The sequence below is a fragment of the Coloeus monedula genome, assembly GCF_965178545.1.
Source record: "Coloeus monedula genome assembly, chromosome: 5".
In the NCBI taxonomy this organism is placed as follows: Eukaryota; Metazoa; Chordata; class Aves; order Passeriformes; family Corvidae; genus Coloeus; species Coloeus monedula.
In genome coordinates, this window is record NC_138785.1 from 67,374,386 (window position 1) to 67,518,564 (window position 144,179).

General features: G+C 44.6%; 1 protein-coding gene across 1 annotated transcript; it reads right to left on the minus strand.

Annotated features, from left to right (window-relative positions):
* Positions 1 to 2,667: 2,667 nt before the first annotated feature.
* FGFR3 (fibroblast growth factor receptor 3) lies at positions 2,668 to 54,900 on the minus strand (the record flags this gene model as incomplete). Its single annotated transcript, XM_082281587.1, has 17 exons — positions 2,668 to 2,832; positions 2,920 to 3,025; positions 3,453 to 3,590; positions 5,001 to 5,071; positions 6,653 to 6,775; positions 7,487 to 7,677; positions 7,836 to 7,946; positions 9,145 to 9,266; positions 9,353 to 9,501; positions 10,366 to 10,553; positions 13,163 to 13,307; positions 17,824 to 18,014; positions 18,447 to 18,570; positions 23,031 to 23,200; positions 29,220 to 29,273; positions 33,648 to 33,911; positions 54,720 to 54,900. The coding sequence occupies 17 exons, from the start codon at positions 54,898 to 54,900 to the stop codon at positions 2,668 to 2,670; spliced, it is 2,493 nt and encodes an 830-aa protein (XP_082137713.1).
* Between the last annotated feature and the right edge of the window lie 89,279 nt (positions 54,901 to 144,179).

Here is a 144,179-nt window from a genome sequence, read left to right on the forward strand (position 1 = left end):
TCTTGTAAAAACTCAATAAATTATATATATATAATTATAATATCTAGTAACATTTAAAACCATGCACAGTTTTGTACATTTTCTTTTTTCAGTACAGGAAAACTCTTTGCTTCGAGTACTTGGAATGTACACAATTAGCAGACATTTGTAAGAAAATACAAAAAAATTTTTTTTTTATTCCAACAAAACAAAAATCTATAGAAATCTACCTTCTCAAACTTCCACTGAAGTAACCTCAAACTATAAATTATTTATTTTAGGATAAGGATTCTGTGGCTCTAAGAAGAAAAAAAAAAATCTTTAAATGAGATGTTGTCATCCTGTTATTCTGCAACATTGATATGTAATATGCACCAGAGAAAAATGAAAAGAAAGAATTCAGGATGCAATTTGCTTTGCCTCTTTCTGGTAGTACATAAAGAAGTCTTCTGGACAAAAAAAAACCCACCCACAAAAAATCCTTAGCCCAAACCTCCCCCACTGTCAGCTTGATCCATGCTAACATTCTTTAGTTCACTCCTGTGCTTTTAAACAGCTATCTGGCATTGAGGAACAAAATAGCACAGCATTCTAAACACCAAAAATCAGGCAACACTGGCACTTTCCAATGTGTTAGATGCAAAAGAAATACGCAGCTGTAGCAGCTCTCCTGCAAACAGTGTCACTATTCTGCTCACATGGCATTTCTGAAGCCCGAAATACAACAGTACTGGCAAAGGGGAGAGAAAAAAACCTACCCCACATCATCCAAAGTCAACATTTCACTTTGCTGCATACTTGTTATTAAATCGACCACAAAGAATACCTTCATTTGAAAATAGAAAAATAAACACCCACACCCCCTTAATGCACAGTGGTTAAACTGATGGAAGAATTCTTGGCCCTGTTTTTCTGAAATATGTAAAAATCATCTCTCTGCTGCCATTTGTTTGGTTTTAACCACTGATGATGTATTGAAAAATAAACTTACCTTTGCTCACTGCAATCCAGGATAAACTAATATTTTTTTAATGAATACATATATATATTTATAACATTAAATGTAATTTGTTAAAGGACTGTACATCTATACATTCTTTCAGTATTTCCCATAAACACAAAGGAAAAACTTGATTAATATATTTTTTCTCCATTTTTAATAAGTTAAAAAAAACACCCTTAAGTTTGGTGAAATTTAAAGTTTACAGTAATGCTATGCTATTTAAACCAATGAACAGATATGTTAATGTCTATAAATAACTTTACAAATATACATGTTAAGGTACAATTTTTAAAACAAAACTGTGAAGATATAAAACAAACAATCAAAAACATCTTTTCTTTTGCCCAGATCAGTATATCCTAGATTGCAATGCTCATATTTTGAGACTCTCTCTCAGTACTGCTTTATGTTGCATTAGTATTATACATTCTTTTCTTTTAATATATTTATTTATATATATACATGATATATTTATAGATATATACACAGATTCTCTGGAATAAACCTTTTTGATATAAGTTAAAGGCTCTTGCCTACAGGTACCCGTAACTTCTTTCTCCGAGTCACTGCACATAGATGGAGCCAAACCTCTGGCGTCGAGGGGTGGATGGAGGAGCTGCTCCCCCCACTCACCCTTGGCAAGCAAGAACAGGCAAACCCCAAAAGTGGGATTTATTCTCCCTCCCCCCCCACCACAATTGGCTGTTCTCAAAGGTCAGGATGTGACCTGAGATGCCATGTGGGCACCCAGGAGCCAGGTCTCAGGGCACCCTCTGCTCTCAGGTGGGTGATGCTCTGCTCCCCAGGGTGACCACATGGTCTCTGCCCATCCCTGAGGTCTGCTCCTGCCTTGGCACAGCCCCATCGCTCCCAGCCCTGTGCGAGGGCCAAGGCACTGACACTTCAGATGACTTGACCGTCTCTTTTTACTAGTTTTACTTTCATTTCTCCATGACAATTTTCATTTTACTTAGCTTTGTTTTCTCTTCTTCCAGAAAGGATTCCTTCTATGTAGCTGGGTAGTACGATCATGAAGCTATAAAAACGACGACAACAAAAATATAGATATTTTTATAAATATATGAATCCCTGCAGGCAACGTGGCTTTTCAGCTCCACCAAAAAGGTTCATGTACAGATTGCATAAGCGAGGAATTTCCACATTCTTTACACCTTTTTTTTTTTGCGTGTGTTTCTTTTTTTTTTTTTTTAAAGGAAGATTTCTTTTTTTTCTCTTCTTCGTATTGCAGGCACAGAACGGTTACTCTGGCACTCGGAAGGCAAGCGCGGAGGCTGGGAGGTCAGCACCCCCCAGGTTCAACATTCTGCGTAGTAAAGAAAAAACCCTAAAAACATGAAAAGTAAACAAAAAACAAACAAACAAAAAATTCATCTAGGATAGATCATCTTGGCAAGAGATTAGTTCCTTCAGGCCAAACAGTGCTTCTTGACTTTTCATACAGCAATAGGGGAAAAAAAAAATTAAAAAAAAAAAAAATCATAAAAAAAAGTTTGTTGTTTTCTTTTTTACCCTGAACAGCTTGTCAACAACACAAATCTCCAGGCACCATCACACAGTTCCACTGGAAGATCCTTCACTACAAGGTTTCATGCTTGGTGTCCCACACTCGTGCCTCCATGGGCACACTGCCCATCCCTCCATCTGTCCATGTGCCCTGGGGGTCCTCACGTCCGAATGAGGCCGTTGCAGGGCGGGTGCTTGGGCAGGCAGGGCTCATCGGGCAGCAGGTCATGTGCAAAGACCGAGTCATCCCCTGAGGAGCAGGTGCTGTGGGTGTCCTGGCCGGCCGGCGAGTACTGCTCGAAGGGCACCGAGAGGTCCAGGTACTCCTGCCAGGGTGACAGAGCCATCAGTGCTGGGTGTCCCCCACACCAGGGACCAAGTGGGTCCTCCCATGCCCATCCCACCACACTCACATCAGTGGATGTCACGGTGAGGACCCTGTCCAGGTCTTCCACCAGCTGCTTGAAGGTGGGTCGCTGTGAGGGGACGGCATGCCAGCACTCCCGCATGATCATGTACCTGGATGAGGGGACATGGGACAGTCAGCCGTGGTGGGGCCAAGTGACACCCACCCACCTGCCCACCCACCCCCAAATCGCCTGAAAGAACAGCTGTGGCCAACACAACTTCAGCTATGGCCAGCTGGGGGGGAAGAGGAGGGTTTTGTGGAGCCATGATCCTCACTACTGATCATCTGACGCATGACCGTGCTCTCAGAGCAGGAGGAGGACCTGTCCTGAAGGTGACACACCAGAGCTACACCCCCAACCAGCACCCACCGTGTGTCACTCAGCAGCCATGGGCTGAGGAAAGTCTACTTGGAGATGGCCAGACAATTTGCCAGTGGGAATGTCCCAACAGCCCAGACCCAACAGCCCAGTGGGGTTGTATTTGTCCTCAGAGGGAATGGGGAGTGGAGCAAGGTCAGCGCCCACCACACACTCACAAATCATGGGTGCAGTTTGCAGGTTTGTCCATCCGATGGCCTTCCTTCAAGAGCTTGAAGAGTTCCTCAACGGGAATTCCTGGGTATGGAGACCCTCCCAAAGTGAAGATCTCCCATAGTAGCACTCCAAAAGACCAGCTGGAAACCAAAGAAAGATCTTTAAAATTCAATGAGGTTTTTTTTCCAAGCCCCCCAATATCCCTTCCCCCTTGCTTGGCTTTATTTCTGTGCAGCCATGCATAGCTAACAAAGTCATCAATAGCATGACTAATTGCCTAGGCCATTTTTACTAGTTACTTGGAGATCTCTGCTGATCCAACTCAATAGCAAAGAAATCCCAGGCACCAAGTCTGAAATTGAAATGAGCATTTAATCAGATAGGTGACAGCCCATCTATCACCGCCAGCTCTTTGTTAGGTCTTCCACCAGCTCCACTGAATGGAACAAATCAAATTATTCATGCACGGCTTCACTGAATTGCAGGCTTGGAACCACAGGCCACTAATTGTGCAAGCTGATACCAAAACTTGCTTGTTACAACACTCATTTCACTGGGAGAAAAATACCCCAACAAAAATCAGCAGAGCACTAATGTTACACACTTCAGTCCTGCAGCTGTGCTCTGGTTAAAAGTCCTTTTTTTCAAAAATATCTTTTGCCTTCTTCATTTTTTTCTAAAAACAGGGATTATCTGTCTCTGTTTCACCTTCATGCACACTCACTCTCCTTTCTCTAGCTTTGATTTATCTGTCATGCCCACTGCAGCATTACCTAAGCATGGAAACTATGATTTAAGATCAATAAAAGCCAAAGAATCTGAGAAATACAGAAATAGAAAAGAATCATTTGTCCAACTGCAAGCGGTGAGCTTTGGGGAAAAGGCAGGCTGGCTATAAAAATGCCATTATTGATCAAATGTTACAATAAAAAGCTAGTGCACACGTGGAGCTGCTTCAGCCCTTGCAAAATTCAGATGTGTTACTGATTTACATGTAAGGAGTGCTCTGCTGTTTGCTTACTATGCAGAGGCATTAAAACAGATGAGATAGGATTAGGAAAAATAAAGAAAATAAAAGAAATGGCAAAATTAATCAGAGACTACATTTGCTGAATATTCTCCGATCAATTCTAACAGCAGACAGAGTATGTCAAGCTCATTCCACGTCCCTGACTGAAGTGTAACTGTCTGGGGCAAAGTGTAGAGGATGCCAAGGGTAATTTTTTTTTCATGGGGATTTTTAGCACAATATTTTTCAACTGCTGGATGAATCACCTCATCTATAAAGTGGACAAGAAATACCTGCCTGCTTTCCAGTAATTTTTCAGCAGCTCCCTAGAGATCTTCAGATGAAAGCAACCAGATAACAGCAAAACAAAACCATGTGTGTGAAGATGCAGGTTGGAATTGACTCCTGTACTTTTGCATCCCCAGGCACCCCAGCAGTGAACAAGCCCTGGTCACGCTTAGCAGCACTTTTGTCTGTAAGATACTATAGGTGTAGATTTCCCTGTTGTATTAATTTTTTTTTAAAGTGTGGGTTTGCTTACACATCGCTCTGGTGAGTATAGACCCGGTCAAACAAGGCTTCTGGAGCCATCCATTTCACAGGCAGCCGACCCTGTAATTAGGAAGACAATGGGAACATCCCATCAGCATATTCCCCCAGCCACAATGGCACCATCTGAATCTTCTTTTCTAATCCAGTTTGAAACATTTTCATTAACAACCACATCTGCCTTCCCAGTCACTGGGCAAAGCAGCAGTGGCCACATATAAACAGATTAGAGCATTTGATCCCTGGATCTTCAGTGACAATCTTTGCAGTAAATGCTCTCTGTAGAGGACTGTATTTCACTGCCAAAGCAGGTTTAACATATCAGTGCATCTAAATCTTTGCATGGGAACAGCATCCATTACTCATGGATGCAGTAAACTCTGTGGCAGAGCATAGGACAACACTTTCCATCTCTTTGGTTGGAAGGTACGGTTGACTCCAAGTCCAAACCCAGCTTAGGCTCAACTTGAAGGGAAACTTCCAAAGTGAAGGCAAGGGCCAGGTTCTCTAAGAAACAAATCCTGATCCTGCTGGAGGGTAACGGAGGGGGTCTGATTCTATCTTACATCAGGGTCATAAACACAGACTGTTATGTGAGAAATACAAGATGAGAAAGACTAGATTAATCATAATTCTCTGGGGCTTTGTTTGGCCCCTGGAGGAAGACAGAAAGTACTGTTTTGTGTTTGAGCCATAATTTGAATATGGGGGAACTTTGTCCTCTTCTGACCCACTGTCTCACTGAGGGAGACAAGTAGAGATGGGACACAGGCAGGATACACAAATGGGATTATGCTCTCAGCTCTCTCACACAGCTCATTTGATCTGTGATTAAAATTCCCAATAATTGTTATTAATTTATGATTAAGAAATCCTGGCAATTAAGAAAGATTTCTGATATGCTATTGATCAGTATGGACATGGTGGGTTTTGAAGGACTGCTTGGACATTTAAACCCCCTGCAATCCCAAGACCCGCAGGTTCTGTACTGCCCTTCATCTTCCACTGCCGTCTCCTCACTCTGTCCTACTTAGGATCTTTCCTCAGGGCTCAACATCTGTGGCAGGCTCTGTACCAGGACGCAGGGCTTCTCTCAGCCCTTCACTTGCAAATTCATCTCTACAGAAAATATAAACAACTCAAGGCCTCAGCCCTTATCTGGGACCATCTTCTCACTCTTGGCAGTGGAGTCAAGGAGCTCAGATGTAAAAAAAGAGAGAAACGCATGAAAGACAGGTAGATCCAGGTATACAAGGAAGTGACACTCCTCTGTCAAGGGCTCTGGTGAGACAGAGGTTGGCTCCTTGGGACCTTTATGAACAGACATGGAGCAGACTGGAAAGGGCTCCATTCCTGTTTGGGAGAAACCTCAGCTTCTCTTAGTCTAAAGCATCCTGGCCAGAGCTGAGACCTCACAACCAGCTGCTGGCAGGACCAGGATGTGTCAGGAAAAACCCAGATGGTGGATACACTCCTGAGACCAGCCTATCTACAGCCCCTCCCTACTAGGTGAAGTCCCTGTCAGATTTCTTCCTCCTAAGCCCCTCTAGAAAGGGAGATGTGGGACAAGGGCCACTTGCTGCAGGGATGATCGAGTTCCCTGCCAGAAGGAGAACTGCATGTGCTTGGCAGCTCTGTACTTACATTGGTGGTTTTCTTGTAATAGTCAATGTTGTGAACGTCTCTAGCGAGGCCAAAATCAGCTATTTTCATCACATTATCTTCAGTGACTAACACGTTCCTGGCTGCCAAGTCGCGATGAATGCACTGTGAAAGGTGAGCAAGTCAATAAATAAGGGCTCGTTAGCTGCTCACGCCTGGAACCAACAGCACCATGTGGTTTATGAGCTGCCGTTTCATTGACTCCCAGGCTCATAAAGCTGTGGGCACTGCTCAGCTCCTGGCTCTCTGTGTCACCACCCCACCGTGCCTGCTCAGTGGGAAGCACCTCTTAGCAACACCTAATCGGCGCCCTCGGAGCCAACACGGCCACGCACACGCCTTTTCTCTCCAAACAGGATGTACGGATGAGAAAGCCACCTCCCCTCTTCTGTGGGAGCTCACTGGGATGTGCAGCTGCTTTTCTGCGCTGCTTCCCCCAGGAGGAGGAGTGCAAGAGAATGTCTGAGGGGAAAAAAATCCTTAAATTAAGGTATCCCCAAAACATCCAAAATACAGAAGACCCACAGAATGGCCTGGGTTGCTTGTGCTTTTATAGGCATTTTGGGGGTGCTAATGGTCCTGCAGGTAACAGCTGTACAGCTGCATGGTTCAGGAATGCAGCCAGCACATGGGGACTTTGCATATGGATGAAACCTCCAGTAAAAAACCCCAAGATATTTCATACAGTAAAATGTGGCCTCTGAAGGGAGAAGGCTGCAATGTTTTGCCTGGGGTTGTCCCACACACAGAGCATTCCCTGCCTTTGAACATGTGGCTTTGACCGAGGCTTCTACCAAATGAGGTTTCTCAACTCACTTTCTGAGATGCCAAGTACTCCATGCCCCGTGCCACCTGGTAGGCACAGGAAACCAGATCCTTAAACGTCAGCTGCTCCTCAGGCAGCTTGCAGGTGTCAAAGGAATAGTCCATGCCAGGTGGGCGACGTGCCCTGAGGTATTCCCGCAAGTTCCCCTTTGACGCATATTCCACCAACACATAGAGTGGTCCTGCAAGGAAGAGCACATCAGCATCCAGCAGAGGTAGAGCTGACCACCAAAATCTCATCTGGGCCATTCTGGGAAGCCAGTCAGTAACTACAAAGAATGGGCAGCCAAATCTGAGCCTCCCATGACCCTGTGAGCACCGGGGCTGCTCTGCTACGTACCGTCCTGCGTGCAGGCACCAAGGAGGTTAATAATGTTTTTATGCTTCCCAATCATTTTCATCATTTCCATCTCAGAGACCAGGTCGGAAAGGTCCTTGTCTGTGGCATCATCTGGAGAAAGTAAAAGAGGAAAGTAAAAAAAAGTCAGGAAGAAAGTAAATGTTTAGGGATATAGTTTCAACTGCTGTGCAGCCATGTGGGGCTTTTGATGGGGAAACAATACTCAGAATATGGCTGTATTTGGCTTTATTCTACTTCAGGAAGAAGAATAAAAATAAAAACAAAACCTACTACTATGGCAACAAAAAAAGATGAACAAATAAGTGGAGGTAAACGTTCATATGGAAATCAATAATGCCTTTCATCTTCTGTTTCGTCTTCACAAGTACTAAAGAAAAAAAATTCACATTTTGGTACCTGGTACCTGCTTTTCTGATAGTTTCTGTCCCTCATCTCTAGGGCCCAAGAGTTAATGATGGTGGAAGGTCAGGACTGGGAGGGAATGTATTTTTTGGATGGAAAGTTGCAATTTCTCTGCAAAAATAGAAAAACCTATCTACAAAAGTAAAAAAATTGGGGAAAACCTGCCCAAAGGCACATTTTGGTTTGGAAAGATGGAAATGCTACTACTTCTAAAACCAGCTTCAGAAAGGACTAAAGGAAATGTAAATTAACAAACCTGTTTCTGATAAGAAATATTACTTTTTTTTACAATGTCCCCCCATGTAACCTCAAGCCCAGGCTGCTCACTGCCCTGCTTGCTCCAGCTGAACTCTTCAGCTGTCTGAGGTTACTGTGTCTGGCAGGATGGGAAATGGAGACTTATCTAGAGGTGCCCAGTGACTCCCCCATTTCTGGTCTCCCTTTAACCTCTCAGATGTCCGGGATCAAGTTTTTTCAAAGAAAAAGTTCCTCAAGAAGGAGTTTGTCAGCTGAAATTCTGCAAACTCCATCTGAGGTTGCTGCATAAGCTTTTGGTAGAACAGGCAGCGCTGGTTAGGAGAGGAGTAAAGAGTGGGCTGATTCACGGAGCTGGCTTGAAGTGAAGGGGGTTCCCCTTCTTGTCAGGGATGATATTACCCCTTGGCAGAGAACTGGGTTAATTCCCAGTCCCTCTTCCCGATGGGATTTGCACTTTTGCCTGCTCTCCAAGGACAGCCCTCACCCCCAGGCACTGTGGGTAAAGGGGAGGAGAGGCAGTTCCTGCTTTCTTCTTTTGTATCTAGTTTGTATAAAAGACTTAAAAGAGAAGCAAAGAGAGGAAATCTCAGCACAATATGCTATTCTGTCCTCTGTGGACTCCCCATACCTTTTAACATCTTGACAGCAACTGTGATGGCCTTGTTTGGCTTGTCCTTATCAATCCCAATGGCTTCTGCCATCACCACTTGGCCAAAACACCCCTCGCCAAGCGGCTTCCCCAAGGTCAGGCTGGAGGGAGGAACAAACAGGTATGTTAGGGACTCCTGGTGTGGGACACTCCCAGCAGGCACAGAGATCCCAACCCTTTGACTGACCGAGAACGTGTCAATTCCCACTTGGGATCTGGAGGCAGCTCCAGCTCGGAAACGTTGGCCAGCATTGGCCCATCGCTGGAGGAGAGGCGTGTGATCCGGACCAGGGGCGTGTTGGAATTCATGGAAGAGTTGGACTCCAGCGACACCTGCTTGGGTAGAGCAAATGAAGTGTTATTGCCAACTGTATCTCCAGGGCAGGCAGTGCCAGAGATGGATCACTGAGGAGGTTTTGAGCTCTCTTTGCCCACGGACAGATTTCTGGGAATTTCTAACTGGGAAATGCCCCCACCCTTGCAGGAATCCACTCGTTTAGGCACTTGTTGTCAGGTGTTTAGCAGATGGAAAGGAAGGACAGGTCAGCCAGTGCCCTCCAGCATCAGGAGGTATAATCCACTGAGTTGTTCTCTTGCATCTCCACAGCCCATACAGGCTAAGAAGTGAATTCTCCCACCCTGGCACTGTCAATGCCCACTGTGAGCTTGCAGTCAAAGCTTGAAATCTGTACCCCTCACTATGGGGTTTCACATGGTCTTTTGCTCCTGCCCCTCTGCAATTTCAGGCAGAAGAACACCTCTAACTGCACAGAGGACCTTCTGTCACCTCCACGAGAACTTTGGGCTCACCAGTGACATCTGTGAAAGCAGGAATGAGCACAACTAGTGCTCTTTCTCCCCACATCCCCACTCCTCCTGGGAGCCTGGACTGGACTTCCCCTGCCAGATGTGCTTTCTGTGGCACCCACAGCTGCACTGCCAGAACCTCTTGGGCAAGGGCCAACAGCAAGGGGGGCTGCTCACGAATCAGAGTCAGCTGCCACCTCTGCCAAAGCCCCACTCACATAGAAATAAATAAACTTCTAGGCTGCAGCCAAATTATGTCCCTCTTGGGCAATGTTTTTCTGGTGGAGCTTCTCACCTAGAGAGAGAATTTCAAAGAGAAGGAGGAGGAAAAAAATAAAACAAAAGAGGGATACCATAGGGGGGAATAGGAATCTTGTATCTACTTTCTGTTACCTGTCTCTTGAGTGGGAATTTGGAGACTTTCTGTACAGTGGGGGTGTTCATGGCTTTTTTGTTTGGCATTTTCATCCTCCAGACAATCACCAAGACCAGCAGCAGGAGAAGGAGGAAAAAGCCAGTGCCATAACTGAGAATGCCAGTGTACACTGAGCCCGAATCATCCATCTCCATGAGCTCCTCGGCTGCAGGGTGACAAGAGATGGCAGTCAGGACACAGCAGGAAGCTGCCCACACACAGCTACACACATACAGCACAGAGAATTTGGGGAGGACCTGTTCAGCTACGCCAATTTTCTCAGTGACTTCAGTGAGGGGACTCTCCCAGGCCAGTGGTTTTCCACCTGCAGCTGTAGCTAAAACATTAGCTCAGTTTGCACTTTTTGGGGTAATTTAACTGCCCCCTTTTCATGCAACCCTTGGATTTTTAAGAGCCTTCAGCCCACAGATTGAAAACCACTGCTCCAGGCTGAAGGCATCTTCACATGTCTGTGCTGTCCCTCTGACCCAGATCTTGCTTTCTGCACGGCTGGATGCCTTGGATGTGCAGGACTGGGGTCTACTGCACTTTGCTGATTCAGATTCTCCAGCAAAGATTTCCACCAGACCAATGCCTGCCCTGAGGGACCAAGGGGCTTGAACAGAACCCAGCAGTAAGGCATCACACAGGGAAAGAGCCTCAAGAGAAAAATCTACTTTATTATTTAATGAAAACTTAGTTCTGCTGGGAAGAGGCTGGAAGGCATGGCCCAGAGAGGTAAGAGAGCCAGGAGGGTGACAGCATGAGCCCATCAGCAGCGGCTGCCTGCTTGCAAGACTTTTTAGAGACCAGCGAAGGTCAGCTGTGTTTTCCCCCTTGTTCCTTTCAGGACAGGCATGTAGACCAGAGGAAGGAGCCATGATGGGACTGATTTTCTGTCCCCCAAAGGTGTGCTGGCACAAGAGGAACAGTCAGCAGTGGGAAGCTTTATAATGAAGTTATGCTGGTGTGGTCAGCTCACTAATGGATCATGTCCATCACTGAGCAGTCCCTTCAGCAAGCAGCAGGAGCCTTTCCCTGGCAGCAGCAGGCTCTGTGTCAGGTCCTTGGTGGCTGTGCCCAGAAGGACATGGAGAATGGGCTGTCAGTGGCATCGGGGGCTGCTCCAGCCTTGTGCCAGCTGTGGAAGGCCTGATCCTACCAAACGGACATCTCCTCCCATGAGACAGGGGTACCAGATCTCCTGGGATCAGGCACTGTGGTCGGTGCTGCAGCTCTGCTGCCTTGCCCTCTGCTCCCCGTCTCTCCCCCCGTAGCGTGGACGAGGTTCAAGCTGAGGTTCCCCAAGTGTCCTGTATCCTGCACCCTCTCTGTGGAGGCCTGCTGCTGCACAGATGGCTGTCCTTCACTGCATCTGACTTCAAAATAAAGTCCTACTTTCTGATTTTTGGTTGGTTTTCTCCTGCTTATTTTTTGCTTTAGGAAGACATGTGAATTCATAAATTATAAAAAGCAGAGTATGAGTCAGATGAGACAATACCGTGATATTCTGAAAATAACAGAGACATTAGTCTTCTAACCAAAGGAAATGTTTTCTCATCTAGTGAATGTCAGAAGCAGAAACAGGATCAGATCAGCTATTACAGAGCTGGCAAATAAACAGGAAAGATCAGCAGATCCCACTGGCAGCAGGGTTGGGCATGGAGGAGACCTTCTTAAGCCCCAATAAAAGTGATTACATCCAAATCACCTGCACAGATAAAGTCGAGATTAGAAATGCCAAAGTTTCCGGTTCCTAAACACATCCTGAGATGGATGTGTTGTGAGATGGACCCAAATGTGGTCTATGACTGGATGAATCAAAGTGGGCTCTCTAGGATTTTGGGTGCCTTTTCAGTAAGGGTGTATTGAATATACTCAAGGTTTGCTTCTGCACTGTCTGCAAGGCACAGCACAGACGAGATTCAATATGAATCTTGCTGGTACTTCCCTGGACCATGGTCAAGCCTGCTCTGGAGCCAAAGGCAGATTCAGCAGGTGAAGGTGCAGCACAGCCTCATTCCCCCTTTTTGCAGAGCAGATCTCTCTGTTGCACATTCTGTGTTGGCTTCATTGTCAAAAAGAGCTTTGCACATGAAAGGACCACAAAATTGAGGTCACTCTGGCCTCGGGTTTCAAGCCCACTGCAGCTTTCATCGATCCCAGCTGGAGCAGGCAGCATGCAATGCCCCTGGGAGCCAGGACTCCTGTGCTCTGCCTACAGACGACTCTCCTTGACCTTCTGTTTGAGATCGCTATCTTGGCCTGCTCATCCGTGAAGTGGAAATAATGCTACAGGCACGGAAGGGTGTACTCACACCAGACACTTATGCATCTAATTTTAGGTTAAGATATGAGGTCAGACAGAAAGGATCCTTCATAAGATGATCTACAGTTCATGTCCAATTTAGGTGCCCTGGATCATCTGATGGGGAGGTTTTCTTCTTCCACTGCCAGTGTAAGAAGACAAAGCTCCTTATTTTGGTGCTTAACAGTCCTAACAAAGAGGCTGTGAGTACCTCTCTGTTATTAGATTTTTTAAAAGATTCTGTGTATTTTACATCATTACTGCAATCATTTGAATTTTGAGATGCAATGCAAAAAGAGTCAGCTGCAAGTATGCAACAGGAGTCTGCAGCAAATCCCAGAGAAGAAGCCTGCCTGGAAAACACCCCTGCTCCAAGCAAGGGGCGGTGTGCGGGAACTTGGCATTTCTAAAGCAAAACATCGAGGCATCCTGGAGAGGGAAGGAGAGGCCAGCACAGAAGGAAATACCTGGTAGCACCGTCAGCCAAGCAGAGTGATGTGAGAACCCAATAGAATTCCCTGCGAGACAAGTATATTCCCCAGCATCCTCAAAAGTAACATTTCGCAAGTACAGAATCTCTAGCTCCTTATCCGTTGTGTTAACACCTGCCGTCTACGGGGAAAAAAAACACACACATATAGAAAGAGGGAAAACAGAGAATAAGCCACATTCCCAGCAAGTGTGAGGACACCACAGGCAAATTTCAAAAGCAGATTATGGTGGTTCTTTTTTTTATTTTCCAATGGCCCATCTTCCACATTTATTTATTCATTCCCCTCTGCAACCTGTAGTCAAAAGCAAAAAAAAAGTTCCCTTCACCAGGTTCTTACTCTGTCCCACTAAAGAAGCATGCAAGCAAAAGCATCCAAATGAAAAATTGCCCCCACAATATGACTGACTTTGGGTTAGTGAGGTGAGTACAGGGGTGGGGAAAGACAGGTGGGAAATGAGGAAAGACAGAAAGAAAGGGGAAAGGAGGGGAGATGTAGTGGGGAAGGACTCAAGTGCTGATCAGAGGAATATTCAAACATTGTGGTTCATGAGTTCATTGAAAAACATAGAACTCTAGAATTTTTTAGAATTTCTTCAGTGGATATCTCAAAGCCATATATTGATTACACAGACCTTGACACTGCAGTAGAAATCTGGCTGATAACCAGTGCCTGTAAGGAACTTTCCTGCAGTGGCACTGAGCAACACAGCAGTCAAACGCTGTAGGCTGGAGTCAAACCCCAGAGCCCAGGAGCTTCTCCTCTCTAGTTAACATGTTTGCTTGCATGAGCCAATGTTGATATTTATTTCACCATTACTTCTCCAAGGGACAGAACTGATTAAATCAGTTTTATGGGTGAAAAACTCAAAACAGTTTGGTTTTCCAGTGCTTTGAACGTCACAGGTCATTAACACACAATTCTGTTATCAGCACTCAATTGTAAGGAAGGGAAAGGAATAAAAGTATGAAAAGTTGATAGCAAAATTTGACAGTCATTTTATTGTGGGAATTTTTCCATGGCAATTGCTGTATAGGCATTACAGTCTTGTTAAAAAAAAAAAAATTAGCAAGAAAATAAGATAAAGCCATTCAGCATCAGTTGACAGGGTATAATACAAAATGAATAGTAATTTTAATCACTAGATTCTTAAAAATGTTATAGCTCATTCTTGCAGTTGCCAGGGCCTTGGGACAGAGTCTGTGGTTTACCTGGTTTTGGTTTGCGAATGTGGAGCCAAAATGGCTTTTCGGCTATGCCTACGAAATTGTTGGCTCTACACAGATATTCTCCTTCATCTTGTTCTGTCACATTGAACAGATTTAGGTTAGCATCGGCTTCAGCGTTTTTACTGATCCAAGACTGCAGGAATAGACAGAAACCTGAACTTCAGTAAACCAAACAATAGCTCCATCGCACCTACATCAGCTAGGATTGACTGTGCATGGCTGTGGTGACATCCCCAGCTCACCCTGCGGTGAGACACCTAACCCAGGGCCTGAGGGCTGAAGAGAAGTTGCCTTTGGCCCCCAAACCATATGCAGGTGAGCTCCCTTCCCTTCACACATGCGATTTCTTTTTTAAAACAGACCAGTTTGTCCCTTCTCCATCTGACAGCAGTCAAAGGCTCTATAGTTTCTCAATAACTCTGCAGACAGGAGCACCAGAGAAAGGGCTTAAGCAGAGATTTGTGTTTGCAACCCGGCTCAGCAAATACTGTTTCAATTATCAGATTCCAAAATAGAATTTGGAAACAAAATATAAGCAGCGGCGGTCTGAAACTTGTTGCTGACTTTGCCTTTCAGAAATTAGCTGTAATTTTTTCCACTGCTTATAGGAGCCTCTTCTTTACTAAATAAAGTGGTGTATATAAATCAAACAAACTTCAGACTTTTAAGCACGGCGTTTATTTCTCTTCTTCTATGCTGCCACAACAGCACATCAGTTTTTTCCCTAAACACTAAACAGTTGCTTTTATTTTAGCTGAAAATGCATAATTGTTTTAAGTGGCCTCAGAAGAAGCTTCAGTTCTGGAAATGAAAATAAAGCAATTCTCTTTTCTGTTTCAGCCTTACACTCTCCAGCCCAGTCTTGATGCCTTCCATTTCCAAGCCTGATCCTGCCAATGTGACTTGAAGCTCATTAAAATCCTCGGGGCAGCCAGCTCTGATAGTTTATTAGGAACTGAACCCAGAGCAGGCACCAGAGAGGAGCCCCAGTGCCCATGTCTGATGACAAACACCACCAGTTTTGACCTGATCTCATCCCTAAGGCTTACGTGCAAGTCTGTCTGCCCTGACTAGTGGGGAAACGTGCCTGCCTGCTGTTGCTGCCTTGTTTATAATTAAACCGGGCATGTTTCAATGCAGAATGTACAATTTAGCCTTTGACAAAGCTTGGGCACAGTGTTGCCAGCCCCCCCTCTGTAACTGGAATGCATTTAGCACTCTTCTGCAAAGAAAAAGGGGTTTTCTTTGATCACAAATTAGCCCAGGCTTTCAGGAACTGATGCAGGTGATGGCTTGGTTTTGTCAGGCTGTTTAAAAAATGGTTTGAAAGGACAGCATTCAACTTATCCATCTGGACTTAGGTGGGGTTTGACACCTCCTTCGCCCCTTTAGATGTAAGGGGGGAGAATTTCGTGTGCTGGGCACCTCTCTGTCTCCCTTGCTGCGATGGAGACTGGGATATCTCCCATACTTAAACTGCCCCATAGCAGCTCCTACACGTCACAAAAATTCCTGAAAGCAGAGGGAAGGGCAGGCTGATAAAAAAAAGCCTTATCTCCCTGCAGGCAGCACAGCATGGGGCAGGAGAGAGCCTGTTCCAAAGGGAGGGCTGTTAACAGCACCCTGCTCCAGCCAGGATGCTGGGGCAAGGCAGCAGCACTGCATGGCTTGAGGGAAACAAGTCCATAAAGCCAATGGACTGGCACTGAGATGACAGCAAGATCATTTTATCAGATCTTTATTTATAAAAAACAAGCACATCACATTTAAAAAGAAAAAAAAATCCCTGTAAAGCTGGGCCTGACACGGCTCTGTGGAGGCCCAGTACTGGCGCACAAAAGATGCATCCCAAAATGGAAATGCTCCGTGCCCCAGCGCTGATGCCGGCATTAATACAATTCAAAGCATTCCTGATTAACCAGAAGTAGTAAATAGACGTGTGCTGGTCCTATTCAGCAAAAAACATAAAACCAAACAAAACTTGTGCTTTCAAATGCCTGCCTGTGCTCCCCTTCGAGGAATGCGGAGCCTTTGCCGTCCACAGAAGAGAAGGTATTTGGCAATTCTAATTACCTACCCACCCCGGTGCTGCTCCAACTTAATTTTAAAACACTATTTATATGGACTATTTGTATGTTCTTTGCCGTGGCAAAATGGGGGCTTGTGCTTGTGACACAAGGCACTGTTCGCAGCGGCTCTGCAAACTTCCAAGAGGTAGCACTTTATCCCACGGGGACCACACATGGAGCTCGGAGACTATACGAGATGGCATGTGACACAACCAGCTATTCAGAGCTTGGTACTGGGCTGTGAAACCAGGGGGAAATTCAAATATGCATAATTCAAACACATTTGGAGAGGTGGCGAGAAATAAAGTTTTCTCAACTTGCAAGAAGCACATGTTGCCAGTCCTGAAGAACTGTCTCCAACCATTTCTTCCAACCAATCTGTTATTTCAATCTGTGTAATTATTTTCAGGGTCTCTGGCTTTTATTATAATGTATCTGGCTGCGTTACAGTTTTGTAACTGTACTGTCTGATAAGTGGTTGGTTTTTTTTTTAAACTTCATACAAGGAGAAGAAGGGTGTGTACAGCAGGATGTGCACAGGGAATGTCCACACACAGGACAGCCTCAGCTTGAAGCTGCAGATACAAATTCTGCTTTCAGCACTAACTGCAGAGCCAGAAAAACTCCATTTGGCCCTATATATTTTAATAAACACCATCACATGATGTCTTTAACTTTTTTTTTTTTTTTTTAAGGATTTTAGAAATTCAATGTGCTCTTCACTCCCTATTCCCTACTCTTATATTTATACTGGTTGAGGGGAACCAAACCCTTTAGCTTTGTTCTGGCTGTAATCCAGAAGTTCCCTTTCAAGAAAGCATTTTAGTGAAGTTAAATCTTACTATGTACCTTTTGCTCAATTAAAAAAAAGTCTTTCCTGAGCATTGGTAATAGCAGTGTTCACAAATTTAGTGTCTGGAACAAGATTATGTTGGCTCTCAGGTGCTGGTAGTTGAGCATTATTTGGTACGTGCATGCTACACTGCGCTTACTTGGAAAAGGAAGAACGTGTTTTAGTTGGGAGACTTTTATTTTAATAAACCCTGAAAATACCTCTATTGAAGCTGTAAAAAACAAAAAAAAGGGCATTTTTACAATTTTAGGTCAAATGCAATCTGACAGCTCTTTCATTATGCTGCATTTCTCAAAATTGCTCCAGCTCTTACAACTTCGCTTATCTGTGCCACCACAGTAGTAGTGTTATCTCTGGCAAACAGAAGAGTTTGGAACATCAGTTTTAGGACATTTTTGCCATATCCCCTCCAAAAAGCAGAGTATTCCACTGGGCAGGCTTACAGAAGGACTGCCCTGAGGGTGAGAAGGAGGAGCATGTACCAACCTTCAGCACTGTGACATACGGGGTCCCATCGGGTCCATATTTGCTGCCATTGACTTCCACGTGTTTCAGCCACTGGATGTGAGGCTGGGCATCGCTGTAGACCTTGCAGTGAAACTCCACATTGCTCCCTACCACCACGGTCTGGTTGGCAGGGAGCCCTGCTTGCAGGATTGGCCGGTGGGGTGACCTTTCTGAAAAACAGAAAAGAGGAAAAATCCTAGTTTACTTGCCTTTGTTTTCCCCCAGGACATATTCTCCTCTGAAACCTTCATCTTCTGGCTTTTTAGGGCAAAATGTACAAAGTAGGTTTGTCCCCCACGGGTCTCCTGATCACTGCTCTACACAGTGCTTCTCAAGCCAGAGAGGGAAGAACCACCTGGGAAGGGAGGAGGGATATCAGCCCTGCCATTCCTTCTCTGGCCCCTCTGCAGACCCACTAAGTAATTTACTGATCACAGATGTGAGCCTGAATCGTTGGCCAAAAAGAAGCTTGTTGTTGGTTTTAGAAGACACATGATCCAACACTTTGGGAAAGAAACCAAGCTCCTGCTTCCCATATCCTATCATGCAGCTATTCAACATCGCCACAGACCAGCTGTTGAGGGAAAACAGCGAAATCTCACCTAATACATCAAGCTGGTACGTGTGCCTAATGTTGCCATATTTGTTCTCCACGACACAGGTGTAATTCCCTCGATCTGATGGCACAACACTCTCCATCACCAGGCTCCACTGCTGGTGTCGCAACTAGAAGAAGAAATCAAACCTGTGGTCAAGAAATCAAGCTCGTGGTTGAGCACCATCATCACCAGACCCTTCAAACCAAATGAACCATCAGTGAGCTTCCACACACTTGGACCCCAGAGCAGGCCTGAACATCACAAGGAACTGTTACAAGGGTCATCAAAGTCTTAATGAGAAAAGGCATTAAGACCAATGCAAAAATGATGCAACACAATGTAACACACTGAGATTTTAGCAGGGACTTCTCGATGTTTCCACAATAATCACAATAACGAAGACAGCTGACAACTGAATGTGGCACCTCTCACTAGAATAACGACTTCAAAAGGCATCACACAAGATAATTCTGATCTGTATTTTAAAATGTGTGCGCCATGGGGGCAGCAGGTTATGGCATCTGTCTGAACAGAAACAGCTTTCTCCAGCTGAGTTAGTCCCCTAAATTCCCTCTAAAAAACACGTCCAGCCTCAAATGTGGTCCCTAGGATACTTGGTCAGCCCTTCTATTTTGGCACCAAGTTTTATACTAGTTGGTTTTCTGGATGTGGCTCATGTCCAGAGCTGATGGTGGTTCAGTAGCAGAAGGGGAAGCACAGCCCATGTCTCCACCCTGACCTGTTGCCCTGTGATCTCAGCTAGAACGTTTGTTTCTAGTGATCATAAAGGAAATAACGGATATGGAAAGCAAATCTTGAATTAATACAGAAAGCAACCAACAGTAACAAAGATGTCTTCAGGGTGCATAGCATATAAAAGCTCCCCAAATCTCTGGATATTAATTTGATGCCTTCTGCTGCCCAAAGCAGAACATTGAACTTTATTAAACATTTTGAAGGTGACCCCAAGGACACAGAAGCAGGAGATTAACAACAATGCTGCACTATAGAATGTCAAGGCCTGATAGAAAAAACAAGGGTGTAATTGCTCCTGGAGATTTCTTGCTGCAGCAGGTGAACTCAAATATGAAGTCATTTAACCTCTTTTGCTACACATAAATTGCATCCACATGCTTTCCGTAAAAGGGCCAAGTTGCAATCAAAGCCAGAACTTTGCAAAAAGAAGGTTTAAAACCATAGGACTAGACAGCTTAGTTGCAAGATAAGCAAGCAAAAGTAATTTTAACAATTTGTAGACCTCTGCAGCCCTGAAAACAGCAGTGCTGAGCACCTCATTTTTCAGACAGTTGAATATGGCATTTCCTTTCATTTTAGAGTGTGGGTAACAGGAGGCTGTGACCAAACATTTTGTACAGACATCTTGGCTGTGGTAGATGTCTGGGCAGCTCTGACTGCACCTCTGCCCACCAAGGACAGCACAAATGGAGGAGCTCAATGAAGAAGCAGAACCAACATTTCACCTTTTGTAAAGCAACATCCCCCTTGCTGCATCTCTGTAACTGTGTGGCAATTACAGAGAGCCTGGACCCCGGGCCCAGAGCTGAACACACCAGACTGTCACGGAAGTTTCAGTGCAAATTTGTGGCTGCTCAGCGGCTCATTTCCATACTGGTTTGTCTCATAGTTGTGTCTAAAGGCTTCTTCAAATCCACTTTTCAGCATTGCGAAACGTTTGCATCTGGAACCCCTAGGAGCTCCTCCAAGGAAATAGGGCTCCAGACACACGGATGACTCCCTAGTCTGACCTACATTCTAAAACCAGGTCCAAAATAGGTGTTTTACTAAGGATGCACTTTCAAAGACACTTTTATGACACTTTCAAAGAACTTCTCTTCATCAGGTTTGTGATGGGAACTTTGAACAGGGAAGAACCTGGGGGCACAGACTCATGGGGCAGAACTCGTTTGGAAACTTTAGAAGAAGTTTTTAGTTTTGAAAACCTTTGGAAAAAGATAATAAAAAAGGATGCTCCCAAGTTATGATAGTCACTGCACTCGATGAAACACTAGAAACATGAAGTGGCTGAGTGCAGGCATAAATCAAGTGGGTGAGATACTGGAAATCTCTCTGGTTTATTTGGTGTTGTCATTCTTGGCTCTTTGTGAAACAAACATTTGCAGACACACTTGGAACCTCGTGTTTGCCAGACTGGTATGCAAGTCGGTGCAATGGTCCTGGGAAGGGATAATCCTCCATCTCCCCTCCCCCTCAATCCTTCCTTCTAGGGTCATTTAACACACACAGGCTTACGATATTAGAGATTCCAACACGGATTTAACCATTAATGCTCTTTGGGAAATTTCATATGATAAGTCATATGAATTTCTTTTCTTTACCAGTTAAGGATGAACTGTAACAAAACCAGGTTAGCCTGCCCATCATGTTTTCAACACTCACCCTTCTCTCTTGCAGGCTTTACACCGTGCAGTCACATGGGTCTAAATGCCATGTGCAAGGGACAGATGTGGAAGAGTGGTCAGCTTTCATTTGCTGACAACAGACTTCTCACAATCAACATTTAAACTCTTTCACACACTGAAAACAAATGAGAACATTCCCAGCTCAAGGATTTCTGGGTTAAGACCAGATCTCAAGATGAAATAAGCCAACCAAACTCTGCCAGATCTGGATCTTGCCCATTCTTTTCAAGCTGCCTAATCCTGTTATGAAGTTAAGTTGTAACAGGGAATTTAAATCTTAAATACATGAGATATCGAGCAGGTTTTCAATCTCCTTTTCTGGTTCAAATCTCAGCTGATATCTATCAGTATATTTATACTGGATGAAATTTACACTAGATTACTTACATCTAACTGTGGCTCATGACCAAAACCAAGCAAATAAAGGAAGCAAAATTACAGAGAAAGATGTCTTTATATCAAGAAGGGGACAAAGAACTATATCTAGACAGATAGAGAGCTGAAACCAATATTCCTGTAATTGTCCTGACATTGCCTTCAATAGCTCTTTTAAGCATTGACTTGTTGCTGGAAGGTGCCCCTAGAGAAACAAAGCACAGCGATGCCAAAGACTCACTACCATGTTTCAGAGGATGAAACGTGTCAATTTAAACTCAAAGATAGATTAAAACTACTGGAAAGTGGGTAGGGGAATTGCTTTCAGCTTCAGATTTTCTTTCTGCAGGCATAATTTATTGCAGCTGATGTGACACAGTTTAGTAAAAAGCTGTTGGAATGGCGCACGCAAGCCTGAAAAACACTTCATGATGATCCTTACAGCCTGCAATTAGTAAAAGATGCTCGTGCTTTGTGAACGTCATCTGCTGAAGAGCAGTTTACCCACAGGAGCTGCCTCCCCACTTCTTTTCCCTCCACTGCTTTACAGAAGATCCAAACCTGAGCGTGTTCTTAGCCTCATCCAGGCAGGAGCAGGGTCAGGACTGAGGAAGGAGTTTTAAAGGCTTCACTGAAGCAATCACAAAAGGCTCTTTCAGGAACAGGTCTGAGCTAACAGGAAAGAAACAGCCCAAAACTGTGGGGAGGGAGGACTTTTTTTGAATCCTTCTCTGGTTTCTGGAGCATGGCATGCTTTGCATGCCCAGTCCCCTTTCAAAACACTACGGATGTGGCAGGCATCAGCACACAGCTATTCCGAGTACTGATGAAGGTGCCTTCCTACAAGTCACCTTCTCTCCTTAGCAGCTGAGTCCAGGGATATGTCAGGGCTGGCAGAGTGCAGGCAAAAGTTGCTGCTCAGGAGTCCTTCCTGCTATAATGATTTTGTTATGATCAGCTGCACCAGTTTAACTGTCCCCAAATAAAAGCAGAAAAAAAGAGTCTGACTGTGACCTCAAGGGGACAAAGTAAAAACAACAGCAGCAAAATCTGAGAAAAGCTGATTTTCCTTTTAAAATCCTGCCATAATTCATCAGATAAAGTAGCACAGAGACTTCTGGCTAATTAAATAATTTGACTGCAGTGGAGTTTTGTGTCCCTGAGCTCTATCTGTAAACACGAGCCAGAGCATTTTCCAGAACACCTCATGGTAGAAAGGAAGCAGGGAGAAGAAAGCAGCCAAGGAGCAGATGCTATTACTCTGGCTACAAGGGAATCCAACACTTGACCAAAGGTCAGTGATTTATACCACAAGAATGTTAATGACTACCAGCATGATGATCCAGCTCTTTGGTGAGTTCCTTCCTATACCTTCAAAGGACACTGAATAGGTTTTCTTTGACAGCTGGGAGTAGCTATGGCTTGGTCCAACACATCTCAATGCACTGGGCTCATCTCCAGAAATTAGGACATAAGTTTCTGCTCCTGCTTTTTCATCCCTGCTCACAATACAACCATAAACCCAGCCCTGTTTTTACCTACTCCCTGAAAGACCTCGATAGACAAACTCAGAGGGAATTAGCCTTTGATCCCAAAGGACAGCAGTCCTTTTTAACACTTTGTTGCCAAGCCATTCCTCAGAGTGCAAGAGCCATCTTCATTTCTACACAGTCAGGACAGGCCTCTTAGAACTACTGATGTTAACCACTGTGCAATACAATTTTCTAGTTGATAGAAATAACAAAAACTGAGATCCAAACCAAGACCTTACCTTAATGCCCCCAATCCTGTGCTCCCCTTTGAACTCCTTGCCGTTTTTCAGCCAGTAGATGGAAGGAGTTGGGTTTCCACCCGCCGGACATCGGAAGCGAACGGTGTTGGCGGCAGGAACTGCCAGCAGCTTCTTCTCCATCTTATCTGGCCGGGTCCAGAAGGGGACACCTGAGAAAGGAAAATCCAAGCTGAACAGGCCCCTTTCTGCCACAGAGGGTATCAGCTGGTGAGCAGATGCATTTGAGGAGTCTTTGGCATGTGTAGATTGACAGTTAAATTGCTACCTGCTGCAGTTAAGATAAATGACACAGAAATGCTTTCCAGCTAAATGACTCTCATAGACATAGACAGGGTGTTTGCCTTTCGGTTTTGCGATGAAAGGTTCATGACCAGGTTCTTGTCTTGGTAATGCCAGCATAAATCTAAAGTGGCTGCTTTTAAATCAACAAGTAGAGTTATCCCAGATCAGGACGAGAATCTGGCCTCAGCGTGTAAAAAGATACAGACGCACCTTTGGACATTAGTAGCCAAGAAGCATAAACAGCAGAAAGATGTTAGGACTGCAAAAGAATGTTGATGGGCCAGCAAGGGAGCAGAAAAAAAGTATGAGCTGAGTGCACTGGAAAATGTTCCTCCTCAGTGAGTATAAATGTAGTGTAGCCTCCTTAAGGGAAGGAAAGAAAAAAAACATGCCAGTGCCAAACTGGTTTATCATGTTTATGTTCTTTAAGTACAAGTGATTTTAGTTTTAAAGATTCATGTTACCTTTGAACAGGGATAAGTTTTAAAACACCAGTGTTAGCAAGAGATACTTTTTATAATCTGCCTCGAGTACAGCTACGTTCCTTGGCTGGGTTACAAACATTACATATTAACTCCAAATTAAGGCAGCAGCAGTGGCAAACTCATTATACTGGGAAGAAAGAAAAAGTTTTTTAAAAAAGCCTCCCTAGCTTTCATTTCTGCTTAAGGAAACACTGCAGAACTGCACATGCTGTGTTTCCCTTGCCACACCAGGGCCACATCCAGCCCCCCAGATCTGTGCTCCACAACAAGGACAAAGGGAGATGGGGGCAGTGTTTGGGCTGCAAAATAGCAAGAATGGAAAGGAGTCTAAATGGCATCTTCTCCAGCTGGCTAGGAAAAACTCACAGACATGGAGCACCAGTTGCAGAGATGTGTGCTTCTGGCAAAGACAAACTGAAGGCACTGGTCCTCCAATAACTGCCTTGGAGAACACGATGGCCACCGAAGCTGTCGGGAAAGCCTTGCTGTTGGGCTCTCCTGCAGTGGCAACAATGCTCAGAAACACCACCCAGCATTACAGCCCCATCTCAGGGCTACTCTGAAGCCCCTGTAATGCCCTTCCCCTTAATGACAAGGGTGTACAAAGTTTTCCCTCTTGCTGTGTCCCTGTGAGATGCCTGGGAGCTGCTCCATTTCTCCTGCACTCCTCGGTGTACTTAGCCCTGATGCATTTGGCTCCACGATACCCATCACACTGCAATTCCAGCTAAGTCAGTGATTGCCCCCATCTTAGTGTAAGTCCCCAGTGTCCCCCATGCAGGGTCCCTGCTGCATTCCAGCTCCAAGGATATTGCAGGAAAGGTCATACAGCTCAGCCAAGGCAATTCATGTACCCACTGGTTTTTAGCATCTGCCAACACTCTCCTCATGGTCCCCTCTCCTTGCAAAGTCCACGAGGAACGGGATGTCAGGAGCTCCATCTAGGAGGCCCCTCCATGTGCTCGAGATGGCTCTGCTGGGCACATCGCTCTCATGTCTCATCTGCTTTCCCACCTCTGCAGTGGGATGGCTGGATGCAGGGTGCCTCAGTAACGCCATCCCAGCAAGGGAAATCCAGTACTGAGGGTTTACATCTGCCCTCAGCCTGCCTTGCACAAGAAGCTGTGATGCTTATCAGAGTCAGCCCCATGCATCAGAGGGATCTGTGCTCACCCATCCCGCGTACGCCTCATTTTTCAAACAACGAAACTGCTTAAGGCCCTTTTCTTGCCAGGATGGCACCAGAGCCAGCAGGAGGTACAGCTGGCACAAACAACAGCAAAAAGAGGAATCCCCGCAATTCCCATGGTCCTGGAAAATCCCGGCTACAAACTTTGCTGTGAACACATAGGACACCCAGGAGGCCTGAAATATTACACGATAAAGTGAGCTAAAATGGATATTACACGATAAAGTGAGCTAAAATGGGACATCATGCAGCCATCTACATCTACAGACATCATTCCAAATGGCAGAACTGCACAAAAGTGGGGAATATTAACGTGTTAATATTGGGGAAAAAAAGTGGGGAATAATTAAAGTGTTAAAAAATGCCAGAAGAGTGGGTGCAACCACTAAAGGAAGAACAAATCTTGATGGTAAAAGGATGTTATAGCATGAAGGAAGGGCAGAAACCAAGCCAAGGCTGGGCAAATCCCCAGGCAGCAGGGGGAGTGAATGCAGAGGACACTTGGGGTGGTGTTGAGAAGGCTGAAGATGAGAGAGCTCCAAAAACCATGCTGGGAGATGTCTGGTCCTTGGTTTCTGAAGCTTCGGCCATTTTCTGGCCAAATGTTTCCTTTTGGCAATGCACCCTGTTTTCTGGGACTTTACAAGAGGTCAACAGGGCTACAGGGGAGAGGTATGGGAAAGGCCAGGCATGGATGGGAAAGTCCCCTTTTGCCACCACCACAGAGGGCGGCCAAATAACCTGCTGTTCGCTGTTTGATTAACATATCTGCCCACAATAAATACTATTTTATGGTGCTGATGACACTCATCTAGGCACTGAAGTGTAATTACATCACACGATCACCCAGTCAGGACCAGGTTCCTCCTTTTGCTTTTTGGGGCTCTTCCCTTTTCCACAACATCTGCATGTGCTGCAGGGTGACGTTCCATCACATTTTTTCACTCAAAAGATGAGTTTGAATCTCACAGGAGATCCATCAAGCCACTGGCTGCAAATGTTGTTACTGAAGCCAAGGGGGATTTTGCTATCGGACATCAGAGCAAGCAAGATGGAGCCCAGGAAAGTTTCCAGCTGGGGATATTCTCCATATGGAGCAAAGGCAGGATTCACTCCTGCCTCCTGTAATTAGACATGGCTTCTTCCCTGAGTGCTTTCCCTCATTTGGGTGCTCTTCTGTGAGATTCAGGGCTTGCCAGGGCTGGGCACCCCTGGATTACTGTGCCAAGACTCAAACAGGGTATTGCTCTCAAGTCAAACTGGAACTGGAAGAAAGCATCTACACATTGAAAACAGAGCCTTTGTTCTCACTTGCAGGAGCAGTGAACAAAACATCCCTGCTTTTGCTTTGCTCTGCCCTCCAAGTCCTTTCATTACCACTTTTTAAGGGGCCTAAAATGTTGCTAACTCTTCTTTTCAAGCAAAGCTTGCAAAGCTCCAGAGAGTTTTGGGAGCGGGAAAAGAGGAAGCATGAAAGAGAAGAAAAATTTCTAGACTCGCTCTCTCTAAATTAATTACCAGCAACGATTCTGCATGTGCAGGTGTGAAGAAAAAAAAAGGGACCCACAAACATTATCACTGGCCCTTTCCCATCATCAAACACTAAGCCTGACGGTCCGCTTCATTCGTCAAAGACACCGGCCACCCATCCAACTGGAATGACCAATTAAAAAAAATCTGAGAGCAATACTTGGAATAATTAATACAGCCAAGCGCTCATTTAGCAATTAGGAGCTGCCACCAAATTCTGTGGCAGGCAGAATCAACCCTACTAATTGTGTAATTTCCCCAGCTGACGCCTCCGAGGACACAGCCAGATTTAATTGGAGATTATGGGGGCTCTTTGAAGGTGCTGGGGCTGCGCAGCGGGGGCCCCAAACAAACAGATACAAGAGGGGTAGGGAGCACTGGGGCAGAAGCGCAGTGTGTGAAAAGGGAGTTTTGTTTTTGTTTCAGGGCCAGGAAAAACAGCTGTAGAGAACAGAGGTATTAGAAAGCCTCTTTCTGCAAAGGGGGATCACAAGTTTGTGACAAGGCTGCAACAAACGGGCTGATTTGAAGCTGCTGAAGTTCCTCCTTATTCTTTTCTGCTGCCCATCCCTAAGGGATGCCCCATTTCTGTACTGCCCTTCAGGGGGGAAGCTTAAGGAAGAGTGAGCAGAGCCGGGCACTCCAAACAGTATTTCCAACCCCTAAAATTAACAAGATTGGCTTCAAACTCATGATGCTATTGGAATCAGCTTTCCAAACTCTCCACTATATGAGGATGAGAAACTCTGTTGAGTAACACAATTAAGCCAGAAAAGTAACTTAACATCACAAGGGGCCAGGACACAAGGATCTTGTTCAGTGATGTGAAGTATGGCAACACTCAGTGAGCCAGACCAGGATGGATTGCCTCCCCCTAAATATGAAACACTATCAGTTATACTGACTAGATACCTTTAAGGTCCCTTCCAATGGTCCCTAACCATCCTATGATTCCATGGTATTTTTCTTTTGCATGAAAGTGTTTATTGCAGTTCCTCCTCTAAGTACTGACCACAGCAATGTCTGATGCCCAAGCAGGAGCTCACACCCCCCATTAGTAGGGCACATTTTTGACACAGGAGATAAGAGGACCTGGGTCTTTGGGCTGTCCACAGAACATAGCACTGTGTCTGCCTGCCTGGGATGGTCCTTCAGCCCCTGTTCCCAGTGGGATGTCCTGACAGTGGTGCTACCAGGGTTAACAACACAGCTTCCCAGGCTCAGAAGACCTCTGAGGGTTAAGTGGAGGACCTGACATCAAAGAAAGCAACATAATGCAGACCCATGTCACGAAATGCCATGAGGTTTCACTGCACTGACACATTAAGCTAATCAACCATTTTTAAAGCAGAAGAGAATGCAACTTTTTATAACGAGACCTTTAAGCAAAGCCAGCCATTACCTTCAGGTCTAAAAACAGAGACAGCCTCAAAGACAAGAAGACCCAGAAAACAGGCTATAAATACATGTGGCGAAACATGTGTTTTCCTTTTCAGTGAAGAAAAACGTCTTTCTGTACCATAAGCCAGCTGATGTTTTGTGATACCTGTTGCTAAGAGATTGAGTTGTCTATAAACCACATAAAAAAATGTACAGAATGATTAGTTGTGCTCATCAGAAGCTGCTCTGCAGCAGGAAAAAATCCTGACCAAAGCAGACCTTTCTTCAGACCAATCTTCAGCAGGCACCAGGAGCCCTGAGCACCTCTGCAAAGGTGCCTGTCACCTGACAGAATTTGGCCCCTAATTAGAAGCTATCAGAAAACCACTAATTGCTGCTGATGGGCCTCCTGGCACCGTAATTCACCATTACTGTCCACACACTGCACACACAGTGGTATGAACTTAATACAGCGGGAGACCTGTTTGAAAGAGTCCTGCATGTTCAATGCTACGGTCAGGAGAGATTTTTCAGTCCTGCTGAACTCCTGCCAAAGTACATAGCTGATTAAGAGTTCAAATGCAAGACATTTATTTATTAAAAACACATACACATGGGCACCTCACTTTGCAGAAGTATAAAGAGCAGAATAAAACACAACACTTACACCTCTGAAGCCTGTAATGATCCTGATTAATGCTATTGCACTTAATGAAAGCAGCACTGGGATTGAAAGAGATTCACTGTAAAAGCACCAAGGGGCTCTGTCCCAGGACTCTCTTCCTCACAGGAGTGAAAGAAAAAGCCAGTAAAGCCAAAGAGGTTGCTCCCACTCATGGCATCAGTAAATTTGGCCCCTGGCTAGTGTAAATTTTATACTCTGACTCCTGTCAAGATGCAGTTAAGGACCAGAATCAGAATAGTTAAAGGTAACGCAGTCAAGGTTTGAAATAAAACTGGTGTAACATCAGTGTAGCAAAAAAAAAAAAAATATATATAGTAAGTGGGTTTGTCTGGATTTGCACACAAGGAGAACTTACAGCTACGCATCAATTCAGATTCTCAGCATCAAGTCTTCAAAATACAGTACTGCTGCTGTAGGATTCCAGAGCAGCAATATCACTCTGGCAGCTGTTTCTAAATTTTTAGGTAAATTTCATCATGGTTACATCCTGAGGTCACTGATTTCAACCCAATGAAAGAGTTGCTGTGTGACTACGTGAACACCCAGATGAGCTGGACTGCTTGGGAGCCATAGCTTCTTCAAAGAAAAGGCCTCTGTATCCCAGAAAAACAAATTACCTGTATCTTCTGACTCATCATCATCATCTTCATCATCACCCGATGAAGGGGAATCTAGAAAGAGACAGAGAAAGAAGTGAAGCAGAAAGACGATGGTATGTGGGGACACCGTGCTGGATGAGGCTGTTGGTGTCATGAGCTCCAGCAAGGGAGAACATCCAAGTGATGGTTCACCCTTCCTTGCAGCTCCACCAGCCCACCCCTCTGATGCTGCTGGGCCAGGCAAAACCAGACAGGTGCATTCTGAACTGGAAGAGTGGTGTCATGAGTTTGCCAGTGCTCTGGGTCCAATGTCAAATGCTTCTCACTGTGTGAAATGCTCTCTTCCTCATAAATACAAAAGAAATTCCAAACAGGAAAGTTTCTTTTGCAGAACAAGCTCTCTGACTGCTTTTTTTCCCCCCCTCTAGCATTCACTCTGAAGACTTTTTATTTTACCATGTCTCAAAACTACTGGTCAGCATCTCTAATTCACTTTCCCTGCATTTTTCTTTTAACTCAATATGCCCCTGCCACGTCTCCTTTCATTAACTCCTTGTTCAACCATGAAGACCAAAACTTTTGAACTTTTTGCAATCAAACCTCTCTCTCCATCAACATTTTGATGACTACTCCATGAACCAGCTCCCTTTGGTTATACTCCTCCCACAGAGGCACTTCAAGGCTGTAACTCAATACAGGTAAACAGGTGGGAATTTTCCATCTGTATCTTTCCAAAACATCCTGAACTGTTTCTTTTAATGCAGTCTAACATTTCACCTTCTCCAAGCTGTCCACAATGAAGGCTCAGTCCCTCTTCCCCCCACCTACTACTGTAGTGGTGTACTGTACTGATGACTACTGTAAATGTAAATGCCATTATCAGACAGCAGCTTAGTGTTTGATTTAGTTTACACAGTTTAGTTTAGTACAGTTCAGTGTCTGAAAGATTTAGCATCACTGATGTTATATAATCTCCACTAATTTCTCTTTTAAAGAAAGGCAAAATGTTATCAACCCAGCAGCCTTTATGCTCTGAGACAGTGGTAAAAGAACTTGGCCTTAAACACTAGAAAATGGGAAACATTATGAGTGTTCAACACGTGGCCAGAAATGTCAAGCACTGCTTTAGATCAAGCCAGGCAGAACATCCTTCATTTCAAGATGCACTTGAGTCTTCTACTGTTCTCTGACCAGCACAGTGGAGGTAAAAAATGGAAAAAGAAAAAAGGTGGGGAGGGGATAAAAGGAGGGGAAAAGAAGGAAAGGTGACAAGGTATTTTCTCCATCCACAGAAGCAAATAACACAGGAAACATCTCCCTGCCTCAGACTGCAGGGGCTCATCATGCTTTACACCTTCTCTTTGGCAAAGCCTCAAGAACGACTTTAGGCACGTATCTAACTGCAAATCCACAGTTGAGGTCCTGCTGGCAGCAGAACTAGGGAAATGCCATGGGGCTTGCTGAAAGTAAAGTGGATGTTTAGGTGTTTTGGCTGATCCAGCAGGTTTACTCAAGTCCCAGCGAAGGCAGAAACTGAGCCAAATCCCCACCAGCATCGACAGAGAAATCAGCACCTCCTCAGTTCTGCTCTCTCAGATTTGGTTACCCATATATTAACACACGATTATAGTTTACTTCTGCTTTCCAATGAATCCATCATGACCAGAGGAGTAGAATCAATTTTTAAACTAATTCAAAAACATTTTCACAAGGTCGAGGGAAGTCTTTGACCTTGCTTGTTTTTAAGATGAGAAGTGCAGCTTCGATTTTAAACCCAAATATCCCATGTTTATAGCTACTGTCCTATTCAGGTTACTAAAACATCACATTTTCCAAATGGTGACTAAAAATTATAAGCTGTTTATCATTTACTAAAGCAGTAATCCTTTGCAGAAGTTGTTGAGTATTAGCATCAGCAAGAACTGCTCAAAAGGACTTTAATTATGAATGAAAAGGGGTTTAATTTGTTCAGTTACCTGTTTAATGCTCAGCCTTGGGTATTTTGAAAGCTGTGTTTGCTGGTAGCAGCCTGCAGTCCATGCTCATACAGGGGTGCTGCTCAGCCACTAAATCCAAAGGCTGTTTTGTGCATGAAATGGTTGCAGAAATGGAGCTTCTGCCAACAGGGCTGGATATCAGTTTGGGCATGCAGCCTCTACTTGCGATCCTTTCCAAGTGCTCAGGTTTTAAGGGGACAGTATGTTTCTTTTTGTAAACTAGCAAACACTCAAGCCCTTGTCTGTCAAGTGAGGCATTTTAAAGAGATCAAACCCTGCTATTAATCAGCCTGGTTCTCAGCCCTTGAATGCCAGCTCCAGCATCTACTTGCTCTGCTTCCAACATCAAACATCCCCCTGTGCACAGTGAGTCGCTGCAGAACTGTCAGTTTGTTGCAGACTCAAATCTCATGGCTCTGTGTAGGAAAATCATGAAATCCTAATATCCTATCCTTCCTAGGACCTGGAAGCATCTCTCAAAATGGAACTTACGTGTGGATCAGCTATTCCAAATACATCTAGCCTAGTTTTGCTCACTTAAGAACACAGATCAGAGCAATTCCAGTTTGTAAGTACAGCTTTAAACCAGTTTAACACAGAGAGTTAAGAGAATAACTTCAGCCCCAAACATCAGATATCCACATAAACACGTGACCAGATACCTGAGCTAATTGCTGGCATTACCTTTAAGAATTGGGGACACAAACCACAAATCTCCAAATACAATCTCATCTCTGCAGTGCCACGCCAAGCAATCAATACTAATTATGAAGAAATACCTGAGTATATGAGAGGCACCACTATTGCCATGTAAAGCAGGGCTTCAAAGTTAAAAACAAGTGCTGCTGACAGCTAAAAAGGAGGCTCCCACATTACCAGCATTTTGGTGGTAATAACAGTGGGCTAATAGAATCAAAGACTCATAATGTTGTCAGAAAGCAGGTTCAGGTTACTCGCTAGTTCTTAAGCTGTTATTAGCTATTATTAGCAAAGAGGAAAAATACAGGGGCTTAAACTTTTTAAAAGCAGAGGATTATCAGTACTTCCACTATTAAAAACAATTTCTCACTTTACAAACTTTTGAGGCTGGCAGCTGTTTCATTTGAGCATGTAACCAGCTGCCCTCTCCTGCCTCCCTGCTGCCCCTTGAACTCAAAAGCATTTTGATGTCACTTAGAAAAAAAAGAGAGAGTAACATTTCTAACAACCTGTGGTTTGCTGCATAGGTCCAATAATCGTACCTAGTTAAAGAAAGTCTTTCAAGGGCCAAACACTTCTTTAACCATTTAATTGATATGACCTTGAAGCATTCACAGCAATCTCCAGTAACATTCAATAAAAAGCAGATGTTGCTGAAGGCTTACTGAAACGAGCTTTTATTCTCATGATGGTTCTCTCTCACACAAAATCCTACTGCTGGCACAAGAAAGCTCTTTATGGAGTGGATGTGATTCACAATCACAAACATCTCTGTGTTTGGTTTTCAGACAGAGACTCTTACTTTTTGAGGGAACTCAACTTTTGGAGGAAGGACCTACTCTTCAAGGATCGTTGAAAATCTCCAACAGTACAAGGGCAAATGAAAGTTTTCAAAACCTGAGATCCACAAGTGGCCAATTCTCCAGAAAATGCAGGCTTTTAATCTGTGATGAGGAGGTTTTCTATCTGCTCACAGCGACGAGTATCCAACGGCTGATATCCAATGCATCAGCCTGAAATCATGAAGATGACCTTTGTGTTGGTGGTTAGCTATCTGGAAACAACAGATTTCTCTGGCGCTCTATGTCTAGTGATCCAGGGTTGGACAGCTTTTAGCTGTTCTGCTCTATTGTCCTCATCACAAAAAATATGGCCAAGCAAATGACAGCAAGTACTTTGCTAACACAGCACTTGTTTGCAATGTATGAATCCCAATAAGTAACTTCAATGAAGCACATATTTTGGATATACACAGTTTATGGATAAGCTACCTCTAAAACAAGCTAGCAATTTGGGATAACTGTGATGGAGGGCAGAGATTTATCAGCTACAACAGAGAAACAGTCTTCAGGAACCTCCAGCTTTTACATGCAATTTTGCCACTGATTTGTCACATAAAACGGAAAGCGTCATTTAACCCCCCTGAGCCACAGTTCACTCACTCACAAAAGACTTCTAAGGTAGCATTGCATCTATTTGAGTGTTAAGGGTGATTTGTGGTTTAATCTGACTAGCATCCTTTCTAAGTCTCTCCCAGTATTAACATCAAGCTTCAACATTTGGTATGGACATGCAAGCATTCTTCAGTTGGTTTGTTCTGCCAGTCTAATCACTGTCAGGAGTTACCAGGGAGGTACAGACCTTCCATGGACAGACAAACACCACAAACCACCAGTTGTGCTGAACATGTGAAAGGGCAAAAAGAAAAAAAAAAAGAAAATCACTGAAACGGCTGTATTTCTGCACATACCTGTAACTCTGACTGTAAAGTTTCCCAGGACCTCATTGGAATGCCTTGGCTTGCAACTGTACAGCCCCGAGTCATCATATGACACATTGATTATCTTCAACAGTTTTTGTCCAATATGAGTTCTGTTGGTAGGTGCAATTCCAATACCATCTTTAAACCAGAAAACAGACACAGAAGAGCCTTGGGTGTTACAGGAAAGTTCAATGGTATCTCCATTTCCAAACACCAACTCTTCCAGAAAGGCAGTCTCGCTCCTCAAGTATTCTGCAAAGGGAAGAAGAAATGGAGATGAATAAATAAGAGCAGGTGTCACAGACAGAAAGGGTGCTTAAAAAAGAAACATATCTCATATTTGCTCTACTGATGCTTCTAGGTGCCCAGACCTTTCCCTTACCTGCCACAGGCAGGTAGCTGTGCAAAGGCAGTCAGGGCTCTGGCTGATCTACAAGGATGGCTTCGACCCTGTAGCAACCAAAACATGGGCACCCCACCAGGTGCATCACAAAAAACAGCACAGGCCTCTAGAAAGGTCATTGCAACACTCAGTGCTGTGGGTGAGGGGTGATCTGGCAGAAATAACTGTGAGCTGACAAGTCCACAGTTCAGTTTCTGGACCTCCCTTTGTTTATTCCTGTGAGTCTGTCCACAAACCCTACAGGACTCAGCAAGGGCAGGATATAAGGAGCAGAACTGGGAATAAACCAAATTTTGTAAGCGAGTCTGGGTGACCCAAAGGCAACGTCTGTGGGCCGAAGGAAACAGGTGGAAGGCTGGACAGAAGATGCAGGTTGGAATAGCTAAAATAAATGAAACCACCACTAGCTTCCTGCTGAAGTTATTCCCTGTGCAACAAAAGTGCAGAATCAAAGACATATTCATAGATTATGACTACACTGTGAAACCAATGCAAGTACAGCAGCTCCAAATACCTGAGGATGTAGCATTGGCTCCAGGCTGCTCTTTTGCCTTGAGGTGAAAGAGTTGGAGCAGGCTGTAAGAGAAAAATGTATTGCTTTTCTCTTCTTGTCATGCATGTTTTTATTCTTGTATAAATGCAAAGATTTAAAATCTAAAAATGTTGCTGTCAATAGCCTTGGCAGGGTAGAAAGAAAGGATTCTGGGAGCCTGAAAAGTCCTCATAGGAGGTACTGTCTCGCAGGAGGCAAAGCCCACACTCATTGGGATTACAAAGAGCCTTTCCTCATACCCTGGTAGCAATTCCAACTCAAATATTTTATGGTTTGGCCAGAATGTTGTGGTGTTCGTGCAGTCAAAGGTTTAGGGTGTTGGGTTTTTCTCCCTTTTAATAAAAATTTTCCCTGAAAGCATATACTTTTAGTAAATCAAAAAAAAAAAAAAAAAAAGACTGAGCTCCATCCAGCATTTCCTTGCTATCAGACCAGCACTCATTGCAACACTTGAGTGTTCACCCATGGTCTCTTCCCAACTGGGATATATCCTTGGAAAAAATCTGGTTCAGATATATTCTAGTTTAACTATTCAAGTGTTTTTTCTTCCTTGTTCTAAACTATGAGGATTTTTTCACTGGTACCAACTTTGGCTTCAAATTTAAAAGCCCTGTGGACAGCTTTGCACTTGCAAGACTGACTACTGGTCTAACTCTGATGGAAACTCTTGCTAATTTAATCTACTGGAAAACAAGCCCTACACAACTGTATAACCCCTCCACACCAAACACAGTTCTAGCTGTTTGCCAAATGATCAACACTTGTATATTTTGGGTTTTGTATTATAAACCTACTGAACAGGAACAAGCTCAGACTAAGCACAGGCCAAACTGTACCAGTTAGCCATTTGAAAGGAAATACCTCTTTTTTGAAAACCATAATGAACCGCAGTTAATGACAAAGCAACAAAGAATTTTTATAAAATGTATACAGGGAATGCTGGAAGGAAGAGGAAAGTAAGACTCAGCAGATGGATTGGGGTCTCAAGCTTCTTCTGTGGAATGAAGCAGCATCTCTTGTTTCTGACAACTTTATTTTGGCATCTCTACCCTCAGCCTCCCCAGTCGGTCTCCAGCAGATATTGTGATGCGAAGTTTGGTTCTAGTGACTTTTTTCCTACTGACTGGGAATAATATTGGAAAGACATAGTGGTGAATTAAAAGGAGAATGCTACTAATGGTCTTAATCTCACTTCTGTAAACTGTTTTTCAACCTTTTGTTTAAATGCTTATGGCTTAAAAAATAAACAGGACCCAAGCTGGAGACCTCCGCAAGTATTTAAATGGGCACTCAAATGCTTTTAAACACTTAGTCCATCTGTGACCTTGGAGAACCAATTTTTGCTCTCATTCCTTATATAGACTTCAAGTACGCAGATAAATCTGAAAGCAGAGACAGTCTCATTTCCATGCTTAAACCAGCAGGAGTTTAAAGCAGAGAACCAAAGCTCCCATCTCTCACAGGGTGGCCAGCATCCAGCAGCTCCTTCCTGCCTTCCAGCTGCAAGTTTCCAACACCTTTTCAACTAGAGACACCAAGACAGAAAGGAAACGTGAAGTTGCCCCCTCTGATGCCAACTATCCAGCCATAAAAAAATGGGAGGGGACACAGCCAGGACAGCTGAGCCCAGCTGACCCAAGGAATATTCCAGACCATATGACATCTGCAATAAAACTGGGAGAAGAAGGAGGAGTTGTCTGGAGTGATGGCATTTGTCTTCCCCAGTCACTGTGTGATGGAGCCCAGCTGTCCTGGGGATGCCCTTGGGAAGTGGTGAAATAAAATTCCTTGTTCTGCTTTGCTTGTGTGTACGGCCTTTGCTTCTCTTATTAAAATGTCTTTATCTCAACCCATAAGTTTTCTCACTTTTACTCCTCTGATTCTCTCCTCCACCCTCCGAGATGGGGTGAGCAAGCTGCAGTGTGGGGCTGAGTTCCCAGCTGGGGTTAAACCATGACTGACACTCAGGTATAAATTACCAGGGAGTTAACTCATGTAGGGATTACAGGAGCCCACTCTGCTGCTTGCCAGAAGAGGAGGGATTAACACATTTGCAGCTTTAACGGGTTGCTCCAGAGAAAGAGGCAATCTGGGTTGTGGGCTCCCAAGGTATGACTAAAATTCAACCAATTATTAGTTTAACCAAAGCACTAATGGCTTGAGAATCACCAAGAGACACATGTGATAGAGATCAGCACTTGCAGCATCATCACTGTTAATAGCAAATATACTACAGAGAAAGAGACCATTTTTAAGCTGTTCAGAGCAGCAAAAAGGCAGCAACTGGCTGGGAAACACCTTCCCCAATGAGGAGCAGTTGGCCCAGCAACGCTGAAATGCTTTTGTATGTATTCACTTATAAGGATAAGATACTTCATCTCTGTAGCTGCTTGGCTCATCCCAGCAATAAATTCACTTTCTATGTGGTTCACAGCTCCAAGTGCTTAAGTGTGTCAGTATTTCCATCAGCTGTCTGCTCTTCTTAGACATCAATACTTGTTTCTGGCTGAGCCTGGAAATATTTTATTTTGGTTTTAATGCATGCAGCTCTCAAGTTATTTATTTTTCAGGCACGAAAGGACAAGGACGAGGTGGAGGGTGGTGGGCTATCCCTGGAGGCTGGTGGGCTATTCCTGGGCTGTTTATGGCCCCCCAAAAAATCCAAGCCAACCTAGAGCCTGCCTGGTGCCCTCCTGGGTGCCAGGGACTATTTACAGATTCTGCTGGGGATTGCTCCTGGGCAGCAAAGGCCCACAGTGAGGGGTGAGGGAGCCCCAGGGTCCTATGTCACCTCACAGGGTGCTGGGTTCTGGCTCCAGGCAGTTTCTCTTCACCTGCGATTTTCCCCCTGGAAAAACTTCCCACAACCCTACTTTTTCAAACATCAAAGTGTTTAGGAGTCCCCTGAGGAACTGCTCTGGTGGGGTGCACGCATCCCCCATCATCATCCTTTTCCTTCAGTGGGCATCCTGCAGCAGGGGAACACCCACCACACAACTCAAACCACACAAATCACACTGGCACTTCCCCCACAGAGCATTTGAGGCACACCACTTTCAGTACCACCAGCAAGAGATTCCTCACCCCACCCTGAACCCTGGCAATCCCCAAGAGGCTTTCCAGGAGTGCTTCACAGCCTGGTGCTGGAATGGACTAAGGCTCAATTCTAAGCAGATCGTATTTTTCCCTTTTCAAGCTGAACAAGCTGTATTTGGCATGTTAACAAGCACAGAGACAGCAGCGCTCCACACATTTCTCTCTCCAGGTTAATCTGAAATCGTTTCTTGTTCTATGTATTTTATTGCACCAAATCCACCGTGACAGGATATATTATAGGATCACAGAGCAACAGCCATGCCAGAGCTTTCTCCTGTTGAGTTTGTTATCCCATTCCCAGGGGGATCATGGTCCCAGCCAGTGAGCTGGTGAGTAACTGCTGGAGGTGTATGGAAACCTCCAGCATTACTGGGATGAACATAGCCATGCTGGTAAAGAGCATGTACACTATCTCCAGGCTCAGACCAGCACTGTGTCCCATGCATTTAGCCCTGGTTTATTCAAAATAAGTGTCCTGCCTGTGTTAACAGAGGCTCACAGTATTATTCACCCAGTGAATAATATTCAGGTGTTTTTCACAATACCTGTGAGGCTGTTCCTGGGATGGAGTCACTTCCTCACCTCACCTTGGGACTTCTGCACTTCGCAGAGCTAACTTCCCAGCAGGGAAATAAAACACTTTTCTTGCCAAAAATTGTACATTCATCTAAATCCAAAAAGTAGCCAGGAAATGTGACAAGTGGCCCCAGTGTCACCTCCCTGAAAGAACCCACATCCCCATTCCCTCTGCCTCCTCCCAGAGAGGCAGATGGGCCCCAGGGAAATACTGAAAACCACCAGACCAGCCCCAGGCCCTGCAGCACTGCAGCCCCTGTGAGAGGTGAGCATGATAAGATCGTGGGATCACCTGTTTCCCCAGGAACCTGCCTTCTCAGGGCAGATAAGATCGAGGGAGCGGTGCAGTCCTTGCATACCCGCACTGCTCTGCAGGGAGCTGATGGGGTATTTTTTATATATCTATATTTTTTTGGAAGTACTTTATGTAGGGCATGGCTTCGCCTCCTTTCTGCACAGATGTGACAGTGCTAGAGGTGGAACATCCCTGTCTGGCTATGGCCCTGCCACCCCAAAAGGCACCTCACCAGCCTGGCACAGCAAAATGCAATATATCAAATACATACATGATATTCTATAAAGTGTTTTGTGTATATTATATATTTTCTATTATATTTTCTTTATAAAATAAAAATTATTATACAAAATATTCTGTTTTCACTTTCCCCCCCACTCCTCTCCCCTTCTAAGGTCAAGACCCCTCCTGCACCACACTTCCCAGTGTCAGGCTGCAGTCATCCTGGGAAGAAGGGGCTTACTCTGGCAATCACAGCAGCACAGGATGCTTTGCTGAAGCAGTATTGCCTCCCAAAGCAGTGTTTTTGCTGGGTTACCTCCCCTGCTCAGTGGGGCTTGCACCCAGAAATAAAATATTCCAAAAATAAAATATCTGTATCTGTAGAAGTCTAAACTGTGATATAAAAATATGTCTTTAGACAATCACATCTGGAAAGGGTTTGCCTCCATTATTTCACAGAATCAAAGAACCACAGAATGGTTTGCGTTGGAAGGGATCTTAAATATTATCTCATTCCAACACCCCTGCCATGGGCAAGGACATCTTCCCCTAGACCAGGTCACCCAAAGGTACCACTTTATCTTTCCTATATTGCAAGTGTTTGCTTGGGAGGAGGCAGTTCTGGAGCAGCTTAAAACAGCTTTTCTAATAATAATAATGCAAAGTAGACTGTTTATACTGTATTACCACTGCAGTGGCCTATGCAATTGTTACCAGGCAACATTTCTTCCAAAGACATTAACAAGTAACTGCACTGTATTACCACCCCGTGGGGGTTTTCTTAGATCTGTTTCAGGAGAAAAGCAAACTTTTTTCCTACGGAATTAGCAGAACAATAACCAGGTTTAATTCTGTCATATGCAGCTTTCTTTATAAACAAGAGATTATGGAAAAGAGTAAAAAAAACTCTACTGTTTAGTTTGGCTATCCCCAACAGTGACTTTGGAAGAGCTTCCAGAATGGAAAAAGCAGATGTTGCAAATCTGCCTTATCTACTAAGCAACTGTTGACTCTGTTGTGCAAATCCTAATTTACATCTGCATGAAAGGTTTCAGAGATTAAACGGGCATTCAAGGAGGAATATTAGCTTTTCTCCCTCCCTCCAGCCCTCCTTTGAATGGATTTACTACTGGCAATTAGCTTTCTGTTCCATCGGCCAAGTAGAAAACAGGATTCATCAGGACTCTACAGTATCCTCCTTTTAATGGACTGTTTTCTTAGATCACCCAATTCAGGCACAGATAGTTTAAAGAAATAAATTATCACAAAGCTAAAATAGTTACAAAAACACTTTGGCCAGGAGGATTTCCCTCTGACACTTGGAAGTCCTGAGGAGGACAAAAACACCCACCAGGGAACAAATCAAAGGGGTCTCCTGGCTACACCTAAAATGATGGGAATGTAAACCCCTCCAAGAGGCACAAAGCTTTGGCTGCTGCTGAGAGCCCAGAACTGGTCCCAAGGACAGCCTTCAGCTGGGGCTCGCTGGCTTAAAGCAACAGGCAGTGATGGGGAGTTTTCCTTAAAATCTGGCCAGATTGTACAAACAGTTGGTTCCCCACTGAAAACAGGGAAGCAACCACCACTCATATGTATCTAGTTAGCTCAGAGTTCTGCATTAGATTTTTTTTTTTAACAGAAATCAAAGAACTGATATTGAAATGTCTCCACTTCATCAATGGTCCCCAAAGACAGGGAGCAGCGGATGGGAGGCAGCATGGGCATGCTGAGGTCCCCAGGCTGTGAAAGCTCCTGGCTCCTGCTCAAGGATGCCCATGCAGATGGCTCCTGCTCTCCCAGGTGCCAGAGTCTTTGTGCTTTCCTCACGGAGGGCAGCCATGAGCTGTGTCAGTTCTCAGCAGCCCATGCTCACGGTGGGGATGACATCAGTCTCAGCCTGGCACATCCTTGCAGCTGTTTGCCCACAGGTCACACAGACAACCTCACTCAACCGCAGTGGCCAAACGCGGTCAACCCAGACCACTCCCTGCTCAAGGCAGAGTGATGGGACACTCATGGGGCTGATCTCTGGGGGAGCACAAGCGACTGTGTTGTCATCCTCTTGGTGTCTGCCTCTTGCTGCCTCTGAAGAACGTGGCCAACTTGGCCTCAGCTTTTGCTCAGCACAGCAGGGGCATCTCAGCTTGATGCTGACAGACAGATCCCACCACAAAGCGGCTGATGTTTTACATTCCTGCCCTACATGCCTGAGGAAGTCCAAAACACCCTCATCATTTCAGCAAGCAAGCAACTACCATAAGCCCTTTCAAAGCCCGTGGCAGCAGCTATGTAAACTGAGGCACAGAATGAGGCTTCCCAGCATCCCAGCAGATTGGGCAAAACTTGCCCCAGACTCCACTGGAGCAGAACTTGCTTCTGCTGAACTGTGGAGGCCCTGAGCAAACCCGTGCTCTTCAGCATCAGTGCACCACAGCATCCCTCCTACTTCGCTGGACCGGGTTACCTGGAGGAGTTTTATAGGTGACACACCCCAAGCAATTAGCAAAGTCTGCTGCAAGGACACAGCTTACACAAATGACTGCTCCACAAAGCATAGGAAAAGGAGAGCAGCTGTATCTTTGGAAATATTTTTAAACTTTCTTATAATTACTTAAAAGACTAAGCACATGCTGCTGAATGATTCTTCTGAGTTATTTTTTCCTGGGCTCTTTCTCTATACCTCCATTTCCTTCTGAAAAAGCCTCCAAAAATTCATTACTGCTGGAGTTTTGACCTCGAGAGTGGGATTTCAGCCACTTGGTCAGTTCTATCAAAACTTCACCACCTTTCAAGTGCTCTTGCAGATGAATTTTTAAGAAATTCAGAAGTTCACCAGGCCCAAAAGTTTAGGTTTACCTCAGAGGAACTTTTTAAGGAATGCAAATGCTCCTGTTCCCTTTACAATTCCCAAGCCATCTTTGCCCTGGAAGCTACTTGTGATGCTTTTCTGGTACTTGTGATGCTTTCTGAAGTGGGCTTTAAGATCACATGGCATTAGAAAAAAATTGCCATAAAGCCCCAACCTTTCCCCTTCGATTCACAGCTATGCAGCTCCCAAATCCCAGGTCCTCTGCATTTCCCTTGCACTTTTAATGTGCACTCCTCTAATCTTCATTTAATGCAGGCAGCTGGCTGCAAATATCCCCAAACAATGACTTTAATCCTAAGTATCCTGAAGCCCCCCTTTCCTTCCCGCACCAAAACTGAAGGAAAAAAAATAAAGAGAAGAGCCTCAAGACAGCAAGATGGAGAAATCCAAGCTATCCACTAGGCCAAAGCAGCAGAAAGACACAATGAGCTAAATTTTGCTGGGTTTGCTAATTAAAAACGGAAGCTACCCCACTTTGGAGCCAAGGCAGGGAGGTGGGGGGAGTTCTCATGTTATTCAAAAAATCGGCTTCCAACTGGGACCATATTCACTCCACATTAATTGTCATTCCAACTACGAGTGTCCTAGTTTCAAAATGAAAACTACTCTCCAGTGTAGCTAGTGAAAACTTACACCAGTTTTGAGGCATTAAACAAAATTTATTGATTGCATTTTCCCACCCACTAAAACTTTAATAAGCATTAAACCTCAAACTCCTGGCCCGTTTCCTCCCTCTACTCTCTCTCTCCATAAAAAGGGTCAGGCTCCTCTATATGGAGATTAGGACTTAATGTTTGGTATTTGTTTATGAGCCTATCAATTGCCTTTATTTCAGGGGGGAGAAAAGCACATCTTAAAAAAAACCCCCTCTTGTACAGGGATTAAGAGAGGGCAAAGGTTTAGGGTAGTTTGGGTGGGTTTTTTTCCAAATGATTGTGGGTTTTAGATATATGATGGATCATGTTTATGTGAATGAAAACAAGAAAATATTCCCCTTTTTGCAAGTTTCCCCTGAGTAACATAAAATGCTATTTTTCAAAGACCCCTATTTCTCAGTAATAAGATGCAGAACTTCAAGTCTTCTCTGATGGCCATTTTCAACTGTGTAAAAGGGAAAAATAATAATAATTTGGGGGGCCGTTCTGTCTGCATACTTAGTAAAGAAAACAAAGGTCAAACATTTGAAATGCAAAGGTTGGTGATTAAGCCTAGAAATCCATATCTATGCATCAAAACGAATAGCCAGACTTTGAGAGCACTTAAGCGATTTAAATGCAGAGCCTGACCTGGCTCAGCATCTTTCAAAACCAAGCTTGTTATTTCAGAGTCTCAAGCGAGATTTAGGTGCCAGGTACCCCAGTTGGGAGAAATTTAACAGTAATCTCCTTTCAGGAAGCCTGATCCACTTTAATGTCGCAAATGACAAACGAAGATTTTGTTATTTAAAAAACATCTCTAACTAATGGTGCAACATTTTGTCCTTGTGCTAAACTCAAGTCTTATCCTTCAGTATTATTAGAAAGAGTTGAGAGATGGCAAAGAAAAGTAATATCAAAAATTCCTTTATTTCTCCTCTTTAAAGAAGGCTGCTAAAGGGATTAGACAGCTTTGAGTTCACTGCTCTGTTAAATCAACCTTACAATATTTTTTCAGCTTGTTTGACTTGCTGTTTCTGTATACATTTGTGTTTTCACCTTTCTGCATTCAAATCCCACGCTTAGCATTTGTTCTGCGCTTCTCACAGGAAACTTAGTCAGTTCTTTATTTGTATTAAGTCTACGGGGTTATAGGAAACAGATTTGGAAAACAATCCCTAAATTAGCAGGACTTACCGGCTTCCATGCATACGCGCACACACACAGGGCAGCGCATACCATCCAACCTGAATGCAGGGGTTTATCATTTCCAGCAGCAGCACCAGGGCATCAGGTTCACCAGGAGGGACCTTTTAATGGTCTCCTGTAACCATATCTATTACAGCGGGGTTTGGACTCCACTTTACAAATTAAGAGAGAGTTCAAGGAAGTCATGCGTGTCTCAGCTCCCACTGCCTTCTAGCAGTGCCTCCAAATAATCATCTTCTACAACCTGCACTACGTTAGGATCTAGAAATGCCAGAAGCAGGGTAGATAACTCTATGCAAAGATATTTTAGCACGGCTGTAAGGAAATGCAGACCCTCTGCAGAGGGCTATTTCCACCTTCCTACAAGAGGATGTGGCTGGTCCTACCTGCGTGAACTAGGGATCTTTCACAGGCACTTTGGGATACCTTCCCCTTCCTTCAGACTCTGATTTTCCCAGCTCTTCCTTTCCCTTCCCCACCAGAAACACTTATAAATTCTCTGTGCAAATCATCTAAGAATTAGATGGATGCTGTTGTGATGGCAAGGATGATCAGTGCAGCAGGCAAACCAAGGGAGGAGAAAAACAGCCACTTCTCTCTGGCAGGTGGAACACACAGATCATAAAAACTGAGCCCAGCAGCCACCAAAGGGCTGTATTTGTCTGAAAGTCATGCACCAAAGCTAAGCTCCTGCCATGCCCTCTTGGGTCGGATGAACCACCACCCTGCACTACTGGTGAAGACATGGACAACCTCCCTTGATGTATAACCCATAAATGGAGCAAGACCTGCATACAGCATTCTGCCCCCTCCACTCCCTGTCCAGGGGTGGGTGGCTAATCCAGGGTCATCTTTTCTTCTTGCCTGCCCTGAGTCACCCCTCCAACTCCTCCTTCTCATGACCAAAACAGCTGGGCTCAAGCATAGGGTGAAGTTATTCCTGCAAAGACTGCACCTCTTGTCTGCACTTCATTTGCTATGCACTGGGGGGAGGGGACAGAGGGGGAGAAAACCTCACTTCAAACATTTACATGTATTTTGAAAGCACCTGAGGAGGTTTCAGGAGCTTTTTTTGCCAGAACTAACACATTCCACCCACAAGACGATCTTGTTTGAAGCGCGCAGATGACTCCTCACAAGAAGGGTTTGCATTGCACGGAGTCACCAGACCCAGGCAGTGACCCGCCACCGAGACCACAGTGGTGGGTACAAACCTGTCCCTTTTTGTGCCTGCACTGAGGGGGACAGGGCAAAGGAGAACCCCTCTGCCACCTCTGTGCTTCCCTCCCCTTCAGGAAGACTTTTGTGACGCAGAAGCCCACTACCTCCTCAAATCCCAAGATGCCAGCATGCCTACACTTAAAATAGAGGCAGAAATCTCATCCCTTCACTAAATAATTCACAGGTTGGAGCCCCAGTACAACTACATTAACACTTTCTAGGAGTTACTTTCCTTTTTGACTGGGCAGATCGCAAAGCATTTCTGTGGTAGAAAGCTTTGTATTTGGGTTTCCTTTGCCTCCTAGTTCAAATGATGGCAATACTAATTGAGCCACTAGGCAAAAGAAAACTGAGTGTGACCCTTTTGTCAAAACTCTGGGGGCTCCCATTTGCTCCTCCAGCTCTCTGCCCTAACTGGAACAAGGGCAAGAGAAGGTGCTGCTGTCAAGATGCCCCTCTCTGAGATACTCCAGGCTGAATGAAAGTATCTGTAACACAGTACTCTGTATTTAAACTCCACGGTATTTACTGTATTTATATGATATCCCAGGTTGGCAGCTAGGGGTGCAGGAGAGTGGTTTTACCCAGTATCTTCAAGGCTAATGCCAGTAGCCGCTTACACTCTTCTTCCCCAGCTGGGTGAACCAGGAGCCTGGAAAGACTGAAACATATTTTTTATGCCTGATTACAGATTTTAAGTGCCTGACACCAGGCCCCCACTCATTATGTTTTGACACTGATGACTTTGGGCTGAGCTGGAACAAACGCTTTGCGCTCGCTCATCACTCGCTACATCCCCAGTGTTTAACTCAAAGAAGGTGGGTGATGGATTTGTAGCAACTTTGGGCAGGGATGCAGAGAGGACACCATCTGCTGTTTCTTACTTTGCCCCCACTCCCCACCCCACCTCTTCCTTTCTGTAATTAATCAATTCACAAATCAGGAGGCAAAGTTTCCTTGCAGCCTCCTCTTACGATCACCCCTGCGAGGCAAAGGCTGAGGACACAGCAGGGCAGCTGCAAGGTCCAAATGCTGCCTGTGGAGCATGGAGCAGTATTCAGGCCACTCAGTAGGAGCACTGGGTTCCCAGCCCTGCAGCTTGTCCCACCCAGGGCCCTCCAAGGGCCCAACCCACCACAAGCTGGAAGAAAGAGGCTTTCTGAATTTTCTTTGGAAAAAAAAATAATGCTTTCACAGAAAGTTGTGAATTCATGCATAACACACTGACTGTAAAAATGAAAAGTATTTTTAATTTTTCCCCCCAACTGCATTCAGCTCTTTTCTTACACAGTGAATACTGGAGGTTGGAACAAGGTGATATTTAAGGTCCCGTCCTACCCAAACCATTCCATGATTCCATGGTTCTAAATACCAGCTAATTTACGTACCTCCATTTACCAGATCCCCTCATTTCTGCATGAATCCCCAGCCTATTAACATAACTATTTAAACTGGACATGTTTTCTTAAACATTCTTCTTTCATAAACTGCCAAGTGACAGTTGTTTACTGTCAACAAGCCTGGGTACTCCAAGACAGGGAGAAATATGCCCTTGCAAAAGGCAGACATATCGGCTACCAAAGGAAGATTAAAATCTGGTGGTTTTCTCCCTCCTCAGAAATGCTTTATTCGCACAGATACTCATGATACTGATCAGGAGAGATGGTACTATGCCTAATTCCAATCATTCTTTTAATTAAAGACAGGCTCATGGAGGATTTATCTTCACTTGAACATGCTAATTGTCAGGGCACACTCAGAACTCCTTAACCTTCTCACCACAATTGGTTTCTCCACTTTTAGCTGTGACACCTCCATCTCCCAAGGCACATCTTGGCTCATCTTACACAGATCCTGCTACCAGCTAGAAACGAAATGCTTTCCCAGGTGAATGTACAGAGAGAAGTTAAAAAAATTTTAAACAAAAATGAAATCACCAGTTCGTTCAGGCCCTACAGTCTCCACACAAGCTGCTGAAATATTTTGCTGTGAGGCAATTGCTTGTACTTGAGTCTCGCCCATGAAAGCAGGGTTATAAAAAAAACCCCAAAAAACCCCAAATCCTACAGGAAAACCTTTTCTTGTGCTCTGTCTGCCCAGGAAGTGCCAGGAAAGCTCCTCCACGGGCTCGTGTCTGGTGCAGCGTTGCAGGGTTCAGGCTCAGCAGCAAACCCCCGCGGGGGATTATGAACACTTTGCTGGCGCATTGTGCTGCTCGCAGCTCGTGGCGCTGGGGCTGATGCCGGCGACACTGATACAATGGCAGTGAGGATGGGGCACGAGGGGACAGCGGCCAGCACGGCAGCTCAGCTCCATGCAGGACTCTCTACAGAGGCACGGGGGAGGCGGGCGGTGGCTGTCGCCGCCGCCTCTGGTGCTCGCGTTTGGGTTGTGATGCTGCCGTGGGCCCCCATCAATGCTGGAGCTCCAAAAAGCAAGATGGGAAGGGAAGGTCTGTGTTACAGCCAGTTAGAGAGGAATGGGAGGTCACTGAACACCAGTTCCAGGAATCCCCACCCTCAAACTGGGAGCCATTTTACTCACCAGAGTTTCCTCTGCTGGTTAAAATGTTTGGGTCATTAGAAAACTTCCCAAACAATCTTTGCTTATGCTAAATAGCTGCTCCCACCACAATCTGTGAAGGGCTTCAGCCTGCTCTCTTGGAAATCAATGGGGGCTTTTTTTTGCCTAGTATTCAATAGGCGCAAGATCAGGACCTCATTATTATTTTTAAAGGACTACAAGCAGCAGAGAATGGCAAAACCCCTAAAGAAAGCAATGACCCTCCGAACTGGGAGCCAAATTTGCTATGAAGGATCTTTACAAGCTCTGTCAAGCATCAAAATAAAATTAAAAATCCAATTCTTGGGATCTTTTCAGTTTTCTGACAGGGAAAGCAGAAGGTTGAGAAAGGCTGGCCTCATCATTTGGATCCAGAGACATCTCCCGTAGCTCCTTTTTACTCCAAAGAAAAGCCTTCACAGATGTGTATTTTACCTCCCCCAGGGGGAATGAGCAAGAGGGGATGAGCTGTCAGTTCAGGGTGATGCCAGCTACCCTTCGGTACCCCGTGGAACAGAAACACCTCCAGGGCTTCACATGACCTCTGCCACACACCACAGCGAAACCCCCAGTAAATCCCCTCTGCAGAGCCACCACCAACAACACAGGGGACCAGATGGCTCCTGGGACACGGTCCTGCTACAAGGACCATGCCTGCACCCCATTTTCACAGAGCCAGGTGCCGTGTGCCACTTGGGAGAGGAACCTCAGAGATGCTCTTGTCCTCATCACCCTCCTTGGAGCTCTGTGACAGTCAAGTCCTCCCCTTCCGGCCTTTTACCTTACATCACTCCTCCCTCTTGGCATCAGTGAGAACCCACCCACGAACCACATCACCACCACAAGGTTTGGCCCCTAAGCAATACCCAGCTATTTTGCTGTCTTCCCTACACCCAGCTAATCCCAGGTCAACTCCAAAATGCTTAAAATCCATTACTTCTGGATACTAGTTCAATCCTTATAACCCAGCACTGGTCTCTAAAACTTTACTGATTTAACCACATCAGCTGCAATAATTTAGTGAGATTCCTTGTGAACAGCACAAGGTAGGTCACTGCAATCAAGGCACAACTACAAAACACTTCGCTTTCCAGGGCAAAAGTTTTAAATGAAGATAAACTCGCAAACACTTTCATCAATTATGAACCAGCAGCAGTTGGGAAGCCACCTCTGGAGGTTTCTGGCTTGCTGTGGTGCACTATCATTGCCTGTTACTGTCTTTCCCTAAAAGCCTCATACTCAGTTAAGGCACTTCCTGATAGCGTGGTTCCTTGGGTGAAAAGGAAATGAGGGGGGAAAAAAACCAAACCAACATGCTGCCATGTGTCAGCATGACACTGGCAGGTAGTTCAGTAGCTCAGAGTACAACCCCTGGGTGTACTGGTACGAACACCAGTGCTGGGGTCCTGGGGCTGTGATGTTCCCAGGCAAGAGCCTTCGGCACACACGGCAGCCTGTGGAGCTGTGCCTGCTCCCAGAGAGCGATCCTGGGCTGCGTCCTTTCCTCACCCGAAAACTTGGAACCCTTCTCACTTGAGTCATTAATTCTTTTAACCCCTCACAACCTGCAGAAATGGCACAGCCCCAAAATCTCACAGATGCTAAACGTGTAAGCACATGGCAATTGTTTTGCATACAGTTCTGCGTGATAAAGACATCTACTTCCAAGTTTTAATATAACCTTTTTATTTAACCAACTCGTTATCTTGCCTTGCTCTCTGGATTTCAGACAGCAAAGCCAGCACATCTGAACTACCTCCACCTCTGCAATCAATACTGCCCCTTTTTTAGATGAATACATCAAACTGAAGCAGTTACTGGATAAATGTTTTCTTACTTAACTGTGCTGCTATTCTTCAAAAATAGCTTTGCTACATTGAATAACCTGTCACTGCACAAAAAAAAAAAAATTGATTTAACTACCTCCTGGTTAGTTCCTATGCACCTGAATGCAACACCCCTGATAGCCTATCAGAATAATAGGGCAGGTTTACATCTGATTACCTTTCACATTTTAACTACTAAGTTTACTAAAGGTTTTACTCAGCCCATATCTCACAGTTCTTGTTTGCTTTTGATACTACAGAAACTTCCTGGTCATTCAAGCGAAGGAGCAGATACTTTAGGGGTAAGCACACCAGGAATACAGCATTCACTGCAGGAATAAAAGCCCTTCTTCACACATACAGAGCTTTAAATCATATCTGTGGCACTTGGCAACCCAAGCTGTGAGTGTATAAGAAAGGGGACACTGGGGAAGTCAGCTTTACTTCAGAGAAAAAGTATTTTTTTAACAAGATCACCAGACAAACAGCCAAAAGAGGGGAAACCACTAAACTGATAAGCTATGTAGGAGGTCAACGAAAAAAATTCAGGGTGTAACAAGGTATTTTAAGGTGCTTTTGGCATTGTATGCACCTTCAGACATGGTTTTAGCCCAGCGTTTGCACAGAGGTGCTTTCAGATTTACTCTTCCTGCAGTCTGGGCTGCCTGCTGCCACAACATGAGTGGCTGTGCTGAACCAGAGTCCCATTTGCTGAAAAAAACCCCAGTGTAAGGCAAACTTCTACCAGTCACCATCCTCTCTGGCATACAGTCTGGTACATGTAGAATCAAGTTTATCACTGATCACTTTTAAAAGAGATGAAATGGCAAACACTGAAACAGCTACATCAAACCACTCTATTGAATGGCTTGGAGTCAGCAGGCAATTTCAAGGTTGGAGTGTTTTTTTAAGGGTCAGAAAAAAATGAAGAAACAGGTATTCAGAGTCAGACAAACTCCCAGGACATATGAAAAGTTATGAGCATGCAGTACATGAGAGAGAAGACAGAAATCTATTCTAACAGGGAAACAGAATAAAAATAGCCAGATTCGTTGTTTATCTGTACATCAGGTTGAACCAAGTTGGGAAAAACTGGGGAGGGAATTTTAACTCTATTTTCAGTAGAAACATCTGAATTTGTTATACTCCTGATGAGTCTACCTTATATATAGCAAAAATTGCCAAAATCTGAACTATGACAACACAGCCACTTGTCCATGAAGCCTGATGGCTCATACTCAAGCTCCTGCACTGTATCCCACACACTTCAATGACCAGCCAGAAAAAGCCACCAGCAGGCCATGCCCTAACCTTAGCTAAAATTAAGGTTCAGCAAATGCCTTCAGCCACAGCACTGCATGCCAGTGACAGATCGCTGTCAGAAACACCTTGATCCAACACTTTTATAAACTGAAAATGTTATTAATTGCTCAGAAACCAGGCTGATTCCCTGTCTTTTAGGATCTCTAAGTGAATAGCAGATGTACAGAGTAAGTATTCAGAAAGGACAGCTTTTTAAGCATGTAGGTGGATGTCAAAGTTCGCTGTTATTGACCATATTTTAAAAGGAAAAAATTTTGGTTCTCAGCCTATAGAAGGGGGAGGTTGGAACCCTCCTTCAGCTTTATGAAAAATTTCAGCTTTGTCCAGGCAGCAGACTGTGTCCCACTGGATGGAAATGGTCTAGATACAGTGGGAATGCCATAATCAAGAGTTCTTTAGTGTTCACCTAATTTCAAAACCCATGTTCAGTCAGGCTTCAGGACAGGTACACTTTCCCAAACAGCACGTGAGGCCTTTTTTTGGAGGGAGTTGTAAAAGTTAACATGCCAGTCAGAGTGGCTTACTTTAACTGCATGATTTAATTAGCAGATCAACACGTTGCTACACAATTTTCAGATTTACTTTCATCACATTCCCTACTCAGCAGTTACTAATAAAGTCTTAATTAAAAGAAAAAAATCCTCAGATTTAATTGGAGTGACCCTTGTCAGTATGCGTAGAAGACTTCCTTCATGTTATACAGCTACTATTGAATACATTGAGTCCATCTCTGCCACAGAACAGACTTTCTAGTTCACTATTTGGTAGGTAAGAAACAGATTTTTTTTTTTTAAAGAAGCCATATTTCATCATCACTTACTTGTGTCCTCTTATTCTACTGCATATAGTAAAATATGCTAGTCTCAGCATTAAAGACTTAATTAGCTCTTTAGCTGCTGCTGTTCATGAGAACAAATGGATCAATTTTTGATGTCAGAACTATCAATCATTGCTGCCCACTGTATCTAAAACATTTCTGGTGTAGCAGCACCATCAATATATGAGACTCTTTGCAGAGGGTTTGAACGCATAAACCCCAAGGCCAGCTCCAGGAACAGCCAGTGCCATTTGGCACTTGCTTCAATACCCCTATAATTTCAGGATGAACTTTGAAACGCTCAGATACACAAAGCAAAGTGACACAGATCTGCGTAGCCTACACCTTGGACCGCTCGCTGAGCTCACGCTGGAAGGCTACAAGAGCCCAGTTTCCATCAGCTGCACAAAAAACACCTCAGCCAGCACATCACCACTTCTTTCCAAGCAAAAAAGTCACGGGAATTAGTACATGCCTCCCATTAAACTTAAGCAAAATCCCAAAACGGCACTTGTTCTGTTCTTCTGGCTAAAAAACTGCCTGTGCAGTATTAACTCTGGGTGACAATTTCATTCCTTGCACAAGCAAACTTTGGTTCCTGCTCCTGACAGACTGGGAGAGCTCTCCCCTCCCCTTCCCGCACAAACCTGATCAAACATTAGCAGCTCTCTATACAACTCTTTCAATGCACTCAGACAGCCTCAGTAGCTAACTAGTGCAACACAAATCCTCAAGAGCCCAGAAATTGCCTTTTTCACATATACCATATGCAAACACACACACAAGCCAGCTACAGGAGACAGGACAGTTATCAGAAGTTTTTAAAAGTGAAATGCTGATGTTTCAGTTGGGCTGCTCTCTAAGAAAACAGCCAGCGTTACTTGACATTCACAAATCGTACGAAGTAATATCTTTATCTGAATACTAATGCAAATTGGACGGGCTTTTTTATATTGATGTCTATTCTGTGGCTGCTGAATAGAGTGACCGCATGCTCAAGGCTGCAAAGGAGTTCACTGACCTCCCTAATCATCTCTGTCATAGCCCCTGAATGACATACACATTCAATCCTGCCTCGCCTCTCTACTTTCATTCATAAAAAAAAAAAAAAAAAAAAAAAGAGGGAGGGGGGAAATTTGACATTGTTCTTCCTGCAGCAGCCCCGAGAACTGGAGAGAAGAGAAACTCAGCCCAGATGAGGCCCCTGGTGTTTTTAGTTTAGCTTCTATTCAGCAACAGCCCCGCCATCTGCCTCCTTCCTGCCAACAGCCGAACACCTCCCTGCGGAGATGTTAAAACCTGCACCCCCTCCACCTCCGCTAATAGCCAGTATTCATATTAGCAAACATACACATACCTCGAGAATGCCTCCCTTCAATGTGTGTTTTATGTAGCTGAGTATAGGCACAAAGCAGTAGCTGTTATAGCCTTCACAGCCCCGTGTGGAGAATTAGATCACTGGGGAAAAATCCTTCCAAGCCCCTTTATGGAAAATAAGGCCTTAGACTGTAAATGCAAAGCCCAGCGAACAACAACCCTCAGTAATGAGCCAATACCCCATGGCCCATTTGACTAGGAGAAAGAATTTGCTTTTTACCATTCAATTCAAAAAGACTGAAAAAGTAAAATGTGTTTTTACTTGGCTCTGAAGGTTTATATTCTTTACAGTTTCTTTTGCACAACCTTTTCCCCCCCAGGTCGGACAGGCAGCGGGTGCCCTCACGGCCACAGAGCCGCTGGCTTTGGCACAGAGCTGGGGAAGCAGCACCGGCTTCATGCTTCCCCACGCACGTGGATGATGGTGGGACGGCCACTGGCACTGAAAAGCTCTCTCCCCCCTCACAGTTCCCGTCCCCAAGAGCTTTCAACAGCTCACAGTGATGGGGCAACTCCTGGAGACATCACTAGGTGTTGGGGTTGACGGGAATCCTCCTGGTTGAGGGAGGAATCCCACTTCCAGGGAGGGCAGTGGGGGTTGACAGAGACACCTTTGCTTTGGAGAAGGCTGACCGAAAGGTAAGAGAGCCTGTCCTGAAGATTTCCACGGAACTCCCTGGAAACCCCAACCCATCTCTCACTTCACAGTCACTGGAGGGACGTTTCCCTCCGTGTGACCTCCAAGTAAGCCACTTGCTACGATTCCAACAGCGTCCCAAAGCCTTAACTTGCAAAAGTACCTTAGAGCACGGGAAGGGTTTAGCACCACTTCAACACATCATCAACCCCAGCTATGGGCTGAAGGTGAGGGTGGAAGCCCAGGGACCATTGAGGCGGCCACCGGGGTTGTTCCTCACCCTCAGGAGATCAACTGCCTGAAGTGACAGCACCAATATGCACTTCAGGCTAAGCCAGAGAGAACTGGGGACACTTCGCTTCTGTCACTCTCTCTCACCCCTGTGGCCAGCACAGGCTGCCCGCTGCCTTCCGCACACCGACCTCATCTGCTCTGACCAAGTCCCTGCGATGTTGCCCCATAAATCAATTCTTTTGGCTGTGAAAAATGAGCCAAACGAGTTACACTAAGAATCTGGTGTTTTATTAGGACTTTCTTGAAAACAAACCCAACCCCTGGTGTGATTTATAGCTTTAACCAAAAGGGGTATGAAAGTAATGCCCCCACCCCCCAACCTCCACGAAGTCCATTTATTCCCCTGTCACTTTTTTGGCAAACAGGCTTCAAACCCTTTCCTGAACAATGGAAACTTTCTGCCGGGTACATGCAAACCCGAGGACAGGGGGCTGCGAGGGGGCTCCCTTCCATTAAAAAGCTTTGAAAAATAAACAGGGACTCAGGTAGCAGCTGAGGCGGATCAGAAAGACACGATGTTTCAAACCCGCCGTATATTACTTGGAAAGACGAAGAAAAAAAGCAAAGCCCAGCTTTTGTCCGACGTGTTAACTTTTTTTCACTTGCAACTGCAGTGCTGCCACTCCAGGGCAGATCGTCACCGGCTCTCCCAAAACCCTTCTAGGCACAGCCGCTTATTCAGCTGCAACCCAGCGTGTACCTACCCGGAGCTGTCGCAACTCCACTTCTGCTCCCAAGATGCGGATATGAGCGACCTTTGCTTACTTTTTCCCACCCGAACGCACGCAGTCAGAGCATTTCCGATGTGCGCCGAAGATGCGCCGCTACACGCGCACGGAAGCATCTTTCCTTCCCAACTGCTGTTACCCACAGGGCGCTCCATGCACTGCCGTGCTGGGAGAGAGCTCCTAGCACACAGGGATCCTCTTAAAAGCACTTTGTCCCTCCTGGGCACCTCTGAGACTACCCCAAGCCACGGCGAGGTGGAACCGCCGCGGCCCCGCGTTCGTAACTCCCGCTCCACAGCCGCCTCTGGCGGTCTCCATCCATCCGCTCGCTCAGGGACGGGGACTCGCACCGCAGAACCCGGCCGGGCCGGAGCCGTCCCCGCAGAGCACGTGTGTGCGCGGTCGCGCAGCGCTTACCTGCCGGCTGCCCGCCGCTCCTCGCCGCCGCCGCTGCCTTGCCGCCGCCTCGCCGCGCCGCCGGCATCCCGCCGACGGCCGCCGCCAGGCACAGGCACCAGACGGAGCCCCAGGCCGCCCGCATGCCTCCGGAGCGGCGCCGGGGCAGCGCGGCCGCCGCCGCACCGCCCGCCTCAGACATCCCCTGGCCGCCGCATGCTGCCGCCGCTCACCGCTCCGCTCCGCCGCCGCGCTGCCGAGAGAGGAAGAGAGGCGCTCAGCGCGGGGAGGAGGACGAGAAAACCCCCCGCCCCTGGTGCCCACACGGAGGGGGAACAGGAAAAATAATAGTAAAAAGGCGGAAAAAAGTAGTGGGAGCAGTAAAAAAGTGCAGGGGGCCGCGCGAAGCCGTGCGCCGAGCGGCGGCGGGGCGCCTACCTGCGCAAGCCCCGCGGCCGGCCGCGCACCGCGCATCGAGGGAGGGAGGCAGGGAGCGAGCGCCCGCAGGAGCCGCCGCTGCCACCCGCCCGCCGCCGCGGCGCTCCTGCGTCTGCTCGGCGCTCAGCGGGCGCGGAGTGGGGCGGCCGCGATGTCCCCGCCCGCCGGGCCGGACCGCCCGCCCCGCCCCGCCCCGCCGCCGCCACCGCCGCGGGGGGCCGCGCCCGCCCCGCGCCGCTCCGCGCCCGGCCCCGGGGCTGCGCGGGGGGGCGGCCGGTGCCGCGCGGGGCTGCGCCCGCCAAGCCCTCGGGGTGGAGCGGCACCCGCTTCCCACAGACGTGAGATTAAAGTTGGCGCGGTGCTCCCATGGTGGATCCTGAGCGGCACCGTGCGCCGCGGCGCTCACCCGCGTGTCCCCTTCTCCCGGCCCTGGAACAGCGTGTTTTCTGGAGAGAGGCGGCGGGAAGGGGCGGAAGGGGGATCCGTGGGTTGGGGACAGCTCTGTACGTGCAGCACTTCGGCTCAGCCTGGGACTTGAGCAGCAAATGGCCCACGCACCCGTTCCCCCTTGCATGGCTGCCATTCTGTACCCCAAAGTGCAGCCACCCGCTTCGAGCACCCTGACTTCACTCCCCGCACCCATAATCGCTGTGGTACATTGATGGGAATAATCACAGACTCCACGAGACTCTCTGTGTTTGCTGCTGCCAACTGGACTAGCTGTTTTAATAAAGTCTGGCTAAATGGATCTAGTCGCATTTACAGTTATGATTACAGTGATCTAGTCACTATCATAGTTGTGGTTTGGGCTGTTGTGGTCATCTCAGAGACCCCTGACACGGCCGAGTTGCTGAAGTGACATGCATCAGTTACTGCTGACAGCGAGCTGAGCTGCCTCATACAGAGAAGTCACAGCTCTGCTTTAATCCCACTTGACATAGCAGCTCATTCGCTGAAAATAGACACAAATACTATCAGAGCTGAAAATGCTCTGCAGAAGGGGCCCAAAAATCCCAACCTGCATAAGAGTCAAGGGGAGGTTTTTTGCGTCAGAGGAAAAGCCGGGCAGTGCGGAGGTTTGGCTTGCAGCGGGGGCAAAGAGCGGGGATCGCTCCTGGCCGCCGTGGACGGCTCGGAGTTCGCGCTGCTGTCGCTGCAGCCGGGATCTGTCTTGACACCTTTATCAGGCACAGAGACTCTGACATCTCAATACTGTGGCATTGTGTGGGGAAGCATTGAGACAGGGCTGCGGCGAGGAAATCCTACATGTCAGCAGAGACCCTCGCCAGTGACACCGTCGGTTTAAATGAAAACAATGGGGGGAAAAGCAGACATATAAATAAAATGTGCTTATTTCTCCGTCACAGAGAAAGCTTGGCAGCAAGTCAAGCTGCACGATGTTTGCTCTCGTAACTGCTGTGCTGGAGGTGCCAGAAAATCACTAAAAATTAAAACAACAACAGCAGCATAATTATAACACTGCACAAGGAGTTTTGGCGTCATTATTTTGAAGACAAAATTGCGAAAGCAGGGCCAAATTCTGCTCTCAAGTAAAGACACCAGGGTAAGGTCATTGCTGTAATATTATTGTTTCTACTGCTACTAAGTGTTGGTATTGTTACTATTATGACCCCCATTTTTGAAGAGGAGAACAGCAAAGGAGGACTGGAGCTTTCCTAAGCCTGTGGATAAAATAAAAACATCCATGAGAATTCTGTGTAGTTTTTCACACTGTGGCTGAGTTTTAAAAGTGCCACAGTCATTGTTCTTTTGTGTCAGGTGAAGGCAAACACTCTCATGCTGCTCCTGGAGGAACAGGATGGAAACGGCTGATCCAAACCCGGTGAGTTTTAAGGTTGCTGGTAGATGTAAAGGTCTGCACCTTGGATCAAGTCAGCTCAGCCCTTTAATGGTTTTGAACTGGTTTTCATTTGGAAAAAAACCAAAAGCTTATAACATTTGGAAGCCCTTTACAACAGGAAATCAAATGGGTATTGAGATAGTTCTATATGAAGGACTTCAAGGTTTGCAGTTTTCCCTAGAGCAGGATATTTTTAGGTTTCCCACTTATTAACCATACAGAATACTCACATGGGGTTGAGGAGCACAGACCCGATTAAGTACAGATTTTTTGATGCTGCTTTGTCACTGTGGTGACCACCGTAAGAGAGCCCGGGATGTAGTGGTGTGCAGCAAAAACTGCAGCTCTGGACTGTGTCTCAGCCACTTTCTTACTATAAAAAAAAAAAAAAAAAAAAAAAAAAAAAAAAAAAAAAAAAAAAAAATCCATGTACATAGACTAGTAAAGCCTGCACAACACAGTTGCATTTATTTCAGCACTGTTATGCCATAAGCCATATATCAGCCTCAGAGTTTTTCTTTCCCCTCAAGCTAGGAGCATGCACCCCCCTTCATGCAGGGTTACTCTCTCTGCCAACATGTTTGTTCTCCTTGTACCCTTTATAAGAATTCCCTTCCCAGAACTTTTTCTTTGTTTATCCCCTTAATATCCAAAGCTGTCTGTGATGAAAATCAACCCCCTTTCAGCAGCTCAGGGATGGTGAGAGCCTGCCCTTTTCTGAGTGAGTGGCCTGTCACTGTCATACACCTCCATCTGCTCAGACCCCACCGGGGGCTCAGCCACTGAGGCTGGCTGTCCTAGGACGATTTTTGGGGAGCCTTGCAGGCCCTGGGGGCACTGGCATGGCTAAACCCCCTCCCTCCCTTCGTGCCTTTCCAAAACCCTGCCTTAGAGGGAGGCTGCTAATCTCTCTCTGTGAAAGTGCAACCTGTTGATAGTCTCAAATTAAGTGAAATGAAGGCTGCTCTCAAAAAAACTGGAGCAAAATTGGCTCCAGGTGTGAATGCTTTAAGCAGTCCCTTCTCACTCTCTGTCCAGGAGATGGGGATGGGACAGGCTGTCAGATGCTTGTCCCAAAGCCCTTGAGACTGAGGCTCTGGAGAGGTATGAAGGGAGAGGGGCTTTATTCATGCCAATAAGTCACCCTTGGTGACATTGCTGTCAGAAAGTGTGTGATCACTTCCCTTCCCCTGCAATCCCTGTCATGCACTGTGCAAAGCTCTCCCCTGCACATCTGAGCTGTCAGATGTAGCATGCCAGGCAGCAGGCTCAGGCACCAGCGCTGGGCTCAACAAGGATCTTGCAAAAATTACGCTAGGGACCAGTGCACCCATACATCCAATATTCGCAGGAGTTGCTCCCCTGGCCTGCAGAAAGCAATTTCTGAATCACTACTGAGTTGGAGCAGGGCAATGAAGTAGGTGAAACTTTAATTCAAATTTTAATATGCTGGCAAGTTTGATCAGAGGCTCAGGCACATGAGCTGCTGAGTCAGGTCAGGTTAGGTACACACAATAAACATTGCCAAATATTTCTTGTCAAAACTGGGTCTTGTTAGCTGACTTGTGAGCCAAACTGAGTTTTGTGGCCCCACAATGCTGTAGTGAGCTGTTCCTTCAGCCTAGCTGAGTGCTACACACCCACATGAAACTGAATTGAAATATTATTTCAGAGATCAGTATCCATGTTGCATGAGTAGAAGCCCAAGCTGTCCACCCTTAGCATTAAAGGGTTAAATAGCATCAGTGGATGCCAGCACTGGGGTACATTTTCCAGAGCTCATGTCACTACCCATTTATATCAATAAGGTGCATTGGAATGGCTAAACCGCTTTTTATTAGCTAGCCAGCCCTAAGGACTGCAGTTCCAGGCTGGTTTATTGAATTTCAAGCTCAAAAGTCATTGTTGCTAAGATTAAGGATCCAAATGATTGTCAGGGTAAACACTGCAAGCACCTTGTGAAGGATCTCTCTGTGCCTGCACCCTCTGCAAGCTGGTTGCAACACCATCTTATCCTGTTGGATTTGTTTCCCACTAAGTGCATGGAAAAGATGAAGAATAGAGGGCTCTCCAAGGGGTGAGTTGTTTTATTTGAAGTGAAATAAGAAGGAACAAGTGAACTGGAGAGGCATGCTGGATCTCTTCTGCAAGAGCTGCATGTGGGGAGCTGCATATGGGGAGGTAAAATAATTTGTCAGCCTGGAGAGCAAAACACGTGATTGGAGAAAGTGGGGAGGAAAAAAAAAACCCCAAAACACGGAGTAAGCCTGTGGAGGGTGTGAGAAGCAAGGATTAAAAATCAGACCTTGAAATAATGCTGACTCAGCACAGCAGCAGTGTGTTCAGCCAGGGCACTGCACCAGGGTCACAAGTGGCTCTCAGAGGTGTCACCGCCCCCACGGGCTGGGTGTTCCCTGTCCTTGGAGGAAACCAAGGCAACATTCTGGAGCCTGGAGAGGACAAGACAGAGATCACTTCTGCCTGCCAGACCTCTTCATGCCATGGTCACGGAGGGTATTTCAGGCAAATGTGTGTGCAGCAGGGTTGCACTTGTGGGTAGCAGGGCACCTCACTTTGAGAGGCATTTGAAATGAAGTCACAGCCTGTTTAATCCCCTGCCAGCCTGTGCAGACTGCTGCCTGTCAGGAGAAATCACACACTGCCAAGATGAGCTTCTGGGAGTCCAACAGCTGTCCTTGAAGTCCTGGACGTGGCCAGAGACCACCAAAGGGCACCAGCTGTCTGCTGCTGCCCATCCACCCTGGCTGCTCACCCGCAGCAGGGGTTACAGAAACTTCCCTTTTCTGCGACCCTTTGGAGGTCTCACACATCGGGCTCTTCCCCCGGTCCTGACCCCACCATATTGCCCAGTGGCCACATCCTTACTCTCTCCAAGGGCTTTTCCCCTGCTCTGCCCCACTCCAAGGCAGGGAAAGGAATTAGTAGCGAGTGTCACGGGAATTTTCAGAACAAGCAGCCACATCCTAAAATAAATATAAGTTCAGGTCTTTCATCTGTTAGGGACAGCAGAATTTTAGTCAATATTAGTCATTATTGCTATGACTTTAAGCAAGCTCTTTCTCAGTGGAACATTGTCTTATTTGGGAGGAAGCTCGAATATGGGGACAGTTCAGTCATGCTTAATTCTGCTTTAATATAGGCTGTATGCTCCCTCAAGCCAGTGCTGACACAGTGCTGTGTCTGACACCAGCCACGCCACATCTAGAGCCTGATATGTATGGCAATCTTCTTGCAATTCCCGTGGTAGTTTTATTTTTCCAAAGAGCACAGTGTAAGCTCTGCTCTGGGTATATTCTGCTGCAGAGATAGGGTGGGTGGATCAGACATGTATCAGCATAGTAAATATACAGGATGTATTAAAGAATTGGGTGACTCTACGGCTTTTACTGGCCTTTGAAATAAGAAGCAACGGACAGATGTATTCCAGATTTGGTGTGCATGTCCAGCAGCTCTGCAGTAGAAAAGCAACTGAGGGTCTTTACAAACAGAGATAAGTCTGTAGGGGATAGTTAAGTGTTATTATCCCTGTGATACACTCAGTCATTCCAAAGCCCGGGAAGGTGAAATGCCTTCCCAAATACCAACTCTGGGTCTGCAGCTTGGCTTGTGGGACCATGTCCAACTCTGTCACAATAAAGTGATAACTACCTCAGGGATCTTGTGCTTTTGCAGAAATGTGATTCCCCTCATGCAGCATGCTGGATGTCCAGATCAAACATGATGAAGAATGCAACCTGTGGTCAGGGAGGTTTGGCCTCTGTCAGCCTCGAAAGGCCTCTGCGTAGTAATTGTGGCATAAATAATTTCATTCACCATTAAGGGAAAAACATTTGTGGTGTGGAAAGCAGCAGTTACATAAGAAATTGGATAGGAGGCAGGTAGGCATTGACTTTAGGACATTTCATGGAGCCAATGCCTTTAATCAACAAGGGAAATGTTTGAATGTTAATAGAACTAACAGTGAAACCAGAGTCGTGTTTTGACAAGTATTTCCAAACATTCCAGGAACACTGAGATGCTCTAGCAGCCTCTTTCATAGGGAGGGAATTGATTGCTTGGGTTGTAGTGCAGTTCGCAATGTTCAAACAGCCTTTCCAGAGGAGCTGGGATGCTGCCATGGGCAGGGGCAGGTGGTGGTCCTGGTGGCACTGGGGGAGATGGGCAAATGAATGTTTTTAATAAATGAGAGCACTTTCTTCCTAAACTGGACAAATATCCTGTAGGCATATTTAAAGAGAAGTGAACTCAATGCTGGGAGCTCTTCCTGTGATAGAAATTCTTTATTATCCTTTCATATGAAAAAATTGCTCATGATACATTTTTCCAGAACATGGTGATGGCTCCATCCTCTATTGCCCTTTACCCCAATTATTTTGCATATGCTTTTAACACATTGGCTCTATCTGTTCTGAAAGGAAGCCCTGAGTCATTTAAAACATGACCAGAAAATTGCTGGGGGACAAATGCACCAGCCCTGCAAGGCCTGCATGGATTTGCCAGGCTTTTCACAGCTAATTTTGCTTTAGGTCAATGGATCAGATGAATCATTAATAAGCATTTGGAAACTCTGGATGCCAGGTACTGCTGATCCTGAGCACCTTGTAAAAGATTCACCGATGGGTCAAAGGTTTTTATGTATGGAGAAGACCCAAAGTTTACCCCCAGATTTGTCATTAACTGTATGACTCTAAAAACTTCCCTCCCTTTCTGAGCATCTCCTCTCTCTGCAACACTCTGTTGCCCATGTAGGCTGAAAAACTCACATAAATTCAAGTAAAGTTAGCAAACACCTGAATGAGGAACCTGATGGATCTGAGCTGTGGTCGATAAGAACAACATGCCTCTAAAACCTGACTTTTTGAACTTACATTTCTTCTAATAGTGCTTGTCTCTCTCTGCTGATAGTGGAGGGATCCTAGATGCTCAGCTGATGAACGGGGGTTATTTTTCACCCATTTTTAGCAGCCTTTACTGTTGTTTTCTGATGATGGAGGGGCTTAAAGGCTTCCCTGTGGTGTAAAGAGAAACAGGACTCCACTGAGTCCATGGGCACTGGCTGGAAGTGCCAGATGTGGTCCAAGGCAGGAGTCCCATGGTCCCTTAAGGTTTCACTTCTCCAAACTAGAGCCTTGCTGAAGGTCAGGATATGTGGCCTTCATTCCATACAGCACCATTTCCCATTTGTGCATCATCATTAAATCCAAAAGACCACAATTTTATTTCAAACTCCACTCAAATATGTTTTCAGTACTAGTGAAAGGTAAATAGATCCTTCTGAAAGCATTTCTACAGCATAGCATCAGTCCTCCTTAAAAAAAAAACCCACCCAAAAACCAGCCAGAGTAGCCGGTGGTTTTCAGTCAGTGGTTTTCAATCTGTTTCATTTGCAGACATTCACATCTCTTACCAGCAGAGCTTCAGCCCCTCATACAGTTAAATTGAAGCCTACTGGCAATAGGCTTATTTTTCTTGTGAAGTTTTGTAGACCATTCAGAAGTCAGTGCACCCTGAAGACCCACATACTGCAGTGAAACTGATTGAAAACTGCTATCTACTTATTCTTCTGTAACTAAATAGGATGGGTTTTGCCATATATTTATGTGAACTGTCTGCTTCAGTCTCTATATAGTGTCTGGAATCTGGGGGCTTTCTAGTTAGGTGGGACAGACATTTTCTGCAAGGCTGAAGGCAAATATTATTTAGAGATTTTCAATTATTTAGTGATGTCCCTATGTGGAGGGTAACAACAGCTGTAACTGGGAACTAATATTAATGGACAAAATCCAGTTACCCCTCTTAATCACCAGTTTCTGAGCTTGTTGCAGTGAGGGGAGAAAGGATTTTAAATGAATCAGAATAATAGCAATTATTTCCAAAAGGCTTAATGTAGTTTACCCAGAAATTGTGGGCCCCCATGGTGGGCTCATGGGAAGCAGCAGCAAACAGTGCAGATCCTAGGAATCTCTGTAGCCTAGTGCTGGAGACAAATCCTCATTTTCTGTGAGGAAAAGTGCACAAAGCTGGGCACTTCGGAAACAACAGCTAGGAGGTGGCTGCAGGATCCACTCTGGCTCATGCAAGCCACTTGATTGTGACAGCAAATTTGTGTCCTTCTCCAAATTTTAGGCGTAGTATTAATCATTTGCCATGGTAAGACAAAAGGGTTGTCTATTGCCAGGAATATATTAACTACTCTTTCAATTGAGAACACAAGTAGGAACTTGGTTGAAAAGGGCATATTTTCTCTGCGGCTGTTGATGCCTTGAATCATAGAAGTATAAAAATATTTGTAATAGTTTGTATCTTACTACAGAGTGGAAGGGGGATAATCACTGTCAGGCTGATTTCTCTGCAGACAGCTGTGCAGCTCATAACAAGGGATATCTGCACATGTAAAAAGGATACCAAAATCAAATTATCTGAACTTTGAAAATGTATTCCTTTCTGCAGCTGACAGTACTAAAGTTAACCTGGAAGCCAGAGAGCACTCTGTCTGCAAAGAAAATTAAACCCACTATTTGCTTCCAGCCATCTGACTGGCTCACGGGGTAATAAGAAAGACAAGGACACTAGAGAAAAGTTATCATTTTTTCTTGAAGGCTGTGTGAAAAATTTTCAGTCACTTCTTTGCCAAAATAGTTTTGTAAATACTGGAGACGCTTGATTTTATCCACCCTGAATTCATCAAAATGCTGAAGCATGTTCTCACAGGTAACCACAGTTAATCTGTGTAATCTTGAAATGGCTTTCAGCTTTTAGAAGTTTACATTAAGTAAAGATTATCCAATTATAGTTTTCTTTAAAGATAAGAATGATAAGGTTGACGGAGAGACATGTTAGATGACTGAAGTATGCTGCTTGCATTTCATATGTTTTTTGCAGTATGCTGTGAGATGATTCTAAAATTAAAGCACTGATTTCAACTGCGCAGGAGTGTATGACATAACACAGTAATGAAACATAAACACAACAAAAGATGACAATCATGGTCATCACTGCTGGTATCTAAAACACATTGTGGCACTATGGATATCATCCAGAGTTATACATTAGCTTTCAAAATGCCTCACTTCATGTTTTCATTTCAGCCAATAAATTACTTGAGGCCTGACTCAGCCACTTGAAAAATAAATGTTGACTTTTCAGGAAATTGTAAGCATTACTGGAAGGTCTGAAGTCTGATAAACAGCTGCTTATGGATCGTTTTGTAGGAGGAATACTGTGTTCAGAGAAATTAAAAGAGCATTCGGGAGTTTGGTGGCAGGAAATGGACTCATATGCTAACTTTGAGTTCTCTCACTCTCTTACAATGTGTGAAATGTACTGTATTTGCTTCTACCTCACTTCAGCTTTGAAAAATATTCCTTTCGTAAGCAGGCTTGGACAGTTTTAAGAAACCAGGTGAATATTGGTCCCGAGAAGATCAAACATTAAGTTAATATCCATTAAGTTAATATCCATTTCAATTGTATCAGTAAAGTGTTTCATGGAATGATTTGAAAAATAAATATTAGTGTAACATGTCAAACTGGTAATAAACACAATTTAAGAAAAGGTATTGGGGCTAATCAGAATTAACCTCCCAGCTGAAAGCCAAAGAAAAACCTACCTGCAAGTGGAAACACAGGATATACCTGAGGGAAAATGTGTTTTACCTGAGGGAAAAGGTGTTTCACCTGAGGATGGTCCCAGGTGGCCAGGAAGGCCAATGGCATCCTGGCTTATATCAACAATAGTGTGTCCAGCAGGACTAGGGCAGCGAATGTCCACGTGTGCTGGGCGCTGGGGAGGCCACACCTTGAGTCCTGTGTCCAGTTCTGGGCCCCTCACAGCAAGAAGGACATTGAAGGGCTGAAGTGTGTCCAGAGAAGGACAGTGGAACTGTGGGAGGGTCTGGAGCACAAATTTTATGAGGAGCAGCTGAGGAAGCTGGGGTTGTTTAGCCTGGTGAAAAGGAGGCTCAGGGGAGACCATCGTGCTCTCTACAACCCCCTGACAGGAGGGTGCAGAGAGCTGGGGATCAGTTTCTTCTTCCAGGTAGCACGTGATGGGATGAAAGGAAACAGCCTTAGGTTGTGCTGGTGGAGGTTTAGATTTGATATGAGGAAAAACTTCTTCACTGAAAGGGTTGTCAAGCATTGGAACAGGCTGCCCAAGGAAGTGGTGGAGTCATCACCCTGGTATTGTTCAAAAGGCATGTGGATGTGGCACCTGGGGACATGGTTTACTGGTGAACAAGGTGGTGCTGGGTTAACAAATGGAATTCATGATCTTAGTGGTCTTTTCCAACCTTTACGATTCTCGGAATTCAAAAGCATCATTGCTATCTGGAGAGGGCTGTCCCTGCAGCTGGGTGTACCTGCTCTGCCACATGCTGGAGGCAAACTGCCTTGGTGCTGCCCTGAGCCCACCCTGCTCTGAGAACCTGTGTGGGCACCTGCTGTAAATCCTGAGTTCACTGAGCAAACAGCATGGCCACGTTGACAGTGGCTTGTCTAATTATAAGCAGTATCTTAGGGCCACAGTTTCAGTCCGACATTAGTCTAAAAGGCAACAAATACTAATTTGCCATCTGAATTCCTTGCTTTTCTCTTTCTCTTCTTCCAGCTCTCTGGCTTTGCTCTCCAACCCGCACTGAACTGAGGAGGCCGTGTCCTTTAGTGATGTCATGCTGGTGTCATGCAGGTGGTTGAAGGCTTTTTTGTGTTCTCTGAGAAAGGACTGCCTCCTTGTTTGCATCCAGGGAGCCTCGGTGGTGGCCAGTGTCTGTTGAGCAGAGCTGGGGCACTTCCACCTCTGGCTGATCCCTAGCTGCTGGTGGATGCTGAAATGCCAACTGTATGCTCAGGGCTGAGAGTGAACAAAGAAAATTCTCCAAATCAGTCTCTTGCAGCACTTTTAATGTCACAAGTGTTTGGGGTTTTTTTTGGTGGATGATGCTGGAAAGCTTCTAAGGATCTGTGAATTTAACTGGTGTCAGCAAAGTTTTCAGGGTGAAATTCATTATGCCAAGAGACTGTGATGCTTGTTTGGGGAAAAAAAAGAGAAAGATTTGGACTTCAGCTTTTTCCTTGTCAGAGGTACTGGAGGGAGGAAGACTGAAAAATGTTGTTTTTCCTTTGGTTGTTGTGTGCAATAACCACTTGTCCTTATTCTGGCTTCTTTTATTCTGTTGCGCTCAGTCTTTTTCTCTGCCTTCATTGAAAATGCCTCAGCTTCATGTGTGTGTTTGCAATGATCCCACGTGAAAAGGAATTAAAATATTGTGCCGTTTTCACACCTGCAGACTAATCTTTATTTATATAAAGCTTCTGTATTTTGGGAACTGGCTGTGCTCTAACACTGCAGGTCACCACTGGCAAATTCAAGTTAGAAGTTATTTGTGGGGGAAAAAATGCTGGAGGGCATTGCCTGTTCCATGGCAGTGAGGATCTCAGGGGTGTCTTGAGAACTGTTCTGAGAGAGGATCTGGGGTAAAAGCTGTGGGAGATCCACGCTGAGTTCTGCAGATCCAGAAGTGGCAGGAGAGATCATGTCTTGCTCAAGCCACCTGGTATGACTTTTGGGGTACTTGCTTTAGTACTTGCTCTTTTCTCTGTTTCCCACCTGTATTATAATTTTTATTTCCCAAGGATGTTATAACCTTAGAGGGAAGGCCTGAGGAAAGGTGCAAAGGTGATGAAAGGTAACCCTTCTCTCTCTCAAAGCTGTGAGTATGGCCTTTTCAGTGGGGCAGAAAATGCAAGAAGTGGGCTCCAGGGAATTTGGGCCAGAACTGGTACAAAGTTAGTTTTCACGTCTCGCCTCTCCATACTCACAGTGAGTCTAGAAATTGCCTGCAGCTCTATTTTTAATTCCAGATGAAAGGCTTTGCAGACAGAGGAGTGGAGCTGAGGGTGAGCTTCTCAGAAATGAGAGAAGGTGCCAGAAAAAGGCAAGAAGCTGAGTGGGTGGGTGGATGGAGTGAGGGTCTCTGCTTGCATGTTCTTCACAGGGAGTGTTTCCACTGACCAATGCAATGCTATACCTTGGCAGTGCGGTTGTGCCAAGGGAATACCAGAGCTTAGCAGAAAGGTGAGGATTGTGTCCAGAGTAAATGCAAATGTGAGGAGAAAACAGGGCAGGCATCAAACCTCTATGGTGCACTGCTCCATCATGGGTGTGTGATTCTTCAGGGTCTTGCAAAGCAGCCAGCAAGTCCCTCTGCAACATCAGCTGTCCTTTGCCCACAGATCTACCTCATGAAGTGGAAACAAGGGCTCAGGCACTGTTGGTCTCTGACTCCCTGCTCTGACCTCCTTGGGATGCTGTGAATCTTCTAAACAGGAGAGGGTTTGGTCATGTTTGTTTGCAGTTATTTTTCTCTGAGGCCCTTCCTTAGGATTTTGTTAGCATTGCAAATTCCCGTTTCACAATCTGCATTCTTCCAAAAGGCAGACAAAGGCATTTGAAACTAGCTGCTTTTATCACTGATGCTCAATCTGGATGAAAGAGGGCTGGATGGATCCTCAGGCACAGGGGTTACGACATCCCTCCATCCACCCTGGGGGAGCTGTGCTGATTTACCACAGCTGAGGATCCCCTTGGTGGAATTTAATCTGGGGAGGGTTTGGTGATGATCTGATCAAAGGCAGCCTCTGCTGAGGCTGAATTCAAAAGGCTGAAGGATGGGAACACTATGCTCTTGGGACATGCTCTAGTCTTCCTTAGGAGATGGCCGGAGAGTCCGGCTCAGCCTGTTGCACAGCAATGCTGTTGCAGATAACAACCATCTGCATATTTGGCAGGCTCGCTCTGGTTGCATGTCCACCCCTGAGGCAATCGCTGTCCCTTGGATGGCCTGTTAGACCAGGTTTAGGCAGACTGATAAGATTAAAGAGGTGAAAGAAAGATATGGCAGCGGCAGCATTTACCCTTGGAAGAGCCTTTGCTCAAGGGCCATGATGCAGAGCAGTGCTGGCGAAGACCTTTGCTCCCAGCTCTGTTCCTGGGCAGCCAGGTCCACCTCGAGGGATATGGTGAGCAAGACCAGGCAGGTTGCTCTAGCACATGAGAGCAGGATTGTGTCCATGCAGACATATCCTTGGGGGTCCAGCTGGTTTTAAACTCTCAAACTAGTTGCAAATAAGCAGCTAGTAGTGATGTTTTCAAGAAGCAGAGTGGATTTTGGGTTGGTTTGTGTTTACCCAGCTGAGCTTCAGTCACTTAGTTTTAGCACTGAGGGCACTGAAGGACAGTAGTGGAAACAAGCTTTAAAATTAATTACTTCCTTTTGTCTTCAGCTTCTGCTACCCACTTACAAGAGTGAAGAAACTGAATTTGGATGCTTCTCTCACCATTGGGTACATAAGGCAATTTCTTGGTCATCCTGTCTGACTTGAGCTGCCCGTTGCACATCTTCTTTGAGGAGTGTGTTGCAGCCATCCCCATCTGTGTTTCCTTCCAGCTGCCTGGTGGCAAGACAGCCTCTGCAGACATTCTGCTTTCATTTTCAGCACATCTCTGCTGTGTGCCTCTCCCTTACTGGGTAGTGCTGGAGTCTCAGATCTGATGAACTCTGAGAGTCTGTTCTGCCATCACTGTTGTGGCTGAAGCATTAAACAGATTAATCTAAACCATATAACTTTAGCAGAAGCCAGGTTCAAAGTAGTGGCAAAACCCAGCCAAAGAAGAGGTAAGTGTGTGGGTAGTCACTCCACTGTGCTGTTGGCTTAGACTGCTGCTGATTAAACGTTTAAAGCTGCTTTAAGGTATGTCCACAGGTTATCTCTTCTCTAGCAGAGCCTTTGATCAACTTCTGCTCTGTCTGAAATAAGCTTTAGTCAGATACTTCATTATTCCCAAGGAGTTTGCATCCAAAGTCCTTTGGCTGGCTCTCTGGACCTTCAGAGGGTTTTTTTCTGGTTTTCTACCCATTTGTTAACATGGGAATAACTTATGAACTGGAGCCTGAGTGATGGCAATTTAAGCTGTAGATTTTTGAGGCTCAAATCTTGGTTAACACTGCTGTGTTGACTGTGGATGTGATTTCCTTCCAGACATTCCTACTGCGCTGCACATTGCTGCCAAGATATGTAAATTGCCTCACTTAACTTCCTTTGCTTTCTAATATCACATAGAGTTAGGCATTACCTGACTTCTCATTAAGTTTTCATTTTTAAATAGCTAATTATTTAACTTCCTTTTTTTGCTGATCTGGACAACATTTTGAGGTGTGTTTGTATGTGAGTATGGCTCTCATCTAAAAACAGTGCTGCTAGTAAAATCTGAGCGATGTAGGGCACTGCTGCTGAGCCACATGAGGCCTGTGTTGCATCTATGTGTGCTTTTTCTCCTGACGAAGTCCTGGGCAATGCCAAGGAGTAGAAGTGAAGAAAAATAACCTTGTGTGACATCAGTTGCCTGTGTGAAGGCTTTTAATGATGCACTCTGCACCTTGATACAAAACTTCAGTAATGCTCCTTCATTTTGCTGGCGTAGAGAAACGGGGTGAATCACCACAATGGCATTAGCTGAGACAAATAAAGCATGTTTAACAAGTCCTTCAAAGCCAGTGACCTCTGTAGACATGCCACCGTCAGGACTGCTGGTCATATTTTGCTAACATCATTCCTAGAGAGAAGTGACTCTTTCCTTAAATAGATCAGCTGACTTTAGGGGAAAAGGCTGGAAGAGTAAAGCCCCAGTAATGGTTTGTGAGTGAAGCTCATGTGGAAACAACCGAGACAAGCACCTCAAAGCCTCAAATGGGAATCAATTCAATCTAAAACTGACCTTGAGAGATTGTTCTCCAAACCCTGTGTTGCAAAAGTGTTAGCTGTTCTTGACAAAAGGAAGGTAGATATTTGATTACAAAGCTTTTTCTCAGTTGTTTAATTAAGAGAATTAATGATTAATTTCATCAGCAGTTTCTGTGTTGTTTTGCTGGGGCCTGTGGCTGAAGGACAGCAAAACTGTTTGAGCCTTTGGCTGGGAACAACCACAGTTTATTGTGCATTTTGCTTTTGTCAGCATTTCCAATAATTGAACCAATTTCTGATAGGAATTACTCACCCTCCCTCTTCACCCAGCAATCAATATTTGCAGCAGTCAGTTTTCTTTGGTGAAATACTGATACTTTCCTGTTCATTTGGATCCTTCTGTGCTACATCTGGGCCACCATGGTTTGCTTCTTCAGAAGGAAATAAAAATGCAAGTCTGAGGATGCACAGATGCCTTGAAGGCTTGGCTTTTGGGACTCTCCAGTCCTCAGAGGCTGTGGATCTGCTTGGAAGATATGTCCATCTGCCATTTGTTGCTTGGGAAGTTGTGTACTTCTGGGCTTCTAGAAGGTTAATCAGTGTAAGAAACAGTGCTGAAATCTCTGGTTTACTTTGATGTCACCATCATGTCTAGTTTTGAGCACTTTGGAAACTCCTCACCTGATAAAACTGGAGGTATCAGCCCATGTCTCTGTTGAAGCTCTGTCTATAGAAGTGTCTAAAGCTGTACCCCATTACTGGCTGCAGGTTTGTTTTCATTGGGGAGCATGGGTCAGTATGTCTCTAAGTATATAAACTACAGACTTTTATCCAAAAATGCATTTGAAGAGTGGGATGTATCTCATGCAATTTTGAGTGGCTACAGGCAGTCACTTTATATGGTAGGCATCCCCTCCAAAGGGATCAGGACTGGTGTCCCCCACAGGGGGAGTCACAGAGCTCCTGGGACCTGGTGGAAGAGGATTTTCAGGCTCCTCAGATTCATTCAAGGAATGTCCTTGACTGAAACATTGTTGGCTTTAGGTCAAAAAGCTGATTCAGTAGAAGTCTAAACTTCTGTCCTTATGGTGTTTGGGAAACATCCTGATTTACTTAATTTAAACAAAGGCAGATATCCGGTTAAAATCCCTGGAGCTGCAGCCAATAAGTGCCTTATTTCAGCACTGTGCTTGCAATGACTGCTACCCACCATAAAAACACGGTTCAGGGGAATAAGAGTATTAAGAAAATAAATGGACGTAATACTTGAATTAGATGCAGATTTGAAATATGTGAGGAAAGATGGAGCAAGCAGAAAGAGCTGACAAAGAATAAATAGACAGGGCCTGGTGACAGCATGCTTAAGCCAGGCTGCTGCACAGGGTGTGTTTTTATCTTGTATTTGATTTCTTTCCTACACTAGGTAGGTGAGAAAGGGGCTTGCACTGCCAGACATCTTGAAAAGAATCTGCAAAAGGGTGATCCATGGTGTGGAGAGGGCTTGAGGAGCTGCAGAAGGAGATCTCACAGTTGTTAGTGGATGCACTGAAGAAGATCAAATATGGACAGGTTAGGGCCAGTGATAGGGTGTATTTGAGACACGTTAATACTTTCTAAGGTTACTCCTGCTGGTGTTCATACCTGCTGGCCAGATGGATTGTTCATGTCTCCAGCACCACTAGGTACCTCACTAATGTGAATGGATGTCATGGTTTAACCCCAGCCAGCAACTCAGCCCTGCAGAGCTGCTCACTCACCTCTCCGTGGGGTGAGGGAGAGAGTCAGAAGGACGATTCAAGGGTTGAGATAAAGGCAGTTTAATGGGTAAAGCAAAAGCCCCCCACACAAGCAAAGCAGAACAAGGAATTAATTCACCACTTCCCCAGGAGGGTGTTCAGCCATCCCCAGGACAGCCGGGCTCCATCCCACGTCACCGTGACTCGGGAAGACAAACGCCACCACTCCGAACATCCCCCCCTTCCTCCTTCTTCCCCCTGCCCCATGTACTGAGCATGGTGCCATATCTATGGTATGGAATATCCTTGGGTCTTCTGGGGTCAGCTGCCCCAGCTGTGTCCCCTCCCAACTCCTTGTGCACCTCCTCGTGGGTGGGGTGGGGCGAGGAGCAGAAAAGGCCTTGGCTCTGTCTAAGTCCTGCTCGGCAATAGCAAAACATCCCTGGGTTATCAACACTGCTTCCAGCACAAATCCAAAACACAGCCCCATACCAGCTTCTATGAAGATGATTAACTCTATTCCAGCCAAAGTCAGCACTGTGGATCTGTCAATACATATTATCCTGGGTTTGGAACAGCAGGAAGAGGTTAGATGTCTTCCCTGGGCTCATACAGATCTGGCATAAAGATCCAATCTCCCCGAACCTACGTCTTAATGAAACAAGTATGTGAAACTGTGAAAAAAATAATGTTGTAGAAGACCTTGAGAGGTCAATGAGTCCTTCCCCCAGTCCCTCCACTTCTTAATGAGAATAGTTGATCTTGTCCCTCTCTTTGACACAGCTCTGGGTCTTCCCTCTTTCAGAAGTGAAACTGATTTGGTAGTGGGGTAGGGAGGAGAGTGATTTCTTGGTTTATTTTCTGCCTCTTTCTAGTGGCTGGGGGTTTCTGGGACACTTCCCTGATTAGGATATCATGTGTGAGAAGACAGTCTGACTGCAGCCTGAGTGGCACCCTTTGTCCCTGCTGTTGCTGGGACTGAGGAGATTGTCAAGAGAGTCGATGGGTCTGTGAGATGGCAGGATCAGACTCGGTGTCCCCTGCTTGAGCACTTTGTAGAGACTCTAGCACTGAGACTTGAGTCATAGTCTTTTCTTTGCCTTAGGCTAATGATACGAGCTGGAGTCATCCTGGCTCTGAGGTTAGACTCATCTGGTATAAAAAAAGGCGAGTTCAGAACAGGCCACCCTCAGACTCTAAACAGGAATGCTGTCGCTCCGTTTATGAATTCAAGATGTCAGGTTTTACATCCCCAGATCTATTTTCTGCTATGGTTTCTATTCAAGAAGGGCTGTGCCTGTGTAATGAGTAGCAGCTGATGAGGTCTTACAGCTCAGCATTACGCAACCAAAATCAATCACATGTTATGCAGGAGCCCCTGGCACGGCACAGTGAGGAGCTCAGCCTGGGGCCGGCCCTGTTTTGGGAGCCTCCACATCGTTCCTGGGTCTGACGTCTCTCAAGTGTGTGGATAGGGACAGGATTTGCTGCCTTTCTTCTCAGAGCGCAAGTTGTGAAACTTGTCCCTCCTGATTTTCTTTCCAAAGCCCCTAAAATCTACTCTTTCAGGATGTTATGGTGTCCTTTGGGTCAGAGCTGTGCTTTAGCAGTGACTGTGCCTCATCTTCCAGGCAAGGTAAGTCTTGTGAGTGTAGATAATATCTTTTATTAATCTTTATTTTGGTCTAATAAAAAATCTCACTTCTCCCCACATTTGCTTCTTGTCCTGAGGGCACTGTGGGTACCACAGCACCTAACTACCCCTCCTGGGATCAAAAAGCCCAGACCCCACATCAACCCTCCTGGCAGCAGCTCAATATGGTCTCTCTTAATCCCCTTGATCTCCTTAATTCCCCCAAGAAAAGGGTGCCAGGGAGCTGATCAGTTGATCTAGGTAAACAATGGCGTTTCATGTTCCAAGAATGATAAATAAAGTACTTCAGGTCAAACCAAAACAAATTATTTGCATTTTCTTGGCAAACTGAGGAAAAAAAAAGGAAAAGATTCCTGTAGGGTCAAGACCAAATATTTTCTTCTGTCCAAACCCCAAATGTTTTATTGCATTTATTAACCTTTTCGTTCAACTTTGTTTTCTTTTGATTTATATTAGTTTGTAAAACAAAAAGGCTGTTTTGAGACCCAAATGGGAAAATGTCGAAATGAAACATTTTTGTATTTCAGAAAAACCCCAACCCGTTTTGTTTAGAAGATTTTGAAACAATGTGTTTTGAAATTTTTTCAGAATTCTCCTCCCACTCCTTTCTCTTTGTTTCCTTTTTTTTTTATTTCCCCCCTCTGGCTGAAACTATTAGCTCAGATCACCCTGAATTTGCAAGCAGATTAATCTTCCAAAATCTTTAATTTCTGGTTTACTTGCTGTTACTGAAAAGAAAAAAACCCAACCCAGATTAAAACAAATAAGAAATGCCCTGCAGTACCTGTCAGAATCAGCTCTGGATGCTGCTGTGGTATGGATGGGGAGGGAAGAGCCGCTGGGTACCTCTGAAATGGACTTTGCATTGGCCCAGGACAAGTGCAGTAAAACCTCTGCTGCAACCACTACAGAGAGTTTTTTTCTCACTCTGGGGGATGTGAGCGCCAAATAGGTGTTGCCTCCTCAGCCCCCTCTTCAGTAGTCCAACCTCCAGCAAACCTGGTGGAAGTGGTGAGTTTTTTACTAGCTCAAAGTAAGGCACTCCCCAGAGGTGGAGGTGATGCAGTTGGTGAGACTGGTTACTCCAGAGATTGCTGGTATCCCTGAGAAATTGTTGAGGAGCAGCAGCTCCAGCTGGCTTGTGATCACAGAATCGTAGCATGGCTTGGGTTGTAAGGGACCTTAAACATCATCTTGTTCCCACCCTCTTCCACCTTCCACTAGACCAGATTGCCATCCAAACTGCCTGTGGTCATTGTGTTTAAGCCATTTCCACAACCCTCGTGGCACCCAAGGCCTGCAGTGCTGTCTGCCTGGAGCTGATCCTGGCTGCTTGGCCCCTCTGGGCAGCCAAATGCATCTTTGGGTAAAAGGCCCTGGGATGTCACCACCTTGGAAAGTGCAGTCCAGGATGCTCTGAGCTTCACAGCGAGCTTCACCATGTGTTGTGCCCTGAGACATGCAACCCTGGGTTTTGTGTGTCTAAACAGGGCAGCCTCTACCAGTGACACCCAAAACTGACAGAAAAAAGCAGGAGGAAGAGAAGGAGCAGGAGCATGACCCTCGGTGAGGTCACTGTCCCGTATCATATGGCCTACGAGAGACAAAAGCCATCTTTGAAGATGACTGCTTTCACTCCCATCCAGCTGCTGTTCAGACGTTTCTTTCTTCTCTGTGCTGGTATTGCCCCTGCTCTGTTCTTGCCCACAAGAGGAATGGCATGACATATGAGTGTGAGAATAATGTAAAAAAATAGAAGCTTTTTTTTTATTTGAATAAAGCAACAAAGTAGCCAAAAAATTGGTTCTTTGAAACTGATGGTGTGGAAGGAGTCAACTGGAAATAATTTTTGCTATATAGCCTTAAGACTATTTCCCTTAAGACCCTGGCAAACAAGTCATATATTTTCTTTTGCATTTACAAACGCTAAGTTGCCTTTTTATTTTAGGGTGTTTGGGCAAGTAAGCACAGATTAGTTTGTGAGACAAAGGGTGGTGGCAGTGGTGGGGGGTATAAGCATAGTTAGCGTTTTTTAACTGCTGTGAGAGAACTCAGTGAATGCAAGGAGGAGTGTGGTGGGGAGGAATGAACTTGTGTTATGTGTGATGGTGCCCCTCACACACATGGACATCCATGGTCCTTGCTGGAATGGAGGGAGAGCCCAGCTGTCTGCAACTTCCCCAGGGAATTTTTGGGGTTGCATCCTTGCTGCTGCCAGCCTTTTGCTTATTGTCTCTATATTCAGAGACCACAGTACTTTTTGCCACTATAACAGCAAAATTCAGCTGCAAACTCTGGTGCACCCCTGTTGTAGGGGTACTTGGGTGCCCTGATGGTTGTAGGCACATGAGGAATGGTATTTTGTCCCTGAGAGCAGAGTTAGAGTTCCACAGAAGCACTTAAGGAACATCAAGTGGGAAGATTCATGGCTCAGCCATGGCATTGGTGCTTCACGATCTTCAGTCCCCTGCATCTCCCCTTCACCAGTCATTTGGACCTCTGCCAGAGCTCTGCCATCACAACTTCTGCCAAAATTAGGGGTCTCAACCAGGATCATACAGGAACTTCGTGGCAAGGGGGTGAGTCCAGAACCTGCTGCCTTCCCTTCCCCTCCTTTCCTAACCACAGCACTAGTCCTTTCCCTTTAATCCGCTGATCCACATGCAGCACAGTGGTGCACATGTGCATTCAGAGGGTGTAGGAGAGGACTAAAGGAGGACAAAAGGAAGACATTTGGGTTTGAGTAACATTTTACATCCACTTCGCACCACTTGGAATAACTGCATGCAGTGCAGAGCAGTGGAGAAATAGGCTCCCTTACCATGGGACTATTATATTACATATCCCATAAAACAAGCCCTTCATTTTGCTCATTAAAATCAGGCATGCTTGTTTGTTGGAGTTCAGCTGTACAGTATTTCTTCTATTTGTGGGTTTAGCTATAAAACCGAAAGAAAACTTTTCTTATGGTTAATTTTCCTTTTAATTGCTTGCACTAGAGTCCTTCTGACTCCAGACCATTTTTATAATTACTGGGCTGCATTCTTGCCCCCTGTACCCCTTTTATAGGGTAGGAGCACTATTTGCCTCTCCTGGGCCCAGAATCCTTGTTGAGATGAAACTGTAGAAAAGCAACCACAAATCAAGGCTCTCAGCTCTTGTACTGGTGTGTTTGTTATTCCTGTAGCCAAACTGAAAATGGCCTTTTCCTTTTTTCTCCAGAAATAAAATAATGTTTTGAAAAATCCAGTCAAGACACCTTTCTTGCAATCTGGGTCTGCAGTTGGGTGAGAGGCTGTGCTCTGGTTGCAGCGAGAGGATGGGGACTCAGAAACAGTGGGTGAGAGTTCTGCTTTGGCCACCAAGATGTGTGTGGCCCATGGGTCTTCCCAGAAGGATGGGCTTCATGGCAGAGCAAAGTGAAGCTCAGCACACCAGCCCTCCCAGGCTCCCTGTCTCTGTCCTGCTCCAGGCCATAAACCCTGGCTGCATTGCCAAACCATCTGGGCTGTGTTTCACAGCTCTTTGTAGTTCAGTAACACCAAGCTGGTTTTCAGGGGTAGCTGGAGATGTCTGCTCTTCGGGGCAGGCAAAGGACCTCATAGGAAGGCAATATTTTGGATGCTTTTAGTCTGCACCTCCATTGCAGAAGGAAAGCAGTGCCCCAGCTCCAACCCCTGTTAGCTGTGCCTCTGCCTCTCACCAAACTCCTCCCCCACTTTTTGGGGAATTGTTCATGTCTCAAGCAATTTTTCCTGCTCCCCATGTGCCAGAGATGGATCTCTGCTCACTACAGCTATGCACAATATAAAAACAAATTGAATTTAATCCTCTACCTGGTGCCATGATGATTCCAAATGTGAGCTCAAGGCATGGCCTCAAGACTGGAGTAAGCCAACCCACAGGACTTGCACCTGAATTTTCATCAGTCCAAACCACACAGAGTCAAATTCCCCTTAGTTTGGCTGAAGTTCAGTTACTGCTGCCAGCAAGGTGGCAGAGGACACCCCAGGGCTGAAGAATTCCTGCCATGGATTAGGTCAGCCATGAGTAAGTATGACCAGCAGTAATTTGGGTGAAAGGAGTTGATGAGCTCATATCAGCTCCTATCTCTAGATTGATCTGTTGCTATGATTACTGGAAAAGGGCAGGTTTACCCAAAGGCACAGCAGGTGGGACAATGGGGACAGACTCTCTCTGTCTGGACAGACTCCAGCTCTGCAGGAGCTGTGGACAGCATCTTTCCAAGAAAGCACAGTGAGCCTCCATGGACACCTCACCACAGAGACAAAAGATGAGGTACAAACTGAACACTTCTCATGGTTTGTCCCAAGCAGAATCAGCCTCAAAGTGGCTGGCTGTGCTGCAAAGGCTGTGCTGGCCGTGCTAGTTGGGTTGAAGGTGGGGTGTCTCTGGCTGCCCTGCCATGCAGGGACACTTCCCAGGCTGGAGAGTCCTTGGGCAGCAGTGACTGCAAAACCCATCTCACACCCAGCCAGGGAGGGGATGAGACTCCTCTAGAGGTGCGACAGTGGGAGAGGACTCCAATGGTTCCCATTTTTCACTGTGGTCGGCTGCACATCTGGTCCCAGCTGTGGATCTCGAGCCTCACTGCTTGTGCCTTTGCCATATGTCTCTGAGCTTGTGACAGCTTGGTTTGTGCTCCAGGGTAATGCTTATTTACTGGCAGTAAGTTCAGCAGTTGCCAGGGTAGGCAAGTTATTTGCAGAGTTTCTATTTCCTAATAGTCTTATAATGCAGCCCACTGTTGATAGTTTGTTTGAAAAGTCACTTTTCATATATAAACATATTCCAGTCAGTTATTATTTGCTTTTCTAACTCCTGTTATCAATAGAATTTATTATTAACACCCCTCCCCACTTCATTAGAAAATGTTGTTCTGGAATATTTGTGTGTCTGAAAATGATAAATATTGAAATTTCTGCTTTTTATATTTGTGAAAGGGCAATTCATTTATTCAAGTACTCAACTTTTGACCCGATCTTTGGAGTAGTCACTTCTGCTGGTTGAATTATTCATTGTGAATAAATTATCCTGTGGATTTATCCCCTCTTGTTTGTGAAGCGTATGCTGAGTAATCCTGATTTCTGAGAACAGAACCATCATTTGCAAGAATTCACTGAATAGTTGCATATCCGATGCTTTCTGTGGCAGCCACAGTCTGGTCGCCTCCCTCCCTGTCTGCTTTCCTGGAGACAGCAGGAGACCTGCAATGGAGGGAGCAGATTAAAGCCAAGACTTCCTGGGGGAAATAACCACCCTACCTACACATCAGCTTGAAGGGGCTGGGATTGAAACTCACAGTCAGTGGAGCAGATCCTACATCCCACCTCCACCTCCTTTGCATGAAGTTTCTCCACTTCTGCACTTGGCCCAACATGTATATTTAAGTCCTAGAAACTGGGAAGAAAGAAAGAAAATCAACATCAAACCTAAATATAAAGCCATTCTGAAGACAGCCATGCTTTCAAGCAAGGTCCTAAGAAATGTTTTCATCACTCCCAGTGAAACTCTAGGACTTTCCTCTCTAAGCACTGGCAGAGCTGCAGATGAAAGGCTCCTGCCTTGGAGCTCAACTTTTGATCTCCCCGTTGCCTGCATGCTTGGCTGAGGAGCACTGCTGCAGCTCTGCATCTCTCTTCCAAAAGAAAACAAGTGTTTTCTCTCCTCTCCCCATTTAATATTATTCCAGTTTACCCAAGGGATGGACAGCCCTATTTTCTGAGGGTCAAATATTATGACAGCTTTGGATACCAGTGTTCTTACAGTACTTCTGGCAGTTGTCTTCCAAAATAACTTTACTTGTCTTTTTTAAGGAATAAATGTTCCTGGATACTTCAGCTTAGATTCTTGCTGGGTTTGGGGGAGGGTTTTTCTCCAAGGGATGGGGTTTGGAGATTTATTTATTTTTTCAGAGGAAAACTCTGTCTGTTGTGAGACGGCTCTTAAATGAAACATGGAGCATTGCCAATCTCTGTGGAAGACAAATAGCCTCGAAGATGCTGAGCTATCACTTGCTGTTGGAATTTTTGAGGACCAGGGACTGAAAAAGTGAAGAAGGAAGTGTTTCCAAGGGATATTGTGGGTGTGTATGAGATTCACTGCCGGGAGTGGTCTGACAGGTGGGGGCTGCTCACCACCTTAGAGGTCTTGCAGGTAAAATTAGGGAGGGAGGAGCTGATTTTCTGCTGTTGCATATGGTATCCTTTGCTGCTACAGAAATGGAATGTAAACCTCTGCCTTGCCAGAAATCTCTGCTCAGGAGTTGGTATTGATTTACACCCACTTAGCACTCAATTTGTGCTGGTTTAAACGTCTGCTTAAGACAGTGGCAAATCAGGATAATTTTGTGGTAGTCCTGAGTCAAGTAGTAGCGTAATCAAGAGTAATGACCATGGAGTACTGGCTTTTTTTTTTTTTTTGTGCATACACTTGCTCTTCCTCCTCAGTGGAAAGGGAGTTGTTGTGAGGAAGGACCAGCAGGTGCTCAGTGCATCTCCTGGCACAGCGGTGCTCCCACACCTCCGATGCCTGAGCAGATTCATCATCCCCTGCTCTGAGATATGTTAAAAACCTCCATAAAGCAATCTTGTGCCTCTAAAAGCTGTGACTCCAAAGTAACATGATGCAGAAAACTGGTTTTAATTAGAAGGAAAAGTGTATTTTAAGAGCATTTCAGCTAATGCATCCTAAACCCTCCTGTAGAGGAACAAGTTCTATTTTCACACCTGCTGTGTTACTGAGGGGAACTCCCAGGGATTGCTCTGATCAGCTGATGCTAATGCAGTTTTAACCATCTCAATTAGGATTTTTGGCAACTTTCACTAATACATTACATGCATTTTTAAGCCCAGTTGAGTAACACCCTGTGTCTCCAGAAGTGAGAGGGAGTAAACTGGTTATAGGTTAAGTAGGATGTGAGAGGAAACACTGCCAGTGCCATGGCATCTCTCTCTGGATACATTTAACAAAGCAGTTAAAGAAAAAAGGGGCAACTTGTCTTGCATTAGTAGTGCCATTTCTGGGATCATGCTGGGAGCACATCTGCTCACTCCTGCAGGACTTCTGCCTTTCCCTCGCGGATGGGAAAGACACAGGTTGTCTCTGCTTCCATGAGCCTCTCCAGCTTTTCTCTTTATTCTCACTCTGGGGCTCCTTCAAGGCTTCCCCAAAATCCCTGCAAAGATATGGCATGTTCACTAATGTGCAGAACAGTCTGTGAGTGAAATACCTTAGAGTCAGCACAGATGTACCTTGAGCACCTGGTGAATGGGAAGGGCTGTGCTCATCCCATGTCTCTTGTCTCACCCTGAACCCAAATTCAGTTCCCCTCTGCTGTGGGATCCTCAGCACATGAGCAGCCCAGTTTTTCTTCCCTCTGTTTCGTCGGTACAGCAGCACTGTTCCTCCCTTAGACTCTAAGGACACCCCAGGAGCATTTGGATGCTGCTGCTATGGCACACATAACTCCTTGTACCCTCTGTGCACTGAAGGCAGGGGATAATTTTTCAGAGACAAAATCCCATTCCAAAAATTAATTGCGTCAAGTGCTGTGGGATTTTGCTGAAACTCCCCTTTCAGATTTATAAGGCTGACAAATACAATTTTTTTCCCAGCTTGCTGGCCATCTGCTGATCCTCTATAAATATAGCTGATATAGTGCTTTGTCTTAAAAAGGAAGAAGACTCACATTTACACACACAACCTGTAAGGAGGTGGTGCCAATGAAAGGTATTAGGAATTAGAGTGGGCCAGGACCCATGAATCACATAGAAGAGCAATGTGGCTAAATGTGCTGTGGGATCAATTCACTCTAAGGGCTGAACAATCTTCCCAAACAGCCTGACACCCAGTAAAGGCCATGTTGGTGACATTGCTTGTTTCTCCTGGTTGTCTCTCTTCTCACAGATTTAGCATCCCTGTGAGAGGTTGTACCCAACCCAGCTTTCACCTTTCCAAGAAGGTGCCAGATGGCTTGAGGATTGTGCCCCATGGCAAAAAAAAGAGGAGAAAGGAGGAGAAGGAAGGAAGGAAGGAAGGAAGCAAGCAAGCAAGCAAGCAAGCAAGCAAGCACACACTCAGCAGGTAAAGGGTGTGAACATTACCTAACAGAAAAAGAAGGTATTATGTATGGATTTTGCTACATATTCTATCATATTGTGTGCACACAGGAGGTGTCTTATTTCTGCAGAGGTGAACATTCAAACATGCTGGGTTATAAATTGGCCCATCAGCTGGGAAACAGCCCAATCACCATGCTGATACCCTCATGCCCCTGCTCCTCCTCACTCCTGAGCAGTATGTAAGTCCTTGGCATAGAGATGTGTATTCCTCATACCTAGCTCAAAAGTAGGAGCTGCCATTTTTGGATATAAACATTTCTTCCTCTGTTTCTGGCCATTGGAGCTTTGAATGCATTTGCTCTTGGGTTTGGCATTAAAGGGAGTTCTTGGCATTTTATTTTCCCTCCCTGCCTTGTGAATCCAGTGTTGGTTTGTGGGGAGTCCTTGCAGGCAGACACGGGCAAACAAGGGGCACAGCATCTCCCCGGGGTATAAGGAAATGGCCCTTGCCTGATTCTGTAGCCTGAGAAACCATGACCAGGCCCTGCCAGAGAATAGGAAAGAGAGGGGTTGAGTTTTTCTCTAGAGAACTGGGGCTGTGAACACTGTCTAATGGCACTGGGTGGGAGCATTTTGAGGCTCCCCAGGACTTGTCTAAGCAAGTGGGATGAGTGACAGATTCCTCCTCTGAGACCAGCGAGGAAGAAATCTTCCATTGCTGCAAAGCAGCCTCAGGAGAGCATCTCCCTGACTGCTCCTCCATCCTGGAACTGAGAGCCTCTGCAGCTTTTTCATGCCTCTGTGTGAAGGTCAATGCCAGTGTCCCCGGCCAGGGAGGATGCCTCGCCCGTGCCCTGCCCTGTCCCCTCGCCTGCCCGCTCTGCACAAGCCCCTGAAGAGCACGAGTGGTCGGGCAGATGTTCCGTGGCTCCTCCGGCACTCCACAGTGCTCTGAAACCCCGCAGGCTGGGCCCTGTGTGCCCGTGGAGGGGGAGGCACGGCCCATTGTGCATTGACAAGGACTGGAAGACAGTAAACAAATAAATCAAAAATAATTGAAATGACACCATGGGAAATAACTCCCTGGGGCTTGCAAGCAGACAACTTCTTCCCAAGGAAAGTTACTGGGGATGCTGCCTTGGAGATGTCAATGTAATGACAACAAAAACAAAACCCACCCCAAACCGGGCAGCGTTTAACTAACGGGTCCCTTTTAAGTGTAGGATATTGACATTGTGTTTGAATGGGGCACCGTAGGAGCCCAAACTTGCCATACATGTATTTCCAAACCTACCACCTTCTGTAGAAACATCAAGGGAATACATTTGAATGGAAATAAATTCAGCTAACGCCTATTGATGCAAATGGGCAATTTCAAGTGCATTAAAGAATGCAGCCAGAGACGCTTCAGCAAACAATCCTGATCATGTTTTAATTAAGGTATTTTCTTTCTTCTTCTTTCTTTTTTCTTTCTTCCTTTTTTTGTCCCCTCCATTTGTGGGCACAATAGCAAAGAATCCTCTTGGTCCCTGAGAAGACAAAATTACACCTAAAAACCAAAGCTGTCTAAAAACATGTGCTTTGATAAACATAGATGGACATGAATTTAATTGTGCCCATGCGCTTTCACTCTGCAAAGGTGACAGCTGAGCCAATCAGCTAACTAATTAACATACACTGCAAACGAGATTCCTCTTTTCTCAGGCCCGGGACAGATGGCCTATGCCACTCAGCCAGCTTCCTGCACCTAATCCCCTGCTCCTATTTGCTCCAGTGGCTGCAGATATTTGCATTCACTCAACAATAACCTATTGAAACGAATCACTCCCTTTTTTCTTGCCACCTCCAAGAAAGCCCTACACACCACTGCAAATGTGGAAATGCTGCCACAAAAGAACCAATTATTATTTACAGGAAAATACCAGAAAAAGGAAAAACCCCAGGATTGCTGCTAAAAATAAAACCAAACCCTTAAAAAAAACGGGGGGGGGGGGGGGGGGGGGCAAGGGGGGGGTGTGAAGAAATAAAATAACATTTCTGAAAGGGTCTAGTTCATAAGGGCTGTATTCAGAGTGCCTGGAGCAGGTTTTGCCCACTCCTGTTGCCATTGAATCCAATAGTGTGCTTTACTTACTAACAAGTTTTGTGCTTTATTTTGGACAATCATTTTCTGCCTTGGCCAACAATACAGATTCAGATTTGTTTTCTAACAGTCCCTTTTCCAATGGCCCACCCAACTGACAAGAATAAAACGGTTGTAAAGCAAGACTTGTTCTCAACAATATCTTTTATCTAAGCACATCCCTAGATGCGCCATGGAGAAATCCAGGACTGGGTAGCCTGAGGCTGTGTTTTGTGTGTTGGAAGATTCGGGTGCTGCAACATCCCCAGCTGCTTCCCACCAACTGTTGCTGTCCCCTGGGGGTCCAGGGTGGACTCTCAGGAGGGGGTTGTGAAGGATTGGCAGACCTTAGAGTGGGGTAATGTAGCTGCCTTTGGTATTGCTGGCAGTTTTGGGCACCCTACTCCAACCTATCCTGCAGCCCAGGGTTGCAGAGTTCTTCCCAGTTTCCTCAGAAGTCAGGCTGTGCTGGTTTTTTTTTGTATGCCATGGAAAGAGTGGTTTTAAAAATACAGCAGAGCATGTACTGTGATGCTCTGCAATGCGTTTTCAAGGATGCAGAGGCTTTGCCATGGTTGTGAGAAGAGTCCTCATCCAAGCACTGGAAGGAGGCAGTTCTCAGAGCCCTTTGACAGTGCAGAGCAAGGAGTAGGCAGTGATGGGGAAGAAGAAAAGTAAAACCTAAGGGGCATTTGGGAGATCAAAGAGAAAATTATTTGGGAAAATCCTTCAAAATACACTGATACAGTCTAAGGATATGATGCCTCTAGAAGAGCTTCTTCAGTCAATTGTTAGTGCTTGGGTACAAACCAAGACTGCTAGGTCCCAATAACACACCTGTAGCGTGTGTCAGTGTTGGTAAAAACATTACCAGCTGCTTGGATCAGGTTTGAAATTATTGCTTTGGGGTTTTTTACGTTTGTTTGTTTAGTTTTGTTTTTCTAATACAGGGGAAGTTCAAAATATCTGACATCAAAAATCCTTCCCTGTGTTAGTTTTGGTGCAGCTTTAATCAGTGGTATTTTTGGTACAACTTTAATCAGTTTAATTACATTTATGCTGTACTTTATTTCAGCTGAGATGATCCCAGCAACTGATTCAAGTGCTGACTGATACAACCAATTAACTGAGTCTTCTTTCCTGGATTATGAGATACAAAAATATCTACTCTTGGAGTGACACAGCTGGTTGCATGGCTTCGTGTTTGGCTGTTGGTGCCTTGAGTGAGCCCTTCTGGGGAAAGAAATGGCTTTCTGACATCCATCTGCCCTAGCATATTGGTTCACATAGTGGGATCTCAATTCATGATGGGTTAATGCCAGCATTAAAATAGTGAGGATTAATCGTACTCAAGAAGGAGCCTGCAGTGACAAATTGAATGCCCTTCTCTCCCTCTTGCTGTCTCAGTTCAGAGAAACACTTGCAATGCTTCTGGAGGATTACAAACATCAGATTTTCAATGAAATTCCACAGGAGTATCCGCTGAAATATTTAAGATACAGTTCCAGACCAAAGACTGGCAGGGAAACTCCTCAGCAAATATTTCCAGATTCATCAGAAGAGTTGAATGCATGAAAGTTTGCTTCTAGTTTGAGAAGATCTTTGCCCAGGCTTTGTGTGCAGGCACTCATGTGCTTTGCTGGCGAAATGAGGATTTGGAGACATGTGCACGGCCTGTCCCTATGGGCAGGTAGGTCAGGACACCAGGGCGAATTTGCCCCCTTGAAGGTGCACCAAGAGTATTTTTATAACACAAAACAGAGCTTCCCAGCAATCTCAAACCCCAACTACTTTTACTTGTTTTCACAAGATTTATACTTTTTCTCTGTCTGTTGTCAGAGTCACATGGAGAGACCAAAGCAGAGTAGGAGAGGCTCTCCTCCATATATCTGCAGTTCAACCAGAGTGATGACAGCAACCAACCAACATCTGAGCAGGCTGTGATGAAACTTCGTGCTTGTCTGTGCAGTCTTTCTCCTTTCACATCAGCAGCCACGCTACAGGGTCCTCATCTGACCTGCAATTCCTCAACCTCAATTCTCAAAGGCTGGGTGGCCTAATTAAAACCAACAGAAAAATGAGAATGCAATTTTGCCCTCTGCACCTCAGCCTACAAGTTGGTTTGATCATTCCTATCACCTTTTCCACACTTCTAATATCTATTCCACATCCATCCAGCATGGGAATGGTTACAGGAGCATAGCTAAGTAACCCATTACAGGAGCTGTGGGCCCACTTGCTATTCCCTCTTATCTTTCCAACAGATCCAGTCCCTTCACAGAGACAGGAATCCACCCCTGCTATTTTTCCCCTGGAGCAGTCTCCTGCTCTAGTCATCGAAATGAATATGCAAGGTGGAAAGATTGAAGCCTGGTGAAAAGCTGTGCTCTCCTCTGCATCCTAAATAACCACTGATCTCTCTGTAAAAATAACTTCTCAGGGGACTGCACGGATTCACTGGCTGGTTTGCACGCAATTAAAAGAAACCCAACAACAACAAGAAAGTCCCCTGTATTTTTAAGACAGCGCTATTTTTCATAGCAGAGCTTTAAAAGTCCTTATAAATGTGAGATGCCAGTGGTTTCTCATGAAAACAAAAGATCCCGGGGCTTAGCTCTCTGCTGAGAGGGGAGGAAGCGCCAGGGTAGGAGTGAGGGAACATTCAATCGGGCTGCTCTGACAGCTTTATAGCCCAGATACAATGGGCAGAGCCTCGGTACTGATGAGCCCCATCCCGGCTCGCCCCCCGCGGCTCCGCGGCTTCGCTCCCGCGGCTCCGCCGATTCTTCTGCCCGGCCCGACCCGACACGGCCCGTCCCGGCCGCGGCCCCGCACCGGGGCCCCGCACACCTTTGTGAGACCCCCGCCAGAAAAAGCGGCTGTTTAGCAAAACAAAAGGACTCCCATAATCTACTTATTGTGCCTCATTAGGATTGCGGGCGCCCTCTTCTAATGGGAAAGTTATAGGATCAAGCCGGCGGCGCGCTGCGGGGTTACCGCGCTTGGTAATAAAGACATTTTTTTCCCCGTTCATGTCCAAGCATGACAAGACACAGAGGCTCGCTCCCGAGAAGCCACTTGACATCTTCATTGTTCTACCTTCTCTGCTAAACACTTTTTCCACCGTTTCTTGGGGTGAGCGTCACGAATCCAAGCGTGGCTTTTCCAGGGAGAGGGGGTTTGATTTGGCTTTTTGTCTGCTCCCGGCTGCAGAAGGGAGCGCGCTCGGGCAGGATTTCTGCTCATTTTCAAAGGAGAGTCCTGGGCAGATGTTATCAGGCATAGTTTATATAAATCCGAGCCTAGGTTAATTCAGAAAATATGTCGTTTCTGCAACAGCTGTGAACCACACAATGTTATCGTGCTCCTGATATGCGGGCACTTAGATAACATGACAGTCCCTAGGTGATAGGGTCATACCAACCTTTGATGCTGAAACACATGCAAATTCCCCTTAGAGTTGGAAATGCAGTACTTCTGGGGGCTGTTTAAAGAAGACATTGTTCAGATAGTGTTTCTCACTGAAGCTGCAGTTTCTTATTTCCAAAGGAGAGGAGCCAGCTCTGTTGGATATTACAGAAGTCCCTTAGAAACATTTGAGAGAGAGCTTAAAATTAACCATTATAGCCCAATTTAAATGGATTTATGGAACATAAAATAAAACAAAAACTTGGCTTGTTTAAGAAACTGTAGAGTCAAAAATCTGACGTGCTCAAGTAAATACAGCAGCCAGAGACGTTCTGCAGAAAACATTTGTGAAACACTGAGCATTTGACTTTTTCTTCATATGTAATTTAATTCTAACGGACCATATTGTGTCATCAGTTTTGAAGTGAGAATACTTGATGAAGTCTTCAGGGAAAGGGCTTAAAAACCCAGTGACATGGTAAGGACACAAGGATTTCGAAGCCCTTCAGCAGCCTAAAAAATCCTCAGTCCCGAGCACTTTATTTAGGCAAAACGCAGAGGTTTCCGGCAGCAGAGCTCGGACTAACCGCACAGCCTGTTTCAAAAAACATTTAAAAGTAGATCTCCCTTGTAGGAAACACATGTATTATTTAATGGATCATGACAACGCTGCCTTTCAATTTGTTGAAACACATTTGAAACAGTGTTGAGGACTATCACACCCTGGGGACACTGAGGAAGGAATTTTGGATGGTGCAAGGTCATTCCCTGCTTCGCCTGCGATAAACCTCCCTCTTCCAAATGCTCTAATCTTTTCTTGATATCTCAGTGCTTACAGAAAATCACTGTGGCCTCTTAAAGACAAAGAATGGTCAACATTTGTTCTACACAAAGATAAATTCAGTTTATAATCTCATTTGAAGACCAGCTATCTGTATGGTAAAAAAAAATAAAGTTTTAGACCATGATAATCATATTAGATCATTTTTATATTGCTAGTGTGCTAATATTGAGGTGGATTTTTCTTTTGGGTTGGTTTTTTTTTCCCCCCATACATTTTCTAAGCACCCCTTGCGCACACAGTCACTGGAAGTAGGTGTGTTAGGGTTTCTGTGAGGGATTATGGTATTGAAATCTTTGCTGTGGGTGATGAAGAGCCCAGGTCTCTGAGCCCTGGCTGCCAGGTGACACATAATCCAGCTCTTCTAACCACGTGCAAATGTTTGCTCTGCAGTAAGTGCAATTTCAAACGCAGCCTGTGCTTACATGCATGAAGTGCGCAGAGCCTTCAAGCAAAACGCTGCAGCCAGCAGATATGGCCTTCCCAGGAATGCAAGGAGGAATGAAGAGCAGTCACTGTTCTTTGGAAGCATTTAGTGAAACAGCCAAAGTGGGAGAGCAATAACTGGTGAAGGACTGCCAGGGAGTGTAACCTGGGAAGATGCTGCCCTTTCAGGCAAAGCAGATGCATTTTGCAGAGCTGTAGGCAATGACAAGTCTTGGAAAGTCGTGGGTAATGTTTCACCCACTAGCCTGCAAGGAGACCAGATTTCTTGGAAATAAAACATTTCTCGTGGGTGTCTCATAAACAAATTATTCTGGCTACATCCACTGAGCTGTCCCTTCCTAGAAGAGCAAATACACAACAAAGCCCAACGAAAAATGAAGTCGAGCTATGCTGGCACAAAGAGCGATGCATGGGCTGAACCTGGAGTTATGCCATTTTCCTTAATCTGTTTGTAGGGAGGTAACAAACATTCAGTTTCTCCTGTGTATCAGCAGCTTTGAGGCCTCTTTGTAAGCAGAGCTAAAGTCAAGTGCATCAGTAATGCCTGTTATTGTGGCAGACACCACAGAGAGAGCATTAGGAGCTCCCTCCTCACCCAGGGAACACAAACCAGGGTGTGTTTATGGCCCAATAATTGCTTGTTTGTGTAAAGTAATGATGTCCCTGTTTGGCTTTTAGACCAATTAGTAGAATAAAGGTGGTAAAAACACCAACATAATTAGTCTAATGACTATGTTTATAGTCATCACTGACACTAAGTGTAAAATCTCTAGCCTTTTTGACACCCCGGTTTTATAGTGCAATATAAGGAGGGCAGTAACGTTAGGATGTAGGGGAGTTCCTCTGCTTTTGTAGCTGACTTTGAATGCCCCTGCACAATCCGATGTGTTTCGATCGCCTGGGGTGGCTGGCTGTGGCCTCATATTAAAGGAAAGTTGCCCCTGCTAATTATTCCTTGTACTGCTTTTCCCCCTTGCTAATTAAGAGTGGCAGAGAGATTTGATTATCATGTTTTCCTAGTAGTTAAAAAAAGACAAGATCGAACCTCAACCCTCCCCAGATCCCCAGGCTGAAGCAGATGCTGCTCCTTGCATCCAGGGTTTCATTGCTTTATCAATAAATTACCAGCTGATATTACCAGGGACTTGCTACCAGCAGTTGAAGGCATTAAAAATCAGTCTTCTAGTGCCAGCCACAATGCCAGGGCAGTGTTTGGTGGGTAAACAGGAGAGTTATCTGGATGTGCAGCTCCCTCTGAAAACATGAACATCTTCACTGTGGAACCACAGCTCCCTTCCTGGTGCAGTTCAAAAGTGACTGTTGAGATTGGGAAGGCCAAGATTCAATCTAGGATAATTATTCACCTGGAGACTCTCTTGAAAAAAGCAATGCAAGTTCTTTTGAGGGTCTCTCCTGCTGATATGAAGACCTCTTTCAGTGCCTGTGCTGGGAAAACTGTGCTACACCGTCCCTTTGTGTTGCACTTGTGGCAGCAATACTGCTATTGCCAAATCCGTCCTTCTCCAGTGAGCTGATTTCTGCTGGAAAAATCCACTTTTCAATGCACAGGAGCAGCACAACTGGGAGACCTTGCTGCATCACCCAGTGTCACTGAGTGCTCAAGGTAATGAATGTCCCCTGTACCTGCCACAGTGGTGGAGTCTTCATCACAGTGCACATTTCACAGCATAGCAGAGATTTTCTGATGTGTTATTCAGTGTGTTGTCTGATAACAGCCTGGGTGAAGACCTCAGATTTTCCTCATGAGTGTGGGGAATGAAGAGGTATTGCAACCCCATCCTCTGTCTCTGAAAGTCCCTGAATTTGTCCCTAAGATCCTGGACATGATTACCTTTATGACCTCTTCTTTTGCTCCATTTCCACACCTCAACACCTGCCCTGGCACAACTCCCTGAAGAAGAGGCTCTTGTATCTGTTTAAAGCCACGGGGGAAAACCAGCTGTCTCATTTTAGGAGTAAAACAATGGCTCAACTCAACCTGTTTTGTAAGTCTGTCCCCAGAGGACTCTAAGGGCACGGGGACATCTGCAAACAGCAGAGAGCCAGCCTGAATTCCCAGATGTTGGTCATTGCACCCACTGCTGGTTCTGCTGTCCAGCAAGCCTGCCAGCAGGATTTGGTTTCCTCCTGGTCCATCAGGGAAGGTGGTCAGTGTCTGCCTTTGCAGAGGAGCAGAATAACTAAACAGATCAACAGGAACTTTTCAAGTGGCAAATTATGTAGTAATGCTTTAAAGGTAGTTTTTTTCCTAAGGACTCAGCTAATAAAAAGGAATGGGGAGTGGTAGCATTTTGACCATAAGTTTGGACTTCTCAATGCTTAGGACTCCCTGAATTCAGGCTAGTTTTGCTGAGGGTTTTTAGAATTTTTTTAATGGCTTCAACAGATGTGAAAACCATAATTTGTTGAATTAAAGATGATAATAAAGAAGTTATCACTTGCTCAGGAAGCTCAGCTTTGGGGTTTTAAAGCATTTATCTTTTAGCAAGAGGTCCATCTTTCTTCCAGCCTCTGCTGAAGCTCAGCCCTCATGGCTGGACTGCTCTCTTTCCATGGCTTATCTAAAAGAGGTTCTGTCTTCCTTCACTCTTTTCAGATCAAAGGAAACATTATCAGTTTACAAAGCATCCTCATTTCTTCCTGTCTCCCAGCACCTCTGTCTCACTAACCTTCCCTCCAGGGTCAAGGGATTGGGACCCAGGCTGCTGGGAGCACTCGTTCCCCTTGAACAAGGGTGGCTATGGAGGTCTTCTGCACTGTGAATCAGAAAATCGTGCCTAAATTTCCTACTCCCAGGAAAAGTTGCTTAGTCTGATGATACGGGCCACCAAACATTTCTGGTGGAAGATCACTGAACACAGGGAGTTCATGATGGAATCAATTTAACCCCCTGTCCTTGATTTGTGCTGTGGGGAAGAAAGGAATAAAAGGCATAAAAATGTAAGTTAAAGACAGTGTCACCCTTTGCTTTGAGTTTCCTGCTTTTTGTCAGGCTAAGTGCTCAATGCCATTTAAATGCAAGTTTTCCATCGGAGAATCCTCCCCCAGCCGGGCTTCCACGGAAAGTTTTGCAGTGCCCATTGCCTTCATGACTGCGAGTCGGGAAGCAGTTCATCCAAAATCGCCTGTCATCAGAGAGTTCACTCCATCTCGGGGTTTCACTGTGGTTGGGTGATGTTTCCTTGAGGGTTGGAGCAAAGACAGGAGGAAGCACTTCAACCTCTGACATGTTTTGTCACACAGTACTATTACTTAACCTCTTTCTGCCTCAGTTTACCTGACAATCCAATGGTTAACAACTGGTGTTGTAGGGACATTACAAATCTGTAATATTTCCAAGTGCCTAAACATCCCTTGTGGGTTGCACTTAGGTTGGAACAACTTCTTCAAAAATCTCTTTCGCTAATGCTGCATTTTTTCTCCTTGCCAAGATGGCCAGATGGATCTCAGTTAAAAAAATGAAATTAATAATTTTTTTTGCTAAATTCTCATTACAGTATGTTACTGATAGAACACTTGCTTCTTAAATATTTTCTCCCTCCTATCTATCCCACCCCTGTCTTGCCCCTAAACAGATTCTCAATTAACCACGAGAACAGATTCTCAATTAGGAATGGGCAAAACTTGCAAGCTCATTTTCACATATTTATAAGGTTGGTCAATGTTTTTCTGTCTCAGATGATATTTTGCATTGGTTTTCAATTAAATAAAAGCATCTGCTCACTGGAAAAAATGTTTCAGCACAACTGAAGCTACTAACCAGTCTTGTTCTTTGGTGAAATATGTGCTACGTCTTTTTTTCTGTTGGTGGTGACCCTAGTTTTTGACTGTAATTTTTCCCAGAGGTTATTGAACCCTGAAATTTCCCACTGATTTAGTAAGGTATGAGGTAAGGACCCTCTCTAAAAGCCAAACGTGAAAATAAGTGAGAATTCAGTTATTCAAGTGTAGACATGTCTGCTTCCCAATCCTGCATTAACTGGATATACCTGATTATCCCTGGTTTCACCTGGAGAACACATGGGTTGTCCTTCACCTTTTATGCTTTGGTGGAAATCCAGAATAACTCCATCAGACCAATGGAGCTGTACCCAGAGAGGCCACACAATTTCATGCCTGAAATTCCTGCCTGAGCAAATCACTGTGATTCATGCTGTGACTTGGAAGCACAGTGGATGTGCTGAAGGCCAGATTATCCCAGAAATCCCCCCAAATGGCCTCTGTATTGGTCACTCCTTCTGTGTAGTGGTGGCTCTGAGCACAGTCCAGGGAGGACAGAGAAGGATTAATTCACCTTCACCACTGCTGAGCTCGTGCAAACCCCAGGCAAAGCCGCTTTCTCAGGAAGCTGAGGCGAAGAAAAGTTAATTTGTCTGCCCAGGTGAGACTATCCTTCCTGTTATAATTTCATATTTGAAAACACAGCCCTGGCCTAAAGCCTATTTTCAGGATTTCAGCCAAACCCAGGTCAGCCCTGGAGCACCACGAAGGTGGGACAGGCTGTCCCTTGGTGCGGGGATCTGTGGCTGGGTTTAAGCACCGGATTAGCTGCAGAATAGCTAAGCTCCTATAAGTCTTGGGAAAACATGCTGCCCTTCCATGCTTAGTGGGTTTGCCAGTCTCTCCTGTCACTTAGAATGAATGGGGAGAGAAATCATTATTTAATTATCTGGGAAGCCCTTTAAAAGACTAATCAGCAAGGAATTTCTCTCCAGTAGTAACAGCTGGCTCTCACACTATGAGTCACAAAGAGAGATATTAAAAGGCTCTTTTTCTCAGTTAGTGAACTTATTAACTGTGCTCTCCTCTTTTATAGAAATGCTGCATTGTTCTCTTACAATGGTCCCCAGCCCTTGAGAAACATGACAGCATGCTGAAGGGGATTGGGGGGCTGTCTTACTGTAAGTTGGAGTTTACCTAGTCCAGGATCTCACACTTCAAACCCCAGTTTTGCTTTTTTGGGGGTTCAAATGAGGCTCTTCCCTGCAGCCAGGTGGCAAAGGGGTCTGTCATAAGAGTCAAATAGAGCATGCACCACAAAGGGGCACAGCAATTTGTGCAGTGAGAGCCAGCAATTCATTTCCTGGCTGCCCTTACAACCAGGGAAAATTGCATCCAAGCTGGCTTCCCCTTGGAGAAGCAGTGGTTTGCCTCAGTGCTGTGGGAATGGCAGAGAGGACCTGAGCTCAAAGCAGTGGGCTGGGCAGGATGAGCTGAAAAAGTCTTTCTGAATGAGATTGGGACATCTCATAGATAGAGATGTCTTCTATTTCTCAAGATAGAAAGGGAAGAGGTGCCCTTGCCAGGACAATAGCTCTCAGTGGATGCTCCTACTCAGGGCTGTGAATTGTCACCAAATTGGGAAGACCTGACCCAGCTCTGCCCAAAAACCTCTCTGCACCAGCTCCCCTGATGTCAGTGCTCAACAGTGGATTCAGGAATGATAATAGCCACAGGACAGCTATTAAACCTCAGTGCAAGGAAGTGGTTTTATGTTCAAGTGGCATCTTAAGTGACATTAAATGAGGGAAGCCATGTCTCAGCCAGTGTAATTCTGGCTACCTGTCCCTATCTCTATCTCTGGGTTTATACTTTGGGCACCAGGTTTGCTCTCCTCTGCAATCTGCAGTTGTGTAATGAGCACTTCAAAACGCAGCAGACCCCATCAGCCCCTCCAGGTCTATCAGCCAGACCCTTGGCCTTATCAGAGCTTCACAGAGGGAATAGCTGCCTTCCTTCCCTGGGCCTGTCAGCCCTCAGAGGGTTTAAACACGTTGCTCTCCAAACACAACTGGTCCAATTGCTGTGGGAGTGTGGGGATGGGGAGCAGATCCCTCCAGCAAACTGGGACACAAATGACTGGAGAGGTCACTCAAGATCAAGCATTTAAATGTGAAAGATATTTACAGCATCAAATTGAATTCTTACTATTTGAGCCAGTGTCTCAGCACAACAGAGAGGAGGAATCTCTGTTCAGGTGACATTGGGCTCTCTGCTGCAGGGGAAAATGCGCAATAACACTTACCTTGCACAGACAAAACTGGTATGAACACAACCATCCTCTCCTCTTCTGAGGCCCTTGCTGAAGACAGACGGCTCAGCAGTCTGGCAGTAATGGATAAATCTCAATGGGCAATATTTCAGCTTATATAAGGGGATGGGGCTTCCTGCCAAGTGAGCTTCTACAATTTACATCAGGGAGGATTTGGCTGGAGATAAATCAGGTAATCATTCCCCTGGAGGAGCTGCAGTACCATCAGCGCTCACCTGTCTGCTCAGCATTAGAGCCAAGCCTGTCCTCCCTCGGGCAGCTCCAGGTATGAGTTGCACATTTGGGGTGCTTTGGGAGAGGGGGGCCCTGGCAATGATGAGAAGCACTGGCAAACTCAGGAGTGGATAAACACTGGAGAAATAGGTGTTTAACTGGAGTGCTTTCCCTTAGAGAGGAGACCCCGCCAGGTGGGCCAATTGCCCGAAAGGATCTGTGTTCAGTTCCCTGCTTTGCCTCTTTTTCCTGTGCCATCAGTCTCTTGGTCTTTGTCTGCTGCCTCCCAGCACATCCTTCAGTGTCCTGGTCTGTAGGTCGAGAATTAAGCAGGACTTCTTCTGTTTGTCCTGTCTGTTCAAGGGATGGGATGGAAAGCAGGGCAAGAAGTGAGCAGTATTTCCATCTCCCCTGACTCACATCCCTGCACAGCTGCTGCTGTGGAGGAACACAATCATCGTTGTGGGGTGGTGTGGGCTCACCCTTTTCTCCTGCTCCAGGACAAATCTGGGAGAGCTGGTGAGTCAGAGCTGTCTGCACCAGAGCTTGTCCTGGAGCTACTCTGATGGAGCTGCTGGCACCAGCCCTCCCTCGTGGCACTGCCTGCAGCTGCAGCTCCCCACTGCTTTGGGAGCAGACAGACATTTCCAGCTCCTGGCTCTCTGCATCTGTTCAGGAGCGGGATTTTCTCCCTGGCTTTTGTCCGTGCATCCACCACCTGTAATGCTCAAGCTTGTAGGGCGTGAGCCACAGCACTCTGGTGCAAACCCTGCTTCCCCCCTCTTTCCTTCCACTAACCAGAGCTTTCCCTGGAGCTGCTGGATGTAAATGAAGCCTTGCTGAGCTGAGGCTGTACCTGATGCTCAGGGGGAGTTCTTCAGCAGCCAGAGATGGAGCTTCCTTTGCCTCTGCCTTGCATGCCTACTGCTTTGTTGTATAAATAAAAACCAAATTGTTCCTTATAGTTTGTATTTTGTTTTGATACTTGGTGGACTCAGAGCATGCAGAGGAGGTACACACACAGGGAGTTCTCCAGCATCCCAAGGGAGACCAATAAACCTCTAATCCGTGCTCTGGGAAAGAGGTCTCCTCTAGGTTGCTTTTGGTATGTGTATGACAGAAGGATGTGATGATGCCTGCTTAAGAAAGGGCCCTGCTGTAGATCCCATCCCCAGATCTCCCAGGCTGTTTTAAAAGACAAGGAGGAAAAGTCATTTCAAGCTTTGCAAACTACAGCTTGATGCACAGAGGACTAAGAGCTCTATCTGACCACCTTGAAATGGTTATCTGCTGCTCTGGACAAGACTGGGAGTTTGTCAAACTCCTGCAGAGGGCCAACACATCAAACAGAAGGGTTGAGGCCATTTGTGTCCTCTGGGGGCCAGAAGGACCCTGAAGACTGGACCCCGAAGACTGGATGCCTTTGCATAAACAACTGAATTGAGCTGTCTTAAATCAAACTGTCAGAGGAGAAGACTGAGACAAGATCTCCTGCAGTAAAAGACTCGTGCCTGTTTCTGCAAAGGGCACTCACATCACTGGATATTGTACAATATCAAAGCGTTTCTGGCCTAGGCTGCTATGACAGCTCCTTAACAGATAAGAAAATATGTCTTTATATTTGCCATTTCATTGTGAAAGGAGACATTTTAATCAACATTTGTCAGCCTGTCTGATGTGTAAGTTGTATTTTATTCTGTTACACTGCTCTTATTTGTGTCCTACAGCCTGTTTGTTCACAAACAACAGAGATTATCTCTCCTGTAGGGAAACTGTGGCTTTCTTTTTCTTAATTGGGAAAAATTCCTGCTGAAGTTCTGTCAAAATTGATGGGTCCCAGCTCAGGTGAGTGTCCTAGAGGTAAAAAAGGAAAAGGGGTCAGACACAAAAGTATTTTAGAGCTAAACTCAGAACCAAGGGGACAGGGGTGGCTGGTGCAAGCGGTCCAAGAGACAGCCACCATGTAAGAGGGACTGGGCCCCAAGGATGTGAACCTAGTCAGACATTGCTGGTGAAGATGCGGGTGCAGTTGCAGCAAGGATGTTGAAGATGATGGTATTTGTGAGATGCCCAGGAAAAAACAGCCCTGGAGGGCTGCTTCAGCCTTTCTTCTCCCTCCATCTGCTTTTGACCTGCAGAGTGAACCGTGCATCTCCCCATCCTGTCCCAGCACCTTCGCCCATCTCCTCTCTGCCATGGGCACCTGCAAATCCTACATCCACCAGGAGAAGTGTAAGAACAGTCCTGCTGGGATGTGGCATGGGCCAGCTGATGTTATTTCCATCCTAGGTAAATAGATGTTTTCATGCAGGAAGGCACTTTGGGGGTATGGTGACCTTGGATATGTTTTGACCTGTAATTAGCTGGAGGCAGCTGTGCCTCCTGGAGAGGTGATGTGCTCTGGGCTGTGTCCTTACCTGACTGTGTCCTAAAATAGTCCTGTTGATAGGGATTCAGCCAGGATCATGGAAGTGCTGTCTACCCTGTGTCCTGCAACATGGAGGAAATGTTTGTGCAATAAGTGTGTTGCTGCACATCCTTCCCCTCAGACACACAGTCTGCAACGCCTCAGCTTAAGCCCAGGTAAGCTCCAAGTGGCATTGTGGTTTGCAGCTTTCAGGTGTGACAGATAGGGATTTATGGTGTTCAGCTACACTGGTGCTGCCTACAAATTCCTGTTTGCTTTTCTTTCTGATATTTGCAGTGCCCTGGTCTGTCTCTGTGCTGCTGATGCTGAGGATGGATTTGGTTTGTGCTATGAAGTGTTGTAAGCAGTGAGGACTCTCAGTGCTTCCCAAGTCTAAGAGATTTCCAAATTCCAAGTAAGTGCCTGGTGGCCCCCATTTCTGCAAAAACAAAGCCAGCACCAAAGGCACCTGTTTAGGGGCAAAACACAGAGCAAGATCTAAGGCCATGGCTTGATGCTATTCCTATGCCTTCTGTGACAGCTCAGTTAAAAGGCATTTTTGCAGAGAAAAACGTGACACTTAAAAGGTAACATATTCTTTTCACCTTCCAGTTTCCAATTCCGTTTGTAACTTTGCTCCAAGAAGTGATCAGGGGCTGCTTTCTTTTCAGCTTAAAATCTCTTTTTTCATGCACTGGATGTCAGCGCTCCCGAAAAGATTAAATAAGGCAGAGGTAATGTAGATTTAAAGAATTTTCCAGATGAAGTGCCAGAGCACTTTGAACTGAAGAAGAAAGAGGTTGCTGTGAGGGGACTGGTTGGTGCTGGGTGAAGGCACCATGGAGATTTGCTCAGCACACTCTGTGTAGGCAAATGTGCCACGACTGTGGAGTCCTGGGGCTGGCAGAGCACTCCTAACTGCACTGTGGGGCACAGAGCAGTGCTTACAGTGTGCTGACCAAAAGCCACGTAACAGGACTCTGTCCAGTAATGTCTCTGGGGAAAGGTCCTTCCTCAGAGGTGTGAGAGCTGCTGTCCACGACTGGGGTTGGAGGAACCTTGCTCAGCGGCCGTGGTGCTCTCACATGACATACAAGCAGCACTGACGGGGCAGAGGGAACCTCCATCCCCCTGAGCCCTTGCCCAGAGATCCAACTCTGCCTAAAGAGCAAAACCCATCCAAGGGGAGGTAGCATGGGAGGAAAAGCTGGAATTGCAACAACTGTGCTTTCTGTGTGTGTTCTGTGGCTGTCTCAGCCAAGGAAGGGGCATCGGATGTCACCAGAGTCAAATGTTGCTGCTACTGCCAGAAAAAGAGCTATCAAGGGCAATTTCTCCTTCTTGTCCTCCAAGGGAAAGATTTCACCCTGCTTCAGCACTGAGGATGTCTGGGCAAGAAGATGAGCTGCCACAAAGGATAAATTACTCCTGTTATCTCCAGATGGATCAGGTCTCTGACTGATGATACCAGCCCATGGGGAGGAAAGTTCCAGGGAGATTTGTGGAAGAACTTGCTCTGTAATGCTCTCAGAAGGTGCAAAGTTACCTTCTGGCCATGGACAGTGGGTGGAGGGAGGACTAGGGGAGGAACAAGATTTAATAAAAATAATAATATTAAAAAAATCCCCTTTGTATTTCGGTAACAGCTCTTCCAACATTCCCAGACCAAATTAATTCATGAAAAATTTCTGGCAGGTGGGTATGAATTCCATAGATAAGTAAAAAGAGATTTGGAGGTAGAGTGAATAAACAGTTTTGAGTCATGTAAAATGGTACTGGAGTGGGTAGAAAAAGAACCCAGGACTCCAGCTTCTCTCTGGCTGTGTTCTCCTTGTGCCATCTGACCTTCAGGAATACTGTGTGCTCTGGGAGTTTTGTATCTTTTCTTGGGGAATCTTTGTTTGAGGAGCTGCAAGGCAGCATGGATAACCCTCAGGAGACTGGAGCACTTTAGTTATCCAATGCCATGGAGCAGATACTCATCTCTGCCTGTTTAGGCTTGTTTCCCCTTCAGGGTACATGGGTGTGAACTTGTGGGGCAGTGCAGGATTATTTGGGAGCAGAAGGTATCAGAAATACAAGTCTGGACAACAACTCAAGGGCTGATTTTCGGGTGCTCTGCACCTGCAATCAGCTTGCTTCTTTCAGAACCCTTCATCAGCCTCCTGGGCAAACTTTCAGGGTGGCTGCTGACCTGGTGAGCTCTGGTGAAAAACGCTTGATTGAAACCTGGCCGTGGTTTGAATGGTGAGCTCTTGGGAAGTTTGACACTTGATGCATAGCCAGATTGAACACAAAGCCACAGAGTGCATTACAACAGATGTTCATATCCTGCTTCTGCAGATGTACAACACAGTTGTTGAGATACTTTGGATCCCTTTCATCAGTTTTGGGTGTCTGTTTATTTATTTTTTCTTTTATTAAGGGAGCATCCTAAGCTAGTAGCGGGTGCGAGAGTTTGCATTGTGTTTGTACAGCTCCCAGCACATCAGTCCCTGTCCTTAGTGGAGTGAACAGAATGGAGGCAGAACTGACAGCAGACATGATGATGCTGAGCTCAGTCTCCCTTCACCACAGGCAACTTTGCCACATGTGTCCAGTCCCAAAGTCACACTGAATAGCTCTTCCACATGTTCACCTCCATGGCATAAAAAACATTGCCCTGCAGTAATAAATGGCAGACTTCCAGTCAGAGACTCAGAGCTGTGCTGTTGGTGGAGGATTGATCAAGAACATCTTTGATCATGACATAGGAGAGAAATCGTGAAGTAAAATCCCCCCTTGACTCTACAGAAAGGCTCACAGTCCCCTACTTCAAACAAAAGGAAAGAGCCCCACAGCTCCTGCCAGTCTGAGCTGAGAGAGGCTGACTCCTGGTCTCAAATGTGGTGCCAAATGTAGCTCTGAGTGTGTGATCCAAGACAGTGTTAAACAGCTCTGTGGGGATCAGTCCCTCTGTCCTTCCCTGCTTCATCTTTTCAGCTCTTGTCAGCCCCAGGTGCCTCTGAGGGAGGTGAGGAAACTCCAGCAAAAAAAGAAGAAAGAAAAGCTCCTCATGGTTTCTGGAGGCACCCATGGATGGCCTCAGGTGATGATCAGTCCCATGTGGACAGGGACATGGACCCAACAGCCCTTCTCAGACACATCAACAAATGGGGCAGTCATGGGTTTTTCATCATTTTGAGTCATTAAGGGATTGATTTTTAGGGTGCTGAGCATCCGGGCCCATTGAACCTCAGACCCAAATCCTCTTGCTTCTCCTGCTTCACAAGGGCAAAGCAGGCAGCCTCAGGCATGCAACACTGAGGGCAAAGGCAGGATCCTTTTCAGCTGTAGCCTTAAAATATTGCAGCACAGGTTGGATTTTACCACTGGAATGGGGCGTTGTACATGTCCTTGGGTACCCAGGACCAGGCAGTGGCATCCTGCTTTTGCTGAGCCCCCTCCTCGGACCCTTCGTAAACACAGATGTTCCTTCTCCTCTGACAAAAATCATTCATGAAAAATTCAATGGGACGTTTCTTCCCCCTCTTTCTCCCTCTCGTTTTTGTTGTATTCTTGACAAGCTTGAACTCCATAGGGGGGAAAATAAAAGAGCAGCCCAGCCCCTGGTCCTCCCCGCATCCTGCTGCAGTGCCCATTTTACATGGTACAAAGGTCATTTAGCATAGCATGGAGCCCTCAGCAAGTTGCACAAGGCAATTTCATCTGATCCGTGATGGAATTCCACTCAGCCAAAGTCCTTATTATTATGCATTTTTTACACATTAGGATTTTCCTTTTGTTGGCAGCCAGATCTCTTCATGAGGTGTTAAAAAGTGCAGAGGGGCTCTCCCCTCCACTTCGGGTAGTTAATCCTGCCTTTAAGGCTGGGATAACTGTTTCATTACGGGATGGGCTCAGCTTTAGACCCACTGACGTTTGCTGACAAGGATCTCAGAGACCAGCACAAAACCTGTGATGGAAGAAAACCCATCTCGGCTTCTTGCAGGACAGCCACAACCCAGCAAGGGCTGTGAGACTGACTGTAGTTTCTTGTCCCTTTCCTTTTGTTTTTCCCCCTAAAGTTCTAGCCCCTAATTTTCTAAATGTTTTCCAAGCTGGCAAACATGTGATGACTCATTTGCACCTGTGAAAAGCAATCCTCCCAATTTGATGGATGATATTGCAAACCTTAAAAAATAAAGGTTAACTGGTAAAGTTAAATAAATAGATTCTTCCCCAGCAGTGAATGGAGCGATGTCGCAGGCAAAGCAAGCATCTGCTTCATGCCAATCACAGCCACGTGTCTCTTGAGTAGTCAGAAAAGGAGCTTTATTAAGTAGTGTAGTCCTCAAGTAATAATTAGATAATACCTGAGCCTAAGAAAATACATAGCTATGGTTCATAGCCCTCATAAAATAATGCTGAGCTTTATTACAGTGATTCTGGATGGAAAAATAATCAAATCTGGTCCTTCAGACAGTGGGATATTTCAGTGATTTTAAACTGTTTTGACTTTATCAGAAAAGATGAATTCAAACATGAACAGGTGCAGAGAAAAGCAACTAGGATGGAGGATAATCAGGGCCTGGAAAGCCTGTTTTATGAGACAGGACTAAAAGAGATTGGCTTGTTAAGCCCAGCAAAATGAAGGGAACATGACTGCTGTCTATAAATACAGCAGGGATGTAAATACAGAGGAGGGAAAAGAGCTATTGAAGCAAAAGGCAGAGTTGGCACAAGAACAAATGGCTATAAACAGGTCACTAATAAACATAGCCAGGAAATTAGAAGATGCTTTTTAGCCACCTGAGCAGTGTTGCTCTGAAACAGACTTCCAGCAGCAGTGAGGGAGAGAGGGCTGGGCTGAGCTTGGATGGTACTTGGGCAATTTCTGGCAGAGATGGATTGTCCTGAGAGCCAGGACTGAATCCTGAGCCCTGGGAGAACCCTGCTATCCCACCTTCATCTGTCAATGCAAATACTTTGTAAAAAGTGAGGGTGGAAGGAAAAAAAAGATGGAAAATTGTAACAATGCTGGCAGTTTGCTGGGAAAATATTACTTCTGGGGTAAATAATTTCTCGTTGAATGGAAATAAACAGTGAGAAAAATTCATCCAGCAAGATAAGAACAGATAATGAAATGTGCGGTAGCAGTGAAATGTTTTTTTCTGGTTTATATAGGAAGCAGAGAGGAGAACTGACAAGCTAAATGACCTGAAAACTTTTTTCTTGATGACATTATGCATTTTCTTGCCTGAAATATAGCAAAACCCAGAAAAATTATACAGGACAAGATCCTGTAAGTCTGGCAAGAGACCACCTCAGTTGCTAGCAATGAGCTGACAGCATTTGGTAACTTATGAAAGGATAAATTTAATTTATCTCTTTCTTTCTTCCACCTTCCCCATTGAAAATATGGACAAGGACTTCCCTTTGACACACTGCCCAAGGAACACAGGGAAGGGGTAAATTAGTGCAACTGTTTAATTCCCTTGCTGAAAGTGCCTTTTTTTTTCCTTTTGGTTTAGACAAACAGAAAAGTTTGAGTGAATTCAGCAGTCTGGCATGGTCTCTTTGGCTGAAGCTGGTCTGCTGCATATGAAATCCTTAAACAGATTTTGGCTCAGCAAAAACACACTGTTTTTGTTTTGTGAGTAAACCCCAAGTGTTATTTGGAGTCATCCTCTCACAAACACAGGCACAGAGCAGCGTTTTGGTCAAGCTGATTTGGTTCCTGCCTCAGCAAAAAGATTTTAGTTAATGGGCTTTTAAGTGATCTAATGTTCATTGTGTGAATGATGAGAGGAAAAAAAAAAAAAGTCTCTGTTCTGGTTTTATTTACAGACCAGAAAAACCTCTCGTATTCCATGGAGACATGGGGATACAGAGGGAAGTAACTGGGAGGAGATCTTGATCCCATTCTCAGCAGCTCCTCTGAGCTGACCAAGTCACTGACTCTGTAATAACAATACATTTCCCTCAAGACATTGTTCCTATCCCATTTTTCTGGTTTCTCAGGTACCTGTCCAAATCTTTCTTGCAATTACTGGTCCCCTTTCAGTAATAATAAAGGCCAAGAGAGGTAATGCAAATAGTTACTAAAGGGAAGTAAAGCGAGCGTGACGCTTCTAAATAGGCAAGCAACCCTCAATCATGTGGCTGCAGCGTATCAACACAGGCACACATCAATATCAGTCAAGGCTGTGCCAGGAGCCAGCACTGGCCCACAAGCCATTGCCACTTGTACTTCAGCCACCCAAAAGTGGCCGAGGTGTCTGACCTGGTTCTGTGATGCACAGAGCCCTTCTTCCTATGATTCAGTTGTTAACTCAGGTAATGCCATGGAGAAATCACACAGACCCAGCATTAGTAACCAGATAATAACCTGTTCCTAATGGTCCAAATGCAAGATCAAAGGTGTTTAGAGATGCATGGGCAAGGAAACTGCTGTGTTAAAACACAGTTACAAGTAAATGACAACCCATCGCTAGGAGACATTTGCTGAGAGACATTTACTCAGAGGCATTTACTGCACATATTAGTGGGGGTAATGCAGAAGGGACAAATTCATTACCTGGGTAATGATTTTACATTAGTAATTGCATTCAGTGGATTGTCTCCAGGAACCATTTTTGCCCTGTCCATATGTGCATGTTATTATTTGTACCTGTTTGCATTTATGAAGACCAAATCTGCAGTGAAACTTGAGAGAAAGCTAGACAGAATATGTGTGACAATAGCCTTCAGCTTCTGATTTACTAAAAAGTGAGATGAAAAAGTACTCTAACTTGCTTGCAGGCCGGGTAGCTGTCAGGATGTAAAGAAGCACTGGTGTTCCAGGTCTGCAAGCCAGGTAAACCTCGCTGAGGTTTTGAGGGTGAGGGGTTCACTGAAGGTCGTGCAATAATCATGGCGTGACAGTTGCTTAGCCCCATCGATCTCCTGAACAATGCCTTTGAGTGAAGAAGTCATCCATGATATGTACTGTACAGAGGAGAATAACTTCTGGTTTGTGAGTTTCCTGTTGGGGGGTGCACTGATAACATGCCATATGAATAAATTAATGATTAGTCTGCTGCAGGAACAGTTATTGATCGGGTTTGTAAAGTGCCTTTTCTTTCTGCCCCAGAAATGCCCTTGCTGCTTCCACTCATCCTTTAAAATTAAATTCTTTTAGAGAATGGAAATCCTCAAACTACACTTGAACTTGAAATTGGAGTTTGTATGACAAGGCCATCATCTAGAAATGGGACAGGGTGTGCAATTTCATTTAGAAAGATTGAGAGAAGGTGGGCAGGATGGGAGAGAAGAAAAAGGAAGAAAGGAGGAAGCTGGAAGGAAGGAAAATATATAAGGATGGATCAAAAATGTCAAGCTCAGATTCAGTTCTGGAGCCTGGCTGATACCTGTGCCAGGCCATTTTCAAATAACTGATTTTCACAGAGTGAATTGATATACATTGAAATGAGGCTTTTGGGTTAGTCACAGACCCGGGGCTCCATGACAAAATGCAAATCAAGGTGCAAATTTGGATTTCATGTGTCCTCAGATCTGGGTGTGTTCAGATGTGCAGTTTGGCACTACATTTCCAACTTGTCTGAACAATCACTAAGCCTCAGCTCTATATGTCCTGTTCTGAACCCCTGGAGAAGGGAGGGCAGTAAACACTTTGTTGTCCAGGCTGTGCTTTGCAAGTGCCCCATGCTGATATGGCCCTCCCTTGCTGCTAACATCTTTTTTGCCCTGTACCCCAGGACATCCTTCTTCTTCCTCTCTCGGCCTTTATCCCATAGCTATTTCTCTGCCTTGAAGCCGGGAGGAGCCCACTGGAGAAAAGGTGCCTGGCCAGACACCCACTGGTGGATAGGTGATGATCCACACATATCAAAGTGCACCTAAAGAGCTTTTTCGAAGTGGTGCTACACCAAAGGACTTGAGCCTGAGGATGGCAGAAATTTTGTTGGCTTCAGCCCAGTTTTTTTTGCAGATCACTCCTGGTAATTACTTGACTATTTTGCATCTTTCAGACTAAGAACCCTGGGGTGGAGGATTCTCACTGTTCCGGGCACGAGGCTGACTCCAAGCATGGAGAATCACACCTTGCAAAGGTTCAGGGTGAGAACATCAGCTCTGATGTTACCTGTGGCCAGCCTGCTGAAGTATCTGCCATGAAGGCGTTCAACACTCTGTCTCATGGGCTGGGAACCTGCACAGACTGTCCAGGCTGGAAGTCAGATGGGAGAACAGGGTGATGCTGCTCTGGGGTCTGTTCCCATGAGATGCCAGCCTCATGTGGCATAGATGTCAAGCAGCTGCTGCACTTACAGAGCTTCTTGCTTCGTGTTTCTGGGCTTCTCACTGTATCCAAACTGCACAACTAAAACAGCTGTCTTCTGGCTTGGATCTGACCTGGAAGCAAAACTAGATACTATGTTCAGATCACCAGAGCTCAGAGGGCTTCATCTCCAATTCTGATCTTTTTATTATCTATTTATTGCTCAAATACAGTTAATAATTTCTGCCAGATGCTAAAAACCCTTTGTGTCATCTGAAACTTAGAAAACTAACGGAGAGGAGGCTAATAAATACATACATGCATAGCACTGCACCATAGCTGCCTGCTCTTAGATGATTATTGCAGGGACCCCCAAATTTCATGCTGCCGAAATATATTTAGACATGAATATCAATTTGAGACTTCAGTTCTGATCATGCTAGATGACTCTTAACAACCATGACCAACCTCTCCTCAAATCATTACCATTCGTATAGCCACAAAAGGCAAACTTGATGAGAGAATGAGAAGCTAGTAGGGTCTCAGGCTAAGCATACAACAGTGGGATAGCTATAAATGAACCTTTTCAACCATAAATTACATGTGGCCAGTAATTCCCTTTTCTCCCTCTCTCCCTCCCTCTCCATCCTCCCCCTGCACTCTGAAAACCCTAGGACAAAGGCTTGCCTCTCTGAAGGATGCCTTTCTGGAGGATTAAGCAGCTTTTGTTGACAAAATACAAATTACAACTCCTTTGCTTGGTGTCCCGCCTTCTCAGCTGGGCTCCGGTCCCTGAGGGACAAGGCTCTATTACCCCTGCGTAGATGAAGAGCTCAGAATAGGCAGATGTAATTATTAACACCATTCAATGGAGTGTCTTTCTGAATTATCAATTAAAAATCTCTACTGTTTTTTCCTCACACTAAATAGAAAGCTGACAGCAGTTACTTTATTGTGCAGCAGAGCTTTATATGCATATTTAAACAGTGTGCTTCTCTGCTTTTTTATTCCAAGGGCAGTGTGGGGTGAGAGGGACTCCCATGAGGTAGCACAAAGACCCCTGTCATTTGATTGAGAGAAGAGTCTTTGGAAAAATATTGTCGCCTTCCACCCTGGCAAGCAGGTCCCGTGGAGATATCCAAACAGGCCCGAGATGCCCGATATTGTGGGAGATGACAAACGAGCATTCCCTGCTCATACACCACAGTGTGTCTGAGCAGCTCTTTTGACATGCTGCTATTAAAATGCAGAGTTCATGGGCAACAGACACATGAGCATGGAGTGAAAACAGAAATTAAGCAATGTGATTAAAACCAACAGCCATGCTGAGCTGGGCTGCCAAGAGCCGTCAGATTTTGGCTGAGGGGGAAGACTGATGCACCGGGTTTTGGGGAAGGGGCTGCGAGGATGGCTCAGGAGCAGGACATCATGGGTAGAGTTTTGTTTTGCTGCCCCACAAGTACGTCTCCAGTTCTCACCAGAATAAACTGCCTTGCAAACCTCCCCAGACAGCCTGTTCCAACTCTGTTGAGAGCTTAAAAATTTCCACTGGTGGTACCTGGATGTTGAGCTACCACTTATTTATTATCATGTACCATTAACCACAAGTTACCACTTGTCAGCTCCAAAGTCCAGTCCTAACATTCCTAAAAATAATTTTTTTTCTCAAATTTTTTTTTTGGAGCAACTTCTCTCCAGTCATAGGGTTGGACCTATTGCCTGCACAGAGCAAAACACTGATACATGGGTAAATAATATAAATTTTTTAAATCTTGTGTGTATTGTGTATGTCATCTTTTTTCAAAATTGTGATTCCCACCAAATCCACAAGTAGAGTGAAACAAATTTTTAAACATTGGAAAAGTGGCATTATGCATAGCAGGAATTTCCCTTCAAGGGTTTCAATTTCCCCTTGGAGAAGTGGTGTCAACTGAAAAAGCATCCAAAGAAAGACAAAACGAGCCAAATTTGGGAGTATCTCTGGGCTTGGAGAAGTAGAGTTAAAAATGCTATATCAGACAGAAAAAATAATAACTGCTAAGGAACTGGAAAGCATTTGGGGCTGGACATGTGCCTTCAGCAGTTTAGAAGCTTATTTTATTAGCACTTAAGTCCTAGAAGTAGCACTGAACTCTTGACATGTTGGACCACTTCCACCTATTGCCTAATTCAACCCCTATTCTCTTTTTCTAACTCTTCAGAGTTACCTAAGAGCATGCAATACCTGGGCTGGCAATTTTTTTTTCCTTTTTCTTTTTAATGATTTGACTCCCCTTGCCCCCAAAAGCCAGACCCCAGTAATGGACCCTAATGCACATGCAAGTGTTCCCAAGCTGCACTGCTCTGCTCAAAAGCCTTTCTCCAAGATGGATAGCATTTGAACTTTGTCCAATTTTTCTTATGTGGTATGTGCCCTTTATTTACTCCGTCATGTATATCTCACTCCATTTAAAATATTCACAGTTTGTTTTCAGAGCTATCTGGCTGGCCTTCAGTCTGGATTTAACAAATGTTAGACATTATATTCACTTACATATATCAGGTTTTGTCATGAACCAGAAGGGGAAAAAAAGAATTAAAAAAATAGCCGTCACCATGATTTAAATAACATGTTCAGATCCTTTATTTTTTTGTTTTAAATGCCTTCATCTCTTGGCCTTATAAGGTGCAGACTGTCTCACACTGAACTCTAGCTGGGTGGCCTCAGTCAGCCAACAGCCCTGCAAGCTCATCCCATTAAAGTCATTATGTTTACTTCTTATTTCAACAAACCAACCTGGATTTTGAGGCAGGAAAAATTGAGGGAAGAAATCCTAGGTCCGTTTCAGAGAGAAAGGGTGTGAAATTCAGTTGCTGATAGGCTGCAAAATGAAAGCTCTCTGCATTTGCTACTAAAAATGCCTTTAAAAAAAAAAAGACAAGGGTTGTTCCTATGCTTATAAAATCTAAGGGACCAATCAGTTCATACCTGAGTACCACCAGTTAGAGCACCTCTGCACCAGACCTCTGGTCCCACTCCATGAGGAGAGTGTGTGCCTTCATAACAGCACTGATAACCTCACTGAAATGCTTTCAGGGGTTGGGAACACTGAGGCATGAGCCCTTCAACACAGAATTGCTGGACAAGTCAGGAAGTGGACTCTGTGAAGAGCAGTGGACTGGAGGGGGACTCAAGGCTCATGTGCACCAACAGGTAGCACCTTTCACACTTGGGACACAATTTTGCCTCATTGCACAGGGGATGCCTCTGGTGCCGCGTAGACACAGTGAGACTGTCATCCTTCTCCCAGGAATCTGCAGTCCAGGAGTCAGAGAGAAAGGACCAGAACCTGCAGACCTTGAGGCTAAAGATGCCAGTGCAAAGGAAGGTGATTGGATGGCTGCATAAAGGGGAATGAAATAATGAAAACAAAGAAACCTGGGTTCCTGGTAGAGTGCTCTTGTTACTGGACTGGGCTCAATGTCCTCACTCCCGTTGCTGAGTGGCTGTGCCATCATGTCACTTAATTTCCCCATATTATCTCCTACATTTTTCCTGGGGCAGGGGTGAGTTCTCAGTGAAGAAAGGAGCCCTCAGCAGAATGGTTCTCCTGGACTGCATATAAAAAGCCACAAGTGGATACTTGGGAGGTGTGAGGTAATCCCTTCAGAGCTGGACACAGCCCCAGCTACCTGTGACTTCCCCGGGGCTGCCACCAAATGCCTGATTTCCCTCCTGTCCCACAGATAAATAGGACAAAAAAAGGAGGATTGAGGAATTGACTGGATGCAGTGTCTACGTACATTCCAGAGATACCGGGCACTACAAGAGCTTTTCAAATTCAGCCAGAGAGCAGCACTATAAGAACCAGGAAGAAGAAGCTCGGCCTGGAATGTCAGGGCAGTCAAATTCACGGAGATAAAGCATGGAAAAGCAGTTAAAACAATTAAAACAGCAAGGCCAATTAACCCAGAGCACAAAATATGGAGGGGAAGCATAAAAATATGGAGGGGAAGACATTTTCAATCTATTTCCAAATTCTTAATTCAATCAAACTTCTTTCAGGAAGGCATGTTTTGATCATAATAAAAGCGATTTGTCTCAACAGGAGGAAACCAGGGTGAAATCCCCACGGATAGTGATTTCCAAAAGACCTCCCCAGCTGAGGAAATGGATCTTTTTGAGTTTAACAGTATCCTGAGTTCTTCATTGTTGAGATTTATTTTAATAAACTCAGTCCTGTCAGTTGTGTGCAAGAAGTGTCAGCACTAGCCTGGCAGTTTATAGGAGAACTTTGTCTCACAATGTCTCTGTACACAGCGAGCAAGAGAAGAGGGAGGAGAGAGTGCTGAAGTGACTCACTCCATGGAGCTGGAGAAGAGTCCCAGCAATGTCTCGTGGAAAGCTGCACCCTGCCACTGCTTGCAGTCGGGAAGAATTGCTTAGCAAGCACTTATGAGGTGAAATAGCAACGCAGCAAATGCAAATGGTTGAGCTGGATAAACAAAAACATCCCCGAAGCAAGCTCTGGGAAAATGGATTCAGGCTGCTCCATCCCAGGGCTGTAGACTGCATTCCTCCTCAGCAGCAGGAGCTGGCCTTGCTGCTGGCCGTGCAGGAAGATCCAGCCTGTGTCTGGAGAGGCTCTGCAGCCACTGGGAGGAATGTGCTCATGTACCAGCTCAAACACAGTACAAGACCCAGCACCTCTGCAGCTGAAATTAATATTGATGTACTGTTTGTAGCTGTATCAAGCTCCATGGCCTCCTGTCTCTGCCCTGTGGAGGAGCTGCCCATCATTCACCTGTTTGACACCTAAGTTAACTGATAGTTTCCTTGAGGTCCTTGCAGGCTGAGCTGAGCAAGGTCTGACCCTCCATAGCCAGACTCATCCACTGTGACCCACAGCTTTCAGAGAACATGAGCTGAATTTGTTGCATCAGGAACCTGATGCTGGACTTTTCTTTTGGTGTTGGACTGCATACCCACATAACAAGGGACAACAGCTGAAAGAGACTTGATTTAGATTAGATGTTAGGATGAAATTCTTTCCTATGAGGGTGGTGAGATTCCGGAAGAGGTTGCCTAGAGAAATTGTGGGTGCCCCATCCCTGGCAGTATTCAAGGCCAAGCTGGGGCTTTGAGCAAACTGGTCTAGTGGAAATGTCCCTGCCCATGGCAGGGGTGTTGGAACAAGATGATCTTTAAGGTCCCTTCCAACACAAACCATTCTATGATTCTATGACGTACATGCTGCATAGAGACTGATGGATCTCTCTCTGTGACTGCCACAGAAGACATAATTTCCCAGCTTTTGTTTGTAGGTGAGGTGGTGCCTGTTTCTTCTCTGCAGAGGTGCCAAGCAAAGGCATTGCTCTGACTGTCCCCAGGTCGCTCATGGATATTGGGAAGCATATCCTGAACCACAGCACTTGGTATCACTTTGCATCCTGCCAGTAGTTGTGCAATCATGTGCCTCTGAATTCTGTGAAAGCACCAGAACTTGGTTTCCTACCATAACCTTCCAAACAGTAAGGCTCAAAGGTGTAAAATGTGATGTTATAATGTCCTGCTGTTTACATGGCAGCTTTATCATTCATATTTCACTGTGGCTTGACAAGAATCCAGGCTGCATAGTCCTTGATTGCAGCTGTTGCATCCCAGGTTTGAAAACTGGGACCATCATTGAATTACATCATTAGAGCATTTTCAATGCTCCCAGAACTTGCTGCTGTTAATATACAGGTTTTTTAAAACATGCACAGACTGGTCTGCATATAAAGAGCTCCTGTAACAGAGGCACATGTAAAACTAGTGTCCTTCCTCTGCAACTAACTTCAGTTTTCCCCCAGATCAGCTCAGCATTTTGGAGTACCACTAGAATTCCAATCCCATGGCCTAACACCTGAGCCAGGCCTTTAGATCCAAGGGACTCGCTCAGAAATGTTGACATCTCACTGTAAAATCAAGCCTTTAATATCTAAATCAACATCTGAGCCTCAGCCTCACACATACAATTTTACATTTCCCTGTAATGTAAAAGCCTAGCTGTCCCTTTCTTTCCTAACTGAAAGCTGAATTTTCCTACTCATCTCTTTATGCCAGCTGATGGACCTTCAGCAAAACCACAGAACATCGTGAGACCTCCAGTAAGACCATGACATATCTGTCTGCGTATATCTGGGTAAGCATCTGACTGAATCAAAATCACTAGCCTCTGTGAATTTTTATGACTGTTTTCCTATGGGAAACTACACAAGAATTCACCTTTTAATAAAAACAAAAAATACAAAGCAACAGTTGCAAAGAGGAGGCTGAGAATATGGGCCATGATGCTTTAATGTTTAGAATTGGAAGCAGTAAAAGTTTGTTGCTCATGTCTCAAGAATCTCATGACTTTTTAAGATGATCTCAGGATTTTGTAAACAGTGTTTATCTATGATTTTTCTAATATGAAGTGGGCAACCTGTTAACCCTAAAAATACACAAGTTATGACAGCACCCAAGAAAAAGATCACTTTACACATGTTTTCTTCCCATTCTGTTCAATGGTTTTCTTTGCATACTCACATTTTTTCCCAAATCAAACTATTTGTGTTGAAGGGATTGGAGGCAGAAAACAACTTTCAGCATGGTGATGGAAAAATGACTATGCTAGCACTGCCAGCATTTGCCACTTCTCTTTCCAAGTGACTGAGACTTTCCAGAAGACAGAGCACCCTCACACTGCAGAGAAACAACTTCTTTATCCAGGCAGCTTATGCAGTAACTTGAAAAGAATAATGACATTGCCTAGAAGGCTGCAGATCAAGTGGCACAAGCCTTGATGCTGCTGCTCCTCTCTCATCTACCCTCACATCCAGGACCTGGAAAGATTTTTTCCTTCACAAGCAGTATGCTATTTCACTGGCAATTATATGTGTACAACTGAACACAGGCAAGCTTGTAATCATCGATTGTCACATTTGGAAATTCCTCTTGTACTCCTCCATCAGCTTGGCTTTTAATTTAGAGGGAAAGCTGTTTTCTGTGTTATTTATCCTAGGCAATTTCCAAACTCTTCAGTGTCCTGAACTCTTTCTAGGAGGTGCTTTGCATGACATTTACTGAAGCAGAGTGGTCGAGATCAGACAAACATTATTACTGTAGCTGCGTAAGTGTATTTATCACTAGAAAACACAATATGTTTGTTTTCTTTTCCTGTCATTATGTCTCACATGATTACATGTTGGTAATCTATAGGCTGGAGGGGTGTTTGATGTGTCATTCCATGCTGGTCTTTAATATTTTGGGTGATGTGACACAGACACCTTTTGTCAAGTCCTGTAATGGCAAAGTGGGGCAAGGAAGTGTGAGGGGTTGGGTCAGCCTCAGTGACTCCTCCAATACACCTTGGCATTGCAAAAGGTGTAGGACTTTTCAAAATTCAGGGCTGACTGATGCAGTTCTTTGGAAGTGAAGCCATGCGGTTCCAGCAGAGCTTTCATCTCTCTGTGGGTTGAATTAAGGTTACACTAGAGAAATCAAGTTGTGTGTAGAAGTGTAGAACAGCTTTGGCCATTTGGATATCATCATGGACTCACACTGGGCATCATGCTTGGAAAGGCAACAGTCTTTAAAACCAGGTTTAAATTTCCATCAGAATGTGCAATCAGAGGGTAAGTGGTTGGAGTAAATGACAGTAGCAGCAAAGACCCCACAGCAAGAACTTTGGTGACAACTGTCCTGGGACCATGAACTTCACTGACAGTGCCATTGGTAAATCCAGCACCACCATTTGCCAGTGCTGCTGTGAACATTCTGCCTGGACTGAGCTACCACAGCTGCAGTCACACCTTCTGCTGAGTTGACAGCCCTAAATTCACTTCCTTTGTGGATAAGACAGAAAGGACAGTTTATAAACACACACATACCAGTGCTCCACCTAAAAGAAGAAACATCCTTTTTCCTGAAAGTAATACAGCCTCATCACTCACACAGATTTACATTTATTATAACATAGCATAAATAATGCATTTAAAAGCTCAAGAACATAGAACATTTTCCATATAAAATCATAGGAATGATTTTACAAAGACCCTGGTAGCCCACTATCCTATTTCTAAGCCTTGGCCAGTAGCTGGTGCCTAAGAAAGGGCATAGGAAGAGGGTAAATGTAAACAAGATTCAACAATTTGTGCTTCAGGGACTTCCTCAGCCTAGTCACATCTTTGCAAATATGTAATGCTGGAAGAGTCAAAGGATAGCTGGGAGGAAATGGACTTCCAATTGTGGCAAACATCCAAAGTGATTTGACCCTAGTGAGTCATAAAGTGAAGAAATTAGGTATAAAGTCAAGGAAAACGAAGGTAGGTTGTGGGTTGTAGGATCAGCAGCGGAGTCAGGACTTCAACGGCACTGCTGGGAAAGGGAGCTGGCACCAAGGGAGGAGCTGCAGCCCAGCAGGACATCCCCTGCAGCCACTGGAGGCAGTTCTGCCACGGAGAAAGGGTTAAGGAAACCACTGGAAAAATTGTGTTGCATTTAATGTGAATTTGACAGTCCTCCTCCTTCTCAAATCACCCCACAGTACCATATATGAAGAGGCCCATTCATTTAGGTGAATGTAATGTGCCTCTTGGACTTGATCCTTCATGTTAAGATTTTCAGCTTTAAACTCAAGTGTGTTGGCCCATTTTTAAAATTCCATCTGTTGGGCCAGGCCTCCAGTCCTTGTCCCTAAACAACATACTAAAAGCTGGTGAAAAGCATTGATCCTCCCTGGTTGTCTGTAGCTCCAGCCATGTACAATCAGATGAGCCAAAATAAGCACAAACTGGGCAACTATTCCAAGAATGAAAACACCTCATTTGTTGAGCCTCCAGGTCTCAAAGATGCTTTGTCCACTTCTACTTCAAACTTTCCAGAAAGAAAAACCCTTTCTTCCAAAAGATCATGGATGTAAAATTCCAGATGGATTGTTGCAGACTTTGAAAATTAGGGAAAAAAATTGTCTGAGACTGGGAAGCTACTGCAACATGAATACTGTTTTGGACTTATGTCTCTCCTCAAAATGGTCCGAAATATAGCTGCATTGGACAATATGATATATTTGGTAGCTTGAATAAACCTGCAAAGTGCTGTAAAATATACATATTGCATTTCAGTACACTAGAAACACTGGAAGCATTATGAGACATTTAAATAAAACATTTTACTGAGTATTAAATGAGAAAGCATTCAGCTGGTTTTGACTGGAGAGTCATGCATTTAGAAAACCTGAGCTTTTTTACACACTGTAATATTAGTTATTTGGCAAGAGGCTCTCTAAACCCTCATTAGGAAGATTGCTGATTTGGCAGCAGTGAAATGTGCCTGTTTATGAGTAAATCCTCACATTATCTTTTTCTGCTCTTCTATTTTGCCTTTTTCCACTAAATATTTCTCTCTGGAGCCATTCCACCACTGCTTTCCTCTGATAACCCATTGGCCCTTCTAAATGCAGGACTTCCTGCAGGTGATGAATGTCTCCTTCCAAAGCCCATGAGCTACAGCTTTGAAACCATGCTGAAGTGCCCATCTCCTTCCCCTTTTTAGTGCTTTAGCATTTCAGGCAGCAGTCAAGCCAAGACTAGCATCTGACACTTGTGTGTGGGAGGAGGTTTTCCCCAGGGATGATGTATAAAATTCTTTTGTTTATTTATTTGGTTTTTTTAGGTCTTTAACAGTCCCCGTTCCTCATTGTGATGAATATTTCTGTCATGTTCAGGGCTATACAATGAGCTGTTATCTGCTTTGCCAACCTATGAGAGTCCTGGATTAGGAAACTCACCCACATGTGGGATCTGGGTCTCTTTGATAGTAGCTTGCTGTGGGTTCAGTCTTTCCTCTGCTTCCCTCTACTTTGGTTCCATAAGTGGAAACCTGATAGAAGTGAGATGTATCCATAAAAAAGACTTTGAGTGGGATATTCTCCTTTCTAGATCCACTCTCCAAGATTCAAATATGTGCAATTTAGGAGCACTGTTTACTCTTCCCCTCTGTGTGAAAACAGCAAGGCTGTAAGAGTAATCGACCTAGATTAGGCCATGCCAGCTAATGTAAATTAACAGTCACTAATTATGAATATGGGAGGGGAAAAAGCAAAGGTCATTTTGACCCATTCTATCCCAAAAGCTTGGAGTCTGTTCAGAAAAACTCCTGCCTACCAAGACCCACTGAAAGCAGTGCTTTGATCTCTCTGTACAATGCACTCAATTAGAGGGAGGGAATTCTCAAACAAAAGCTTTTTTAAATTTCCTTTAGAATGAATAATTTTGAGGGTGGTGGAGGATGGCAACAACAATTGAAGGAAATAATCGCTCACTATTTGCCCAGACAGTTCACTGGAAGATGAAAAGCTGTGAGGAAGCACCTTTTGGGGGTGGGTACAGGTACAGAGCTGCACACAGCACACCGAGGTCTGTGTGGGTGCAGAGGATGATAAATAGCCACACACACATGGATTTGTATGGCCCTTGTCTCAAAGTATTTCACCCCATGGACCTCGCTTTCTCCAGCAAAGTTAAGGCCTGCAACACCTCATCTAGAAACCAGAGTGGTTCTTTCCCAAAATGCATTCATCTACCAAAAGTCTCACATTAGCTGCAAAAAGTGACAAAGCCAGATATACAGATCACCCCCCTGCCCATGGCATCATTTGCATTGGGAGAGGAGAGCAGCTCATCTGATTCTCTCCTAAGGCTGTGAGAAACTTTATCTCCCAGCCTGGACTACAGGACACTTAGCAGACCTGGGTTATCCTCACAGCTCAGCCTCATTTTTCTTAGTTCCTACTTATATGCTGCCTCACTGACTCTTCCTAATGTCAGCTATGCCAGTTTCAGCACTCAGTTGACCACAGCCCTGTGGAAGTAAGTTTTTCCATTCTTTTCTTCCTGTCTTTTGATAGTATCCAGTAATTTTGACAGCCATAGATTAAGTTAAACATGAACCATGGGACTATTGCCTGTGCAGTGCTGTCAGTTGCTGTAGGCAGAGGGACAGTAAAACACAGGTCTCCTGGTCTGGCAGCATTTCACAGTAGGATAACTGGAACAGTGCTGGTGATGGCAAAATCGGTCCATATGGGTTTAACAGTGTTTTCCACAAAAGACATTTAAATCAATGTGCTGAAATGGAGTGGGAAGCTCTTCAGAACCAGCACACAGAGTTCAGATTAAGGTTTTGGCTGAACAGCCACGCATACAAGTGAAATAATGTTATTTGTAGCAGATTAATAGAATCAAGCTCAGGGCAGGAGTAAGCCTGTGGAGATACGTGGCATCCATGTCAAGTCTTTTCAGAGACTGAGTTACAGATAAGCCCATGGGAAATGTTGTTTATGAGTAATAAAAAGACTTCCAGGGAAATTTAGATCTTAGAAACCCACCTACAGCTCATGTAAGGAGTTGGATTTCTGTGAGAAAGTCTGAGTGTGAGGAGCAGAACAGTGGTGGTGTTAATGGGGAACAGCAGGACAGCTCTCCTTCCACCCTGCAGCTTGGAAAGGGAAAGACATGATCTGGCACTTGCTGAAATTCAGGACACGAGAAGGCTGTGAACACAAACCTCAGCTGCTATTACTTGTTGAGCACTTTAAAGCCAAATCTGAATGCAATCTGTAACTGGTTTACTGCATGTTTGTAAGTCCTGACACCTTCTGAAAGATTCCTACTCTCAAAGTGTGGTTAGGCATGGTGCTTTCACTAAGTCAAGGTAAGGACCAGAAGAGGCAGGTGGATAGTAGGTAGGAGTGGTTGTAAGCAAACTCGTGATGGAGATGCCCTGATAGCCCCTGACTCAAGACATTTGGCACTGGGAATCTCAGCTTTCCCTCCAGAGGAAGAGCGGCACTTTCAGGGTCATGACCATGACATCTCAGTTGTCCTCTGGAGATATCTCTTCAGGTCGGCTTCCTGAGATGCCTGAAGTTGGCTGAGATGTGTATGAGCCTTTGCTGCTGGGAGGAATGGTCCCACGGACACAGCTCCTCAGGCTGGAGGGGCCCAGGTAAGCAGTGGTTGTATCAAATGAGAAAGGAGATAAATACCAGAAAATGTGATAGAAATAAGTTTCTGGGAGGCATCCTAAGGTGTTTCTCCAAACTCACAATGCAAAAGCACCATGGCTTTCAGGAAAACTGGCATCTAAATGAAAGGAAACACCATCTCCTGGTAGGTGAAGGCATAAGCACTCACTGCTGCAGGGAGAGGCTGAGCCATTTTCAAAAAGGTATATTCCTAGCAATAATGAAGATATCTGGGTATAAGTTACACGTCCTAACAGCATGGCACGTACATTTGGAGGTGTAGTACCCCTGCTTAAGAGATGAAGTAATTCCTTAACAATTTCAATGCAGAATGAGTATTCTGAGAGAGATTATTTAAAATTTTCCTGCAGTCATGATTTAATGCAGTTATCTCAAGTATTTGCCACTGGCTACTGTCAGAGTCAAGATACTGGATTAGATCAGCTTTGGGTCTTCTTTAAAATGTCAGCTTCTGTATTCTGAGGATGGGGGAAGACAGTCTGTAGATCTGTAGGTCAGATATGCAGAAGATAAATACAATTTTCATGTCTTTCCTTTATGCCTCACTGACTCTGTTAATGTAGCATGAAGAACAAAGGCTATCCAAGCCTAGGTTCAGTGTTTCAAAGTCCAGTTGCCTTTGCTGTCTGAGAGGGGCTAAAATGAGCTGTAGCCAGTATGTGGATCTGGAGCTTTCATTGAGAAGTGATTTTAGCAAAACAATGCATTTCAGACACTGTCTCGATTTAGGTGGAATTTCATCCACCCCACAAAGGTGTGCTCTGACCTCCACAGGCTCTCCCATCCCCTGTATCACACCTGTATCACACACATATCACCTGTGTTACCCGGGGAAGTGTAAATCTGATACCTTCTACGAAGTCCTAATAGAGACACAACATTTTCCCTAGGGTGTTTGGTCCCTTAAGGTTTGACAATCCATGAAACAGCCCCAAATCACTAACTTTTATTTATGTCCTTGAACAGTTCCCTGCCACTCCAAGAGAGAAGCACAAAGCGTCCTAGCTCCACAGAGCTTACAGTCCCTGTTTTTATGATTTATTTTTAGGCTTTGGCTGATGGGCACAGTCAGCATCAAAATAAGAAGTTAAAGAAACAAATACTAACAGGTTAAAACAACAACAACCCAAAGGAACACAAACAGAACCTGACTCTGGTCTTTTTTTGAAGCGCAAGAGACTCCAATAATTTATACTGGATGGAGCTCTTTTGATCTCTGTACTATCCACTTAAACTTTTCCGTACAGTTACTCAACCATGCAGACCATAAGGTTAAAGGAAGAAGATTTCCATGGTCAGATGGAGCAACAAGTTTTTTTTTTTTGAGGCTTTATTCTTTCTACATGAATGTGATGACAGCAAGTTATACAAAAATGCACCAGCTCATGTGTTTCGCTGTCCAATCTTTGATAGATCACATATGTTCATATATCCCAGCTGTTACTTAAATAAAGCTGCATGTATACAATATGTTAGAGACAACACAGGCCAAACTATGATACAACTGTACTTAGGATACATAGGCTAAAATCTGTATTTTGTCTCCAAAAATCCTAAAACAAATGAAACTGACCCAACACAAACCACACAGCAGTGTCCTTCCAAGTCACAAGAAGATCAAGGTTCAAACTGACACTTCTGATTTTGATGGGACATTTTTCCCCCAGTACAGTGCCAATATGTTTTCGCTCCCTAACTGGGAAGTGGGCTTTCTGACTGTCTTTGATCCCCAGGGGAGTCCTAACCCTTGCAGTAATAATGTTTGTGCTTAGCTGTGTTAGATCTGGGACCTGTTATGATTGGGCACAGGAGCAATGAACATAGAATCACCTGCAACGCAACCATGCTAGGACATGCCAAAATTGCTCTTGGAGACTGATATAGGGAGCAGCACAAAGCTTACCTGCTCACAGGGGCTGGGATTAGGAGCCAGCAGGGAGCTTTATGGCTCAGGGGGTGTCCCTGCCTTCTGCCCAGCTAGGGATGGGACTGTTCTTCATTTCTCACCAGGACACAATGAGTAAGCCAGGGATAGACACATAGCTCACATACTTAACAAGACATATCTACCTAAAATTGCAAATTGATTTTTTTGTGGCTAGGACACATGGTTGGGTCCTGGCTCTTAGATGTCCCACTGCTGCCTTGTATGATCTCAGAAAAGTCACTGTGTACTTCCTGCCCTCATTTCCATCAGCTCCCACCTCCTCCCTTATTTTAAAAGGGTATTGCTATTTAGCACATAGGACTCTTAGAGTTCTATCTTTCTTTTTGCATATCAGCCTCCTGTGTTTACATCAGGCCTCCAGTGACCATCATTGTGGTATCTACATTAAATCAAGATGCCCCCTCTTCCACAGATACCAGCAGCTCCACTTCATTAATCAATTAACCCTGGAGACCCAGGGTTAATTCATGCTGCAAAGACAGCATGAAGATTCTGGCTTTTTACAGATGAAAGAGTTAATGAAGAGCAACAACATTTTTGAACATACCAAGCCATGATAAATGGATGTAGGCAAACACAGGTCTTGACACTCTCTGATAGCACACAAAAAGGGCCTCGCAGTATTTTCTGATTCATGGACCTGACCAATCTGCCACTCCACGCTGCCTTTGAGTACATGAAAATCCCCACTCTCCCATCTGCTGTGAGAACATGTGTGTTGAGGGTTAGATAGGTGAAACATCTCGTATCTGTCAGCAGTGCCTGCAAACTGAGCAGGGAGAACTTCACGAGTGATTTGCACAGTTTCTGACTTGAATAATGTTAAGCTTGAAACGTCTGCAAGCAAGTCTCTGCTGCTGAAAAAAAAAGCAGAAGCAGGTAAGGAGAGAGAGTGGGAACTGCACATGGAAGAGATCTTGAGTTTCATCATGTCAAAACAAGAGCTGATATAATCCAGCAATAAGCACTGTCAACCTGATAATGAGTCACCTGTAAGTGGAGCATCTCTGCTCCACATTGTGCAGCCTTCTGCAGAATGGGACTGTTCTGATGCTGGGCATACACCAACAAAAAACAACAGAAGAGTCCTTTGCCAGCAACTTCAAATGCAGCCCCAATCAAACCCTCTCAGGGAGGAGTTTTCCACATTCATCATCTGGCTTATCGACGCTGTCTTGAGCAAAACCTAGATGCAGGCTTTGTGAGTGCCAGAGCACATGAACAATGGCTGAAGCAGGGAGGGTGATGATAAGAAGAGAGTGCAAAGCACATGTTTCAAGTTCTACCTTTTCAAGCAAGTGTTGGGGCCGGGGAAGCTGAGCTTGGGCTGACTGCCAGCATTCCCTGCAATTTAATCCTAGCCCTTGGAGGAACAAGCTGTTATCCTCACTCCATGCCAGTGTCTCCCCCTTATCTCACATTCGAAATTCTTTAACCACTTCAAAACAAAGTATCTCCAAGGAACACTTCAGAAAATGTGTTTTCTTTTGTCTCTTGAAAACACTGATGAGAAGAAAAGCTCTTTTGTGTTTTGTGTAAGAAGCCTTTCAACGTCTGGGCTCTAAGTGCTCTCTTCTGTTCATTCACTTTCCCTGAAGTCTCACCGTGTAAGAGGACTAGTCCTTTCCACATGGAGGGCTGAAAATCTGAGACAGTGAAGAGGGGGAATCTTAGGCAAGGGACAGAGCATCAGGTATATAGAAAAACATTAAAGCAACACCAAGGGGCTGAGGAAGACCAGCAAATGTGCCTGAGTGGAGCCAAGACACACCTTGACAACCAGCAGCTTGGGTGCTGAGATGGCTGCTGGCTTTCCAGGGTGATGTTTCCTCCTTCCCAGCTGTTATGAAGGCATTCATCTCATCTAGGTCACAATGCAAAGAGATACTACCGAGCCAAAACACTGGGGAGTGATCCAGGAGGTTTGTGTGCACTCAGAAAACCTGCAGGAAAGGAGTGATGAGGGACTTGGAAAGCTGCAGAGGTTCAGGGAGTGAAGTGTGGACCAGAAAAGTGGGGTGTGGCTTTAGGAGTCCTGAGAAGTGAGACTGACTCCAGCTCCAGGGGTTCAGGGCTGCTTCCCAGTTGTTTTTATAGGCTTTCTTCTTAAAAAGACAGTGGGGGATTTGCCCTGCAGCAGTCAGTGGAAGCCTTTCAATTGGCCTTCAGGGTGGGGATATATCAACATCCAAACTACTCTGCACTGGGCCTTCTGCAAGCACAGCCCTTCAAAGGATAATATGAGAGAAAAGAGGGTTAACCCACCACTGCAAACTTACTACATGTCATAGAGAAGACTAAGGCACAAAACTGATAAAGCAAATATTGCCAGTGATAGCTGGTAGCCATAACACAATCTGGCCAGCTCTCTTTGGACAAGGAGTCAAGTCTGCTAAGAAGACCTTGCTTTGGCTGCCTGTGCTCTCAGATAGCCATGCCCAGATTGCCAGGACTTGGCTCTAACCAAGGGCTGTAGGTGTAGAAGAGCATGGTTTGAGAACCTCCTAGGAGGCTTGGTGCCCTGTGGTTTGTCTGCCTCCAGTACCCTCAGGAGTGCTCTAACCCTGTCCAGTGGTGTGCGTGTTCTCATGATGTCCTAGTCTGTCCCACTGGGGACAACAAGCATGACAAACAGTGAATTCTTATCTCTCCAATTTCTCCACAAGTTATTTTTTTTAACCATGCTCTCTTTTAAGATGTTTGAAAACAACAAATCAGATGAATACTGGTCCTTTGCAACCACATATTCCCTGTGGCTTCAATCAACATCTGTGGGCTACTTAGCTTCCTGTTTCTTTCTCCTTACCTGATTTTTCCTACCTGTGGCAATAATTTGGGTTCCTACCCAGAGATGCCACTGGAGAATCTTAAAAATTCTGCTATTGTTAAGGTAATCATAGATGCTGCGTTTGAACAAGTTGATATGGTTCCAATCAAAAAGGCAGATTTTTTTTTTTTCCGGAAATATTTAGGCAGCGGTGTTCAGCTTGTCCTTCTTGTTGAAGTTTGGAACAGATTTGCCAAATCATCCTGTTTGAGACTCATAGTGTTATGGAAGACTGCATCTGGTTCATATGATTGCAAAGTTGTATTTGATGCTGGCTCAGAGAAGAACTGTGAGAACAATCTAAGAGCTGAGGCTGCATTGATACTGCAATGACTTCACAAAAAATCCCCCCAAAACCTCAAATCAAATGTAAGTGCAATATGACATTTTTCTGCATGCAATTTTCTTCTCCTGAAACGTCCTGGCACTTAGAGGTATCTACATGATGTTTAAATTTCTTAATCTTAGAAAGAAGAAAGCGTTTCACTCCTAGATGAGGAATTGTGTGCAAAGTTCTCTCCTGTGGTAAAATTTTATGTCTGATCTAGAAAAGCCCTACAAGGCTGTGTTTATGATTCAAGTGCTCATGAAGTCATAGCTCAGAATACACAGTCTTTATCTGGGATGGCAAGTTGCAGAAGTTTAATGAGATGTTTTGAGCACAGTTCTTTTTTTTGCTCTTTTTTTCCCCTCTGATGATTTTAAAGCCTTGAATTCTCATCCTGTGAGCAGCCCCTATTGTGCTCCGGCAGAGGAGGGCTTATCTCCCCGAAGTAGGCGTCACGGTGACTGTTTACGAACAAACCACACAAAACTTGGCTAAATCTTAATGGGCCCATTTACGCAGTATCAAGGGTGAAGCAGACTTGGACCCCACAGCATGTTCAAATTACATGGCTTTAAGTGAATTTAGAGCTTGTCAAAGGAGTTGGTTTGACAGCCCAGGAGACTGAAATCCTCTGTTTACCTCCTGAACAGATATCGCATGGACCATTCACAAGTCCCCCTCTGTGCTAATCCGCAGAGGATCGGAGCTGTTACAGCTCTCAGCTCCACAGCCTGGCTCTGAACCCCAGCCTGCAACAACCTGGGCTTTTAGCTCTGGAGGCACCTACTTCAATCCCAGTTTGTCAGCCAAGACAGAGGCCATAATAAACTTCCCTAACATGTTCCAGTCCTACCCCAGAGAGCTCCTTCTGAGGGCCGAACAACTCTACTCTGTACCCAGTGAGTCAGATGGTACTAGCACAGAGAGGAAGCATGAAAAAACCTCAACAGCTTAGGGATAAGATCACAATGGGCAGAAAGAAACAAAAAAGGGACTGAAAGAAAGAAAAATGAAAATTAAATAGGAGGAAATGTTGGCCTGCTTTGCACTTTCCAAAGCAAAGGTATGCAGGCAATTGCATTCAGGAGAGATTTCCATTATTAGATCAAGGAGATCTCTGCAATTTCATTTTTATTCAGAGCAAAAAAAGACAAAACTTCCAAGATCCCTTCAATGATGGAATAGTCCCCACTCCTCCTCCTACAAAAATCTACAAAGACCTTTTTATCCCAGGGTTTGGTTCTTCTGGAAGGAGACTAGCTAGTTCTGTGTTGGCCATGAAAGTAGAAAATTACTGGCCATGTCTTCTGTTCAGAGTCAGAAAGTAATTTTTGGCAATTCAGGCTAAAACCAGGACAATTGTTAGGAAAAATGTTTACTTCGGTGGCGAAAGGTGGATATAAGGCAGAGGGATATGCAGGGAGACTTTTGGGGTGATAGGTATCCAACTAGCAACAAAACAGACAATACCCAGGCAGAAGGCCTACATTTTACCATGTTACTGTTGATGTTCAGGTCCAGCTGAGTTGTTGTCAGATGAATGGAAGGATGCTGCAGGTTTCTGCAGGGTTTGGGTTGAATACACTGGAAAATCTTCCGGATCATATGGTTTCCAAGCTGCCATTGCTTGTGCAAATCCAGGTGTAGCTCTATTGCCTGTTGAATGGTGGGGTGAGACCTTAATGAGGTTTGTGTGCAGCTCCCTTATGTTGGATGGTTGGTGTTTCACACCCTAATGAGATGTGGCTAGAAGCTGTCTCAAATGGGGGGAAGTGTTTCTTTGTTTTGGCACTTCACTTCAGTTCACAAGCAGCCAATGGAATTTTCCTCTGGCTTTTCAAAAAATCCAAGCTCACCTTTGGTCAGAAATGAAACACAGAAAATTTCAGCAAAGGTGGTTGAAGTTTTTTTTGGAAGTTCCAAGTGTATTGAGGAACAAAAATGTATGGAGATGGTTGGCAAATCAGAGCATGCAATGCAGATGGGGGAAATGTGCTTTGCCTCACTGATTTGAGGAGGAAGATTCATAGTGGTAAAAGTGCAGGGCTCTTCACTGTTAGCATAAGGGTAAGGATCACTGAGTGCAGGTCTGAGAGAGCAGATCACTCAGCAGTTCCAGTTTGTAAAACTGGAAGGAGATAACTGCTGTCCCCTCTGAGCAGCAGCCAGTTTCTCTTTGCTCACTGTAGAGGTGATTTCACAGCAGTCAGTGAAGCTTCGCCAGCCTAAGGAGAGGCAAGCACAACATGCTGTGACAGAATTGTGCACTGAACCAAGCCCTATTTATTCCTATGGCAAGAATAAACATGAAGACTGGAATATTTTCACTTCCTGCTCCCCAGCCCAGTTGAGTTTGTTCTTTGGGACTTTTATTGTTTTCCCTATATTTGAACTGTAAATAGGAAGAGACAAAAATACACTTACAGGAAAGTAATGTGAAGCAAAGAAAAAGCACCTCTAACGTCTTTCATTGTGCAGGTGTGATTCTGATCTCACTGAATAAATCAGGAGTAACTCTACTCAAGTGAATAGATTCATTCTGGAAAGTCAGAAGTGAGTCCAGTCCTGTATGTTTTGTTTTGCTCGGAAGCTGTAGGGTTTTAGAGCAAGCATTACACCCATTTGTTTAATGAAAACCCTCTTTCTTACACAGTAATCATGGGCACCTCTCACTTTTAATTGCTTTTAAAATGCTGGACTGCAGCAGTAATTTTATATCTTGGCTCCGTTTGGCCTTGATTGCATCAGTAGCAGTTGAGAAGTGAGGGCTGAATAGCGTTTCACTGTTTGGTAAAATAATTACTGCTCTGGCTCAAGATTTCAATTAATCCTTTCAGTGCTGCTGGAAAATGCTTGTGCCTGTGAGCCCTAACCACATATTCAGTGGAAGGGTCCTTCCCATTCACTCTCAGATGGTTTTGCGTAGAGTCCCTCATACAGTTGAGATAGTGACTGAGTAAAGAAATGAAGAAAAAAGGGTTATAAGTGTGAAAAGGGAAAAAAAGGCCCATTTGGAGGCATGTCCTCTAAGTGGGGGGATAGATGCTACTTCACATTTTGTGGCAGAGAGGAGAGCAGGTAAAAGTGTCTTTTAAAAGACCTGAAGCTTCCTCACCTCGGCTCAGGCCTGGATATCACAGGCTTGCCATTGGCATTGAAATTCCCACAGAACTGCTTCCACTCATCCACCGTGGGGTTTCTCAGTGGTCACAGCCTGGTGGGACAGGGCATGAGGTGTGCAGACAGGCTGAGAAAGTGGAAGCTGTTAGGCCTGGAGAAGAGAAGGTTGTGTGGAGACCTCATAGGAACCTTCCAGTATCTGAACAGGGCCCAGAGGGAAGCCAGAGAGGGACTCTTCAGCAGGAACTGTAGAGATAGGACAAGGAGTAATGGATACAAATTAAAAGTGAGAAATTCAGGTTAGATATTAGGAAGAAATTCTTTACTGTGAAGGTGCTGAGGCACTGGAACAGGCTGCCCAGAGAAGCTGTGGATGCCCCATTGCTGGAAGTGTCCAAGGCCATGTTGGATGGGGCTCTGAGCAACCTGCTCTAGTGGAAGGTGTCCCCACCCATGGCAGAGGGGTTGGAACAAGATGATCTTTAAAGATCCCTTCAAACACAAACCCTTCTATGATCCTGTGATTCTGTGATTCTAGGACCCACAGTCTAGTGACAGGTATGATAGAAATACAACAACAAACCCCTAAATCCTCAGTCCCAGACAGCTGATGGCAGCGCACAGAGGGCTTGAGCCATGCAAGGGGCACCACTCAAAGGTGTTTGTTAGTCCCAAATGCTCTCAAATGGACTTGGATTACACACACATTCTGCTTTCCTTGGCACTGAGGTCCCCCTCTGAGCACTGCTTTGCTTCTTTCTTGCCCAGGACAGCCCTCCCAGGTCCCCACATTGCACTGGGGTTTTTGCAGATGCTGGTGCTTTCCCAGCATGAGCCCTGCAAGGGAACAAGGCACTGATCTTTGCGACAGCAAAAAGTTTCTCATCAATGCAGAAATCTTGAAACTGAGGAAAAGTGTGACAAAGAAAAAGATCTAATGATCTTTTTTTAAATTTAAATCTCATAATTTGAATCCAGTGATTTTTAGGTTTGGCTCACTCTTCTTCTGTTCTCAGTGTTAGTCAAGTTACATAAATTAACTTATCCAATAATAATTAGCTCCATTCCAGGTAATTAACACAATAGGGTATAGGAACTAAACCAGTGCAGTGAAATTAACAGCAGTAGTGCAGAACCAAGCGTCACATCTGCCTGAAGTGAGGGGAAAATGCTGGAAATAATCTTGGGATTTTATTATGTCTGTGCTTGTGACCTCTTTGGAGAATACTTGCTTTGGAGGAGCTGGAACACATGAATGTTCACAGAGAAAAGTGACATTTGAGCAATTCTTTTTTTGAAACTGATCTGAAATTAATTTGAGGAGAAATTTTAAAAAAAGGTGGCCTGTAAAATATGGGACTTTGATCAGAAACAGAAATTTCAGCACAATCTGACTTCAGCCTCTTTCCTCCACAGCAGCCTTGAAGGCATGTAAGAGAGTTGTTTGGCCTATTTATGCTCCACATCTAGTTTAGGGGAACAGCACCTTGTCCAAGGGAAGTCAATCCTGCCCCACATGGGACAGCTGAGGCCAGGAGAGAGTGTCCGTGTGGACACTCCATTTTCTTGCTCATTAGTGAAGAACCCTCTATCATGAAGTTAACAATTTTGTCAGAAAAGCTTGTGTCTCTGACATTATGATGCACCTGTGACAGAGCAAGAAAAATTTAGCTGAGAATCCCTTTGTGACTTGGCACAGAGACCTGACCTTACTAACTCTGGATAGCCTCGGGTGAGGTGGAGGAAAAGAGTCCTTCTGCTGCAAGGAGCAGATCGTTGCTCCAGAGATGCAAACAGACAACAGTCACGGATGTGGGTCGCCCTATACAGACTGAGTGCCACACCTTGAAGAGTGAATATTTGTAACAGACAGACCATGAGCCACCCTTGGGCTGAAGTGTATTCTCCTGAAACATTTGCTGATTTTAGAGAGAGAACGAAGTCGAAACAGCAGCGCTTTCACAGTTGCTTTTGTTTATTTTTTTAAATATTGGAGTACTATCCTTCTAAATTTTCAGAGTCAATTATTTGCTGCTAACTGTTCACTCGGCTAATCCCAGTACAAGGCAACTTTCATATTGCGTTCACAAGAGTGCCAGCCTTGTTCGGAGCCTGTCAGCACAAGGGATTTCTGTTTGTGAACAAAAGTCTTTACACATTCTGGCTCTGAACGTGTGCACTGTCCTTTCGAAGCCAAAAAGACTCTCTCCCCGTGCCAGTTTGTGTTTCCAAAGTTGCTCTGTGTCCTCCCGTCATCAGCCAAGCCGTGCTGTGTTACTGAACTACGTTTTTGGAATTGCAAGGAGAGCTCGTCTAGAGGGGGATTGAGGACAAACTCCGCAAGCCCTGGGCCAAATGTGTCCGAGGCAGTGCATGCCCATGTCCACAAGGAAGGGGCTGCTGTGTGCGGACGCAGAGGGATCTCAGTTATACTGGGATTGAGGTGCTGATGTGCTTCTCTGCTTCTGTCACACAGTTTCGGGTTTATTTTGGTGGAAATGAGAGCAGGAATTAGCTTGGCTGCTGCCCAGAAACCTTCCTTAACTCTCTCTGGATGCTTCACCCTGGGAAGTCACAGCTGTTTCCAAAGGAGCCCGGCACTCTGGCACATCATTTCTCAGAGGCACAGAGACACGGAGTCGCCTGTGGTTGGAGACACAAGCGAGGCTCCACATGTTTGATGCATCAATGAGGTGACAGCATCCACCAGCTTCTGGATGAGGCTCGGCAGGGCAGAGGAGCTGCAGACCTCACACTGGCACTGGCCACACAGTGCCTGTTTGGGGGATACATCTGGTGATTGCATGAGCGTTGAACTGACTGATAATTCAGTATTTCCCAGAAAGACAGAAGTGCTGGTATAAAACGTCTCGCTCATAGGATGAACACTACCTGTCATTATATTTTATTGAGGGAATGCTGTGGTTTTCCAGCAGCAGTCAATCTAATTTCTGCTATTCCTGCGTGATCACCTCAGAAATCTTTCTCCTGAGTACTATTTCTTATAAGAGATATAGATGCCAGTTCTGATTCAGTGCCCTTAAAGATTCTGCCATTATGGGGGGCTGAGCAAGAGGGATCTTGTGAACTATGATACATATGAGATTTAAGTAGGAAAATACCAAGAACAGTTCTAAACATACTAAACAGTTCTAAAAATACTGAACCAAGAAGCCTTAGCAAAACTTCTCATACACTAAAGGGCATTGAATGTCAGGACAGTGTAACATGTATTTTTTTCACCAGCACTCTTTTATCAGATAATTAATAAAGAGCTGTACAGTGTTATTGTCCTCCCCTTCAAATATATGCCCACAATCTCTGCTGACATACAGGTGTTAATCTCAGACTGAAATTATCACTAGCAGTGATGTGAAGATAAATCAAATTACTTTTACTGTGATGTGTTTTGCATATACAGACATGAGGAAGGTCCCTAGAATCCCTCAAAACATTTTTCTTCTCTCCTGAGCAGTGTTTTAGAATTTACCAGTGCTGTGAAGATAAAGAATTAATGAATCATCTAATTTTTTTCCTCTAATCTTCCTATTAAGTTTGAGAAACACTGGGCTTCACTGTAGAAATTGGTAGCATTTTAAAGCAAGCATAGTCTCTGCAATTTAGAATATTGCTTACACCAAAGTATTACAAGATGAAAGGAACTTCTGGATTTTCCCAGTGGAGATATTTCAGAGATGGTGAAAAGTAACTCATCATTCCATAGCCTTGAAAAGGACAGAGCAGCTCTTAGAGATTTCTAAAGAGGAAACTCTAGATTTTAAAAAAAAGGATTTATATATGTACCAGCAACTTGGTGAGGAAGAAACATATCAGATTTGCAGAAAGGCCACTTGCCTATGACTCTACCATCAGAAGTGCCAGTCTGACAATGCTACTTTTAAATCTGGAGATTTTTGTCTAATGGTAAAATCACTATTATTCCTGCCCAGCCAACATTTTCTGAGGGAAGTAGTCAGCATGCACGTAGGAAAGCAGGTAAATGAGAACACTAGGAAAGTGAAGTGATCTTGCAGAAAATATTGTACTGCTGCGCTGGGAAATGTGAGACCAGGTTGGGCGAAGAACCCTGTGATGTCTACTGACTGAAATCGCCTTGGTCTCTTACTGAACCAGAGAAGGAATGTGGGAAAGCTGGTTCAAGTCCCTGCTCTCCACAAAATGTCTGTATGGCCCTGGGCAAATCCCCTCTTTGCTCTGTGCTGGTTGTTCACCTACAAGTGGAATCAAAAATACATTTACAACCTCTCTGCACACAAGAGAATAGCTACACTGGATTCTGAGGTACTTAGATAAAGAAGGATAAAAAATTGATTGGTTTTAGACTTATACCAAGACCAGGAAGATATTTTTTTCAGGGCAACACAAACCTTATTTTTGAGGCTATTTAACAAATGAGCTTATCAATTTCTAACAAAGTCAGAGGATGAATTCCCTAAATCAGAAATGGCACTGATTAGAGTCACTGCCTACACAAAGGAAAAAGGCTTTGAGCAGCATGGTGTAGTCAGTCCTAGTCCAAGAGATTTCAATGCAGAAATAGTCCCAGAGACAAAAGGAGACCTTTAATAGTTCTCTAATGACAGGTTTATTCCCTTCAAAAAAAACCAAAACAAACCAAAACCAGCCCAACCCCCACCCCCCCCAAAAAAAAACCCAGCCAAAAAAAACCCCCAAACCCCCCACCACCAAAAAATAAGAGCTGGGAAAAAAATCTTGGAAAACACCACAATATGTCTAGTTGTAAGCTGAGAGAGCAGAGGTGGAAAAGTCTTTCAGAAAAGTGACATGGAAAAGTCTTTTAGAAAAGTGAGGAAGAGAATGAAAGTTTAGAGAATGAAAAAATGGTGTGCTGAAGTGTGATATTTCAACATTAACGCCACTGCCACAAATTAGTTTTGTCATCATTAAGAATTCAGCAAGAGGTTAGAGATGCCCACATGAATTATAACAATGCAGCTACATGAAAGGAGTAGTTTTTTATTATATATTCACCTGAATTTAATTTTCTCCTCTTCTGCAGTTGTCCAGTAGACTGTTCTCTAGGGGAGTGTTTATAATTTGCCTTTGAATGTATAGGAATTCAGTGGAGGCCTTTATTATTATTATTTTAAAATTAATTTTTAAAAAGAAAACATTTCATGATAAAACACAAGGTTTCCTATGTTCTCCAGTGGTTGTGAGGTCTGCAGCCATTCTGGAATGATAATGATCTCCAGGGACATAATAAACAGTGGTGTTTTTCAAAATAACCGTGTTTTCCTTTACCAGATTCTTCTTTAAGACCAAGTTGATAATTCAGGAGTTTATTCCCTAGAAATCACACTTGGAAAGATGTCTGTGTCTTTCTATCACTTACATAGCACAGGGTATTAAGCTGAGGTGGGTGGAAATGAAAACCAAATTAAGTGCATGGATGAACCAACACAACAAGAGATTCTACATTTTGGGCTCTGTAGTTAATGTCCTCGTAAACATTAATTGCCAGCCCTCATCAGGTGCTTGGCATTCAGTCTTGCTTGGCAAAGATAAAACAAAGCGATAAAGGAAGGTGCCACCATGGCAGCAGCACTCAGATTCTGGAGAACTAAATTCAGTTACCTGAACCTGCCTAAAATGACCTTGGTAGGATGGTGGGGCCAAGCCTACCACAATGTTTAAGGTGTTTAAATTCTCTTTGAAATCTCTGGTGTGGTCTGAGGTCTGTGATCTCATTTGTCATCACTATAGGCTGCTTCCAGATATATGTCTTAGCTCCCATTTTTCTCAGGAAAATGGAAATAGCAGGCACTCCCTTCTAGGCAATAAAAAAAAATCTATCTTGACAAGCTGAATAAATAGTGATATCCATGGTTAGTGATAACTAATCTCATTCTGTTAACCCAAAAACGCAGCCTGTGAGAAAAGATACAAGGTAATGGGAAGCGGAAATCTGACATTCTCAAATTCTTTTCTTAGCATCTACATAGAAATCAACCCCTGTAGTTATCAGACAATCAAGTGGATACCATTCCCGATGCTGCAATGCAAAGTAACATGTCAGACAATCCTCCCACTCCTCAGAGCCCACTGTTCAAAGTTTTATTCTGAGTCAGTCTCACAATATTCTGGTGAGGAAGGAAAATACAGTAGATACCTCCATTCTACAGCTGAAGAGCAAAACCACCAGAGAATCAACTCCACCAGAGGAAAGTAGATCTTATGTGCTGTCCAGGTGTCCCGAGAGGAACATTTGTCTAAAATTCAGATTCCTGCCAGTTGTCTGCTGCCTGTGCTAGAGGTGACTTTGGACACCTCAACTCCTCCTTTAGCATGCAGGAAAAAGTTTTTGCATAGATCTAATCCAAAAGTGACTTTTGACTTACTATTAATTAGATGTTTCTTATTAGACCTATTAGAGTTTCACTAACTTTCTTAGACTTGTTCATTACCTTTTCTGAGAAAATGGATTTCACTTAGGGCTTGCAGAACCATGAGTATTTGTGGAATATTTATACAAAAGACCATGAAACCAGTGAGCAAAAGAGGATTTTCTGTTTGCCTGAAATTTTGTACTCAGTGGAAATGACATATTACAAATCAAGTTATTTGGTTACAAGTGAAACAATCTTTCTAATAAATTGCTACAATTTAGCTTAAATAAAAATTAATTATTATTTTCTTTCTGATAAGATAATAATTGGAATCCTTTCTACATTTCATAGGGCTTCTTTTATGAGCCATAAGAGGAACAATTTATTTCCCTTCATGATATCTTGCAAATACTTCACAGTTTTTGAAATAGCTCAGTGACTTCTTTATTGACATTGTACAGAATTTCTGGAATCTATTAATGTGTTGTTGGACTCTTTTCTCATTTTCACTGTTGTGTACTGAAGCTGAACTGAGAGCAAAGTGTTCATTTAGGTTGGAAATGAAGCAAGGCAAGTTTGTCCAGATATATGAATGACTACTCTTCTCCTAGAGGAAAAAATAGCAGAATAAGTGAGTGCTCTGCAGTACTCTTCCTTTATTTCTGGAACTAAACCTGGACTGGAGTGATTTGTGAGGCTCCCACTTTGTCCTGGATTCCAGAAATTGTTTGATCTAGTACCATTTCTAATCTCTCTGGAAGGCAGATGAAAGCCTCAGTAGAGCAAACTCAAGACTTTGGGAAAGTTTGCACATTTATTCAGGAATTTGGTACCTGCCCTAAGCCTGAAATATGAAGGCAGTGAGTGCTTTTCTCATTGAGAGAGGTCAGTTAAACCTGAGCACAGCTCTGAAATTCCAGGGTTCAGCCATTGAGTTTCCTAATAACTTGGTTTTTGTTATTCTTTATGTCTTGCCAGAACCACAGCAGATGAAGAAAGTAAAATTTCATCATCCTAGCAGTTGAGTGAATACAATTTCTGCATTTATCAAGTACCAGATAACTGATACCAAGGCAAACAAACAGGCAAATATGAGTATGTTTCTTTATCTTTCAGCTCCCTCTTTACACATGTCCCCAGGGCAGAAAAATTATGAAAGCTAAAGTGTTCTCACAAGGTTTTCTTTTTAGCTCGATTAATAGCTCTTTAGAGGTCTCCTTCACCGCAGGCTCCTTTGGACACCAATGTTTTGTTGAACTTGCACACCCTTCCTCTGAAACGGAGGTTACTCGATAACCATCCACAACACTCTGTGCATTGATGAACAAGAATGCAGAGCACCAGTGACAGGTTTCTGGAAGTGTATCCTCAGCCAAATCATGAACAAACTTCTGAGTAAATATTCATCAGCCTTTCTCTTTTACAAGCTTCACTTAAAAATCATCTGATATTGTGAAATACTGCATTAAATCTTACGGTTCTGGGCAGAGCCTGATGCCATTGTGGCGTTGAACTGTGTCAGGCAAGACTCGTTTTTCACTCAGCCAGTCTACCCTAGAGCAGGAATGACAGACAGCAGGACTAGACAGAGAGTGGCTGCCTTGAATTTCTACATCAGTAGAAATGCTGATGCTGTACAGAATGTATGACACGTCCTCTGGGCATCAGTTTCAATTGAGAGACAAAGTGGTTTTTACGTTCAAAGGTGCAGCTTTAAAGCCTTTCTTCTTAGGGCTTTTTTCTTACAAGTGCCTCTCTCTTGTAAATCATTTCCACTTCCCCTAGATGAAATTTGTTGTCCTACAGAAGTACCTGCTTAGTATTTGGGGTGTGGTGTATGTGTGTGGTGTGTGCGGCTGTTTTGCTGAAATCTATGTTTAAGAACAGTTTCCATAAAAAGAACAAGGGTGAAGTTACTTCTAAACTACACACTGTAGTAACAAGTGTAAAACAAGAGCCAAAAGGATGAACAGGTATGGTATGTGAGTGGGAGTGAGTATTAATGATCAATTTTTTGTCACCCTTCTTATTTTCATTACAAGAGACCGTTACAGAAACTTTTAACTTTGTTTTGCTGTGCAGAAAGTAAAGCAGCAGTCCTGAGGGGCCAAATCTTGGAAGCAGTACTGAAAATCCACTGAAGTGGATGGGAGAGGCTTTCCAGAAATAAGAAAGCTGCTGACATGGAGAGGGAGGGAATGATTTGCTGTTTCTGCACATGCCTGACAGAAAAAGGAGGGGCTTAAAGTGCAGAGATCCAGGTTAAATTGTTGTTTCCTCAGTGTTGGTGAAGTCAGTAATCCAGCAAGGCAATGGCGTTCTCATTGCTTGCGCACCAAATATTGCTGTCTCCTGTCATTACCTACCTCATAGCAACTAACTCCTTCCAGAGCAGTCAAGTGAAGTGTTTCAGTACCAGCCAAGCAGCTAAAATGCTCCTTTAGGCAGACTGTGAGAGAATACTGAGTTTAAACAGTTATTGCCTGTTTTGCTGATGCCTGAAGGAAGGCCAGTGAATTCACAGCTACAGACTTGCACCAAACTGCACAAAACTTGTTCTGCCACTTTCAAAAAACTCCTGATTTCTCAGCACCATTCTTCCAGATTTGCCTTGCTCCACTTCAATCTCTGACAGTTCCCTTTAGTTCTTTGCTGTTCCTCCTTTTTTCTCACTGATCTTTCTCTGACTGCCTGTAATTTTAACTCTTGAACTGACTGCTCAACCGTATCCCACAGAATTTGACTGCACAGTAGTTTGCACCTCACCCCTTAAGCAAAACTGCAAACACAACAATATGGCATTTTCTTCAGGGGGAAAAAAAAAAGAAAAAAAATAGTCTTTTTTAGTTTCCTTTGGAGAAAACTTAAACTGAACAGGCCCTTGCAGTTGGAGGAGATGTTCTCCAGCAAAGTCATGCACTCTTAGACCATACCAGGTCCCTGAACCAAGACCTGGGAACAGGGTCTCTGGATTAGGAACCCACAGGAGTTGGCAATGCCTGGCTTACCCTGCTGCCACTGAGCTGGAGAGCCTCGAGGACCATGAGAGCATAGGAATAGGTCTCTTTTTGGCAATCACTGGTTGCATTGGCTCCTTGACACTATTGGTAGCTGAGGTGTAAGGAGAGAACAGCTCGTCACACGGCAGTACCAGAGCTGAGGAAGAAAAAACACTATACAGAGTATTAAAGTCTCCTTTGACTGGTTTGTTGTTTTTTTGTTTTTTTTCCTGGAGAAAATTGCTCACAGGCATAGGAAAGCTAATGGCAGCAGACCCCAAGATGGCATCTGGGCCAATCCCTTGAATACCCCTCCGACCTTCATCAGGCTTTAATTCAGGGAAAAGAAACTTCTCCAGACATACCTACCTAACTGTGAGCCAATACAGTGGAGGTCATAAATAAAAACAAATAATGTATAGAAACATTAAAAGAGCTGCTTTAAAAGATACCAGCTACTTTCAATAATTCAATTAATAGCTGCAGTGGCAATATCCCTGCATAAAGGCATTTTTTAATGTTAGTAATGGCCAGTGCAAGGAATTAATGCAGGTACTAAATATCTTTATTTAGAGAGGTGAAACAGCCAATTCTAAAATGAGCACTGCTACATAGATTGTGAAAAAAATATGCTGTGGGAAGGAAGCACAAAATTGCATCCTGAAAATGAGAAGCACTCTGCAGGAGAAATTCATGGTAATGTAAACTGGAAATTTTCTTCAGTGAATCACTTAAAATGAAACTGCTCCCTTCTCCTTATTCTTCTCAAGCTGCTGACATGCATAAAAATGTGTGTTTGACCAGCAGCTTATTTGGAATGTTTTCTCCTTCCTTAATGAAAATGTGTTATTTCTCTAAACAATATGCTACTCAATACCAACAGAAGCCTCTGTAGCAGATAGGACAAGGATACAAGGCTTCAACCTGTGCCAGGGTTAGGATCTAGGAAGAAACCCCCGGTAGACTCAAGTATTTACTTATTTAGTGATTCTTTCCAAGGTCATATTTTTAAGCTGTAGGGGAAACCATCCTGAAGAGTAAACTGAGTGACTGGGAAGTTGAAGCACAGAAGCTTGCTGTGACTGAGTTAGAAATGCTCTCTTTAAACAGTGGCCCCACTGAAGAATTGAACTTAAGTGCCTCAGCACAGTAAAGCCTATGTGTTGTCTTTGGGAAGCATTTTCAGCTTAATAGGGACGAAGTTTCCTTTATGCCTGATGCAGCAGCACATTTCGTTTCACGAATTTCCTTTTCCACCCATTTAAGCAATTAACTTGGAATGAATGAGATGCCAGATGAATATTACTGCCTGAAGAATCAATAGCTGGTTCTGAGGTGGCTCTGGAGAAAAGAGGGGTCTATATTAGCCAGCTGTGCACTTTGACATCTTGCCAAAGCCACAGCACCTCAGCAGTTACCTCAGGAGCACTGTACCCACACGTCTGTGTGCCCCATTTCAGCAGCAATTTGTGCCCTTTTATTTCCCTCCTGCTCTGGTTCACAGGCAAGGAACAGTGACCTTTTGGGTGAAAGAGCAGAGCAGAGGCTTTGCAGGTTGCCCCAGGGACATGCAGAGTACATCCCAGGTGTGGGCAGGCAGCATAAGGGAAGATGGTGTTAATTACTCCCAGTGCCACCACAGAGTTTACAAGTCCTAGTAACAACTTCTTACCTGGTAAAGCTGACCCATGTGGAGTAAACAAACCACTTTGCTGCTTCCCACAGCTGGTATGAAAAGGAAAGTGATGAAAATTCCATTGTGGGTAGATAGAAACAGGCTGTCCCTTCGGATAACACAGGTGCACTTACAGATGCCTTGTTCAGCTCCCTGTCCTCATGTGGATCAACTTCTGGTCCAATGAGTTGGCCCCTGAAGAGACGTGAACAGTGGTCCCCCTACCTGGTGCCTTCAAGCAATCATGGTGGGCAGAACTGAACAAGGAACGATGTTTTGGTGCTGACAGCTCACTAAGCATGTCTAAAATATGCTGATGAAAACAAGTGTAGAAAATTGTTGGACCTGATAAAGCAGTTCTTAAGCACAGAGCTGGAAACTCTTCTGAATCATCCTTCACCTGGAGGATAATATCTTAAAGGATAAATATTTTCCATTTGTAGGATATTCACTTCTGGAGATGCCTGACCTGGAAAGACAGGATCAGGTTAAACATGAGGCACACGGAACAAGGGGCTTCACTCCAAGGCACTGTTCCCAACCAGGCAATAAGGGACAGATTGGAATGAGGAGCTTACTCACCACCTGAATATTTGCCAGTGCATAGTTAAGGCCATGAGAGGCTGTGACAGAACAATGAACCTCCCCATGCAATCTGCTGAGGTTGTTTTCAGCACAGGTCAGCACTTTCAGGCTGAAGTTTGAAGTGTGGGTTCTTTCTTGTTTCTTGCAAGACATTTGCTCCCCTGCCCCAGGACGCAGGTACTTGTCACTGTGGTTATGTGATCTGCATGAGCAAAGCCTTGTACTCACAGGAAAAGGGATCCTGTGCACTTCTGACAGTCCACTGTAGGCAATAGGAACATCCCCCTTCCAGGCTGAAGAATATCACCCTGTCCTTAAAAACCCTGGGCAAGGTGGTGGATCGGGCAAAGAAGAGGGAAACGTACAGTGGGCCTTGGCTGTGGTGATTGCCTGTGATGGCACAGCTGCATGGTGCTCCAAAGCAGCCTAGGATGTACATCCCTGTGAAAATTTATGCAGATCCCTGTCCCTTTGGGGAAGAAAGTGGGGAAAATACCACTAGAAATGCTTTCTCTGCAGCCCTCTTGAATGAGGACTAAGTTATGGTGAAATGGGTGGCTTTTTGAGCCCAGGGCTTTTGGATGTATCAACTTTCCTGCAATGGTTCTTTAAACCAGAGCACGGCAATAAAAAGGAGAATTGTGCGCATTTCATTTTAAGCATAAATCTATTTTTTCACTGGCTTCTTATTTTGACCCTGTAGTTTTGGCCGTCTGTCAGAAAGCACCACATCCGATCCTACTAATTCCTTTCTTTAGGTCCTTCCTGTCAGAGAGCTGATGTGGTTTTGGTGAATTCCTGCACAAATTCACTTCATACAGTTTGACCCTCTGGTATTAACAATAAGTTTCCTCCTAACAAGGAAACCAACAGCGTTACAAACATGTGCTTTCATTTACACACAGGTATGCTGACACCTAGAAGTCTGGATTTTGGTTCCTACACAAAAGCAGTTCTGGTTCTTGGAGGTGTTGGGAGCACAGGCTCCTATGGCAAGGCTTGACTTCAGGCACAGAAGATTGAAAAAGTTGGCATAATAATGTTTCATCATAGCAAGTGACAGCCCTGAAACTCCATGGAAATAACATTAAAGTTCTTGTTTCTTAAAGTTCTTGCTTCCTTCATGTAGAGTTTTTCTTCCGGTACTGTCAGAAATACCCTTAGTCTGGACTGAATTCTTTTCCTTCCTGAGGTTCAGACTTTTTTTTTGGTTGGTTGGTTGGGTTGGTTTTTTTGTTTGCTTCTTTATTCGGGTTTGTAGTTGTTGTTGTTGTAGTTTTTTGTTGTATTTTTGTTTTCTGCTGAAGGGAACTATTCCAGCACTAGAACTGAATAAAACACAAGTGTGCCAGATTGGCATCAGTTTTGTTTTAAGAAACACTTCAGTTATGCTTAATTTTATGGTTTTTGCTTTGTCACTGTGTTTTCTCAAATGCTTCAGAGCTGTATTCATTTTAAATGAGCACAAAAGCAAAGTGATCCAACAAGGATTTACAGACGTGTTTATGACGGAAGCAATGTTGTAAAATCAGGGCTGGCACAGCACAGAGCAATATCTGGGTTGTACTGGATATGAAGATTCTCCCCCACTCCCTCAGCCTATAAACTGTTGCTGCCATATCACTTCTGAATTAACTCATTTTGCCAGCTCAGGTGTTTAGAAGTTGAAACTGGTAGATCTTAGGTCAAAGTATCTTTTGGATCGAAGTATAAAATATATGCTAACCAATTTTTTCATATCCATAGGAAAAGCAGGTGGTTGCATTAAGACATGGATTTTAAGAACCAATCTGAGATGCACAAAACAGAGAAGTATTAGAAAGGGAATGAAATGTCTGACAGTGTGAGGGCAGGTGCCATATTTTCAGCTCTCCTTTGCAGATGAGAGCCCTTCCACCTCCAGTCTGGTCCCTAACATGCAGAAGTGCTGATTTTGTTCCCAGTGATGTTTGCAAATATGTGTGCACATTTCTAATGCATGATCAGTGTTGGTTTTTAACTTTTTTCCTGCAGACCACTGCTAACTGGATCCTTTCTCTGGTAGAAATGTCAGGTGACACCACTCTTTCTGCCAAGGAATCTTGTTATAAAGGAATGATTTTCAAAATAGGCTCTGACAGTGAAGAGGTATCATGGAGGAGAAATATTTTAACTCATGAACAGACATGGAATTCTATTTCCCTAGCATGGAGGTAATCCATACGTGTTACATAATTCAAATTGTGAGGTAATGGCATTCACAAAATATTTAAAAATTAATAATTCATTTTTGGCACTCCCAAATACTTTGTCAGTTTTTCTAAAATATCAGAACTAGTATTGGAAATTGGAGAGCTGTAAATTAACTTCCCTCATCCCCTTTTTTTGAGAAAGGACTTCTAGACTCACCTTATTCTAAACATAAACAATGCTCTGTTTCTGGTACAGATGATAGCTTTAGAAAGGTTTTATTAAATAATAAAATGTACAGTCCATTTCTACCAGTTGTGTGAAACAAAATTTGTTTTAGAAATGTGTAGGTTGATTAACATCTGTGCTAATATGGAATAAACATGACATTTTAGCCAAGAACGTGAAAAGCAAATGTTCACATATGTATTTCCAATCTTTTCTGAAACTTATTGTCTCCTAGTGGCCATTATTTTATGTCTCATGGCTCCTATTGCCTCTTCCAACCCAATAGATCTGAATATCTTCACTCAACAGAGCCAACACCTTGTTGAAGAACCTAAATTTTCACATCAGAGCTTGTGCTCCTAAAGCACTTAATAAAACTCAGCTGAAATATAAATCCAGATTTTGGACAGATGGCTGCTTCACATTAAAGTTTATTTTCCAGGATTTTGCTGTATACTTTCCATGGATACTCAAAAGAGTAATTTCTTGATATTAGGATGTTAGCCCATCAGTAATCTTCAGAGTTTCCATCTCACTTGCCAAACTCTATGAATCCATTTAGCCTCCTGTTGACCTATGTTTGTGAACATTGCAGGGTGAATTTCATCACATGGCTGGGATTTATTATCCCATGAGATGCCAGTAGTAGTCTTTGAATTGTCCCATTTTAAAGCTACAAGGTTCACTGACACTGAGAATAAACTGGGAAGAAAAACCTTATGTCATGTCTTCACAGCTCCCAAGAAATGTGTCCGTTCCCAAGTCATTGGACATCCAGATTTCTGGCCAGGGTGCTTTTGATAGGAACTTTTTTTTCTTCATTTGAAAATGCAGGTTTGTGAGATTTTAAATTTTCAGTGTAAGGTCCAGGTACACTTTTCTCCAGGTGTACTGACTGAATGGCAAGACCAGTCCCTGCCTCCTGATCACATTGCAGCACTGCCAATGACACAAAAGCAAAGACCTCACTTGAAATGACAGAGCCAGCCCTTCAATATGCCTAATTCAGATCAAAGTATTAAACCTGTATAATCTGTATATCAAGTGACCATCAGGCTGTTAATCCTTCCTGTTGAAGATACTGCTGAACATTTATTGAGTGGAGAGATACAGGTGATGGGACCCAGAAAAGACAGAAAAAAAAGAAATAATTTTTTTCAGCCCCAAATACTGCTGACTCTTGCTCCACTGCTCCAACCTTGGGCCATATTGCCCTTGTCTGAACATCTCTCTACATGGCATTTAGAAAAAGAATGTATTCAGATATTCTGTTTATTTATTTATATGGTGATGTGGTCTTGTGGTACTCTCTGGAGGCACAGACAGCAGTGTGTGGGCCTGAGGAATCCTGTTCTGAGATTGACATCTCTGCATAGATTTCTATTCAAACCTGCTGAGACCTTACCTGGATTTTAGAGGACTTGTCAGAAGCAGAGATAAATGTCAACATAAGATTCATCAGCAATTCAAGTCCTTGCAGGTAGATGAGTAACTGAAGGAACTCAAGTAAAAGCAACAAAAATGTAAAGATAGATTGACAAGTTAAGAAAAGAATTAGAAAAGCTGCATTGGCTGGGAGACAACTGGTGAGGGACATGCTTGTTCCAGTTCCTTAGAGGCATGAAGCACCAGCTAGCAAAAAAGACTATTTGAAGATGAAAGAATTGTGAGGATTCTTTCTTACTGACAGCTCAGATCAAATGCATACTATCTATCAAAATACAGTATATAGAGACCAAAGAAACAAACTATGGGAGAGCTAAGCAACAGAGTAAGAGAGGCTGTTAGAAGAAAGAAGACGTATTCCTGAAAAAGGCAAAGCTGTGTTCAGCTGAGGAAAAAAGAAGTGAACAATTTTCAGCAGAATAAATATAGAGGGTCATGAGACACTAGAAGAAATTGCCCAGAGAAGTTGTGGATGCCCCATCCCTGGAAGTGTTCAAGGCCAGGTTGGATGGGGCTTTAAGCAACCCGCTGTAGTGGAAGATGTCCCTGCTCAAGGCAGGAGGGTGGAACTAGGTGATCTTTAAGGCCCCTTCCAAACCAAACTATTCTGTGGTTCCATGATTCTATGAAATATGCAGATTCAAAAAGACAAATCTAAAAATATGTTTGGAATCACCTTAAAAAAAGGCATAAAAACAGAACAATATTAAATTACCTAACTATATTATGAATGCCTTGCAAAGATTTTGCAGATCAGTTGACAGTGAAGTTGTGAAAGTAGCAGCGAGAAAAGGCAACAACATAAAAGAGAAATGTTTTTATTTTCCATATTTATTCATCATGAGGCCTTAATGTAGACTTTGTCTGCCTCACCTCCAAGGACAAAGAAGAAATATCAGAAGAAGCAGATTGTCAGCATCATATATTGTTCATTAAATGGGTTCTAAAGAAAAGCAAGTTGGAAATAATGGATCTTCTGGCTGTAGAGTGTGACCTCTCATTAAACCTGCCTTTTAATAAAATTTTTCAAGTAGAAACACATAAATTTGGGTTGATAGCAAGTTGGTAGAGCTTATAACAAGGAATAAGATCATGACACATGAGAAGATAACATTTATTAATTTATGTGGGAATAATCCAAACAGCTCCCGTGACAGACAGAGAAACCCACTGTGGTCTTTAAAGGATTCAGTGAGCACATAGACAAGGGAGAATCGGTTGACAAAGTCTAACTGGATTTCTTAAACATAATCAACAAAGCCCTTCAGCAAACCCTGTTAGAGAACCTGCTGTGAGATAGGTAAGACCTTAATGTACATATCTGGGTAAAAGAGAGGAAGCAATAAGTAGGAAATAATGGTCAGTTCCTGAATGCTTGCTGGGGTCTTTCCAAGTAACGTCTGTTTGTGTTTGAGCTGTGCAATATATACATGTTTGTATATATAAATGAGCCCCATGTCTTGTGCAAACACAGAACTTGCTCACCAGCCTAGAGAGGACTGCTCACGGTAAAAATGAAAGTTCACTATGAAGCAATAAATCAGCTTCACAATACTGATGAAAAAATGCCAGATGGAATTCAGCATTGATAAATCAGAGGTGAGACATCTAAGGAAAAAAGCCCTCTCAATTAACATGCATAAGGACATGCTTTTCAGATATGCTTTTAGCCATTACCCTTTAGGAAAGAGACCTTGGAAGGATGGCAGACAGTTCTATAAAAAGCAACTTGATGTTCTGTAGTAGACAAAAAAATCTCCTCTGTTTGAATTTAAGAGTTACTTGGAGAGGAGAACAAAAAAGAAAAAGTTCTTATGCTGCTTTGTATATCTATGGCATGAACACATCTCCAGTAGTGTGCACCAGTCAAGACTCTCCAGCTTTATGTGGTAAAACTTCTACTGTATTTGCAAGTGGATGTAGACAAACGAGACCTGTAAATGGACATCTCTTATTAGACCAGGTAGTATAATAAAAACAAAAACAAAACATACAATCAAGCACAAAAACTCTCTCCAGATCTAAACCAAAAAAGCATCAAAGGAGTAGTCTTACCCAAAATCTAGTTTGGTATTTCTAGCTACAGAGCTAAGTCTAATAAAAATGTTAATTGCAGCTATCTAAGAACCTTGTATTGCCCAATGCAGACCTAGAAAATGCATAAAGAAGCTCTCAGTGTATGGCACCCATACAAAGGCGGAATAATCACCTCTGATATATGAAATTGAGAGAGATGTAGAGAAAGCAATTAGGAAATGACAGTTTGCTTATTTTCTAGTACAAGATTCATGAAAGTCAACCATGAAACTAAAAGGTGGCTGGTTTGAAACCAAGAAGAAGAGGCATTTCCTCATACAACACTGAACTAAACTGTGGATCTCTTTACCACAGGATGTTGGGGAGGATAAAAGTCTACAAAGCATCAAAAAGTGACCAGACCAAATAGATCATAGAGGGAAAACCAACCAAGTACTAACTGCAAGAGCAGCAGCCAGTGGCTTAGGAAATCCATGATCCACTAAGCCGTAGAGCTTGAGGAATTTTGCAGGAGGACACAATGATATTTTTATTTTGTCTTTGTATGCTTCCCTAGGCAGCCATTCTTAACCATTAGTAGCATAGTGTGTAAGGAAGATCATTGCCCTGACACAGTACTGCCTTTTGTGTCTTCTCAGACACCTGGGCTCAGCAGAATGCATCAGGATCAGAGAAGAGCCAACTCCAAAGGTGGAACAGAAAGATGATTTAGTTCAGGCCCTTTGGTGATTATGGAGAGAGGTGGAGAGGGGAGGGTGGCCTGGTAGGTTGTGTCCACCTTTATCCTGTTTGGAGCTTGGAAACAACAGCTGCTGTAAGCTGAGGTGAGAAGTTCATTTGGGAAATGATGGTGGTCAGCTTGAAATGCTTGAAGGGGTCACAACACTTTGGTTAGGGGGTCTCTGTGCCATTGCTATGGGTCACAGTGCCACCATTAGGTAAGCCAGGTCAGACAACTGATGGCCCTCCCATGCCTGGGGTTCAGCACATGGTGCATCTTATGGATGGTCAAAGGGCTCCACGTTGATGTCCTGGCTAACAAAACCTGTGGCTTTGAAGGGCGACACACCAACTGCACTGCTAGACCTCTTCCTTGGGAGGGATTTTATTCTTACTCAAGTGCTGGTATAAAGCACAAGTGCTCTGGCTTTAGGAGGATTTGCTATTCTCATAATGATATATGTATTTTCAGAGAGCATTGTTCTTGAATGGAGTTCATTAAAATGAATCTACAGGTAACTGTTCTGTTCAACTTTTTGACAAATAGCTCTAACTCAGCGTTTAACTCCGAAGGGGCCAGGAAATGAAAATATAGCCCCATTCCTCAATAATTATTAATTTCCTGTCACTATTTTCCTTACTTCAAGAGTTAGAAAAGTTCTAAAAATCTTTA